This window comes from Phyllostomus discolor, chromosome 8 (assembly GCF_004126475.2).
Source record: "Phyllostomus discolor isolate MPI-MPIP mPhyDis1 chromosome 8, mPhyDis1.pri.v3, whole genome shotgun sequence".
NCBI classification, from domain to species: Eukaryota; Metazoa; Chordata; class Mammalia; order Chiroptera; family Phyllostomidae; genus Phyllostomus; species Phyllostomus discolor.
This window is the reverse complement of record NC_040910.2, coordinates 19,521,271-19,626,549: the sequence shown is the minus strand read 5'-3', so window position 1 is coordinate 19,626,549 and position 105,279 is coordinate 19,521,271. Positions and strand designations below refer to the sequence as shown.

The window sequence follows — 105,279 nt, the reverse complement described above, 5'->3', positions numbered from 1 at the left end:
TACCCATAGTGGATGTTTTCAATGTGCCTGGCGCTGTGCTAAGAATTTCATGTTCGTAATTTCATATAAACACTCAAATAGCAACAACCAGATAGTATCCTGATTTTACAGATGCTGAAACTAGTAAAGGATGGAGCTAGAATTCGAGCACTTTGGAGGATGACTCTCACCCCATTCCCAACTACTTGTCTCCTTGGCTCCCTCCCTCCCCACCCCACTCTGCCCATCCCAATTCAGTGAAGGCCCAGCTTAAGGCCTGTGTCTCCTGCAAACACCCCTATTGCCCACATTGATCATATTTATTAATTGAATGTAGAAGAACAGCACATTAGTAAAACACAGAGTAGTGATTTCACAACCTAATCAGAGTTAAAGCATATTGAGTATTTACTATGTACAAGGAATTGTTCCAAGAATTATACATGGATTAACCAATTTCATTCTCACAACAAAGCTGTAAGGTCAGAATTATTACTCCACTTTACAGATGGGCAAGCTGAGGAGAGAGAAGTTAAATAACTCTCCTAAGGGCACAGACATTAATATGTGTGAGTACATAGAATAGCACCTGGTACACAGAGTATTTAAGTGTTGCCTTTTATTACTATTTCACTACACTGCTTCTCCAAAAACACTCGCTGTCTCTGCTGAGGTGATTCGTCTTCCCAGGAAGAAAATGTGTTTTCAATGAGCCAGACGCTGGGTTAGAAAGTTTCATGGTTGTCATTTCATTCAACAAATATTCCCTAAGCATCTACCTTGTGTCAGGTACTGTTTCAGGCACCAGGATGTAGCAGTGTGATCAAACAAAAGGTCTTTTCACAGTAATCCTGTAAGGGAGGTTTGTTAGCTCCATTAGTGTAGATAAAACTGAGGCTCATCCTGTCCACTGCAAGGCTTGGGGTTTAAATGTACATCTCTCAAACTTAAGAGTCTGGGGTCTTTCTCCCACAGGAGATAACGCTACTTCAGTCTGTGATGCACCTGGTATGTCCTATTCCCCTCCCCCACCCCATGGGACATAATGCAATCGGAAATTAGGCAACAGCTATTTCTCTGTCTCATACTCAGGTTACGATTTCCTAACAACGTCTCCATCATCCCCAAACAGTGTTTGGAGAATATGGGCATGTTATGCCATTGCTGAGGCTGCTCCCCTGCGCTGCCACTCTGCCCTCCCCTCCCCAACCCACCAAAAGTCTTCAAGCAGATGAACTATTCTGGGAAAAGTAGATTTGCTTTGGTTTGGAGTGTAGGACAGAGGTCGGTGGGCCTTCAGCCCCGGTTGCTCTACCTTCTCCTGGGGTCCCTAAGGTGACCCCTAATAAACCCCCAAAGACTCCACTGCTCCACAAGACATGACAGAAACCATTGTGGTTGCTGGAAGAGCTCTGGTTTTTGGAAACAGAAAGCCTGTTTATTAACATCTTTCATTATTTACTTAGCCAGCACCCAATATGTCACTTACTATGAGCCAGATGCTGTTCAAAGCATTTCACAAACGCTAACCTCCCTTAGATCTGGATCTGAGTCCTGGTTTGCCACTTACACACTGTGTGATTATGCTCAAGTCCATTAACTCTTATGAGCCTCAGTTTCTTTACCTGTTAAACAAGAATAAAACAATCTCACAAGGTGCAAGAATCAAATGAAATAAGTCAGTGCTTTACCAACTAACAAATGTGAGTTATGGTCATTTTGGTGACTTTGCAAACGAGTTAGACGTTTCTCCTCCTAGGAGGTCCTGAGCTGTAGAGCCTGGGCGATGGAAAGTGCCTCTCAGGTTTTAGAAGAGCGTGAGATAGTGAGACGTTACAGCTACAGTTGGTCTCTAGTGAGGTGTCTCTGTGTGCGCACATGCATGATGCTGTAATAAACCTAGCCGACATTTAATCCACAAGATGGTTCTGATGTGGTCCCTGCACTGTTCCCTTACCTAAATTCCACTCACTTTTCAGGTCTCTGTTTAGATTTTGCTCCTCTTGGGAAGCCCTCCTTATTCCCAAGACCTGTTTAAAGGAAGTTTTTCTGTGGCTTTCCACATCATTTTACACTTTCCAGCCCCTTTTTCCATTGTTTCTTTATCTAACTCTTCAACGGGACCAGAAGCTCTGGGAAGAACTAGGCCACACCTATCTTTTTCTGCATTGTATTCTCACCATTTAACAGCTATCCTGGCACTTAAGTGGGACCTCAATAAACACTTGTGTGAAAAAGTGACCCTGTGTCTGGCCTGAAGAGAGAGGAGAACTTAGAGCCCTCGTGTAGTGATAGAGGACTTCCAGAAAGTTGCTGTGCTATGACCACGGATCTCTTCTTCTTATCATAAAGCATAAAGCATGCACTCCTAACGTGACCCTGAGCCGGTCCAACATCCAGGGTCACACTGTAAGTGCTCAAAATATTTGTTGATCTCATTCCCAGATGACCTTTGCGTACCAGCCATTCAAGACCTTCACGTAACAGTTTCTCCCTGGTGACTTAAGTCCAGTTCTGGGAGTCGAGCGCTTGTGGGACAGGTGCTCCGTTCTAAGAACTCAGCCTCTGACACGTAGACTAACTTGGAGGAGACTGGAAGGGAAGCCGAGCATGTTGTGTTATTGTACTTGTTTGGGGCAAATATCCTTGTCAGTTTCGGAAGGGTCAGTAAGTATGCTGCTCAGGGAGAAATTTCATGCATTGCCAAGAGGTGCATTGGTATTGGGAATGAAATGAAATGTCACCACAGTGAAATGAAACGTCAGGGGAGAGGAAAAGGAGACAGACAAGGATGACAGAGTCAACGGTCACAGGGAGACAGCCCTTTAGCATAAGTTAATTTACCGGCCAGCTCAATAAAAAAATAAGCATTTACCTGGCTTGCACTAAGATATATTAGACTCTGACATGATACTGGGAGGAGAGGGGATTTTAAAAAGGCCATTTCCAAGGGCATAATATATTTTTTGTATGAATTGCAGAAACACCAAAATGACCAAGGTGAAACAGATAAGTGTTTTTCATATTTTTTAGACTCCCGTCAGGTTTGTGCCCATGCCAGCTCCTCTGGAATGCAGGATTCACGTGGTCTGATGCATCAGGTTAAACTCTCTCCGTGAGGTGGATAAGAGATCTTAGCGGGAACCAGCCAGAGATCTGCACACACCTGCACCCACTCATGCAGGTACATGGTCACCTTCCCATAGGTGTCACTAGAAGAAAGCAAGTCAGCCATGCTCCATACGTATTTCTTAGAATGTGGCTTTTCACCAGATATTAGCTAGTAAGTCCTGTGGTTAAAATTCAAAAACGTTTAAAATGTCATGAACAAGACCTCAGTTTCTAAAAGCTTAAAATATTCAGAAAGACCAGAAGACAACCTGATTTAGTGCTCTTCTAATTGTAAGCAGCTGACAGAAGCAATTTCTAGTACGGCATCTTTGCTTTCTCTCCCTGAATACACAGGGAGGGAAGCGCAGAAGCAATTACACAGCCAAACATCACGGAAGCAATGAAGGTAAAACCCAATTAGACCGTAAGCCATTCCCCTCGGAGCACCTTGGACAGAGTAGGTACTCAATACTTCCTTTACACAAGAGGGCTTAGAGCTTCCATCTGAAGGAAGACCAACGTCATTGTAATGACTATCTAAGTGACCCGGCCACCACCATCAGTTTTTGTCACGTGGTGGCCAGCCGTAGTCAAGGCCCAGGGAAAAGAAAAGCCAATGTCCTGGGCAGAACGACTGTGGCCAGGTGGTTTGGCTCCCACCTCTGCAGTTGCGTTTCACCTGCCTGGTCTCAAAGCACCTGGCGAGCAGCCAGGCAGGTGGGAGAGGCAAGCGCTGCAGCTGGGCTGTCTTGCCTACTGACAGCCTCCTCGGGGCGAAAATAGGTGTGATCTGATTTGCACAGTGTCTATACTCTTGAAATTTTGAATTTGAATACAAAATGGAATCATATTATTATAAATGCACTTTAAGGGTTTAATTGTGTAAAGGACATCTGAGATGTACCTTCTCTCAAGTGCAAACGCTCTTCAAATTGAAACAATACAGATAATTGTTTTAAACCAATATATCCCTTGTTTAACTTTTGAATGGCAAACTTATGGTGAAATACCTTGTATTCTGAACTGTATTTCTGTAATTATTTTGTGTTCCAAAGCAATAGATTAATAAGTTGTCAAAATATAAAATATATTCAGTAGATTTCTTTAAGTATGGAACCAACAAAAAGTTGCCCCCTTTACATTCTGTGAGGTAGAAATCCATTTTTACAATTATCTCATTAAAAAATAATTTGACATCCAAAAAGTAAAGAGGGCATAACATAAAGAGCAGCTGGTAGTCGTACTATACAGACGAAATACATTTTTACAAATATATGTGTAAGTTTTGAGTTTAGAAGAATTAGAGTATGAAATTTTACTTTATATTACATTGTACATCGTTGTCAATTTGATATACATTTATCAGCTTGTGGTTATATATTCAATGGGATACCACAGAGTGGAGCATCAATGTTCAATTTACTCTCATATTTTAACTTTGTCATTCACTATTAAACCCTGTTTCTTATTTAGACTTATCTGAAAATAGGGTCTTTGCAGATGTAATAGATTTGCTAACAAAAATGGAAGCAGTACTCTTATGGCACTTCCTTTAATTTGGAATATTCTGTGTGAACTGAAGCAAGTTCATTGACAGCTCGGATGCTACCCGTGTTCCTTACTGGGCCGGGAAGAAGCTGGGGGTGGAGCCCAGGTGCCTCTAAGAAGCTCCTATTCAATGGTTCCTCTTAGCTGAGGCTGGGCAGGTGGAGGCCCTGAGGCCTCAGCTCAGAGCCCCCAGGGTTTACGGGGAAAGATGCCCTAGTCTGTGAAAAAGTTCCCCTCCCGACCGGTGCTGTTCCACTGTCCAGCATCTGGGAACCACTGTCTTGTTCCGTAGACAGACAAAGGTCAAGTTTGCTTTTGACTGTAAACAGTCATTAGCTGTAGTAAGAAGAAGGTGTTAATAACAAAGAGTAAATAAATTTCCTGTCTTATAAACGTATAATCTCCCTATTTGTTCTATTTTCTGTAGTGAGTCATGCATTGTAGTGGATTGAATAATGCCCCCACCCCCCAGATTCATGTCCACCCAGAACCTCAGAATGTGGACTTATTTGGAAATAGGGTCTTTGCAGATGTAATGAGATGTAATTCGTTAGGCATCTAGAGATGTAATCGCCCTGGATTTCGGGAGGGCCCCAAATGCAATGACTAGGGTTTTTATAAGAAGGGGAAAGGACACACAGACACACACACACAGGGAAGAAGGTCGTGTGGAGACACGGGCAGAGAGTGAAGTTGAGCTGCCACAAGCCACGAAGTGCCAGGAGCCACCAGAAGCTGGAAGAAGCAAGGAAGGATAGTCCCTTAGGGGTGTCATGGGGAGCACAGCTCCACTGACACCTTGATCTTGGACTTCCGGCCTCTAGCACTTGTGAGAGAATACATTTTTGTTGTTTCAAGTCACCAGATTATGGCAGCCCTGGGAAAGTAAAACAAACATCTTTTGTTTTTTATGGCTCAATTCTCTGTCTTCTATGTCCTTGGCAAGAAGGAGGTTATTAAAGTCAACAAGAGATTCTTTATAGAATCTCTTTGTTGACCAAATAACACTTCTTCATGAACTCCTTGCTGGTTTTCAGGCTCCATTTTCATCTTCTTGACTTCTCATACTGTGAGTGTACCCTGACTTTGCTTCTCTTCGCTTCCTTGTGCCCTGAGAGCCACTAGCAGGAGTGTGTCTGTGCAGACAGATGGGTGCCCGTCTGCTGCCCCTTTTTTCCAAGTGATGCCCAAGGAGACTCAGAACTAACTCAGTGGATTTACACTTGGAAGAGTCAGTTACGCTCAGGTCTTTTCTAAGACAGTCATGCCTTTACTATTCTTCTTACATCAGCACACAAGCATTTGCCATTGATATTTATAACTGCTGGCCCATTTCAGAGACTCCTTTTTTACAGAAACAATGTCTCCTTATTTGGTAACCACTCCCTGGCCCCGGCATGTCTGATTCGAGGCTGTAGTAATCCCCTACTAAATTCAACACTGAGAGCAGACTCCTGCTGCCCTCTTTAAAATAGCTCACATCATAACTTAGTCAAGAAAGTACACAAATATTTATGAAGCACCAGGTAAAGGCCCGGCACTGTATCAGAGGGTTTCACGAGCGTGCATCATCCTGTATCCACCAAACAGAAGGAAGGAAATCCCTTAGTCTTCATCACCTGCTCCCTGGCTCTCCCCCATTGCTGGTCTTCTCTCCTCCGAGTCCCCCGGGACCACAGACAGGGCTGTTTCCTTGCATAGACAGACACCTAGTCTCTCCAGCTAATGTAAAAACAGAAGAGAAAACATGTTCTTTGCTGTTTCTGAACCCTATTTTTGTCTTTTGGGTGATAATGCAGGGGAGAAGTGAAACCAACTGTGCAGCAGACACCCTTTAAAGCCTCCTGTTCTGGGCTGTACCCCCCCCCCCCCCCCCGTGGCTCCCTGCCTCACCCCTGCACCCCATTCCTGTCTCCCCAGTGCCACTTCCCAGAGGGAGGCTGCCAGGGTCTTTGGAGCTTCTGGGCTACAGAGAGACCTGGTGGGCTTGCAGGGGAGGGGCCCAGGGAGCAGGAGTGAGGGGGTTCTTGGGAAGCTCGAGCTCCCCCGCTGTTGCCAACCTGCACGTAAAAATTCACCATTTCAGCAACTGGCCCGGCCACCCTGGTGGGTGCCAACCAACAGCAGCCCTGCCTCCCTCTGTGACCGACACTGAAGGACCCCACTTTGTTGAGACCCAAATCCCTCATGCACCCCAGGACTCGCATTGTCCTGCTTACCGTACAGCATTATAATGAATCATAGTCTGTAATGAATATTCACTGCTTAATAGCAGAATTTCAATGGCTTTTATGCAAACTTTACATTTATCAGGACTACTATAGTATCTCAAGCAAATTATGTATCTGCGCTTCTTTCCACTTTTGTAAAATGAGAGGAAAAAAGAAAGCACCCACCGCACAGGGTTGCTGTGAAGGCCACATGAGTTGATGGGTGCAGGGTGGCTGAGCAGTGCCTGGTGCCATATGGTAACCAGGGGCCACGGAGCCGGCAGCTGCCTGAGTCCTGCAGGCCGAAGGGGAGGCTCTGGGCTGCAGTAATGAAAACGAAAGCCCTGAGGGTGGCCAGGAAGGGAGGCTGCACTTCAGTTTTGTTTGCCGAATATTTATATGACCAGATGTTAATAGCTACCAAATGAAACAGAAAAGGCAAAAAAAGGATTATTTTCCAACCCTGTCATGCCTTCTAAAAATTCTCTCTGGTTTTCTGCGTCATCAAACACCATGCACCCCCTTTTTCTTGACAACTAGTTACTTTTTCACTATTCCCTTATGGGAACTTGGGCCAATGGCTTCACTTTCCCTTCTGTTCATGGGAACAAACACAGGAGACTCAAGCACAAGGAGGTGCATGGAAGCCCTTTGAAAACAAGAAATACTGTGCAAATATTATGGAGGAAGACATTTTTATGACTTATTAATTATGTAAGCACAAACTTCTTTTTAGGGTTGGAAACACTCCCATACGATGCATGGAAGCCTCAGGACAGACAGGCAGGGCTCAGGAGCGCGTGAAAGGCTGGAGGGTGGCTGGAGGACAGAGTACACACACAGACCGTGTTAGGGTTCTGCCCGACTGTTCCCATCTTCACTGAGGACGGGGTGAAAAGAAATGGGCATCGGCCGGGGGGAATTAGATTAGACATGAAGAATTTTTCTGCTGGTGAGGATATTTAAAACTTGAAACGCAGGACTCAGTCTGCATGGGGCTTCTCCTCTGAAGGTCCATAGATTTTGAAATTAATAAGGACATGAGAACTAGTACATGAGGTCAGACTAGGGGTTTGCTAGGACCGAGGAACTCTGGGTGAAATATCCCAGACTTTCTCGAACTACCATGTCCACATTCACACTTTTCTGGAGCAAATTTATGTTTTCAGACATTGACAAGTTACTGACTTATATGCATTCTGTATCTAATTAGCATTCCCATTTATTAAAGGGATGTTGCATCTCGAGGTTAGGAGCACAGACTTCGGAGTCAAAAGGCCTGGGTTTCCTGCTTTCACCCCCTTTCCGCTGTGTCTGTCACCCTGGCTAATTGATTGGTTGCTGCACCTTGGTTTCCTTGCTTGTAAATGGATATAACGATGGTTCTTACATTACAGGTGATGGTAAGCATACCTGACATGAAAAAAAATGCTCAAAAGTGGTAGTCAGTGTTACACTAACAGAACCCCTTGGTGGTGTCAAGGAGGAGCCCTGTAGATCTCACTCCTGCAGGGTTTGTTTGTGCTTTAAGTTCAGTGTTTTGTATGTGTCAACGACCTAGTCTGCAGTGTATTCTTCTTCATTTAAAAATAAACCCATACTTGCGGGAAAATACATTTCCTTCCTTGTTTACTCTAGTTGTCATTCTCTGAATTTTCTCAGGCTCCATTACATCTGCCTTGAAGGGAAGTAACTGGAATTGTTCAAGTGATGTGCTCCTTGAAGGCAGAGAGATGGACTGAATCATTTATTAAGGTGCCTTCTGGCAATAAGAATGCATGCAGTGACTCTTGGCTGAGGGAATTTTCATTTTCAGACTGCCTCATCGGTTAGCCAAGATCTCTTTGCAACACTAGAGGTCACTGTTAAAGCAATTTTTCAAAAGCAGAAGCCTTGCCACCAAGACAAAGTTGAGAAAGAATCCTTCAGGACTCGGATGAGTGAAAAGGTATCCTACAGGGGAGTCTGAGGGTGATGGCTGGGGTTTTATCAAGTTCCTAAATTGAAATCCATTTCAAATCTTTTCCTGTTTCCTGCCCCTAGAAAACAATGCCGTTCTCCCTGTGGCGGGGGAGGTCCACCTGGGGAGGGTTTGGGCCTGGAACGCCTGCTCTGGCCTCGACTGCTGACTTCCGAGTCAGCCTCTCCAGCGCCGACACAGCAGCCAAGCCCACGTCTGCATTTCTGACCATCTCCGGCCCACTCTGTGTGTCAGTGCTCTCTGCCCCTGTTAAACGAGAACCCCCTACCCAGTCCGTTCTTCCCGTTCTTCACGTTGAGTGCACGTCCACACTCAAATCGACTTCCTTCCTGGTGATTAAGACCAGATTCCACCTGCAATTTAAGGCCTCGTTCACCAAGCTGTGTTGATTGCACGTCCTAGTTGGGTTTTGAATGTGTCTTCTTCTGTAAAGTCCCAATGACAACAGTACTCCCTTCACAGTGTGGCGCTGAAATAAGGCCACCATCAGGCAGTGTCCAACAGAGGGCCCCGCCCGCTGTAAGACCACCCCTGTGGCAACTCCACAGCTCCCCAACCAGGGGGGATCCCCAGAACCTGTGCAGCTCCTGCTGGGATCCCCAGGTCCCTCACTATCTGCCTTGTGACCACCAGGACGAAGCCCATCGGGTCCCTTATCTCTGCTGATGTCCCTCTCTATTACACCCAGGACTGTCAGGGCATCTCTCGGCCAAGAGTCTAATCCCCACACGACTCTCTCCACCTCCTTTTCTCACCTCACCTGGAAGCTCTTTCCATCTCCTGAACCCCTCTCACCTGCCCTCTGGAACTTGGGTTAGTTGCCAACAAAATCCTCCTTTCCTCCTGCCTTTTCTGAGTTTTCCCTACCTGCCTCACTAAAATGCAACTCCTCCCACCAGGGACATGGCCTCCCCGCATCCCTAGGCAGCCAGGGGCGCAGTCTTTCCCACGGGCCCCGGATGTGGGCTGGGGCTCCCCCCTTGCTCCTCCTGACAGCCTTGACCACGCCTGCTCAGCAGTGATGATTTTATCGTCAAACTACAAAACTTAGTCTCCAGTCATTTTTATAACGTTTTGATGATTTTAATACCTGCTTTACCTCCACTCTCTCCAATATTACTCATGTCTTGAGTCTTAGTAATTTCAAGTTACACACAGACGATCTTTCCAACACCTAGGTCTCTCCTCCACTGATCTTGACCTCTACCTGACCTTAGCAACTTACTGTATTTTGCCCAAATTTTGGAGGGAAAAGCCAGGATGCACATTATAGATGGGTATAATGAATACATACCATGGGTGTAACAGTCCCATGTATAATGCACACAAAAAACCATGGGTGCACATTACACATGGCAAAATACAGTATTCCCGCGGTCCTATCCAGGCAGCGGTGTCCAAAAAGGCTTTCCGCGATGACGGAAAAGTTATATATTATCTATATATATTAGTTTTCTTCAGCCGAGGACATTTTTTTCATTGCTTTTTTAGAGAAAGAGGAAGGGAAAGAGAGACACATTGATTCGAGAGAGAAGCATCAAATCAATAGGTTGCCTCCCACATGTACCTGGACTGGGGATTGGAACCCACAACCTACGTATGTGCCTTGATGGGGAATTGAACTTGTAACCCTTTGGTTACAGAACAACGCTCCAACCAGCTGAGCCACACTGGCCAGGGCCTCTCCTCCAATTACTTTTTGAATCTCCACTCAGAAATTTCTCTTAACAGGGTGCCAGTGACTCCCTATTGGTAAATCCAGCAATGATTTCCCAATCCTCATCTAACCTGATCCATTAGCTGCATTTTACGGTTGCTTGACTCTCTCCTTGAACGTTTTTTCATTCGACTACCAGGACAGCTCAGTTGCCCGAGTTTCCTCCCAGCTCTCTGGAAGCTCTCTCTTCATTCCTGTATAGTTCCTTCTTCCTCGGCTTCTCAGCCTCTGAATGTCAGAATGCCCAGGGCTTAATCCTTGACCCCCATCCTTTCCTTCTCCTATTTACTCACCCCCTACTTTATTTCATCTACTCTCATAGCGTTAAATATCACCTGTGTACCAATCCTTTCTACATTTTTATCTCCAATGCAGACCACTTGCCCGAAGTCCAGGCCAACATCTCTAACTGCCAACTTGACATCTCTCATTTAACAGGCTGAACTCCTGATATCTATCTCCCTGCAAAAAATAACGCTCTGGAAAAAAAAAGTGCTCCTCATACACTCTTCCCCCTATCAGTTAAGGGCAATTCCCTTTTTTCCCAGATGTTCAGCCAAAATCCCTGAGACGGATCCTTGGTTTCCCTCTCCCTCACCCCTAACACACACACACATGCACCACACACACCCTGACTTTTTCCCAAAGCTAACATTCAGTGAGCATTTAATGGGAGGTGAGGACTATGCTAAGGCCTTACATGCACTATCTTATTTAATTCTCATAAAAACCTAATGGAAAATGTAGCATCTGGATTCTACACACATACATAAACCAAACACAAAAAGGTTAAATACTTTGCCCAAGGTCATACCACTTATTAAGTGCTAGAAGTAGGATTTAAAGGTAGGGAAGCTGACTCCAGAACACCCCACACTCATCACAGGAATAGACTGCCTTACCCTCCTGAATGTAACTCTGTCCTCAAATTCTGTGCTCTCTGAAAGCTCAGGTCTCACTTCCTTCACGAGGTCTTCCTGTCTGCTCCCCCCCCCCACACTGAAGGGTCCCCTTCTCAACTCCCCCAGCAGCCCTGGTGATGCCGAGGACTTAACACCTGTCAACATACTGTACCATTTCATTTCAATTTCATTTTCTAGACTACAATATATTGTGCTATTATTTAGCAGTTTTGTACAGATTCACTTTTTCCTCTATTCATTTCTGTGCCTCTAGAACAATCTAATATTTCTTTTGTATGTTGCTTTGGCAACAGAATTAGCTTAGATGGATGCTGTGTAAATCTGTCCATGGCATGGCAGGGCTTAACAAAGACGAGGAACTCATGTTTTTGAGATGCGTGCTATTACACTGAGCTGCATTTCCAGTTCTCACAGCACAAAGAGTGGACAGCACATAGGCGTTAGGGCCAGACTGACCCAGGTTCATTCTAGTTCTGTCACTGTACAACCCCAACAAATGACCTGTTCATGGAGCCTATCTCTTCACGTGTACAAATAGAGAAAATAACTAAAACACACAGTTGTGGTGGGCATTAAAGGTATTAATAAGTAAAGCTGAAAGTGCTCAATAAGACTTTAGGTTGTCCTCCCTGGTCCACTCCCTGCCCCCCCTCCCCCACCAAGATGGGTCTCAAGAGACATCTGAGAATCACTTCCTCTCTAACAAAATCAGATGAAGCAGGTTTCTCAGCCATGCCTTATCGACACTTTGAACCAGGTAAGTTCTTGCTGTCGGGGATCATCCTGTGCATTGTAGCAGCATCCCTGGCTCTGACCTCTGTTGCCTAAATGCCAGGAGCACACCCCCAGCCCCCGAGTCCTGACAACTAAACCTGTCTCCAGACATTGCCAACTGTCCCCTAGAGGACAAAGCCGCCCTGGGGAAGGACGACGGAGATGAGGGAGACGAAGGCCTTCTGTAGGACAGACAACTTGTACAAAATTATTTAGCAGTTTCTATAAAAATCCTTTACAACCGAAAATGACCTACTTGCAGCCTAGGTAATTAGACAAAACCTTGAGGATCAGGCAGGGGAGACAGAATTGATAAAGAGGCCTTTGCTTCTCCTTGAGGAAAGAAGTTCCTTTTGACCTTTTATCTAAACCTGCGGCGGGCCAACCAGGTCAAGCCAGCAGTGGGAGGCGCGGCACACGCTTCCAGTGTCCAGGAGTGTGTCTTGGAGCCGCCGAAGTGCCTTACAGACTGGAAATGCGCTCCTTTTCCCATTTGAAGACAAGATATAAAAAGAAGACCTTTTCTGTTTTTTTTTCCTACAGGCAAAATGATGTACAAGTGGTTGTTCTTAGCCTGATACAGTATCTTGGTAAATGTTGAAAAGAAAAACCAAAACCCAACAACCCTGGGTTCATTAGTTATAATCAATAATTAAAATAATTCATAGAGCACCTGACTAGACTTCTAAGTTGAGCACTTTAAAGATTGGGATTTAAAGAACATTTTCAATATTTCTGAATCCAGCTTAAAATTTTTATTAGGAAAAAGATGTTAATTTATAAAGGTTTGAATCATCTTACATATAGAGGCATTCAACCATTTCATAAAATAACTATTTTTTCTTGCTTTCTTTTCCATTTCAGAGAATTAGAGAATCTCTAAACTGAAAACTTTCAAGGTCTTTGAGAAGTGTTTCATCTTTTTGCATCATGGACCTCTTTGGCATTATTGAGAAGCCTACTGATCCCTTTCACAATAATATTTTTAAATACATACAATAAAATGCATACAATTCCATAAGTTGAATCATGGTGAAGTACAGTTATCAATATGTATTTTTGATTACTTTAAAAAATTATGGTAAAATACATGCAACAAAATTTGCCATCCTAACCACTTTTAAATGGACCGTTCGTCGTCATGGGGCACATTCACACGGTTGTGCAACCACCCCCAGCCGTCTCCAGAGTCTTTTCATCTTGCAGGACGGAAACTCGAGAGCCATTTACTCTGACTCAGCATTCTTCCTTTCCCACCCGCACCCCAGCCCCTGGCAACCACCATTCTACTTTCCGTCTCTACAGATTTGACTACTCTCAAGTCCCCTCTGCCCATAGCTCCTCTTCCCACGGTTCAGTTACCTGTGGCCAACTGTGGTCCAAAATATTAAACAAAAATTTCCAGAAAAAAACAACACGCACATGTTCAATTCCTCACCAAGCTGAGTAGTGATGAAATCTCGCGAGATCTGCTCTGTCTCTCCGATGATGAACGTGACTTACCCTTTCATTCAGCGTCTCCACGTTGTAGATGCTCCCACAGCGGTAGGCACTTGGCGACCCTGTGGCAAGTGCTTGTGTTCAAGTCATCCTTATTTTACTCAATAATGGCCAGAAAGCACAAGGGGAACGATGCTGGCAGTTCAGATATGCCAGAGGGAAGCCACAAAGTGCTTTTTTAAAGCGAAAAGGTGAAAGTTCTCGGCTTAATAAGGAAAGAAGAAATTGTGTGCTGAGGTTGCTAAGATCTACGGTAAGAGCAAAGAAATTCATGATGGTTTTATCGTTGCAGAAGTTACGGTCACAGTGCATGCTAAGTGCTTAGTTAAGGCGCAGAAGACCCAGAAATCGTGGGGGGCAGACGTGAACTGAAATTGTGCTCTGATTGATGGGAACGTGTTGCGTCAGAAGGCATCGCGCCTATGTGAAGACTTCAGCAAGGGAGACCCTAAAACAAGGGACTCCGAGCCATTTACTGCAGGTGAAAAATGATTATACAGATTCAGGGATAGATTCGGAATTTCATCGTCTCCTGTCATCGGGAGAAGCAGCAGCCTGAGTTCAGTACCGTAAGACATTTTGAGAGAGAGCACACTGACATAACTTTTATCACAGCATATTGTTACAATTGTTCTATTATTGGTTATTGATCTCTTTCTGTGTGTAATGTGTAGATTAAACTTTATCATAGGTATGTAGGTACAAGAAGAAGTTAGTACACACAGGGTTCAGGACTATTTAAGGTTTAGACATTGACTTTGGCCTTGGATCACATGTCCTTCAGATAAGTGGGGACTGCTGTACGTGCCCTTTGTGACTGCTTTCCCTCACTCAGCACGTGCTGTGGCATGTGTCCTAATTCCCTTCCTTTTAATGACTGAACAGTATCCCTTATATGTCTGTGCCACATTTTATTCATTCATTCACCCCCTGGTGAGCATTTGGGTTGTTTTCACTTCTTGGATATTGTGATTAACGCTGCTTTAAACATGGGTGTACAAATACCTGTTTCGAGTTCCTTCCAAGGCTTTTGTGTATATACCTAGAAGTGGAATTGCTAGATCATATGGTAACTCTGTGTTTCACTTTGTGAAGACCGACCCACTGTCTTCCAAAGTGGCTGCACCAGTTTACAAACTCACCGTCAGTGCACAGTGGTTCCAGCTTCTCCAAATCCTCGCCAACCCTTGTCCCTTTCTTAATTTTTTTAGATAATAGCCATCCTAAGGGGTATGAGATGAAGCTTTCAATATGTTTTTAAAAACAAATTTGTACTATAGTTTATATGCAAGCTTTTTATTAACATATTAGTTTAAAAAACTCTAGCAGCAGGTCTAATAACTTCCATAATTTCTAGGTAATAGTGAGCCAAAACAATATTTCAAGTTATTCTGCAACAATTGCCATACAATATGAAGATATATGTGATTTTTGTTGGTGCCAAAACGCAGGTAATACATAGGTAATACTACTGTAGCTTGTTGCCTATATTCACAATGAAAAGAAATGGCCATTTTCGGTCAGTTAGTGGAAATAAAAATGCAATTTTTCCCCATACAAATTTATATAGCCTGGAAATGATCCTTGAACACCTTGGAGGTTGTGGACCTAAGGTTAAGAACTGCTGGTCTAGATTCCCCTCATCTTATAGGTGAAGGCCGTAAAGATAGGTTAAGTGATCTGTCAAGAGTCACATAGTTGATGGCAAAGCCAAGACTACAGAACTCAGTCTGCTGGTTCCTAGTCCTGTGTTCCTTACCAGGATATCCCATGCAAACCGATGCACATCTGAGCCATCTCTAAATGTACCAAAGCCTTTGGTCCACTTCTTTGCACATAGTAGTTCTCAGTAAACACACAGAGGGTGAATGATAGAGAATGGATGGTGTGTATGACAGGCAAGAGAGGCCAGAGCTGAATGTATGATCCACACTCTTTGCTGAGAATCTCAGTGTGGGGGCATTTTTTTCTATCCAGCAGCAATGATAAGATAGAAATGATTATTTCATTTATATGAATAAAGAAAAGGAGGTTAAAAATTAAAGGTGTTGTGTTCGTTCCAATGTTCATATGGGACAAACATGTTTTCCCAAGTGAATTCACGAAAAGCCACTTGACTGTTAGCTATACAAAAGTCTGAGAAAATAGTCTCAGATTGTGAACTATTTTTAAAAATACTCCCACCCTGTAAGTCATGTGTTTTGGAGGCTATTTCAATAGCCTATGTCTCAAGACGTGTTCTGACCTGTTTAGTTTCTAAGACATCAGCTGGGTCCTAGGAAAGCACTGGCCTTGGCACGACAGCAACCGAATAAGACCCAAGAAACGTGAGACAAACACAGCCTTTCCTTCCATTTCCCAGGCCATCTTTAGATCCTTGCTTACCATCTGAAGGAATTTGCTCCATCTTGCTAGTAGTTTGAGCTTTACTCTTAAAACTTACGGTGACTTAAGAAGAAAGTTCAGATGATGGTTCTTCCATAAGCAGATGTCTGCTTATGGCCTGATGTGTCCGATTGGTTAGATTAGTCATAGGTGCAAGAGGACCTCTGCTGCCGTCGAAAATTTCATGTCCGTTTTCTGCTCCATGGTGGACTGGTTGATACAGCCGCCTGCTTCTCCGAGTGTGAGAGAAGCTACCGGAAATTTCAGGCTGTCTCTTCGCTTCAGCTTTATCCCTCTGCCAACAGGACACTTACCTATTCACCTGACAAGTGGCTAGGCTGAGATTTCTTCCTGGAGGGGAATCTCCCTCATTTCTGTTGTGTCTGCGGACTTGGCATGTCGAGCTTCTATCTGAGGCAAAGAGCCAAGTCGCTTAGGAAGTTTCACCTGTGTCAAGGCCAAGCCACTGTTGTGCTTTCCTCGAAACAGATGGACTGTTCCCTAAAAAGATTTAAAACTCCGTAGCAGAGAGAAACGTTGAAATAAGTTGGTATCATTTTTATTTTGTTTTGTTGGCTTTGAGGAAGGATCTAAAAACCGCTTCAGATTTTTAAAGCTTATTTTTATAGCTCCTTCCATGCTAGATGTAAGGAGCGAAGGATGATATACAGGTCATATTTGGTCCACAAATCTTATTTCTGCAGCATGCCCAGCCCTACTGTCACTTCCCAGTGTTTGGCAATCTCTCGGTGATTCAGATGAGTGAGTGCGCGCATTCTTGCAGGGGGTGGGGAAGCGGCTTCCCAGGTCTGCCCACACCACGCGTGGCGCTGCACTTAAAGACCCGCCGTCCTTAAAACATGTTCGACAAGATCGCTGAGCCTGTGGCGCTTATCCAGCTCCGATTTTTAAAGTCCAGAATTATCATTTTGTTTGATCTCCAAGACAGGTGTTTTCCTTTTTTCTTGGCATAAGAATAGGCCTGTCTGTTAAAAAAAAAAAAAAAAAGGCAGCATGGCTCTTACTGAATTCCCCCAGATCATCAACATTCTCAGCAGGTCATTGTAAATCCCCCTTTAAATCCAGCCTGCTACTGTGTATTTACAGGTAGAAAAATTTAAAATAGTAAAATTAGTCCAGGTGTGTGGGAGGGTAATTCCTAAACCTTATGAGATCTATTCCTACAGGTTGTGAAGCCCACTAGGGAGCCTGGTGAGGGGTGTGAGTGGTATTTTAACCCTCGGACCTTTGAAATCCTGTCTCAGATAAGAGAGGGCTGCTGAGCGAAGATGACATAACACCCAGCATCCCTCCGCCATCCTCCACACACACACATTCTGCAAGGTCCACAAAGGGAGAGGGAAGGTGGGGCCCGGACTCTGATTATATGAGTTGAAAAGCAGTCAAGTGCCTCTGTAATGCTCTTCTTCTGCCCACCCCAACTGTCTCTTCCATGGATGTTTGCCATTGGTGCATTTGCCTAGCAACAGCACCATCTTCTCCCTTTGTTTTCTGTGCTGTGGGGGCCTGAACAGTCCATGTGATTGACGTCACCGATTCCTCCCCTCCCCTCGGGCCAACGGTATGCTGGAGAACAAGGGAGAAAGGGGCCCTGCAGACATTCTTGAGTTAAACCATCATTTTTGGCCACTTATTCATACATGGCCACCCAATGAGCAAAGGCTGATTGAATTCCCAGTGCCACAGCACTGTTCTGGGTGCTGGAACGCAGCGGCATGGGGTGAATGAGAAAAACACGTTCTAGAGGGAGAGAGACAAATGACAGAGCCAGCTAAGCTCCTGTGGTGGTAAAACACTGCGATGGCAGGAAGTGGGGTCTGTAAGGGATTCCCGTCTGGTTTTGGAACCCAAAACTTAGGTTTTTAGCTCTGCCTGGTTGGCTGCCTGGCTAAGGTGCCCTGCAAGGCATTGCTTCTGTGCTTCCCTGTTCTGGAATGTTCCTTCCCCATATTTCTCCATGGTGCACTCCCAGAGAGGCCTTCTCTTACCACTACATATATATGTCGGATATGTGTGTGTGTGCATGCATATACATGTACCCTGAACCGTCTGAGAAGAAGTTGAAGGCATTTTGATGCTTCGCCTCAAAATACTTAAGCATGTGTTTCCTAAGAGCAAGAAAAATTTTCCACATTCCCACAGTCCTGGAGATAGGGCTCTTGGAGCCAGCACTCCCCTGATGACACTCAGTGTCACCAGCATGAAACGCCAAGGCCTTTGCCACACTTCCTCTGGTCTCCACGAGCCAGGCGAGGAGGGACCCGTAATGTGTGAGTGAACCATGGTTCCACAGAGAACTCAGTGAGTCCTGGGGTTGGAGATGCTCTGGTCTGTACAGGTGCCTTTCCTACAGCCTGTGTAAGGGATGGAGAGACTGAGTCTACCTCCCCATTTGACTCCTAAGGAGTCTCACAGATGGGACTGGCTTTGAGACCCTGCGCTCGCACGGGGTCCTGTGCAGAAGAGCCTGGTGCCTGGTGTAAAGCTCCGCTGTGGCCGTCTTGAAATTCTTAAGATCCAGTAAGAGACCCTGTACCGTCACACCTAGGCTTCATACCTATAATGTGGCTGCTTCCGATCACAGGGCATAGGGATGTTAATAGTTAAGAAATGTTTAGTTTTCAACAAGCAGCTACTTATAAAGAACCTCACAATCCTTTAAAAAACAATAGAAACAGGAGATTGAGATCTATGCAGACTACTTAGAACCTGGATTCTGTGGGGACTCTGAGCATGCCCAGTTATCACGGACCAGTGGCACAGCTGGTGCCTGGCATTACGTGTGTTTGGCGGAGGAGAAACTGGAAGTGACCGAAAGCTGACATTTCATAAGCATCCCTCTTCTTCTCAGCCTGAAGCCCTTCTGTTTTAAGAGAAGGAACAGGTTGTGGCTAACGTCATCCTTACTACTAGTTCCCGCCAGGGTTGCAGACACATTGATTGGCAGGCCTGCGTCTTCCGGGGGTGAGGTGGGAGGGGACGGGGAGAAAACTGTGCAACACAATAACGCTGTTTTCTAAGAATTCAAGCAGTTGGGGCCTAGCCCCTCCTCCCCTGTCTCCGTAGAAGCTCCTCTCATTTATGCCTTTGTAATTTAGGGAGCAAGCACTTCTCTTGGGGGCTCTCTGGACAGACTGGTAGAAATTGTGACAGCGGGGGGAAAAGATAGTGAGGTTAGGGGAAGAAGATAAATGATGCAGAGAAAATTTTTTTTTCTTTTACTCAAAATGGGGAGGGAGAAATAATGTAACAGTGAATGCTTAGGCTCTTTACTCACCAGCAGTTCAGGTTTTTTGGCTGTTAGCTTCTTGCTCAGGCACATAAGATGTATCTTGTCCATTCACCACCTGCTGCAGTTTATCTAGAAAGATACCCTGTGCCCCCAGTGTGCGACTCTCATGCACTTATCTTTTTCTGACTTCCAGTAGCTGCTGAGAGAGTGCAGCTCAATTCCCCGATTCTTCCTGTCACTCGCAAGAACACCCCGCGGGGCTTGGAAAGCAATCTTACTGTTGGGGTCACGGTCAGGTAGAGAGTGGTCCCCTGGGTGGGGCTGTCCCTGCAGGGACAGGGTTTATTGGGCATCTACAAAGGCAATTATCTTTTTTTTTTAAAGAAAGGAAATGTTAGAGTTCTTGGACCAATTTTCAGTGTCTCTAGGCACTTGGAGAAGCCTGGGAGAGGAAAGACAAGTGGTCCAAGTGTGCACAGAAGAAGTCCTCAGTTCTCACCAACAGCTGCAAAGAAATAACCTTGACTCAAGCAGGCAACCTCTGAGCTCAGAAATGTAGCTTCTTCCGAACTCGGGGAGTGAAGGTCCCTGATCAGAATGATAGGTGACTCTCAGGAGACCCACCAATGGTGCTAAGACCTGCCTTCCCCCAAAAGAAACATCTTTTAAATGGCACAAAACTGATAGTGAGCTGGGGAATCCAGCAAGCCACGGCATCAGTGGTTCTGATTTTTCTGCAGTTTTTCTCACAGCATCATAAATTCATTAAATGATGTGGTTTGGAGAGAATGACAAGAACATGTAAATGAATATGCATCTTCTCTTGAGGTAGGGAGATACTTTCTAACTGTGGCATTAAAGGTAGAACACACGGGAAAAGATCAGTGAATTTGACACAGCAGAAACGAAAAGTTTCTGTATATTTCTTAAAAAACCACTATAAAAAGCATTAAAAAACAAATGGCAACCTTACATAATGTTTCCAGTATACATAGTAGGCATGAGATTTAAAATCTTAATATACTGAGGTATAAGGAACTCATAAATAAAAGAGAATAATAGAAAATATGTACACAAAATGGCTATAGAAGAAAAATGTAGATAGCCAATAATTTTATGAAAAAATTTTCTATAAAACTAGCAAACAAGGAAATGCACATTAAAACAATCATGAGGAAGCCCTTTCACCAAATAAATTGCAAAGAAAAAGTAACCAATATTAAGCTGTCATAAGACATAGTACCTCCATATATGTAGAATATCATTTGGTATGTTTCTGAAATTCATCATATATATCAAAGGCCTTAAAAGTAAGTTTTCCCTTTGGCCAAGGAATTACCATATAGAAATAATTAAGCATGTGTATAAAAGTGTGTACCAAGAATGCTCAAATTAGTATTGTTTATGATAGCAAAAAGCCCGTGAATCGGAATGCTATCCATCAGTAGGGAATAGGCTCAGGAAAGTATGAGTAAGCGGTTATGAGTAAGTGGTTATGGGTAAGTGGTTATGAGCGTGCCCACTGAGACTGCCTGGCCTCAGGTTCTGGCTCTCCATGTGTGTGTCTTCGGTGCTTCAGTTTTCTCAGCTGCAAAATAAGGGTAATTTGATAACACCTGCCTCCTTAAGTTATTGTGAGAGTAAATGAGCTACTCTGTGTAAAGTGCCTGCTCTATTCTAAGTATTGTTTGTGCTGTCATTATTACTATTATTCTAGCTGCTGTTATTGCTGCTATTTTTTCTGTGGATACAAGATGGCCATTACGTTTGTTGGAGAAGAATACCTAAAAACAGGAAATGGAGATAATATATAAAGTAGGGGAAAACAGAGTGGACAAAAGAGTATCTGTAAGACTGATAACAACTTTGTAAACACATGATTACGTACAAAAAGAAGCAAAGAAAAAAGAGAGCAGCAACAGACTGAAGGTTAACAGTGTTTATTTCTGGGTGACGTTCGTTTCTTCTCGATCCTTTTCAGTATTTTACAAAATTTCCACTATGACAATATTTTTGCTTTTAATCAGAAATTTTAAAAATACGACTCTATTTTGAAGCGAGCTTTCCTTGGACCCTGGTCTGTGGCACATTTGCCTGCCCGACGATGGCAGACCGAGATGGACCACCCTCCCTGCTCATCTGTTGGACTTGGGTTTTATTCCCCCTCCGGGTAGATGTCCTTGCCTCTTTCTCTCCTTGGCCCAGGGCTGGGCTCCACTGTGGTCACAGGGGAGCAGGTGAAGCTGGTGGGACTCTGAGTCCTGGGAATGCTGTTTGGGACAGAGGTGGAGCCAGAAGCAGACATCTCTGGGGTGGGACTGGGGTGGACAGCTGAGCAGTGGAAGGCTGAGAAGCGCTGGGTGATGGGGCTTCTGCCGAAGCAGGGCCTGGTGGTAGATCTGGGCTTCAACTATTAAGAAATACTAATTTTCCTGTTGCCACGATGACTAGGGAGAATTAGGCAGGTAGCGTTCATTCCACCTCCAACTTGGCAATCCAGTTAAGGTCCTTAAATGAGTTGGCATCCTAGGCTTGCCTCATTGCCCAGAATTGCCAAATAGTGGCTTTGCTCCCACTTCCTGGGGGAGAACTGGAAGTGAGAGAGGCCTGAGATTCTAATTGGTTCAGGGAAGCCCCACCGAGATGTGATGTGTGACTAGAACAGGTTTTTCCCTTTCTCCCAGGCTGAAAGCGAGAGAGAATTGGGGCGCGTCTAGGGTCTGAGTCACCGATGGGCTAGTCTCTGTCTTTCCTGAGGCTTTCTCAGTGTTTTTGTCTCTTGTTTCTGGAGGCTGGTGCATTGTGGGTGCTTCACAAATTTTGTGAACTGGTAAACAGATAAACGAGTGATTGAGAGGATAATGAACAAATGGGTTGGTGGATGGCTGATGGGCTGGAATGGCGCTTGAGGAGGATCTGCTAAAACTCCCTAATCTTTCCCCTCCTTTCAACCTCCTGGGAGGGAGGGTGTATCCCCACTCACCTCTTTATCACAATGTCTCCTGCTCTCAACTCTGGAGCTGAGGCAGCAGCAGGCAAAGCTAAACTGGAGAATGCTGAACGCTTGTTACTTGTTGTAAATAAGGCAGGTTATTTGAGAGCTGTGAGTTTAAAACGTGTTTTCCACGTAAAGTCTTTTGGGAGAACACAGCTAGCAAACTTTCCAAAGCAAGTCCCCAGTCCTGGTGTCAAAATCCAGGGTCCACAGAAATCCAGGTAGACAATGCAGTGAACAGAGCTGTCACTGAGTATCAGGGGACCCTGGTGTTCAGGAGTAGGAAAACCAGCTTGCTGAGATCTTTGGGTCTGGTCAAGGGTTACATACAGGTGAGAACACTAGGAACCTGGGCTTCGGGGCACTGGTTCACGGAGGGAGATAGAGTATATGGAGAAACCACTGGTCAGAATATTGCGGCTCCAGGAAAACTCAGGGCCCAACCAGAGTGCTGCTGACGGAGGGCCCCATTTTCCCCAGCAAGGCTGCAACCCCAGGTGCACAGCCAAGGGACACTTTACATCCCCCTTCTGGAATCTAGTTCGTTAATTATCTCCTCGGTTTTTGAACGTTCCCACTCCATTGGTTCCTTCTTCACCGAACACCAACATGCTCTGGGCTCTCATTTCTTAAAAAATAATTTTTTAAAAATCCTCACCTTGAGCTACCGGCATCATTTCCCCTGTCACTACCAAAATTCTCATTCTTTCATCCCTTAGAATATAACTTCCTCTGAGGCTTCGTAATTGAAATTGCTACCAAAGGTCATGGTGACTTTTAAGTCCCCCAAATCAGTCATTTCCACTTAGTCATGATCCTCTTGACTTTTTGGTAGCATTTGACACTGATGACCATTGCTATCACTTGAAATTATTTTCTTTTTGATTTCCGGGGCATCTCAATGCCTGGAATTCCAACCGCTGAGACTGTTCCCCCTCCATTTCCTTCTCCGACTAATTCGTCTCTTCTGCTTGCAGAGTGCAGACGTGCTTTAGTGAGGCAGTGTGCACAGGAACATGGTCAGCACTCAAACAATGTAAGCTGACCAGAAAAGAGCCTGTCCCCTCCCTGCCTCCACCTCCTCAGTCCTCTCTTCCCCCCAAGGGCTCCTCCACCAGCGGCTGAGCTCCCACAGCACCCCACATGCACCTCTGCGGCAGACTGCCCACGGGCCCCGGAATCTGTTACTGCAGCGCCTGCTGGCTCTACTAATCTGAGAGCTGCACCGGGGAGGGCCCTGTCTTTCTCCCTTTTGTAGCCCCTGTGCGTGGCATACTAGAGACTGTCCTGCTCTAGTCTGCCTGCTGGTAGAAGGACCTCAGTGTGGGTGACTGAACGAACTGTCTGTCTACAAGGAACCCTTGCTTTCAAAGCTGCAGAAGTATTTTTCTACCTGCCTGCAGATACACCGACATACCTGTCTCACTTGGTTTGGAACTGTTGTGCTCCCAGAAAGACTCAAATTTGTGGCGTGATCACTGCCTTCTCTTCGTCACCCTGACTCACAGACACCTGATCCTGGGGTGCCTTCCTCTCCCGCACCCCGATCCAATGCACTGTTTCTGTTCCCAGAACTCCATGCTGGCCAAGGCCCTCCCACCTGGGCCGATTCCGTGGCCTCCCAACTCACCCACTCTTACCCATCAAATCACATTAGGGCCAAATCAACTTGAAAGCGCCATTTTGGTTCTGTCATTTCTGTATCCTTCATTAGCCAGCAAATATAGTTCAGGTAGGACCCAGGGCCTCCCTCCACTTCTTCCTGTTCCCTTTCCCCCCCACGCAAAGACTGGGCGACGTCCTTTCCCCAGACAGTGGGCATTCCTACCTTTACGCCTTTCTCTTGGAACACCCTCTCCCTACCTTTCCTCCTAACTAGCTTCTAGTGCCACCTGCTCCTGGCCGTCATCCCGATTAATATAGCTAGTGGTGGCTCTTGTCTTCTCTGATCTCCTGAAATGTTTAGTTTGTTTCTCCCAACATGAACAAGGACAGATATATCCGTTTATGTCCTGGTGTTCCTTTAGGGAAGGCATTGTGTCCACAGGGCGTTGCACATTACACAAGGTAAGCGTTCATTTGCATGATTGAATGAGTCACTTTATCAGAACTTTGCACCCAGTGATCTGTGAGTTCCAGGTACCACTACCAGCTCATTTCCACCCTAGGCAAGTATGTGGCAGTTGGTCTTTGTGGAAAAGAGATTCCATTAGAGTTTGGCTCTGGGCAAAGTGTATATAGCCTAGAGAATGAGCCGGATGCAGAGACCTGTTCCTCATTCAAGGGAGTTACTGAGGGCCAAGGAAAGGAGGGGCAGGGGCACCAGTTTCAGGTGTGTAACATTGTGATTGCACACTTATATAGCTTATAAAGTGATAACCCCAATAAGTCTAGGGCCCATCTTATACCATACATAGTTATTATTAATATTACTGACTATATTGCCTCGACTGCACTTTATGTCCCTGTGTCTGATTTTTTTACTGGCAATTTGTATTTCTTAATCCCTTTACCTTTTTCCACTTATCCTTCTCCCCCACCCCATCCTTCTAGCAGCCCTCAATTTGCCTGGGGATCTAGGTTTTAGAACTCAGATTTCAGATTCACCATTCAGTCCTTGGGCCTCAAGCTGGGTCAGCCTTGGGAACATAGTTTGGAATTCCTCCTCCCTTTCCTATCCATACCCAAGTTCCTTTTTTTTTTTACAGTCTCTTAGTCTATCCCATAACTCATTTCTGCAGTCTAAGTCTAGCTCCAGAGCTTAATATTTCCCAGGAACTAAGGCATAAGGCAGAAAATAAGCAAAACAGTAAATATTTTGCCAAAAAGAAGTGCTGTTCTTTTTTTTTTTTAAATATTTTATTTGTTTCTTTTTAGAGAGGGAAGGGAGGGAGACAGAGAGAGAGAGAGAAACATTAATGTGCAGTTGCTGGGGGTCATGGCCTGCAACCCAGGCATGTACCCTGACTGGGAATCGAACCTGCAACACTTTGGTTCGCATCCCGTGCTCAATCCACTGAGCTATGCCAGCCAGGGCAGAAGTGCTGTTCTTAATAGTCCAAATTCCGACCCCATCTGGCCCTAACGCCAGCCCGAGCTTCCAGGAAGCGTCGGAGCTGCTCACATCCACGGGAGGCCCTGGCCAGTTCGGGATAGCTGCAGGGAGAGAGGAAGACTGGAGTGAGCCTGTATTTAGCAGAGTTTTATGGGTGGTGATTAAACACCCATTAAAGAGCAATTGTTAAATGATTGAACATCTGTGATTGACCCATCCAAGAGGACCTTGCTAGGAAGCCAGAATCTGAGGTCCCCATCCCAGGCCTCCTGAATCAGAATCTGCGTCTTTGCATGAGCCCATGATCATTTGTGTCCACCCCCAGGTTTAAGAAACACGGCCATCGACATTCTAGATTGGTCTCTTAAACACATGTTCCAGGAACCAGTATTATCAAGGCTGTCAGCAACCTGCCGCTCTGCAGAAACCTGCCTTCTCAAAGGACCGGGGGGGAGAAAGTGGCACTGTTGAACCGCTCCTTTCCTCCTGGTTCTCGGGTGGTCACCTCCCTTCCTGGCTCAAGTCAAGGGGCTGTTTTGATTTGAGCGACTGCTGGCATGAGGTGGTGGGGAGGAAGGGAAATGGAGTGGGTATGGAGACGCCATGCCGGTGTTCCCCATGACCACGTCCACACTGCTCTGTGGAGTGATCCCTGCCACTCCCGTGGCGGTAGATTAGGAGGGGTCAGAGCAAGAAGCCTTGGTTGGCAGTGAGGAGCTCTGGGTGTTTCCTGAAGAAATGCCAGCCAGGCTGGCGTAAGAGAGATGCTGCCCTGAACCTGGAAACGATGGAAGCGTTCACGGGGAGATAAATGGATGAACAGACTGTGGGGGAGCTTGTGCCGGAGAACTACTCAGCAATAAAAAGGAATGAATTATTAGCACATGCAGCAACACGGCTAAATCTCAAAGTAATTTTTTTTCCTAAAAGTAGCCAGATCCCCTCTAAGAAAAGAAAAAGAAAGAGCAACATTATATTATTGCATTTATATAAAGCTCTAGAAAACACAGACTAATCTATAGTGACTGGCAGCAGATCAGTGGTTCTTGCAAACGAGGAGCAAGCCAGGGCAGGAGGGAGGGATAATAATGGGGGCACAAGGAAACTTTTAGGGGTGACAGATGTGTTCTTTATCTTGATTCTGGTGACGGCTTCCTTGATATATGCACACACCAAAGGTTATTGAACTGTGTGCTTTTAAATACGCAGCTCATCTTATGTTGGTCATACCTCAAGAAGGCAGAGAGAGAGAGAAGCTGCCGGGCAGGATCCCCAAGAGCTGGGAGAGAACAGTGAGGAGAAGTGAATAATCGAGAGGTGCCTGGAGCCAGGGTGAGGCAGAAACCACAGGTAAGGTGAATCCTGACCCCTGTGGCCTCCACACTGCAGGAAGGTGACCCAAAGATCCTTCCCAGGACCAGAGGCAGGCTGGCTCCCAGGAATGCATGCTCTCTGTAATGGAGGGAACTCACACCCCCACACGGGCTCTCAATAGACCTTGCTTCTCAGAGAGACAAGGGACAGCAGGGCCTATCCATTTTGAGCCATGCCTGGCTCTCTGTTTTCTAAGCCAACATCACATGGCTTTCTGTGGGCAGAGTGAGGCATTGCTCCCCACAACAGTGGCCCCATGGCCCTGGCCCTGTGTTCTGGGAGGGGAGGGAGGCAGGGTGACCTGGCTTTGAGAAGCTTCATGAGCTTGTCATGTGCTCACCATGTGGTAGGCAGGGCTGTCTCCTACCACTTTGACCCTGGAGGTTATCCTAGGTGTTGAATGGTTCATGTTGTTAAATGGGTCCAACATCAGTGGCAGCCACTTACTACAGGACCACTGACTATATGACATTGTTTGTTAGGGGTGGCCCTGACAGAGATCCTTCCGGCTGGATTTCACCAGCCATACAACCTGGCTTTCTTTACTAATGTCACCTCTGCCTGCTAAGCAGCAGTAACAATGCCCTCCAGCGCCAGAAGCCTGTGGGAGAGCTGCACTCATTCTCAGCAGCTCTGAGGTGCCCTTTCTGCTATATTGGGGGGAAGAGAGGTGCAGTGACATGTCCCTTTAGGAAAGGCTGGCTGGAGAGGCGGCATCATGGGCACGTACACAGCCTGCTTGCAGACCGATTCTGACTTTGGCTCTATATAATAACAATTGATCTATGATTTATATGTAGTAAAATGTAAGTGTATAGTTCAGTGGGTTTCGATAAACGAGGACAGAAGTGTAACCACCCCCATAATTAAGATATAGAATAGTTACATACATCACTCCCAGAATCCCCCATGGCTGTGGGTAGTCAACCACTGTTTTCTGCCCCTGAAGTTTTGCTTTTGAGAGAATATCACATAAATATCATACAAATGGAAACATACAGTACATATGTTGACTTGTGTCAGGCTTCTTCCATTTAGCATACTGCTTCAGGATTCACCTGTGACATAGCATGCATCAGTAGTTCATCACTCTTCATTGCTGAGTGTTATTTCACTGTATGGATGTATCAGCTTTTAATCCATTCCCAGTAGAAAGACATTTGGGTTATTTCCAGCTTTGGATGATTTTGAATAAAACTATCACAAACATTCACAGCAAACTGGTGAACATAGGTTTTTATTCCAATTAAGAGTGGGATGGATGGGCCATAAAGTAAGCATGTTTTTAACTTTGTAAGAAACCACCAATCTGTTTTCCAAGGTGGCTGTACCATCGTGCATCCCCACCAGAGATATATGAGTGTTCCAGTTGCTTCATCCTCATCGGCACTTGGTATTGCTAGTTTTGTTTTCTTGTTTTTTGAGCCTTTCTACTAGGAGGTGGTACCTCACTGTGGTTTTAATCTGCATTTCTCTAATGACAAGTGATACTGGGCTTGTTTGCTGTCCTAGCTTTTTAGGTGACCCACTCCAATGTTTTGCTCTAGCTTCCTTTTTCATAGCTGAGGTCTAGTGTCTCCACACAACAGCGCTGTTTCTCTCGTACCTACCTGCACATGCTGTCTGAGAAAGTTAGACAGTGTGCCCCGGGGAACTGGTGGGGACGGGGAGAGGGTAACACAGATCAGTGTAATGCTGCCCAAAGGAGGGTGTTGAGTTAGAGCATAGGAAGGCACAGTTTGTTTTCTCAGGTGGATCTTTAGGATGGAGGACAGGGAGGGAAAAGGACACCTGGTTCGAGTATAGAAGGCGCAAAGGTGTGCCACCTGTAGTGTGTGGGGGAGGAGAAACATTCTGCTATATTGTAGAAGACATACTTGAGAGAGATTGTTGCCTTGGGACTTTCGGGAGAAGGAAGCCAGTGATAATATGGAGTGGCTAGAAGTTACAAATACAAATCATGGAACTAAATATGAGACTGTGCCTTAAAACAACTTTGTGCCTCATTGCATTTGAATCTTTCTAAAAGTTCTCTTCCCCTTTTTGGATATGAGATAACAGTTTTGCTTCTTGGCTGAAGCAGAGGCATTAAGACAAGCAATGTACATTTAGCTCTTTAATTAGGTTGTTCAAGAACTGTTCTCAGTGCTGCCTGAGCCAGGGCTCGGTATGTGGGGTGCTTCCTGGCTGGCCCAACTTTCTGGGGCTTCAGTGCCCAGACTCTCTGAGTGCTGAGAGCAGGAGACGGACAGTCACGGGCAACTGGCTGCCCTGTGGGAGGCTCGGACTGAAGGGTGGATTTCATTTGCAATAGGAAGGCAGGCTGGGGTGGGGAGCAGGAGCCCTGCACGCAGGCATGTTCCAAAACTCACTTCAGATAGAAAGTGAGTCTGGAATACAGTCAGTTCAACAATAGGGCAAGGATATAACTCAGAAGAAACGTCTTCAATAAGCATCCAGCAGAAATGTGGCAATGTGCTGCCTTGCCCTTGGCCATCAGGTGCCCACCTACAGATAAGTCACCTTGCTCCCTGCGCTGCAGGACGGGGTCTGGGGAGTCCTTCTTTTTTGCATGCCCTGTGCTGATGCCACATGTCTAATAGTGACAAGATGGAAGAGGCTCTGGAGAAGTGCTGAGAATGCCGGAGGCTGACATTCCCGGATAGTAAACAAGAAATGGTTTCATTACTTGTGCTCTCCCTGAGAACTCTTCAGCAAACAATCATTCATTTAAGCAACCAGCCTCCGGGCCAGACCCAGCAGGCCCAGAGGAGGGGTGGCTCCTTTGTTTTCCTGGGAGGGTTGTCTTGGTGATGCACTTAAGGATTGGAACCTGGGCCAGAAATGGCTTTCACTGTCGTGATTCTATTCTGAAGATTTATAGATTTTTACTTGCAAGCCTAGTGATGTTCTAGCTTCAAACATTCTTCTGGGCTCAGTGAGTGATCACACACACACACACACACACACACACACACGCTTTCTGTAAACTCACATGAAGGAGACATATTCATTCCCTTTCTGCTCCAGTGGCATTAGAGGTCAAAGGTGGTTCTGTTTTGGGGGGTACAGGATAGCCCCCTATCCTTTACCTGGGTGGGTGGTTTGACACAGGGTGACAGGTGGGACTGAGTGAACTCACCCCACCCCAGGGCATCGCCTGGTGGCTCCCATTTCCCTGCAGAGAGACCTGTCCGGGAAGATACCCGTACCTGAGGCTTGTTTCTCAGGAGGGTCTGGCTTGCACTGCAGAATCTTCCTCCTTCGAAACTGCGCAGCTGTGAGTCCCTATTGTGTTGGAAGCTCAAGCAGACTCTCTTGGGCAGGGAATTGCTACAATTACTACCCTATGGAAGGCCTTAAATTCCAGCTATTAACTTTTGAATGTTGTTTAGGTGCTGCTGCTGCATATACATACATTTTGTTCATTGATTTCTGTAAGTATTTATTATGGTATATTTTCTGCTGTTACAAATCATTTAGACTTACCAGTTGGTGTATTCCACTCTTACCCACACCCTGCAGAGCCCAAGAATGCCAAAGAAGTCATTGTTAAATACGCTGTGTTCCCGCAGGTCCTTGTAGAGTGCTCTTAACGCGCACACAAAAGCCAAGTCCAAGGGCAGATTTGGTGGCAGCTTTGTTTTTCCCTTGCTCTGCACGTGGGCGGGAGGCTGGCTTTTTCTTTCCTGTTCCCAAAGAACTCTTGTTTTCTGATATAGAGAAGAACATAGAGCTAAATATTTAGTTAAAAGAACAAACACATGAAGGACTTAGTGTGAAGGGAGAAGGGGGAAATTTTAAGGACACGCACAGAAGGCCTTCTTGCACAAAGTCATATACAGTCGACCTTTGAACTGCACAGGGCCACTTCCATGTGGACTTTTCCCAACTGCTCTGTCTCCGATGCACGCTGTGGAGTCTGTGGGTGTGGAGTCCGTGGGTGCAGAGGACCAACTGTGTGCATTGATCTGCATGGTTTTACACAGGGGACTCGAGTGCGTGTGGATTTTAGTGTCCACAGTGGGGGACGAGAGTCCTGGAGCCAGTGCCCCATGGATACTGAGGGATAACAAAGTTTTGGAGCAGTCAAAAGTTATATGCAGAGAGGAGCAATTCACTCAGTCTAGTGCCCAGCATGGTGCCCTCATTAAATAAGCACTTTCCTTTCTCGGCCTCTGAAGGTGATGACCTCCATTCCAGAGTTAGCCAATGTCAGCGACTCCAGACAACCCGGGAACACACTGTAGCCGATTTTGATTCATTTGGATTTAGAATTGTAGTAATAAACCTATTTGGGCTAGTGTCAGGTGACAGACAGCTACTCATGTGAGTATTTGGGCTATGACTTCACTTGCCATGTTCTTAAATAGGCACCCAAAAGGACAGCTGTGGACCATGCTATTTTCATCTGCCTTCGACTTCTCAGTAGATTGTGTCCCCAAAATGTAGCCAAGCACTCAGTCCTCGATGAAAACCCACCAACGTCAAAGGCGATGCTTTAAAGAAAAGTGCAGTTTGTAATATGGTCAGGAGGAATAAATGTTTTTGAGGAGAAACATTCTTCGTTGAGTAAGCTTACTAAAATACCGGTGAAGTCATGTCACTAACTGCCCTTAAAAATGTCCCGGGTTCCGCATTGCTGATAGAGTCCGGTTCCATTCATCGCTTGGTCTCCAGGGCCTCGTAGAGATTTCCAGCCATCCCCTCCAGCTTCCTGCCCACCGTACCTCTTCACACACCCCACTCTCTGACCACGTGGAACTGCCCTTTTTGGAGCAAGTCTGCACTTTCTCTGCACATCAAAACGTCTCCCTGTGCGGGTAGCTGATGTGACCACGAGCGGCTACCAAAGAGAAATCTCTGCAGCTGTTTCACAGACACAAACAATTTCCCATCAGTTTCTTCTAATCACTGCACTCTACAGCTGGTTCTACTTTTTGCTTCAACAGCCATCCCTAACCCCAAGTCACCTTCCGGAGTGTAGCACATCTTCAATCAACCATTTAGTCCAAAGATGACTTCAATGTGTCACATGCAGAGAATCGGCAGAACAGGGAGCTAGCGACAAAGGCCAGGATTCCAAGGCATGCGACCTTGGGTCTGTCCCCGGACTTGCTCCTCCTCAGGTGCCACGGGAAAATAAGGATATCTGCCCTGCTTACCTCAGGGTTTGGGATGAGGAACAACAGGTGTGAAAACACCTTGTAAACTATAGAACGTGCACAGTGTGAGGTGTTCGCATCTCAGTAAATCTCGTTATTTGCCTTAGTTAACACAAGGTTTCTCAGCCTCTGCACTGGATGATTCTTCGTTGGGTGGAGAGGGGGGAGTTGGCCTGTGTGTTGCAGAATGTGTTGCGCGTGGGTCACCGGCCAGCAGTGACCATGGAACGCTGCGGATGGCTTGCCAAAAAACACTCGAGAAACAAACAAACATGCACAGAGACAAAGTAGTTTCTGTGGGGAAGTAGGGACGAAATGGCCACTCCCCCCTAGTGGGGAGCGCACCGATTTACAGTCCATACCTGCTTTTATTGGGCTCATTTTGCATAATAATTCAGGTAAAGTACAGTACTTATCAGGGGGAAGTAAGGAACTATAGAAAACAAGGAACTCTGCCGGTCTATTGAGTCGGGGTCAAAGAGCTGTAAGACTTTGAGGAACAAACTAACTTCTTCCTTGGACCCCTCTCATTCAACTGAGAGCATTCTAAACAAAGAAGGTTTCACAGTAATTTACATGTTCTTTCTTAGGCCTGATCACCCGGGGAATCCACCCTTTTCAGCACAGAGCTACACCACCCTGTCATTGTTTCAGGCTTAGCTGGAGCAAGGGAACTAAGGCAAACAAGAGATAAGGAGTTTTTCTCCCAGACGATGAGAACTCAGGCTATGTCAAAGCCAAGGAGCGAGGGTCCATCACCCCCTTTGCTGCATCCCCCAAAGTCCTTCTTTTGGGGGGCCTCCCAAAGTGATCGTGCCTGTCTTAGGTCGTTCCCCCCCATGGGGAATCTTACCCGTCTTTGGCTAACCGACCAAGCTTTTTGGGGTTCAGTTATGAATAAAGTAGCAGAAGCAGCATTCTTGCCAGGGAGATAAGCTTTTGTCTCCTTGCTGGCTTACGGTTCCAAGGGCGTTCCCTTAGCCTTAGCCTACCGGGGGTTTCAGCTTCTGATACCAGTCAGGGCAGTTCCCAGCAGAATGTCTACCCGCTAGATGCCAGCAGCACCAACTTGTGACAACCAAAAATGTCTCTAGACATTGCCCGGTATCCCTCGGGAAGAAAAGTGCCCCCGTGAGAACCACTATTTCAGTAAGAGCTTTTAGAGTTGTGTTCTGGTTACCCTTCCACCTCTTCCCTCCAACTTCCTCCCCAGCCCCGCCCCATCCACGGTCTTTCCTGATCATCAAATAAACAAGATTTTTTAAAATTTCACACTAGGAGGCCAACCCCCATTCTCTGCTGACCCGCTACAGAGATGTCTCTGCAGTTGTCTGTGTGCAGGCTTAGCGGCTTCTCTGGATTCCATCCGCAGGATCTCCTGAAACAGAGCTTGATTTCCTGGACATGGAACTTAAGCACTTCGGCTGCTTCCTCTTTCCTGACTCATCCCTTCCGTCTGTGTTTGCTAGACAATCCTCCTTCTGACATACAAATTCTCTTAAAAACCCAAACATTTTCTGGAGCCATCTTTTCTCTCTCCCGCGGGCATCACCAGCCCATCTGATGGACTGAAAGTCATTCTTGAATGGTAGTTCTCCTTCTCCCCTCACGTGTCTTCTTCGGTTAGTGTTAATATTGGGAAGGCAATACATGGCATTACATTTTTCCCAAATAATATCAACATGTGTTAAAGAAAGTCTGTCCTCTTCATTTCCCCCTCACTCCCCTCCCACCTGGCTCTCTATGTCCCTTTCCACGGTCACCTTGTTCCTTCCTGTGCTCTATCCATACACAAGCATGCTTTTCTTCTCACTGCTTTCCAGCATGCTTATGTTTGTGTGCGGAGACAATGATTCTCTTCTGATTCTGTCCTCAGCCAGAAGAGTTCTCCATCCCTAGAGATGGCCAAAGAAGAGGCTGTATTAGTGATCAGCAGGTATCAGAAATAGACTCCTCCTGCTGCCATAGCCCCACCGAGGCGCCAGGCGTGCTGGAGTAGCCCCAAGAGTGCTGGAGTAACCCTGAGAATGCTGGAGTAGCCCTGAGAATGCTGGGATAGCCCTGAGAGTGCTGGAGTAGCCAGCAGCCTGACCATGCTCCAGACATGCTGAGCAAACCCCTTCAGGCAGTCACACACAAAAACCCAAATGTTAAAACCTGCATTCTCTTGTGTTTGATTTTTTTTTAAACGAGTCAGTGTGTTTTGCAAAGGATTCTAAGGAGAGAGGACAGACATCTCAGTGTAATGGGGGAAGGGCTCTATGACAGTGGAGAAAGGAGGCAGGGTGTGCATGCCCAGGGGCTCCTTCCCATGAACGTTCTCCCTTGTGGACTTTAGTAAGTTAAACTCCTGGCAGTGAGATGGTCAGGGTTATTCAGCTTCTGATTCGGTAACATGTGGTAGTTCACAAAAAGAGGTGCCCAAGTGCAAAGAAGAAATCTGTTAAAAATGAAAAATCCCAATGAATAAGGGCCATTTTTAGATTTTTTATTATTCATTTATGCATTCAACTTGTATTAATTGGCTTCAGGCTGTCTTGTGGGACAGAGCTTTGAGTAGAAGGAAGGCATACAGTTATCTCAGGCATGGCTCCTACTTCCAGAAGCGCGTGGTCCGTGAGGTCAGAAAGAGATCATCTAAGTGACGTAGTCCAAATATAATGTGATACAGATCTAAGGTGCAGCTGAAATGCCGCGGGTGCCACCCAGTACTTGCTCCCCAGTAAATGCAGCTATGGATGTGGGTTCAACAACTGCCCAGGACTCGAAACTCCAGGAATGCCAGGAGTGGCACACAGCGTGACTCGGCCATATGGGTGTTTGCTGGTTCTGGACTGAACAGTGGTCCCTGCAGGAGGAGGGAAGGAGCGGGCAGCAGTGAGTGAAGTGTGAACAGTCTTATCTTTACAAGCCCCGGCTTTACTGTCTACAGTGAGGTGTGACAGCCGTATTTCTCAGTGTCTCACGGCTTTGTCAAAAGCAGCTCTTACTTTCTTATCTGACTTTCTCCATTCAGGTTTACAGCCTGTGAATGAAGAACTTGAGAGAGGTCAGCTCTGGAACAAATCATTCTAAATCTCTCTGTAGCTCACAATCCAATATTTATCTTCACATTCATGGGTCTGTCAGTCAGTGGAGGTCTGGCTGATCTGGGCTGAGCCAGGCTGGAACCCAGGTCTGATTCACATTACAGAGCTCGTGGTCTCAGATCACAGAAATGCACCGCTGGTGGGAACGCACCCTGGTGCAGCCACCGAGGAAGCAGCATGGAGTTTTCTCAAAAAATTAAAAATGGGACTGCTCTATGACCCAGCCATTCCACTTCTGGGAATATATCCAAAGAAACACAGAACACTAATTTGAAAGAATACATGCACCCCTATGTTCATGCCGGCATTATTTATAATTGCCGAGATTTGAAAGCAGCCCAAGTGTCCATCAGTAGATGAGTGGATAAAAAGTTATGGTACATTTGCACAATGGAATACTACTCAGCTGTAAAAAGGAAGGAAATTTTACCCTTTATGACAGCGTGGATGGACCTGGAGAGCATTATGCTAACTGAACTAAGCCAGTCAGAGAAAGACAAATACCATGTGATTTCCCTCCTATGTGATACCTACTGAACAAAGTAAACTAACAAAATAGAAACAGACTCATGGATAGAGAAGAGGCTGACAGCAGTCAGGGCAACGGGGGGTTGTGGGGCTGAGTGAAAAAGGCAAAGGGATTAAGGAAACAAAAACTCACAGACAGACAACAGTACGGTGACTACCAGAGGGAAAGGGGAGTGGAGGGAGGTAGAAGAGGATATAGCTCGGATAAATGGTGAAGGAAGGAGACATAACTTGGGGTGGTGAACACACAATACAATATACAGATGGTGTATATAGAATTGTACACCTGAAACCTATATAATTTTATCAATCAATGTCACCCCAATAAATCCAATTTAAAAAAAGAAGTTCAAGACCACAGGAACACAAGACGATAAGCCGGATTCCTAAAGAACCCTTTCAGAACTTTGCCCATATTGTCTCTTCCACTCATATTTCTTTGGCCACAGCAAGTCATGTGAGGCTGGGAATATCAATAAGGCAGGGAAATTAACGTTGCCTAGGTGAGTGGAAGGAACTGTCACACCAGAAGGGCACAGCCATATTTCATGGAATTTGGGGAAAGCATAAAGAATTGGGGGAAACTATCTAATGTACTATAAGGGACTGTCACTTTTCCTGGAGAGCCTAACAACGAGATACACGTGACCTCTTCCCATGCAGTGGAGTTGTGACCTGTGGGAACTGAGACGTGGTGGCTGGCCCCCGTGTCCAGTGCCCTGTGTGACTGTAGCGGAAATGACCATCACTGCAGATGTGAACACTTCTGTTTCCGGCTTCAGACAAGCTTCACACGTGCAGCTTCACAGGCAGTGGAGGAACCACTCCGTCTTTCTGTTCAGTGCCCTTGCCTTCCTGTTCCCTCCCCCCTGCCCCAGTTCCACAGCTGACACGCCCCTCCAAGCCACCTGTGTGTGGCAGCTCCGTTTCAACTCAGCCAGACTCAGCTGAGGGGTCAGGTCTGCAAGGCCCCTCCGCTCGCATGCAGCCCAGGGCTGCTGCATTGCTGTAAATACATGCCTGCTTTTCTCAATCTTGCCGAGGAAGGAAAGACTCAAGAGCCTGGCTGGGTTCTGTCCTTAGAAGCTGAGGTCTCTCTTGTCCTCTGAAAATCTTTATGTGAGCCTGCCCCAAAAGGAATCTCGTAGGCACAGCAACTATGAATGCTGGGGGCTTTAGAGGTCATTGAGTCAGTCCCACTGTGTTACAGATAAAACAAACGAGGCTTAAAGGATCCAGTGAGTGAATGAACTACACTGGTAGGTCCTACATGGTAGGACCATGGCCTCGCATTTCTGATTCTCAATGCCATGGACCCACAGTGTCCCACCACATTCATCCTTCCCTGGTGCGGGGGTGGTGCAGTTACATTATATGAAAAGTGTCATAAACATGTGTGGCAGGATACTAGATGACATTCTGTGACTATATGAATTTGGGGTCCCTGAGATCTCTCTGTTTAAATACCCATCCAAGGCTGCCAGAACTAGTAATTAGACTCTTTGGTCAAGGAAAAGGAGGTCTCAGCTGAAGTACAAAGATACATATACAGAGTTCTTAGCTCTTGATCTTCTAAGGGCCCAAGGGCCAGAGTGGCATTTCAGAGACATCCTTCCAACCAACTCCGGCATCCCCAAAGCACTTTCAGAGAAAAATGGGGGTCGGAGGGATGGGGAAGGAGGGCCTCTGAGGTCAGTGAAGTTAACCCTAAATAACTGGGAAACCACTGAACTGACCGGCTGTATTTACGACTGCATTCAGCTGACCACTGCCAGAACTGAATTTCAAAACTGGTGCTATAATAGAAAAGTAGAGTAAGTTATCATTTATTCTGTGAATTTTACACCTACAGTGTGTTGGCAAGATAGTAATACCAACTACTAGTACTGAAAATAAAAGTAGGCATAATACTGCCAGCTAATACATATAGGAAGAGATCTGGAAGGATTTGAAAATGGGAGAATTCTGTTTGACATATGCATTTTTAGTTTTTCCATAATAAACATGCACTGTTTCAGTTCTTAGAAAGATAGGTTATTTTAATTTTAAAACAATCACCTCCTACCTGCTCTCCTCCACTCCTTTCTCCCAGACCTGATGCAAATCTTCTCCACTTTCACTTCTTTTCTGTGTCCCCACATCCTCTGACACTGGTGTCTGTCCTCCCAGCATCCTCCCCAGTTCTGTCGTAGCTGGCCATTTCCCCCAAGCCTGTGCCTTTGTGATAGTTTCTAGTTTCACTGATGTCAAGGGTGTAGTGGGCCAGGACACCACCACTGTGAATCTGGAGAGTTGAATTACCCAGAAAAACAAAGAAAAGAAAAAGCATTTATTTATTTATTTTTAATATATTTTATTGATTATGCTATTACAGTTGTCCCATTTCCCCCCTTCACTCCCTTCCCCCCGCACACCCTCTCCCACCCACATTCCCCCCCTTTAGTTCATGTCCATGTGTCATAAGTTCTTTAACTTGTATATTTCCCATACTATTCTTGCCCTCCCCCTGTCTATTTTCTCCCTACCATCTATGCTCCTATTCTCTGTACCTTTTCGCCCTCTCTCCCCCTCCCACTCCCCTGTTGCCAACCCTCCATGTGATCTCCAGTTCTGTGGTTCTGTTCCTGGTCTAGTTGTTTGCTTAGTTTGCTTTTGTTTTAGGTGTAGTTGTTAATAACTATGAGTTTGCTGCCTTTTTACTGTTCATATTTTTTATCTTCTTTTTCTTAGATAAGTCCCTTAACATTTCATATAATAAGGGCTTGGTGATGGTGAACTCCTTTAACTTGACTATATCTGAGAAGCACTTTATCTGCCCTTCCATGCTAAATGAAAGCTTTGCTGGATAGAGCAATCCTGGATGTAGGTCCTTGCCTATCATGACTTGGAATACTTCTTTCCAGCCCCTTCTTGCCTGCAAGGTCTCTTTTGAGAAATCAGCTGACAGTCTGATGGGAACTCCTTTGTAGGTAACTGTCCCCTTATCTCTTACTGCTTCTAGGATTCTCTCCTTCATTTTAATCTTGGCTAATGTAATTATGATGTGCCTTGGTGTGTTTCTCCTTGGGTCCATTGATTGGCACTTACCATTCTGAGTGAGCTTTAGTGAAGATACTATCTATTTACTAACGATGTATGTCCCAGTTCAAAACTACCTGAAGAGACTTTGAAAAAATAAGTTATCAAGATAGAATTTGATTTAAAAAGAAAACAAACAAAGCAGCAGTGGAAGTTTGGTTCCTTTTAGCAGGTTGGGGAGGCCACAGAGGGGTAAGTCTGGGGCAGTCAGTCTTGGGGAGACGTGACCAGAGATGTTCTCTGTATATTCTCACGGGCACAGGCGGTAGGGGTCGGGGGAGGAAGGACACTTAGTCCAGCCTGAGGCCAGGAGCTTCTGGAAAGGCTCCTGGTGGGCGTGACTCCTGAACCAAGTCCTCAAAGGTGAGTTGGAGTTTGCCGGGGAAGGAAATGCTCTTAGAAATGATAAGAAAACCTGGGCTTCCTGGCAAATAAGGCAAAAAGGAAAAAATATGTGTTGTTTATTTCTTAGTATTTGTGAAAAGGGACATACCTTTCTGGGTGCTAGAAAATGAAACTCTAGAATAATGATTCTCGAGTATCTTCGGTATAAAAATACCTCAAACATCACGGGACCTCGGCTCAAGAGATTCTGGGTCAGTAGTTCTGGGGTGGGGCCCAGGATTCAGAATTCTAACACATCCCCCAAATAATTCTGATGGAGGTAGTCCTCTCCAGCCCTCTTTAAAAAATATACTGCTGTAAAAGAAATGTTTAAATTCAGTTATTCATTAAAAACAGTATTAAGCACTGTCCTCAATGCTGGGGAGAGGTGGGAGCACAAGACAGAGAAGCCCCTGGTGCTCAGGGGGACTCCACTCAGCTCGGGGAAAACCCCGGAATCTGAGCTTCTGCCTCTGCTCCCCAGGTGCTCCCCAGGGCCCCTCACACCTCTGCACCTGTCCCACCGGCCTAGGCCTCTGTGGCTCCCAACCACAATCCTCCTGGTTTCAGTTTTGGTCACCAGGCTATTTGCCTAGGCCCTGGGGGCTCTGTCATGGAAAAAGTCCAGGCTGAGCCTGGGTGGAAGCCCCTATGATTCTCCGGCCCCCCTAGCAGCCGCTCTGTGTGAGCAGCTGAAGAGCGTGTGACCAGGGTCAGCAGCCAAATGCAAGGACAGAAATCACTGAGTGTCCTGACACATGCAGAGGGGCTAACCGGGGTGCACTTGCGTGTGTGGGCTCCCAGCTTCAAGGGCAGTGTGCTGTGGACCGAATTGTGTCCCCGCCCCAAATTCAGATGTTGAAGCCTCAACCCCCAAGATGATGACATGTGGAGATGGGGCCAATGCAAAGTAATTGGACTGGATGGGGTCACTAGGGTGAAGGCCTCATGACGAGACTAGTACCTTGTAAGGAGAGACAATAGAACGCTTGCTCTCTGCCACCCGAGGGCGCAGGGAGAAAGGGACCAGCCAGGAAGAGGGCTCTCACTGAAACCTGACTGTGCCGGCCCCCCAGCCTCTGACTTCCATCCTTCCAGATCTACGAGAAGATAAACGTCTGCTGTGGCAGCCAGAGCTCACAAGACACAGTATCTCGGCTGTCAGCCCATCTCCTGGCTGTGGCTTTCCCGCTTACTCTGGGGTTCCGTTTAAGCCCTGTGCCCTAGCCCCTGCCCGGCCCGCTTATCTCCGTGGGTGCTCCTTCAGAACCTGGAACCGCAGCCTGCTCCCTGCCCCTCCTAACGGGCTTCGGAGTGAGCTGCAGGATTATCTGGTATTACTCTTGGTGTCTGAGTCCTGGCCACCTTGTGATGCAAATACTGCAGAGCCATCAGCAACCACCAGTTAACTTTAGACAGAACAAGAAGCCCCAGAAGGTGTATGCAGGCATGTCCGTGTGGGTATGAGGTTTGTGTGTGAGCATGTGTGTGTATGAGTGAGCATGCACGGGGGTATGTGCTGAGAGACTGAATACCTTCGGACAATGGCCAGACCAATACAACACAGAGCTCTGACCCACAACCTGCAGCACACAGCCCAGGAAGCCAGCCTGTTACAAATCAGACTTGTCGGAAGTCAGACCCCATCTCTAGTAACTAGTCCGGGAAGCCAAACCACAATCCCTGTGGCAGTTGGCCCTGATTTTTTCCTCCCGCTTTCAGTTCAGGAGAAGTACACATGTGCCCCAGACCAATAGCTAGAGCTCACTTTTAGGTCCTCACGCCAACAGCAACCTTCGGGGCACACCTGCAGTCTTCCCTTTTCCACTACAAAGTGTTCCCACTCCTCTGCCTGCCTGCGTGTCTCAGCCAGCACACGAGTGATGGTGGCCACCTCCCTTGCTGGAGCAAGCCTGGAATAAACAGCCTTCGCTTGTTCTCATTGGCTGGTCTTTGTGGAGAGGGGGCTCTGTGTGCATGCGTGAGTGTGTGTGAGTGTGTGCATGCCTGTGTGTGTGTGGGGGAGGGATGACAATGTTGAGGGTAAGAGAAACCTAGGGGGAGCCTGCACTGATGATAAGATCTCATCACTTCTGGGTTTGTGCCCTTGGTGTCCCTTCTCTTTTGGAGCTGATGGGGGGGAGGGGAGGAGAGAGGACAGGAGGGAAGGGGGGAGGAACTGGGTGAGAGTCTCTTCTGTAGTACAGAGAGGTGCTTGTGAAAGCCAGATTTGTTGGGGTAAAGTAATGCAGAGTGCCCAGAACCAGCAAGAGATTTCTCTTCCCACCCACCTGAGTGTGAGGAGATCTCCAGGCATTTCCTAGGCACTGTACTGTGCTACTTCGCTTCCTCCTTTCACTGCTGAAAGCCAACGGCAGGTACTGATGTCAGAATGATGTCAATACGTCATTACCCCGTCTGTGTGCCTACCTCTCACCCCAGAGGTGCCCGGTGCCCCCCAGTTGAGACCAGGCCCTGCCTTCCTGCTGTGAGTGTATCAGGATTTCATCTGAGGCTGGGCAGCCACTTGCCAAAATTAATGGTTGGTAAAATTAGAGCAAACAGAGGTAAATAGCCCATTGCTGACCACACGGTGTCCCTGTGATTTCAACTGCAATAAAGAGATTACTAAGGTGCCTCAATTTTCTGATCAATGATGGTAATTTTCTTCCCCCTATGATCAACTTAATCATGCTAAGGGTCTAAGAGAGCACAGGGGTCAAAACGAAATTACACGGCTGTGCACATGTCTCCATGGCCTCCGTTTATTTTGCACATCATTCTAACTGATGTAGTGTTGTGCTTGCTCAGAAGTGAGCCCAGTGCACTTGTAGGAACTATCTGGCCGTGCCGCGGGCCTACGCTGAGGACTGCAGAGTAAGACAGTCTGGTCTGGCCACGGGTACCCAACTCTGCAAAGCCTCCATCCAGCTGTGGTTTTAAAATCGAAGAAATCAAAGCTCACACCTTGCCCTTGCCACACATGTGCTGCAAGCCTGGGAGCCGCCAGTGGCTTTGACAGGGCGTAAGTGGCAAAATGAAGAGAACCCCCAAGCCCTGGGCCTTTTCTCCTGTGCGCAGGCAGCAGCTGGAGTAATCATGCTAGGTAGGGCAGGAGCAGCTGCCAACCACACTCGGCACTAGGGGGTCTCAGAGCCCGTGGTCTGTTCACTTGCTCAGCAAGAGTTTGATTAGTAGTTCTTTCCCTGTTGTTTTCCAATCAATCATCCGGTTTGGAACGTGTCTCTTTTCTTCCACCATTTGTTCTGTATTGTCACCCAAAGGGCAAATCATATTAAATCAGGAGTTGACTTAATCGCCAGTTGAAAGTGCTAAAATCCATACTGTAAATCCATTAACGAACTGATCATTACATGAATCACCCACGTATCTCTTGTGCATAAGAACTGAGACAAACAGTGACTAATGACATTGAAAGGCAGCAACTCGCTGAGCAAAAAATTAATGGCTATGTCAGGGGCAGAGAAACTCCCGCCAGCTCGAGTGTTTACACCAACCAGATCGCTGAAGACGAAACCTACCGGAAAGCGGCAGTGACTCATGGCAACCCGCAGGAAAGGGGGGAGAGAGAGAGAGTGTGATGCTTCCCTCTCTCCCTGCCCGTCTCTCGCAGCACCACCACAACCGTGGTTGTGAAACTGCCTTCTCCAGGGCTCAGGCTCCAATCCCAAACCAAAGGAGGGACTTCAGTTGCACACAAAACCTAGGTCTCTAATCTCCCCTGAGTACTGGCCTACACGGACACCTCCTTCATGCGTGTTTCCATTGGGTAGAATTTCCACCCTCGTTCTAATCCAACTCAGCCCTGTTTTGTCTGTTGTTAACAGCCTCTGAGAAATGTATTGTCGTGAAAGGAGGAAGAAAGGTGAAATGTAGCTTCCCCCGCCCCCGCTGCGAGCAGCTCTGCTTTGAGAATAGGCCCTTTAAAAGGCCATTTCTCTCGCACCATAGGGTCGTGCAAACAGGGCCCCTTGGTATTTTCCCAAAGGAGTTGAACTCTTACATCCACACAGATACCTGCACAGGGATGTTTACAGCAGCTTTATTTGTCATTACCAGAATTTGGAAGCAACCAAGGTGTTTTCACTAGGTGAATGGGTAAATAACTGTGATGCACCCAGAATATCATCCGAAGCTAAAACGAAATGAGCTGTCAGGACGCAAAAAGACAGGAGGAACCTTAAACGCACGTTGCTAAGTGAGAGAAGCCCATCTGAAAAGGCCACATACCGAATGATTCCAACATGTGACATTCTGGAAAAGGCAAAACTGTGGGGATGCTAAAAAAATCGGGGGTTGTCCGGGGTTGGCTGGGGGCATGGGGGAGGGATAACCAGGTGGGGCGCTGAGGATTTTTCAGAGGGCAGATCCACGCTGTGTGATACTACACGGAGAACACACGTCATCATGACACTTCTGCCCAGACCCACAGAACGTCTGCCCCCCAGGGCGGCTTTGGGTGATTCTGACGCGTCAGTGTGGGCTCCTCCGCGGTAGCATGCCTGCCCCTCCCCGAGGGTGTCCACCGACAGGCGGGCCGTGCACGTGCGGGGCAGGGGATGCACGTGAAATCTCTGTGCCTTCTAATGTTGCTGTGAATTTAAAACTAAAGGCTTTAAAAAGTGAAGTCTTTATAAAGAAAAAAGCAAGAAAAAATAAACAAAAAAACATAAAAAGATCATTTGTCTCTGGGGGCGGAGCACGTTGCTCAGGCCGTGGGTAGTAAGGCCCCTCCGCTCTCCGTGCGCCCTGAGGGGGGGCATCCACTCCGGGCCCTGGAAGGGGGACGGACCTGGCCGGAGGGAAGAGGCCTGGCTGTGTTCTGCGGGTGCAGATGCCCCTGTGGTCTGGGTCCACACAGTCCCTCGCGGCAGGACTAGCCCCATGGAGTTAGTTACATTTAAACTAGTAAAACTGAAAACTAAATATTCACTTCACACTAGCCTTCATGCAAGTGCTCAATAGCCTATGGGGCTAATGGCTACTATACTAGACAGCACCAGTTTGGAACATTTTCATCATCTCAGAAACTTCTGCAGTTGACTAGCGCCACTCTAGACTCGAGGTAGCCACAGGGACTCCCTTGGAGGGTGAGTAAAATCACCAATCAAGAATGCACGTGGTTGAGAACCCTCAGTTCCAGATTCCGAATGACTCGAGTGACAGACACCATTTCCATAGGGACCACCCCAAAAGACAGAGGCCCATGGCTGGGCCAGGACTGCAGAGGGCTTGAGGGGTATGCTGACTGCACCAGTGATTGAAGAGCAACTTCTCTTTTGCAATCCTTGCTGGTCTGACAGGCTCCTGCAGAATTACATCACTTCCTAAAAAGCAGGCAAACACTTCTCCTTCAAGTTCGCACCTACCCAAACAAGCAGGAAACAGGAAATGTTCACGTTTCAGGGAGGCTGAAGCCAGCACAGCATCATGCCGGAGGGAGAGCCCAGGAGAGTGGACAGGAAGGCTCCCCGCGCTGCCCTCCTCTTTGCCCTGATAATCGCGCTCCTTCCCTATGGCCGGGCTCAGGGTAAGTTACCTCCACCCCAAGGTGGAGGAGAATGAAGCCTTGTTTGGTGCCGGAGGCTACAGAGGCTACAGAACTCTGCCAGGGAAGCTAACACCCAGAAAATGTAATCCTTTTTTTTGTGAAAGAAGTGGAGAAAATTAGAACTGTCTTTTTTAAGGTGCCGGGGTGGGAGGGTGAACTTGGCTTTCCCTGCAGCTACCGAATCACGCTCCAGCTCGCTCATTTAGTGTAATCTGCCTGCAATCTTTGTCTTCTAAGATATGTGGGTCCCTGTAATTTACCAGCTTTAATGGGCATATTAAGAAAACCATAAAGTCTTTGGCAGTTCGTGTAAAAGAATGTTTCATTCAGCTGAAACAGCGAAATAATAATAAATGTGGTTTTAATAATGTCGGCTGAAAAGGCTACTGGTCTCAAAACTCCTGGGAAAACTGGAGTATGGAAATGTACTACTGGAAAGTGTACTGAAAACAAGAAGCCGTAAGTTTATAAATATGTAAACAGGAAATTATCTGAGGAGTTCCCAGGCACCCACGGTAACTTTTTGAGAAAGGTTTTTTATCTGTTTCTCTTTGATCTTGTTACTTTGAGTGGTATTTCCTTTGCATTGATTGTTACTGATGACGCTTTGTTTAAAGAAGTAATGTGATTATAGCACATCACGGGTATTGGAAAAGACCAAATATTAAATCTCATTCTTTCGAGCTAAGAGCAGCTATTGGTTTCTATGCTTGACAGTTGTTACAACAAGCCTGTCACCCTCAGACGCCTCTCATGGTGGTTTTGTTGACTTGCCTTTGGATAAACTTGCTGCCCATGGTTTCTTCAACGGGCACTGCCTGCTTCTAGTGTAGGGCAGTACTTTAAGCAAAGGGGAAGTTCTCAAGCTCCATTTTTTAAAATTTACTGATTTTGGAGAGAGAGAGAGAGAGAGAAACATCAGTTTGCTGTTCCACTTACTTATGCATGGATTGCTTCTTGTATGTGCCCTGACCAGAGATTGAACCCACAACCTTGGCATATCGGGATGACGCTCTAACCAGCTGCACTATCCATCCAGGGCTTCAAGCCACAGTTCTTAAAGAGCACAGGGGCATCAGGCACTGATGACCTCACAGGTGTCACACTTCCTGGAGATTAGCAGTTGGCATCCAGCCACCCCTAGCCCACCGACTGCTCTTTCCCTGCGGCTCTCCGCATGGCCTCTCCAGGCTTTTGACATGGGAAATGAAAGGAGAAAGGCAAACCATTCCAGCTGGAAAGATGTTTGGTTGAAATGGAGGTTGGCATCCAAAATGAGTTGGTTGAAATGGAGGTTCGCATTCCAAACGAATTTGGGGGAGAATATGTTGTTTACGCATAAAGTTTTGGAGCTGGGAGAGAGCCTAAAGCTTATGCAGCTCCGGCTCCCCTGGGGGTACGGGTGAAGAAACTGAGGCAGAGGAAGTTGAGATGTCTGACTCCCACTGCTAGTCAGCTTTTCTGACCTGGATTCCAGGGTTCTCCTCTCCTCCAGGGGACCAACCACATACCCCACCACCACCACTGGACTAGTCCTCAGAGCTTGCCCCAAAAAGCGGGGCTTGCCATCCCCTTTCCACCTCTTGTAACTCTCACAAGCACCACCAACGTGCCCCTGAAACATGCCCCTGATTGCAATATGGACCTCCCCTGAGGAGGTTCTTGAGCTCTCTGAAAATGACTGAGCGGAAGTGTTTGCAATTCAGGAGATGCAGAAGGAATATGTGAAGAGACCCAATCCATAAAATCTCTCTCTCTGAGACTCGCATGTGATCTCGTGACTCTTGAAGACTCTCAGTGGCTCCTCCTTTCTGCTCCTTAGACTCTAACATCAATGTCTTTGCCTGTGGCCCCTCCTTCATGTGTCCCCCACTCCCCAGCCACAGCCCCTCTAGTCACACTGAATGGAGCGTGTGCTCCAGGCCTCTGTGGTTCTTGCCATTTGAGTGACAAGTTCTCTTTTTACTCTCCAGTGAATTTCCATATATCCTTAAAAGGCTGAGACTGAATGTCACCTCCTCCTTAACGCCACCCTCTGTTTTGCCCTCCCTGGTGCTCTGTGTTTACCCGCTGTAATGCCCATCCATGCACCTAAATGTACATAAACTCAGCTCATCACTTTGAATCTGAACTGTGTCTCTGCCCATATCTTCTACCCGGCTGTGAGCACCTGCAGGGGGAATCCTCTTTAGTTCACATTTGACTCCCCAAAACCCGCTAAGGAGTCAGCATGAATTAGGAGCTTGATAATTGTTTAAAAATACTAAAATCATCCTAGAATGGATAGGAAGCTAATTACTAAGCACTGATGAGCTACGGATAACAGGTAGTGTTAGCATGTCAGAAGTCAAAGATAAAAAGCTGCATTTCAATCACAGCTGCATTTTAGTAGAACACAGGCACTACCCAGCTAATCCAACACATTTGCCGGGCCCTTCCTGGATTCCCCAGGTCTGAAAATACAAAAATGCCACTTGCAAAGTGGCTGTATAATCAAGCTTATTACTTTAAGATTAGTCAAGGGGAAGGCTATTTTAAATTAAAGACTGAATGTACATTTTTGAAATTAATGAATAAATATCCTTTTGAGCCAATGGTGCCTAAGACTTCAAGATGAGTTAGTGTATCGGTGTCACACTTGTATTTCCTTGAATTCTTCGAAAAAAAAAAATACCTGGAGATGATTGGAGAAAGAATCCAATCTACCGAATGGCCCAGCTTTCTCTCTCTCGCAAGCATATTATGGGATATACCAGAAATCAAGCCTTTCTGAACCACAATCAGGCAACACTATGTAATACCTACAGCTGCCCGAGACTCCTGCGTCATCACTTCTGAGTCAGCGTCTTTCTCTCTGTGCAGATTGAGAGCCAGACGCAGAATCGATTATTATCCCAAGTGAATAGTCCACTTAGAAGTCACCAAGAGAGAAATGAGAAAATGGCTTTTCTGGGGTTTTTGACCAAACAGATGAGCACAGGTGAAGGAGAGCCATAGGCCTAGGTGTCCTGGCCAGAGTGGGATGCTAAGCAAGTTCAGCTGCCCGTGGAGTAAAGGGAGGTGTCTCCACCTTGCCCCTTACCCTGGGCCTGTCAGTGTCCACCTAACACTCCCGGGAAGCTAGCTGCTGCTTTCAGACACCATGCGCACGGGGTCATTAGCTGTGGCACGCAGAGCGGTTTGCAGAAGGAAGAGTGAAGGGTTTAGGGCAGAAACGGGGGGCTACAGCAGGAGGGGCGGCCACTAGTGTGGAAGACTGGGTTTGACAGCGAGGACTGGGAGCCTGGGGGCTGCTTCGGAAGAGGAAGAACCATGCAATTCTTGATTAATGAGCCTTGAGAAGAAGGTAAAGAATAGAAGAAAATACTTGTTGCGTTGATGAGGTGGCACTTTCTGACACTGTTCTCATTTCGATGAATGTGACTGCCACCTGCCATTCCCTGGGACCATCCCAATGAAGCAGTACCAATGATGGCAGGGACCTATACAGCACTCATTATATGCCAGGCACTGTTCTAAACACCTTCCACACACCAACTCATTTAACTCTCCTAACAGTCTCCTACAGAGGTACTATTATTCCTGTTCTAGGTAGGAGAAAACTGAGGCACAGAGAGGTTAAATGATTTGCCCAAGATCACACAGCTAAACAGTAGATCTAAGTAAGATTCAGCTTCGGGAGTCCATGCTTCAACCACATGCTAGGTTACCTCTGGGTTTTCAGGCTGTGTGTCTAGTTTCAGATCTCTAAGGTTGCTTACCACATGTTAGACAAGGAGCTATATTTGGTGTGGGCAGAGATGGGCTGACCGGCCTGGGGTGGTGAGAGTTGGGTTAAACTTTGGGCTGAAGAGGGGGAAGGGTGGGGCTGAAAGGTACAGAGCAAAATAGAATCTGAGGATTAGCATAGTTAAACCCCGAAGCAGGTCCGGGGATTGTGCAGTCTCTGGGTAAGAGGCTTGTGGGTGTGGGAACCAGGGAGGGAGAGCCCAGCCTTGCTGTGGGAGAGCCCTGCTGGGACCGGGCCCCAAGGACCGGACTCCAGAAACAAAGCCAGACAACAAAACAAAACAAAACCCAGCAGAGAGGGATTTACTGAGGTTCCAAGTCCCTCTGTTTCAGAAAGGCTGACCCAGGAAACGAGGAGAGGGCAGGACCCTGGCCGGGGTGAGCTCAGGTCTATAAAGAAACAGTGCAACCTGCAGTTTGCCCACCTGTGTGTAGTTTGAGGCACCTTCAGATGTTGGCAAAGAGGCGGGGAGACAGGGACTCCGCACCCCTGGTTGGGGTGGGGGTAGCTTAATGCCATCACCAGTCTCTCTTGCTGCTTAGCCCACCCCTTGGACTTTTAATGTCAGTTTTTATATTTTTCATGTCTAGAAAATCTATTTTTATTTCTAAAAACTCCTTCATATAATATACTATATATATAGTGTCTTGTGTTATTTTCGTGTTATTTACTTCTCCTTATGTCTTTATTTTCAACGTATTACTGTTTGATAACTCGTATCTGAGATTTCGGTAGACCTAATCTTGTTGCCTGCTGTATCTGTCAGCCCCCATTCACAATGCAAATATTGGGGGCACTGAGGTGGAACATGGCACACAGGATGACTCGCCCTATGTAGCAGAACCCCAAATGTTCTTATCCTATCACCAGGCTGAAAATGTTACACCAGGGCAAACCCCGTCCGATCACCACAAAACGGCATTTGAGAGAATGCAGACAGGGATGTGCTGGGCTTGAGGAGAGCCCGTGCTCAGATCTCAGCCTTAAGCCTCAACCTGGGCTGGGGAGGGGGTGGACCTTGGGGGTCAGCCTTCAGGAGTCGCATGAAGAGGTTGGCACTTATTAAAAGTGCCAGCCAGCAAACCAGCGTTAGCAGTGGAGCCAACTTGGTAACCAGAAGCAGGTAATCAAGAAGGCCAATCAGAAAGGAATAGACAACACCAAATTCAAAATCAGAGGATAGGCCAGCCAGGATCCGCAGTGTCAGGATGATGGTGTGAGATCAGCCTAGGGTAGTGCACCTGACTTTGACTTTGCTGAGGTTATTGCAGTTGCCTTTTGTTGTTGTGCTTCCCTTCTCTCTCTCTCTCTCTCTCTCTCTCTCTCTCTCTCTTTCCCTCCATCCCTCCTCCTCCTTCTTTCCCTTTTGTTCTTTCCTCTGTGAGCCTCCATCTCTGGACACTCCTATGACACCCTTCCTCACAGCTCTGCCTGGCTCACCCACTCCAAAACAGCCTCAAAATAATAAAACAAAGTAACTGACCTTTGAGCTAAGGATGGTTTTTATATTTTTAAGTGATTACACGTGTATTTTAATGGTCTTGTAAGAACTTACATAAGAGCCTCTACTCTGCCCTCTTGGCCTCAAGATTTAAAATATTTACTCTGTGACCCTTTAAGGAAAAGTTTGCCAGCACCTGATCTAGTCAACATGGGAAAACGCAATACAATTAGTGATGAATACCATGCGGTTGTGACCGTGTTCTCTTCTTTTCAGTAGGTAGACAGGCGCCATGAGAAACACTGTGAGAGCCTGTGAGTTCTCCCCTGGCCCTGCTGCATGCCTGTCTCGCTCCGCTCCTTCGTTCCTCTCTGGGGATTTGTCTACCCTCTTTGAAAGACATTTTCATTTTTTATTTTCTCACTTTCCACTCATTTCCCGGCCCACTGCAATCCGGCTACCGTGTCAACCACAGCACTTGATTAGTCTGGGGTACCCGTGCCTCCTAATAGCTTCACCCACGGGACCCATTTCTGTCCTTATTTTATGCTTTTCTCTGTAGCACTTAACATGATTAACCAATTACTGAAACTCTCCTCTTCCTTGGGCCTCACGATACCATTTTATTCTTAGTCTCCTATGACTGTCACTGCTCCTTTGCATTTTTTGGTTATGAATCTTTCTCTTTCACCTGCCCGTTTCATATTAATATTGATCTTTCCCTTCCCTCTTACACCATTCTTGGGCAATGGCACCCACTCTTCAGCTGATGATTCACACATAATCATCTTCAGACTTCCCTGCCCAACCCTAGACCTGAAATTTCCTCATCAGTTCTCCACGGGTGCATCGCAGGGCCCTGCTGCTCAGCAAGAGAAAAGGTGAAAAGCAGAGGTTGTTCTTTGCCCGCTGCTGGTTTAGGGTCTCATTAGCTCTCACCTAAGGCTACTCCATGAACTTCTGGACTGGTCTCCTTGCTTTTAGTCTCATCTCCAATCCATTTTCACATAAGTTCCAGGGTGATGGTTCTATAGCACAAATGTCAGCTCTTCTCTCCTGCGCTTCTCTCTTCAGAGGTGTTTCATCTCCTTGGGATGGAGTCAACCCCCTTGGAATCATTACAAGGCCCCTCATGGGCTGGTCCGAGTTCTTTCCCCACTCAACCCTTGACACCTCCCAACACACGCCCTCTGATACAACTGCTGAGTGTGCCTGGTTCTGCTGAGCTTGTAATGCCTTTCCCTGACATCTGTGCTCAGTGAACTCCCATGGTTCAGTTCATGGTCACGTCCTCTGTGAAGATGTTCTGGATCCTCATCCAGATGAACGCGTTCCTCTCCCATGTCCTCGTGGCGCTTTGTATACGAACATGTCATATAACATGGTTTTTATTAAACTGTATTATATGTATGGATCTGTGGGCCATTGACCCACTTAATAGTCACTTCCTGGGGAGGCAGGGGCCTGGGCTCCTTTGCCTTCCTATCCCAGGAGCTGGCACAGTGCCTGGCACACAATAATAGCCACACAGGCCGACGGACTGACCGGATGGCGTGAAGTTTATCCTGTGGCCCCAGACTGACTTGTTTTCCTGACAGGTTAGAGTCATTTAACCTGGGATAAATGGGGCTTCCATTTAACCCAAATTTGTTTTATTCCAAAATGTGAACTCTCCCACATCTTTTTATGCATAAACACGGTCCCTTCTGTCCCCTCAGACCGACACAGGCAGCAGCGAGTGTCCCCACTGGCAGAGAGCGCTGTGCGGCTGCGTCTGTGGGCGGCACTGAGTGCACTCTTACCCACCTTCCTCTGAAAATGTGGGTGCACGCTGAGACCCGGAAAGCAGGTGCTGCGCAGCTCGATGATTTGCAGAAAGACCAGAGAGTTATAAACATTTTGGGGAGGCTTTTGAAAAGAAAACAAAGGGTGTACTAGTTCCATAGACACTCATTTCAAGCCACTAAACACTGACTTGAAAACTTGAAAAAGGAATAAGAAATATATAACGTAAAACTAACAACAACAACAACAACAACAACAACAACAAAAATCTGCCTCCAGTAGCGAGGTCACCAGAAGCAGTTCCTGAGAAATGACAGGTGATTAGAAGAAGGTTACCTGAGAGAGCAGAGCCTGGTTGCTGGTGATGTTTTGATTTCTTTCTGTTAAAATCGACTAATCTACTTTGGTTTTGAAATTTGACATTATTTCTATGTTTCTTTATTTCATGTGAATTAAAACCACATTTTTTGTTTCCTACTTCCCCACTGCATTGTCGGTCTCAGAAAGAGGAACCTAGTGGTTACTGGGGATTCATGACATCCCCTTCTGACCTGTGACAACGCAGTTTATTAATTTATAAAATCATTTTTTCCTTCCCCAAAATGTTCTTGTTTATTTCTTTATGACTAAGATTGCAAGATTTAGCAAGTAAAAATATAGGACATCAGTTAAATGTAAACAAAAAATTTTTGAATTATATTTTATTGATTATGCTGTTACCGTTGTCCCAATTATTCCCCCTTTGCCTCCTCCACCCCCCACTCCCTCAGGCAATCCCCCACCCTCGTTCAGGTCCACAGGTCATGAGTATAAGTTCTTTGTCTGCTCCATTTCCTATATTGTACCTTACATCCCCGTGGCTGTTCTGTAGCTACCAAGTTGTACATCTTAATCCCCTCCCCTTCTCACCCATTCCCCAACACTCCTCTCCCATCTGGCAGCCATCAAAATGCTCTCCATATCCATGATTCTGTCTCTGTTCTTCTTGTTTGCTTAGTTTGTTTTTAAGAGTCAATTGTTGGCAGGTATGTATGTATTTATTGTTCATGGTTTTGATCTTCTTCTTTTTCTTAAACAAGTCCCTTTAACATTTCATATAACAATGGTCTGGTGATGATGAACTCCTTCAGTTTTTTCCCATCTGGGAACCTCTTTATCTGTTTTTTGATTGTAAATGATAGCTTTGCTGGGTAGAGCAGTCTTGGATGTAGGTCCCTGCTTTTCATGACTGAATATTTCTTGTCAGCCCCTTCTAGTCTGCAATGTTTCTTTTGAGAAACCAGCTGCCAGTCTTATGAGAACTCCCCTGTAGGTAACTGTTTTTCTCTTGCTTCTTTTAAGGTTCTCTCTTTATTCTTAATGTTTTGCATTTTAATTATGATGAATCTTGGAGTGGGCCTCTTTGCATCCATCTTGTTTTTGAGGATTTGCATGTCTATTTCCTTCATCAAATTAGGAAAGTTTTCTTTCATTATTTTTTCAAACAGATTTCCAATTTCTTGCTCTTTCTCTTCTCCTTCTGGTATCCCTATGATGCAAATGCTGGAATACTTGAAGTTGTCCCAGAGGCTGCTTAAACTGTCCTTGTTTTTTTGGATTCTTTTTTCTTCTTGTTCTTCTTGTTTTCTGCTTCCTTATGTTCCAAATCATTGATTTGATTCTCAGTTCCATCCACTTTACTGTTGTTTCCCTATAAATTGTTCTTTATTTCAATTAGTGTATCCTTCATTTCTGACTGGATCTTTTTTATGCTATTGAGGTCCTCACTAAGTTGCTTGAGCTTCTTTATAACCAGTGTTTTGAACTCTTCATCTGATAGATGGCTTATCTCCATTTCATTTAGTTCTTTTTTCTGGAGTTTGGATCTGTTCTTTCATTTGGGCCATGTTTCTTTGTCTCTTTATTATGGTAGGCTCTCTGTGTTTGTTTCTATGTACTAGGTAGAGCTGCTGTGACTCCCTGTCTCGGTATCATGGTGTAATGTAGTAGGTGGCCTGTAGGGTCCAGTGGCACAGCCTCCCCTATCACTCAAGCTGAGTACTTAAGGAGTGCCCTTTGTGTGGGCTGAGTACACCCTTCTCTTGTAGTTGAGCAGTCTGGATGAACGTGGTTTCTTTAATTCCGTAGTTGTCAGACTTCCATTCAACTTGATTTCTGCCGGTCCCGAGTGATGGTTTTTCTATCATTTAGTTGTAGTTTTGATGTGGTTGTGGGAGGAGGTGAGCCGTGTTTACCTGTGCCACCATCCTGACCAGAAGCCAGACATATGGGTATATTAAATAAACTTTCTTCTCTTGAGTGTTCTAAATTATGGTCAATCAGTTTTGACAGGATTGTCAGTCATTTGATGGAGAAAAGATAGTCTTTTCAACAAATGATGCTGCAGGAGTTGCCATATCCATTAAGATAAAAGTGAATCTCAACTTTTAAGCTTTACACCATACCAAAATTTTACTTAAAATGGATCACAGTTCTAAAAAATGAGGCATCATAATGCTTCCATTCTTGTGTTTTTTTAAAAGTCAAAACCCAAGCAGTCCCTCTCCCTGAAGTTCTGACTCAAATCTAACTGCCTCCAAAAATTTCTTTAGCATAAGTATGCTCCGTGTAATTTAATGTAGACACAGGACACACAAATACTGCATGAGACACATTTTTACTAAAACATTATTTATTGTTATTCTTAAGCTTCCGTCAAACAGGGTATCCTGTATTTTACCTATAACTCTGTCATCATGATTATCTTTTGTCAGGCAATGGCCACCCCTCCTTTCATTCATCACTAAAATCACAGCCATATTGGCCCTGTCACCAGCTAGCTAATGTTAGAAGAATATTTAGGCTGAGCCCTAGATTAGTCATTTAAATAACAAGAAACCATCTTAAAAAAAAAAGAATAAAAACTAACAATGATTAAGTTGAATAAAACTGGGAATCCAAGAATGGACCAATTTTGGAGAATCTATTAATGTAATTCATCCCATTAAAAACTAAATGAGAAAGAAAATCATAGGATTACATGAATAAATACTGAAAATAGGTTAATAAGAGAGCGAGAATAGCCCAACATTAGTCGCTCAAGCCGCAATACTAAAATTCCAACTCCTTGAGGCTGGTTAGCTATCCAGGATGGAAGGGCAGGAGTGACTCTCTTTCAAGGTAAACTGGGATCAGAAGCAAGCCAGCTTTGGAGACCTATTAAGAAGGGACGTTGATGATTCTTGAGAATCTCACCCCTGATCTTGCTACCCTCAGACACCTCAGGAACTTGCCTCCTTCAGCCTCCAAGAAACCTTCCCACAACAAACAAACTCTGGCCCTCTGCCCCCCCCCCCCCCAAGGCAGGCGGTGTGGGACTTCTGGTTGTACCCTCTCCTGTTCTTCCTGTAGCTCATGGTGAAGGTACATTCCACAAGACAATAGCCCACATCTCCTTTCCTATTCTCTGATTTATCACAGATATACTTATTGTTCAGGTTGTCTCTGTCTTGCAATTGCCTCTCTGGCAATGCTGAGTTTGTGCTGATTGGGAAAGGGTACTGTGCCAGGTTGGAGGGTCAGGTCGGTGACCCGAACAGGAGCCCACCCACTATACCCCTTGTCAGTGTGTCTTCCTTCCCTCCTCAGGGGGAGGCTGATGGGCCGGGCCAGGGAGAGGGCAGGGATTGGTGAGAAACAGGTGTTATCAAGTCACTCTTTTAGACTGTAATTCTGAAATTGGCTCTTCAAAAGAGAGAAATAAATAGAAAAGTAATCAGGTTAGTAGTGATAATAACTTCATTTAATAATCCTTTATGTTTTCATTTTTAAAGCACTTTGTGTCTACTCTCCCACTGATGGTAGGAAAAGGTTTCAGTTAAAAGTGTGTGTGTGTAGTGTCCTGTGAAAATACATTCCTTTCAACGTCTGGGTCCTGCAGGCCTGAATAGGATTCCAGTGTGTGAAAATATAGTCATGTGGTAAAAAATGCAGCTTCCCCAGTTGACTAACTTCAAACCCGAGACAGCCTTAGGGGCTGGGCAAGTCTGATTAGATAGGAGCAAGCTTTCGCTAAAAAAGACATCAAAATAAAATAGAAACGGGCATCAAAGCCTCACGGGCCCCCATCATTGGGCGTGTTTTAATCTGATAGTAATTGCAAATGCAGGTGTGTGTTTCTCAAGGCAATGAGGTAAAAATACAACCTGGCTTCACAAGTCGACTCCCAGAGCAGATGACTGCATGAAAGTGGTTTACCAGATGGCCCTCCTCCAAATGAGCAAAAGAAACATTTTTTAACATTCTTTCAATATGAGGCATTGCCACCATCAGAGGGCTGACTTGAAAGGGATACAAAACGTGGGCACTGCTTTGCCATCGACTTTCTATGCTTTTGCTTTGCATCCCTTCAACCAGCAATTTTTTTCCTGAACATATCATTTTCAAGTAAACACATCAGAAAAGCATATCAAGTGAATATTGAAGTACAACAGAGCTTACAATGAAAACAATGCTTTCTCCATGTTACTCATTCTGCTCCCAGGAGAATAGGTCGCTTAGCCTCGACATGGGGAAGTCACGGAAAGCACTGAGTCCCCCTGCCAAAAAAATAAATAAACAAAAACTAAAAAAAAGTGGAGACATAAAGTTTCATCATTAGGGTTTCACGACTTTACATTAAACAAGTCTTCTCATACCCCAGTGTTTTTAAATAATTCAGGTAGCTTTTGAGAGAAAACCACCCTAGATTCCTCACTGGAGCTATTGGGAGGGCATGACTGCCACGTTCTCTCTCCGTCCACCCCGCCAGAGCCTCTCGGGGGCCTGGGGCCTCAGGGGTCATGCTTATGCCACTGTGCGCTGGTAGCGGGGTTGGCAGGTGCTGGGCAAGCCCTTGGCATCCAACTTCCTGACCATCGCTTTTTCTCCAGCTCACTAAGGAGAAGCAAAAAGGGGAGTGTGACTTGGGGTTGCCCCAGGGAAGGCCAGAGTAGGTAGAGACCCTACAGTTGGTAGGGTCTGGCGTAGAAATTAGCATCCTTGGCTGCACACTGGAGTCACCTGGGGAGCTCTAAAAATGCTGAGGTCTGGGTTCATCCCCAGATATTTTGACTTAATGGTTTGGACTGTGGTCTAGGTATCAGGAGTATTAAAAGGCCCCTGGATGATTGTAATGTGCAGCCAACACTGAGAACCACGAAAGGATATCTTGCTTTGGCTTTATCTCATCCTTCCAACACTTTGTCTCTTGGTGGATGGAAGTGGGTGTGGGGGATAGGAAATGCCAACAGACTCCTTGGGTTTGGTTTCTCGAGCGTCTGAAATCCATATATTCCAGCTGGTTCACACAGCAGGACAGAGTTTCAACACCCGTCACCTGACACGCCTTTTCTTTCATTTCACAACCTATATTTTGAAATCATTGAAATAATTGGTGTATGGAGCCTACAAAAATGAAAGAACGGGGTGACTGGTTGAGGTCCAACACGCTTCATGATATCCTGAATTTAATAACCTCCTCTCATCATTATTTTATTTTACATTGTACGGTGATCTTTCAGTCTACCGACTGTAATACAGTTTGTTTTTGTTGTCTGTTTGTTTTGCTTTGTTTTTTACTGTAAAAACCAGAGCTTGGTTGCACATTTATTCCACTTTCCAAAAAAAAGAGAAGTGAGCTGGGTTGCTTCACCGGGAAGCAGAGTCATTTGCACTCAGTGACGAGGCTCAGAGACGTGATCAAGGTGGCCGCGTGCCCGCTCTGCTGCGGGAACTCCCAGGCTCACCTCCCGCATTTACCCCTCCCCCCACCTAACCAGAAATACCCCAGGGTCCTCGCCAGAGCTCTGAAAGATGAGTGCTAGACGTGTTTGCGTGGATCTTGTCAGTCATCACTTGTAAGGGACTCGGTGCAGCTTATTACCGGGTAATTTTAGGATTTGGGGATTGAAAGTAAAGGAAATACTTTGGCTCAGTTTCAGCATTCACAGGACCGCCCCCATTATCTCTTCGTAGTGCTCCATTATCTGAGCAGAAAATGAGAGATGAGGGGAGGCAGAATCCCCTGGGGTGGTGGGGGGCTTCGGAGTCACTTAGGACAGCCACGACCAGGCCACTTGAAAGGAAAAGAGAACTTTGGTCAACCCGCCACCTTGAGCCTGCCCACCTGGTGACTCCACAGGCAGGTCACACACAGGGTCGCCAGCCACACCAGGCCGACCCTCTCACAGCCCTTCTGCTTTTAGCATATTGTCCTCATTCTTTCTTCTCATCTGTACTCGTGCTTGCTGACGCCCCTCTCCCCACTCTCTGGTGTGATCCTCTTCTTTATCTTCTGCAGCTTCTTTTGTTTTTACCCCCTGGGGCCCCACCCTTTTACCCTGAACTGTGCCCAAATTTAGATAAGAAGATACTGCCCTGAAATGAAGAAGTCACATCAGGAAGATTAGTCTCCTGGGAAACAGCAGAGAAACAGCGGCATCTAGAAGGGGCGGGGGAGCAGAGAAGGGGCTGGAGGGCAGCGGAAAGGGCACATCTACCAACGCCTGGCGCACGCGTGGTGCTTTGTGGGTTCTACGGCATTTTCACACTTGGGATTTCTTTTGCTCTTCATAGAAACACCTTGGGGTAGGCAGAGCAGCGGGCCCCCGTTCTTGGCCTTTAGGAAAGGAAGGGCTGGAGGAGTGAGGGGCTCTTCCCAGGCCCCCCGGTTAGAGAGGGCAGCTCCAAGTCTCCAGCCCCACTCTTCTGAATCCAAGTCCTTCTCTCCACCACGCCCTGGAGATGCCCAAGAGGCCCTCCCACAACACGGGAATCGCTCTGCACCTCTCGCAGGAGCCTTGCTCCAACTCATTACCTGCAGGAGAGCCTGGGTGCCTCCATGGTGGGGCTGGGCTCCTAGGGTTGTCAGTGTCGCTTCTACCCGAGAAGCATAGAATGGCTCCTACAGGAAATCACCGTTGACTATCACGGGCCTTAGTGAGTGTTTTTTTTAAAAGGCTGGGTCCCTCCTTGTATCTGAGGATGCACAGTGTTAGGGGGTCCTGTGTCCGCTGGGCTAAGAGTGGCTGTTAGCCCACAGGCTGCCCTCTGTCAGCTCCACTCCCACCCCTGCTCTTGTGACTCTGGCTCCTCTTGTCCCCCCCTTGGTTTTGTCTACCTCCGGTTGTCTTCCTACTCTCACCCCTGTCCCCTCGGTCCTTACTCCTAGTTACCGATTTGATTCTATGGCCCACCTGGTTTTCCAGCTCCCCTTTGATGACATTCGATGCTCCTGGCACAAATTCTTGGGGCCGATCCCCAGTATTTTCAACTTCCCCCTCTTTTCCCATCACAGACTCCCTGCATACACAGCCCTCCCCTGCTGCGTCTCTGCTGATTCTCATCATGTGAGGACTGAGCTAGCGCTGTCTTGGAGAAGCTGTGAGGGCAGACCACCAAGAGTAGTTTGGTGCTGTCCCCCTTCCCCTGCACCCAACACCCCTGTCCCTGTCCCCCCGCCCCCCCCCCCCCCCCCGCTGTTGAGGGGCACTGCAGAAGATCCTGGCACACATGTAAATGAAAGGATGTACAGGGGTGTTTGGAGCAGCATCACTGGAAATACAAAAGAAGTGACCTAAATCTCCATTAATAGGAATAGGTTATGATACTTCCAAATAACAGGAGGAAGACAGCTTTCGGTATGCAGACACAGAAGACTCGTTGAGTGAAATTTTAAGTGAAAAGAGCAAAAGGAAGAACAACATCTAACTTTTTTTTTGCTACTATTTGTGCTAATAAAAGAAAACAGGAAAAGGTACTTACCTGTGTGTTGTGTGTGCACGGAGTTTCTCTGGAAGGCAGCAGAAACGGTGGTTACCTCTGGGGAGGGCGAGTGACGGGGAAAGGGCGGCAGTGAAATTTCCTCGCTGAGCTCAGCACCGCGTGTGTAGCGCCCTTTGCACAGCTCTAATAAAGAGAAGATCTAGGCTTTAGAACCCACATGCAGATGGGGACATGGACGAGACCTCGGGGATCACTCCTGCTGTGCAGATCAGACCACTGAGCCATTAAGGGGTAAATAATTCGTCTAAATTCCCGCAACTACTGAGTGTCAGAGCTGCGAGCAGACCCCTCACTGTCACTCCGCACCTACACTCGAGGGAATGCGGCTTCAAAACGCTGTGTGCCAGTGGAGCTCACACCATCAATGACAGGTCATACCCCAGGGCGAGACATTCGAGACCCAGCGTCTACATCTGTAAAATGTGAATGAGAAAGTTGTGAAGATTAAATTAGGTAATTTATGTTTAACCTAGGGCCTAGCACATACCACACCTTCGATACATGTTAGTTAATGTTGTTTATTATTTTGAGGCTATTTTGGAGTTGGTTGGGGCAGGGAGAGCTCTGAGGAAGGTTGTCATAGGAGTGTCCGGAGATGAAGGCTTGCAGAGTAAGGGAGAGAGAGAGAGAGAGAGAGAGAGACAGAGAGACAGAGAGACAGAGAGGCAGAGAGACTTACTTGATTCTCATTTATTTAAATATACACCAGAGAGTCTCATTGAATAAATGATATTTTACATGGAAAACGTATATGCGAGGGGGATATTGTAGAGAAAACTTCCAGCCCCTTTTACTCGGAAAGGCCACTAAGGGTCACCGTGCCCAGCCTTGTCTCTCACGCTGAAAACAAATGCACACAGTGCAGGGCCATCTCGTGCACTTCCTGTCATTCCTCCTCCGTTCCCTGTTGAGAATAAGCCCTCATTAGCCTTGCTAGCTTAGTTCCTTTCCTACTTTCTTTTCTTCCGGGGCCACGGGTCAAGTGGCGACTCCGAGTGCTAAGTGCTCTTCTGGGAACTTGAAGGCTTCCCCTGGAGAGGCACCGAGGGGACCCTGCATCCTGGGCGGCGTTGCTCACAGCCGTCTGGGCTGAGATGCTTAACAGGAGCCCCGGCAAAGCTGAGCTTTCTGGGAAAACTTTCCCCTCCGTTCCCCTTGGGGCCAGAAAGCCACCTCCTTATAAGCTGATGGGCAAGAATATGAGGTCCCCTCTCTTGTTCTCCTCATGATTTATAATTATTAGATTCCAGGTTCCATGATCAGCCCTCCTGGGGTCAAACCCTCACTCCTCCACGATAACTCTGTGATTGCGGGCAAGTCGTATAACCCCTTCACCCCAGTTTCTGTCTGAAAAAATGGGAGGACCAAATGAGTTGATCCAGGTACAAGGCAGAGCACGGGCCTGGGCTCTTAGTAAACTCTCTACAAAGGTAGTTTGAAGTGGTCCATAAGCTCCAATCTCACTGAAAAGGGTCATTATCATCGATTGCTCTCGTGTATGTGCCCCTCCCTCCGGCCCCCTCCCCACCCTGTTGTAAGTCCGATCTTCAGCGGCCTGGGCTTTCATAAAGAACGCTGTTTGGTTCCAGTAGTTCTGCAAGCAGGGGGACTTTAATGAGGACACTGTCCTGGTGGACAAACGTCTTTCCTGATCCAGGATAATATGTGATATAGAAAAGCTTTTAACATGAGTGAATGTGGCATTGACTTGTGTTGTTTCAAAGACATAAGTATAGGGCAAAGTCACTTAACCCAGAAGGCAGAGGTCAATACATGGTAGATTTTTAAAAAAATCCTGCTTTTGGCACACACAGGATGTGTGTTACAGTGTGTTACACTCTGTAGTTTGTAATTGATTCTGATGGTTTTGGCTGGCATTTACCCATGTGATTATCAAGCGGATTCCCTGGTCTTGGAGAAAACGGAAATGTTTGTCTATGTAACCAAAATGATTAGACCATGGTCAAACAAATATTGTCATAGTCAAGTCAGAGGACACCATTGTCACACAGTCGCACATCTAGGTAAGGCACTGAATTGGCTGGGCAGTGGCCAGCGTGGACATCCTGTGACCAGTGGCCTGACCTGTGGGAACAGGGCGTCATGTGAGACGGCCAGCTCTTCCGTTTGCACAGCGCCTGTCACTGTGCAAAGAGCTTTCACATAAACGATCTCATTTGATAAGTTTTTGCCCAAACTTACATTCTATTTTCCTCAACGGGCCCCATCTGATGATAGAAAACATTATACTGTGATAGGATGAAAACCTTTAGCCCACCTTACCATGGCCTCTACACAGCCAGCTGAGGGACGATTTTTTGAATCACCGTCCTTTGCTGTCCTGTGGTGGTTTTCCAACACAGTCTGAGCTTCAAAAAGCATTAACTCGCTTATGTCTTTTATGTAGGGAAAGTTCTAAAGATGCATTGTGCTGAGTAAATGTAAATATGGATACAGGTTCTTTAGTCTCTAAATTCCCCTTGAGAATTTCACTTTAAAAATGAAATACACATTGTATTTTTACCTAGAATCCCGGAGGATTTCTGCTAGGCAATCCCACAGGCAGACTCAGTTCCCTGCAGAACATGAGACCTGACCCTGAAATCTAAGCAGTCACCCCAATTTCAAAGAATTCTTTTCCGTAGATAAGGGAACCTTTTATTAAAAATGAGGGCATGGTGCATTGCTCTACACCTAAAAGCGGTATGTGGCCAGTGTTTACCTTTCAGTGCACGTAAATTTAGATTTACTCAGAAATGTTATTGAACCATGACACCCTACAGGAGATGTCTTGGGATATCACCCATGACAGGGCAAAGCTTCTCAATGTCTTTGCTTAACTGTTTCTCAAATACCGGTCAAGGCTAAACGGCCGGCCTTTGTGGGAGATTTATATCTTTGGACTCTGATTCCACGTTCAATATACTCCCAGCTTGAGCTCCATTCATGTTAAATCAATACCGTGAATCACACCGACTGGAAGACCCAATGTAGTGAGTCGCGTGTATCACTGGATGCATGTGGAATACATTTAAAAGTCATTGAAAACAGAACCTGTTCGCTTTGTCTCCATGGCGACCCCCGTTTTGTGTGTGTTCCCCACAGAGAATTCTAGCACAACAGAGGAGCCGACAGATACACCCGAGGAAGTGGGAAGTACAGATAAAGATGCTACTATCATAACCACAGCTGCTACAACAGTGGCCACAGAAACACTCACCGAATTGACGGATTCTGCCTTCCTGGAAGAAGAGGATCATCCGCTCGAGTTCATATTAATGGTGTCGATCCCATTGATTTTACTGGCATTTCTACTCTTATCAGTGGTATTCATTATGATAAGATATAAAAGAAAAAAAACTAAACAAGGTAGATATTTAGCATGTTCCCAATTCCAGACAAGTGCTTCATGTGCCAGTGAACAATGAACAAAACGAAATTCTTTTTTTTTTTTTCCTACACAGAATCTTCTGTCCAAGGATCTCAGAGTATTTTCCAGACATGTGAGTATTATCCTAATGCCTGCCTGGAGCTGGGGATGGGGTAGGAGAAGGAACTGAGAGGTTTTAAGTTAAGCAACAAGGACTGTATAAAATACTAAGTCATGAATGACATATTTCAATGAAATTTTCCAGAGTTTAAAAATACCATATTTCTTTCTTTTTAAAAAAGAGAATGTTTTCAGGCTAAATGGAAATTTAATATACACAGCTGCCAGCTCTGTACCAAATTCAGATGAGGATCCTGTACGACCTTGACCAATAAATAGGTCAGGGTAGCATGTCCCTGCCATTGGGGGAAAGGGTGAGGGTGGTGAAGCAGTGGGTCAGACTGGGGTCAGGATGGACCGGGGTCAGGGATGGGAGGGCAGAGGCCTCGGGGTCATTCCACGGAAGGGGACTCTGCCACCTCTGTTTCTGTCGCAGATGTTGTTCCCCCCCCCCCCCCCACGCCACATCCCGGTTGGATCTTGAAAAGGCCTGGGTAAAGCAGTGTTCTTATCCTATTCAAGTGATGCTAAGTTTCATAAGCAAAGTCTTAACTGGCTAAAGATTACTATCATTCACCTCATGCAAAACAAATTTCCTAGAGAACTCCCTAGATCAGTGATTCACTCTGAGCGTATTCAGTGCCAATTCTAGAGGCATCAAATACTAGGTTTTAGGGTCGTTCTAGGTCCAAAGCAGACTTGGGTACTTTGGGCTTGTGCCAGGAAAACATGACTCCAATTAGACTTTTAAGCTGAAGCCTTTAGTCATTCCAAAACTCACTCAAGGGATGAGAATTTCTCCAGTAAGATACACGTTCATATGTGCAACAAAACTCCGAGTATGCCCCTCCACCCGCTAACAGGGCATCTCTGTGTCTGAGGTCATGGCCTTGGCCTGCAGGCCTCGCTCGCGGTCCAGGACCAGGCGAGTTCTCAGCGGGACCTCCAGGAAGCGGTGGTTCTCCACTTTCTCCTAGGTGAGCGGCTGGGAGCCGCGCAGAAGCCCTGCGGTGCGTTCCCCTTCACGATCGGGGCTGGTACGAGAGACTCCGAGAGAGTGGGAAATACACTCTTGTCCACTGCTTGAAGTTTCAGGGTGACCTAGTAACAGTAGTCACGTGGGAGCTGCTTGGTAAGCTGAAGAAAAACGAAAGACAAACAGAGCTGCCTGGACCCCACTGTGTTGAAGTAGCGAAAGTGAGAATTTCCTGCTTAAACCATAGATCACCCCACAGCTGGTCTGACCTACGGATGGGGTCATGGGGTGGGGGGGGAACTTGGGGGTGTTCAGTGGAACGGCCATGCTTTTAGGCTCTAAATCCAGAAAGGGATTTTGATGATTGAACATCATCATGAGACTCTCAAAGTTCAGAAGCCACCCTAAGTGAGAGGCAGCCCTGCTGAGACCCGCCCCGCCCCCCACCCCTGCGCGCCCTGTGAGTGCACCCTGCCTGGCAGCCACACTTGAGGCGTTGGCCGTTCCGGGCCCAGCCTGTGCTTTCACGGTGCCTCTGCCTGGGATCGCCTTCTCTGCTTGGCAAACTGCAGTCCGCTCTGCGATGCCCAGTTCTAAAGATTTTATGACGCCTTGAGCACCACTCTTCAGGCAAAAATAATCGCCACCTCTTGTGTGCTTCCGGAGGCTGTGGTCACGCTTGCTGTGCACAGTAGTGACACTGGCATAAACTGACCACGTGGCCTTTTTTGGTCCTTCTTTCTTACTAGGTTATGCTGTCTTTAAGGTCCGAGAGAAGCAAGACCGTGTCTTATTTATTTTGTTTAACAGCGAGGCGCGGAGGCTGCGAGGACAGACTCCGAGCTGCACGGCCTCCGTGGTGTCTGCCCTTCCCCCTTCGATGAGCCGTCTGTCGGCTCCTCGGCCGCAGTGCGGGAAGATCCCAAACCTCCCTCACGGAGTTGTGATGAGAATGAAATGAATTCATCTATGGAAATCACTTAGGAAAAATCATTCCCTGACATATTGTGTTAACTTATTATTATTATTCATTTTACCTAAAACAGTGCCTAACCCCACACATAGATTAGCTGCTCAGTAAGTGTTGGTTGAGTAAATTAAACAATGTTAGAACCTATGTTAAAGAACACCTATTTTCAGAGATTAAAGACACATTTTCACATATCCGTACTACACATAGGCACATTCTTTTTAGTTTAAGTGTGCCTCACTTGTAAGCAAACACAGGGTAGGAAAGCTAGAATTTCAGAGCAGTTGCTTATCACAGAAGTTTTTGACCCAGAGAGCTGTATCTGAATATTTTCTTTTACTGTCTACTTCTTTAGTGTGGCTACAGGCAGTTAACTGCTTAGCACTTGCATACCTCCTCAGACCAGGCGAGTGCTAAAGGGTTAATGACCACGGCCCACTGAATTCCACCCATTTGTGTTTAACCTTATAAGCAAGTCAATACAAGAAGAATATTTAAATGAACGAAGTCTGATTTAAGTACCTTTCTCCTCCTTCCCCCAGGAAAAATAAAACTGCCATCATGTGTCAGCATTTTGCTGGGAAAATCCCCCAAGAACTGTTTTCTTTTTAAAGATTTTATTTATTTATTTTTAGAGAGGGAAGGGAGGGAGATAGAGAAAGAGAGAGAAACATCAATATGCGGTTGCTGGGGGTCATGGCCTGCAACCCAGGCATGTACCCTAGCTGGGAATCAAACCTGCAACACTTTGGTTCGCAGCCCGAGCTCAATCCACTGAGCTACACTAGCCAGGGCTTCCAAGAACTGTTTTGAGGAAGAGCACGGATGACGTCCTCTCAGAGTTGGGGGTACCTAGATATGGTTCCATTCCGCACGTGAAGAGAGTCTGGTCCACTATTCTACACCAGGAAAAAGTCTTTCAATCTGGCAGCTGAGGAGGAGTTGGCTCACATTTTTAGGAAGCACACTTCATCCATTTGGGAATTAGTTTTTTCTTTGGGCCTGTCTGGTTCAAGTCCGAGAAAAGGGAAGTGCTGTGCAGTAACTCCATGTTCTACTGTCGTTCCTCCTGCACCCCCGGGCAGTAGATTTGCAGTTGTTATTATTTAATGTTTATTATACGCACCTTGGGGTGCTGTGTCTCTCTGAAAGAGCTGTGGAGGCAGCTGGCGGTAAACCGTGACTTCACACAGGCCCTGGCGACGTGACGCCTGGCTCTGCTCAGGAAATCTCCAGAAAGAGACTGTCTCCCTTGCTCACCGTTCAGCCTGGAAACAAGATAAACAAGCCAGGCTCCTGCTGGGCCCCCACCCCCACCGGGCCCCCAGCAATCCCACCAGCCAGTGCACAGAGTAGCTGGGAGCAGGGCATTGCCAGGCCAAGTGGGTGTAATGTAGGAACTGAAAGGGGAGGACAAAGTGGGGAGAAGGTTGTGAAACGCAAGAGCTGTGAGGGGGAAAATGGAAGCAAGTGTAGGTGAGGGGCTGTGTAAAAGCTGCATTTGCCTCTTGGTTGCAGGGAAGTAGGTGGCTATTAATAAAGAGATCTAGGCCAGGTGGAGTGGAGCGCGCAGGGCCTGACTGCTGAGGACGAGCAGTAATTGGCCTCCCTCCTGGTCTAATGCTCTGCGGCTGTGCGCTCTCCCAGATGTTTGCCTGTTGCCATGGCGGCTGGGGCAGGGGTAATGGTCCTGGAGCAGGGGAGATGAGGCCACAGAAGGCTTTTTGCTTTGTTTGAATACTGATTACACGAGCTTCCAATTTGGTGCATCTGGAGCACTTTGGTAATGGGGTTTCAAACTTTTCCATCATCTGCAGGTGGGGCTAGCTTTTGCTGACTGTGAAGCCTGCAGGCATTCAGATTATAAAGAAAAATCTATGCCCTGGACACTGGGGGCTGTGGGAACACTTGCTCCCCGAGAAATTAGCAGGTGGTTATTAAGCAGGGAAAGCAGAGAGGGAAGGGGAGGGAATGGCAACCCAGGGGGATTTTTATGGGTCACCTGTAGGGGAAGTTCAATTTGTACAGGGGCTTTATTTATATTAAAATCCCCTAAGGAAACAGCATGTCAATTTTAGATGAAAAATGTGTATAAAATATAAGATGTACATACTCCTCTTTCCCCAAAGTTTTGAGGAGTCAGGTCTCTGCAGAAACCGTCAGATTCCTCTGGTGGGTAGAGGCGACCGGAGGGGCGGGGTGAGGGGCAGGAGGTCATAACCTACAGCCCCGGGAAGGTAAGCAATGGTGGCATGAAGTTTACATCTGTGCCCAGCTTTCCTGGATTAGCAATGCCATTCAAGCTTGCCAACCCACAGGAAATTATAGCAGCTCCCGGCTGCTGCCAGGAGCTTGGTTCCAGGTGCCTGCTGGTTCTGTCCCCTTGCTGGGGACCTGCCTTTCTGCAGGCCAGACAAAATGAGGTCTCTGACTGCCAAGGACCGGAAACATCAAACTGTTTGGTGGACCTGTACAGAGTGGCTTGCTTCTGAATGGTTTCCACATCATACAGGGTGCAGCAGGCCTCTGCTCTCCACTTGCTTGACAGCGTTGCCTCCTTTCTCCGGGTGCATTGATCCCCTTGCCAAACGCAGCGGAGCCTGAGCGGGGACATTGGGCTCTAATTCTTGCCACATGTTCATTTGGAGTCTGAGCTGCGTTAGAGCCACCTTGCCAACTGTTATCTGACTCTTACCTCACACAATAGCAGGGAAAAGCAGGCTCGTTGGAAGTTTCACTATTACCATAAGTCCACTAAGTACCACTAAGTCCAGAACACTGACCATGAATGTAAGCCAGGTGCTAGACAATCCATATTAAGTCTATAAATTTATTCAGTAAAGGAATACTGTGTGTTTACCAGGTACTGTGCTAGATGGGGGGCGGGGGGAGGGGAGGGGTGCAATGGCAAAAAGACAGACATGATCCCTGCCTGCCCTTTTGGAACTGTGGTCTATTGGAAGAGACAGGTAAAGAGAGTTAAACAGATGAATCGATCCATGACCAATTGTGGCAAATGCAGTGAAGGCAGCAAGCAAGGTCTTAAGCTGGGAACAACAGCAAAGATGGGCCCCTTCAAGAGAGAGGAGTTGGGGCAGCCTCCCTGAGGAAAGTGTGTCAGTGAGAACAGAAGTGAGGGATCCAGCCGTGCAAAGAGCAGGTGCGAGGCGAGTTCCAGGGGAGCTCCGGATGGAGTGCCCCACAGCCTGCTCTGGGACACAGGGATGGTCACACGGCGTTCTGTCTGGTGTGTCACCAGGAGACGGAAAGCAGTGCTTTGACCACTCCAGACCCTGGAGCTCAGGGTCACGGAGCACATCCTCTTATGAGACCCCTTTCTCCTTCCCCCCAACACTGCTTTTCTCTTCGGGTGAGAAAACAGACGGAGGGGGCGAACATCTGATCTGAAGTGAGGGCTCTCAGAGCACCGTCCTATCTGAAAGAAAGCAGATCTCACACGGAGTGGGACCCCATTCCAATATGGCAGTCGGCACGTGTTCGACTTAGAGGTTCATTGTTGCTGCTTCAAAAATGCAATTTACTTAACACCATTTTGTTCTCTTTGTAAAGCAGATTTCGGCTGTTGTCGAACTAAAAAGTTGTTGCAGACAGACAAAGCTAACGCGACCTTTATATTTATTCTCTTTTAGATGAACTGGGAAGCGACAACCTGAAACTGTGAGTCCCCCCACGCCCTCCACCCAGCTCAGTGGGGACGGGGAGTGAGGGGGAGGAGCAGACTAGAGGGGCACCTGCCTTTGCAAGAATGTTTGTTCCTGGCGGGGACCTCTTGTTTCCCCGGCCCTGGGAGACAGCCCCCAGTGGCCCACGGCCCTTGGAAGGATGTCCCTGTCCTCAAACCTCAATCCAGAAGGAGAGCTGGGCTGAGGACTGGGTCCCGTGTTCGGAAAAGAATATTTTTCTGAGGGCTGCTACCAATTCCACATGCACAATAGTTACATATTCTGACCCTGGGCGTTTTTCAAAGACATCAGTGCATTTGTTTGGATTAAAACTTTTATCAGCAGGGAAGAGACTTCGGTTGGTATTAAGGGAGGCGAGCCCTGGTAGAAGAGGAGTAGAGAGGAGAGGAAGAGAGGTCCCAGAGAAGGGAGGGGAGGAGGGCGGGGAACAGACGATTCAACCGGATGAGTGTTCTAGAGCGATGCCCACCTCCTCTTCCTGCCCGCTCCCCCACCCCCAGCAGCCTTACCCAGGCACTTCGCTCACTTCCTCTGCAGGCTGTAACACCTTCACAGCTCTTCGGAGCTGGCGCTCTTCCTCCCCAGCCCCACCTCCACTAACTGGGGACTTCGTTCCCCTAACGGGGTGCTCTCACCCTCTAGACCCTGGCAAGTGAGGGCAGTGGATCTCTGAGAGCAACTGCCCCCTTTCTCCAAGACAGCCAAGTGTGGGAATTGAAGGGGGAGGTGATGCAAATAGTCTGTTGACTGTGGCTTCTTGACTTGGGGTCACTGTTCAAAAACCCCAAAGAAAGGGAAGTGAAACTAAGCCAGGCAAAGTTGCCCAGTGTGGCAACTCCCCGGAGCAGCCCCGCTGGGGTGGAAGCCCCGTGTGCTCCCTGTGTGCCTTCAGGGGAGCAGAGTCTCCTGGCCTCCCCGTTAGCCCAAGCCTGGGTTGTGCGCCCTCCGTTTCTGGATCGGTGAGAGGCGAAGGTGGTTTTTTTTTGCTTTCTTTCCTGTTAGAGTTCAGTACACCTGAATAGAGCACATGCTGAGTCTACCCTGGAGTATAAGACCCTGAGTCAAGGTCCTCTTCCTCACAGTCAATATTTTCAGTGCCCCTACAGACATTCAGCACTCCACACATTTTCTCTCTCTTTCAACAAGTGTTTTGCTCTCTTTCTAGCCCAATTTTTGAGGAAGACACACCGTCTGTTATGGAAATAGAAGTGGAAGAGCTTGATAAGTGGATGAACAACATGAACAGAAATGGTACGTGGTGCCCTGGGTTTTTCTGTCCTCTGTGGTACGAGAAGGCCGAGGCAGCTTCATGAAAGCCCCCTCACGCTGGAGTGGGACAGTGGGAGTCCGGTCCCCATGAGCTCTGGCACCCGCAGATGACACACTTGGGTCTGCCCATTTCAAGTATTCAGTCCCTTCATTGCATCGTTGCCGCTTGTGTGCGTTTGTGTACAAGTTTTTTGGATGGCCCTTTTCAGGGAGAAAATGGTCTTTTTTCAAGGAAGGAAATCTGAGTGCGCTGGAAAAAGTTGGCACGTGGCATCACTTTATATTTAGAGAGCTGTGACTTTAACCTGTGTGCGGTGACAAACTTTAGCAGCTACAATCGACAGAGATGGGTGCTGCCCGTGGCAATAGACACTGGCCATCTGTGGCTCTTCACATTAAATTTTTAAAAGTAAAATTTAAAATGTGTTTTTTTCTCAGTCACTTGAGCCACATTTTGCGTGCTCAGCAGCCACTTGTGGGTTGTGGCTGCTGTATCACTGCATGCAGATCTAGACCATTTCCATCACCGTGGACAGATCTATCCGGCAGCGCTGACATGGACCATAGTATAAACATTGCCAAGTAGCTCAGTTTCCAACTGGTACCTGGCAGTAATGGTAGCATATGATCCTCACCTTTTATTGAATTAATATTTGGACTTCCAAGTAATGACAGATGTTTTTTCTTTTTAAAATTTCTTTAAAAATCAAAAAAAATTATTTTAAATAATCAGATTAGCTTAATAACATCCACTATTTATACTGTTGCATCATTTGTGTTTTTGACATTTATCTTAAAAAATACCCTGGGGGGTCTGTCAGAGTCGGCAATGCACAATGGAGTTTCTCTAATCCAAAGATTTGGTATCAGAATTTATTGTACCAGAGGCCCGTCGAGATGAGTTTCCCCCAAAATTGGCACCACTCCACTAGGGTGCCCAATTCTGAGCAGTTGTTCATCCCCCAACACCGAGGGCAGGATGGCCCTGGGCAGCGCGTGAGCAAGGGAGTGGGTTGTTGAGATAACCCTTCAAGTAGGTTCACTGTTGTACTCGCTCATACTAGTAACATAGGTACACAGTAGAACTAGGTTTGGATTAGTAAAATTCAAACAAAAAGTACAAAGAAAAGAATTCCCCCACCCAAAGATGACCCTCTTAAAATCTTGGTGTATTTCCTTTTGTTCCTGAGGTCATTTTAGTACAAAATCATGGTCCTGTTACACTCATTAAATCTTAAAGTGTGTGGGGGGGATTTCTGTTGCACACTGAAGCGGAATTGTTTTGACACACGGGTGACAGACCCAGTTGCTCTGTATGCCCCCTAACAATAGCCGCGGTGTGAGAGGGGAGAACTCAGACTTCTCCGAGGTTATCAGCTCCCCCACTCTGCCCGCTTCTGTCTGATCATGGGTCCCAATGGACACCGTCCCGCACACATCCGGACCTCGGGGGGAGCCACCTCACTGCAGGGTCTGTCCGGAACTGTGCGGATTCCAGCTTTTGGAGCCACAGAGGGGCTCTTCAGGGCCGGGGTGGCCAAACCTCAGGGAAGGGGCCCTCTCCCACAGGGCCGGAAGCACCCTGAGGTCCTATCGATCTGTGCTACCAGTGCCTTTTCCAGGCCCGGAGCCTTGCCCCCACTCACCTCGGCACCCCTGGGCCTCCCCGGGGAGGCTGTGTCTGCACACGGGACCACGCAGGCTGGGGGAATGGGCGGTTTGCCTGTCTGAGTTCCGTGGACAGAAAATAGAGCTTCAGGGACTCACCGTGTGTTTGCTTTTGTTCTGTCCTAGCCGACAGTGAGTGTTTGCCTACCGTGAAAGAAGAAAAGGAATCAAACCACAGCCCCAGGTACTTCTAATGTCTCCCGCAGATTCTCTGTGTATGGGGGGAGGGGGGGCTGGAGACCACAGTGGAGCACTTTGGCTCACCTTCTGGGTGCTTGGAAATTTTACGTGACATTTTACCGGGCTGCATGTGTGTGTGGTGTGGAGAAAAGGAAGTGTGAGGGATGGAAACTAGAAAGGTACAAAGTAAATAGTTACTCTTTATTTTTAGAAATAATTTAGTGTTGACATTTTCTGGCCCTTCTGAAGAGACACTGACTGTTCAGCAGGCTCCTGTTTTCATCATAAAACCTTCTGATTATCACGAACTGTAGGTTTGTTTATGTCGGATGAGTAGATGCTCAGTAAGGAAAATAGAGGGAAGTGATGGTTTCAAAGAGGGTAGCTGTGAATAAGAATCAGTAATGAGTTATCTAGAGAAGCAAGGGAGGGAGGAAGGAAACAAACCCTACCGGGATGGGATTGTTAAAGGAGAGAAGCTAAATGAGACATTTAAAAAACATTCCATTCTACCACTAGGTGGCTCTGCTTGATAGAAAATTTTAGTGCATCCGGGCTTGGGTGCCTTTCAGCCCTCTACAATCCCATTCAAATTACATTTTGTGAGGGTAGAAATGACCGTGTTTGGGTGTTTTTGATGGGGAATTGTTTCCTCAAGATGTGGGAGGTGCTCGCAGGAAGCGGGAGGGGCCATCCAGCAGGTCGGGGACTTGCCGCAGAGCACGGCTGGCTGTCCTTTGGAAGGCCCTGACCCGCTGAGGAGGTGGCTCCAGATGACCGGCGAGCAGAGAGCTTGACTGAGCCCAGGACCAGGATAGTCCATTTCTGTCGGAATAAACAGAATAAACTTTCAGAGCAGGATAAACACCACCCACCTTCTCCCCCTTCATGTTAACCAGAGGCCCCGTGCCGGTCATTTTCCGTGCTTCCCGCGGGCAGTCTCTGCTCGCTGGGGGTCCCTGAGGTCCGAGCGTTACGGGGACAGACCGGTTACTGGAGCGGTCACATGTTTGTCCTTACGTTGGATCCTTATTCTGCCTCTTCCCCTAAACCTCACCTAAGAAGTCACCACTCTGCAGGCGTCCCCCCCCCCCCCCCCCCCCCCCCATCAAACCTCAGCTCCGAGGCGGGAGTGTGCAGCTCCTTGCAGACAGCGGTACTGTTACCTCCGCAGGTGTTTGCCTGTTAACATGTATTGCTGGTTCAGAAAAGATTCTGTCTTATTTGAATGAGATACCAGATGTTTACAAGCAGATAAAAGAAAAAAATTGCTAGGGGGAGTCTGACAAAGGATATCACGAAGAAATATTTTCCCTGCATTTTCACCTAACCTAAAAATGAGCTGCTGTGTACATCCAGGATAGGGCTCAGGTCACCTCCCAAACCCTAGAAATGCCTTATTCCCGCATCTCCCATGGGTGCTGTCGGAGGATGTGAATGTCAGTTGTTTCCGTATACCTGTCTGTCTCTTGTTTTCTGAAATTATTGGCGACATTGGAGAAACATAGCGTTAGAGAAATGCATGATGGAGAAACCTCCTTAGAAATTGTATTTCTGAAATATTAAGAGGTTGGTCTTAGATATGAACTCTAGCTCATTTCTGCCCATAAGGCAAAAAAAAGGCACCTTAATTTATTTGGAGAGCTGCTTCATGATAAATTATTGTTTTTCAAGGGAATGTGTGCATTCCTCGGTGGGTTCGCAATGGCCTGGCTTTAATTCTTGGGGCGACAGCCAGGCCCTCCCCTCACCCCCTCTCTGCAAAGCTGGCATCGGCTGCAGGCCCCACATCTGGCACCGTGGGCGCTTGCTGGTTACTTCAAAGGACATTACGATATTGCAAAACAAATTTAATTTTTATTCAGTAAAAACTAAAAGAAGTACAAAACACTTAGAACAAAGCCTGGCACAAAATACATTCTCAGGAAGTGTTGGTTATTATTCTTAATAAATTAAAATTGAGATACACAAATTCACTGTCTTTGGGCCAATGAGGCTGGGTCCTCAGGCCCAGGCACGTGGGTAATGTTGGCTGGGCTGTTATTTTGGCACCTGGTTTCCCCAGTGACTTCTTTTTGAATCTCGCCAGTCCTGAGAAATCAGAACTGGCTTCATCGTCTAGGAATGATCTGGAGACTTTCAGTTCCTCTCCACGACAAGCATAGGCCCATTCATGTTGATGATTTCCGAATAGTCCTTTTACTTGTATGGAGTTTTTCAAAGGATATGCCTGTATAGTATAGTATAGTATAGTATAGTTTGGATTATTTTATAGTTTGGATGGTTTTTCCTTTCTCTTGTGATTTCATTTGCATTTCTGTCTCCTACTACCATCTTAATCACGTTGACAGTCGGTGACATGGTCACTGGGTTTGGCCACCACCCAGCCCTGAATGCACTGCCGTGAACTCGAAGAAGACTCAGCCTTCTCTCGTTAGGGTTCCTCATCTCAGGCCTTCCTGAGTCTGCATGTCTAATCGAGGGCAGGAATAAGGTTTGCTCTTTTCTCTAAGAGCGTGTGAACCCTGAGAAGCACAGGTGGAGGGTGCATCGGTCACTGGGCTGAGAGTCAGAACGTTCGTTTTAAGACCTGGCGTGACGGCCGCTTGTTCCTCAGAAAAGGACGAGTGACTTTACCCTCTGAGCTTCAGGTTCCTCATCTTGAACAATGGAAGGAACACACCTGTTCATGCAGTTTCACAGGATCACAAGAGAGAAAAACACCCCTTTGTGGGTCTTCAACCACTATGCAAATGGAGTGAATTCTCTGATGCTCTGGCAGCAGCTTTGCCTCTTTCCCCAACTGGCTTTTTTTTTTTTTTGAGACTATATTTTAGAGCAGTTTAGGTTCACGGCAAAATGAAGCGGAAAGTACAGAGATTCCCCCCCACCAGTGACCTCCCCCACCAGAGAGGTCTGTTTGTTACAATCAATCAACCCTCTTTGACACACCATTACCCCCAAAGTTCCCCTTTGGCCTTTGTCCATGTGAGTCACCTTCCTCTACCATGCAAGCAGTGCACAGGTCACACTGATGCTCCAGAAAGTGTGTAATAGTCCCCGAGGATCGAACTCGGCATAAAACGCCCTTCCCCATCCCCCTGCTAATTAAGACTTCTGGAACCTGTTGACAGGGTTCAGCCCTTCTTGATGCTAGGACGTCACCCTGACATAGAAGCTCTGTTATACAGAGTCTGTTGTGCTTGGGGGGGGGGGCGTCGATCTGGCCACCACCCTATACCCCATGCACCACACTGCGGAAAGCAGCTCCAACTCCTCCAGCTTCTCTTGTTGGGGGCCGTCCTCTCAGGCCTTTCAGAACTCGCCACACATCCCGTTGGCCAGCCCCATCCTCAGGGAAGGGGCATTTTTCCCCTTGAGCTGTGAAATCTAAAATTTTGCCTAGGATTTAAATAAGGGCCAGAGGTGTACAAAGTGTTATGGAAACTGTACGGTATGGTTTTCATGTTTAAAAAAAAAAACAATAGGAAAAGACAAAGAAATGATAGGGGAGAAGGAGTTCTATATTCTCATTTCTCGCATGAACACCGTTCTCTGTAAGTCATACCTGTTATGTGCCAGGCTCTGTCTGAGGTTCTGGGGACAGTGTCCGGGGGAATGGTGTCCAAGGGGTGGGGCTGGGCAGTGGGCGAGGCCTGTCTGCCTTAGACTCGGAGAGAGTGGCTTCACTGACGCTGGTGAGCGTTGCCAGCCCATGGTGATAACAACAAAAAACAAAACAACAGGCCCGCTGAGTTGGTTTAATCCGTGTTTACACTCTCTGTAAAGGACGCACTCCCGCACTCCTGCTCCGTCTCCCCTAGCCCTCACCACACCTTCCCGAAGGTCACTGGAGAGTGAAGACAGCGAGACAGATAGAGTCCTTTGTGTTACGGTGCTGGCCGGCCTCTCCCTTCTCCCTGAGGCCTTTGTGGTTAGTTTCCCGAAGGCGTGGTGTCTGTGCCTCTGTACGCTTAGGTGGACAGCCACAGAAAAGAAGTTGCAAATATTAGCCCAGTGCCCACCTTCTTTCCCTTCGTGCCTGCTGGCCACAGTGACAGTTTTATCCTGAGGAACAGCATTGGGGAAGACTAGGGGAAAATTAGATTAGGGTCCATCCAAGTGGATTTATAACTTGGTAAGCACCGTAGTGACAACAATAAGACATTTCTATAGCATTTTCTATACGCCCAATGCCCTAGTACCTAGAAATTTGTCAGAGAATGTAAATAACAGTATACCTGTTCTGGTTTTGTAATAGCTCCATTGTTTACTGTATTGATTCATAGCTGAGCTCAATGACATTATAAAAATGAATCACTGCCCTCGCCCATATGGCTCAGTGGGTTAGGTGTCATCCCTCAAAAGCAAAGGGTCGCTGGTTTGATTCTGGGTCGTGGCACCTGACTGGGTTGCGGGTCCGGTCCCTGGTCAGCGCAGGAGAGGGGGCAACCGATCGGTGTTTCTCTCTCACATCAAAGTTCCTCTCCCCTCTTCCTCCTTCCCTCCCCCTCTCTCTAAGAATAAACAAATAAAACCTTTTAAAAAGTGAATCACTTCAATACTTTTCAGAAAATCCAGGTTCATTTAATATAGTATACTTTGAATTTATTCCTATTTCTCCCCTTCTCTTTGTCTTTTTTTGTTTGTTTGTTTTTGGAGAAAGTACAATTGTTGATGTAGTTTTTCAAAATATATTTATCGAGTCCCTGCTATGTGTCTGACACTGTCTACATTATGCCAAGACAACCAGTTAGAAAAATGAAATAATTCCTCTCACTAAACCTGGAACTCACAGAGGTTAATTAATCAACTTCTCTAAGTGTATATAATGACTTTATGATAAAGGTTAGTCTAGAGAAAATTTCTTTTAAAACTGCATTTTTCATTTCTTTTTTTTTAAATTAGTTAAAATAAGAGAGCTATTCCATAAATTAAAGGAAAAAAAATTTAAAGATTTTATTTATTTATTTTTAGAGAGGGAAGGGAGGGGGAGAGAGAGAGAGAGAGAGAGAGAGAGAGAGAGAGAGAGAGACATCAATGTGTGGTTGTTGGGGGCCATGGCCTGCAACCTAGGCATGTACCCTTACTGGGAATCAAACCTGGGGCACTTTGGTTCGCAGCCCGCACTCAATTGACTGAGCTATGCCAGCCAGGGCTCATAAAGGAAAATTTTGAGGGAAAAAAAAGCAGCAGAAGTCCAGAAGCCATCAGGTGCACACAGGAAAGTGCTTGGCAGGTGACACCCTCATCATCTAGTGTGGTCATTGACAAGACCTGAACCATGTAATTGCAAGAAAACAGTTGATTTGTATTAACTGTTTTGTATTAACTGCCTCTCCACTCAGCTAAATCTCTGTGGCCACTTCCAATTATTCTCTTTGTGAGTTTCTTTCCTCTTCTCTAGTTCCTCAAAAGTCATTCATAAATCGAGAAGTATTGAATGTTAACTGTATTAAGTGTCAACTGGCTTCCCTCAAATCGAGGCTAAATATTGTGAGGGATACAAAGTAACAGTTTATAATGCTACAAGATGATAACCTCAAGTAACATTGTTAAAATGCAGGTGTGTGGGAGGAGCGGGGGAGGGAAGATGTACTAAATTTAATAAACCACAGCCTTGCTTGAATAGTGGCCCAGATTATGTCTGCACTAAGGGCATGATCCATGTGTCTTGGACTAATTCTAGGCCTGACGTTGATGTTGCACAGATGCGCGACCTCTGTAACTTCACCTGGGCCAGGCCTCTTTCTGGAAGGAGAAGGGGTGTTATACTGATGCAGAGAAAGGGAGCATGCTCAAACCGTTATGTGACTTTGTGCTAAACTGAAAAAACGCACTCTCCAAAAACCCAGTTAGGGAGCGCCCTATCTCAAGAAAGTTTTCCCATAGGTTCAAGGCCGTCTTTGGAGAAAGGACACGTTAACTGTGGGCATAAGGAAGGATTGTTACAAGACACACTGGTCGGGAGAACAGGGATGGCTTATCTGACCCTGACTGAAACCGAGGGGCCATCATGAAAGAAGTGTCAGAGTTGCATCCATCCTCATTTAACTGGTGGCATTCCAGTGAAGTGCTTTCTTAAAAATAATCAGGTGGTGCTTTTTAATCAATTCATTTTTCCTGTTTGTAGGCTTGTCACTACGCAGGCTGTTGGGAAAGCTGTCCCATATTCTTAAAATATAACACTCCAAGAAAAATTACTCACTAATGCCGCTCTCATAAGTAAGTTAACTAAGACCTTACGAATTAACATCAAGGCAAGCAGTAGAGGCTTGAAGCAAGATCACTTATTTTATTTGTTGCAACACTGTGGAGGTTTGCCAAGATATTTTAACAGGGAACTCTAGAATTTGCCAGGGTTAAAAACGTCTGGGCTTATTTGATTCTTTCACAGAGAAGGTAAATAGCCACAGAGACAGCAGGAAACACGACTCACTGTGTACAGGAGTGAGCAGGGAAGAGAGAAGGCCTCCGGGCTCAGAGAGCAGGCCGGACCTTGGGCTGCTGACTTACCAGCATCAGGCCATCGCGCCACCAGCGAAAGTTTGCATGTGAGTTGCAACACTAGGAATCACACGATGCTTGTACCCACATTGGGACTGCCCCCTGGGCGGCACGGTCTGTCACGTGCTCAGGGTCCACAGATCTATGTAGCAGGAAGCGCTAGGTAGGTGTGAGCTCCTTTGCTCTTTGGTGCTTGAAGTAACAGCGCTCTGGGTGGTGGGTGGACAGTGCCACTCGCTAAGCCTTCGAACTGCTTGTAGAGCGTTTTGAACAGACCGTGTTTAGGTACATTGTGCTCAGAAATGGAAAGTTTGTTTTGGAGGATGGTTTTTTTTAAAGCTTTTGGATATTTGAAGCAATATTGGAGCCCCTGTTTGATAGACAAGCATTTGCTGGTATAGAATCTTCCAGATAAGATTGTGTCTGTACATTGAGCCTGGAGCACAGTGCTTTACCTCCATTTTCTCGTTTATTCTTTACAACAGCCTTGTGAAGTACGTGGTATTATTATGCATGTTTTGCAGATATGATGAGAACAGAAAACTGAGGTTAAGAGACACCTGACCCTATGTCCTGTCTACCAGGCTGACAGACCAACTGTCAGCAAAGACTAGCATTAGTGAGACCATAAAAGCTACACAAGATGTGAAACAGCCAGGTATAAACGTAACCAGAAAATGCATGGGGAATGTAAACAGGAATTGTTCACATTTTAATCAAGGGATGTAAAAGAGTTAAACAAGTGGAGAGAGGCATACTGTGTTCCTGAATGAAAGATTCAACCATATAAAAATGCTCATTTTCAGTTCAACCTGTCTCTTAAATATCCCAAGGGACATTTCGTCTGGAACAACCACTGTGCATAAACGGCCCGGGCGATTCTCAGAGAAGGAAAGAGAACAGCTGTGAGACGGGGGGGGGGGGGGGGGGGGGGGGGGGGGGGGGCAGAGTCCCAGGGAGCGTGCACCTCTAACGGATGCTATGTACGCCCAGAACCAAATAAGAACCATTAATGGAATGGAATTGGATAATAAAAAAAAGCCTCCGGTATATCTAAACCTTTACTATAGTATAAATGTAGCCTTTCATAGGCAGTGATTATTCAATAAATAGTCTCAGGACAACTCATATTTGAGGGGGATATTTAGAACTCTACCTCGTATTTAGATTTAAATAGACCCCAGATAAATTTTAACGTTAAAAATAAAGAAAACTTCAGGAAAATGTAGGTAAATATTGTAACTTTAAGGTGGGGACTGGTGTGAAAGCCTGACACACGGTCAGAAACCACATCAGAAAATGATGAACCGCATTAAAAACTCAAATTTTCTGCACTTCAGACACCACAATACATAAAATTAGGAGGAAAATGACCAACTTGAGAAATCCATATGATGAACAAAAATATTATTATTAATCCCCAAACTAATAAAAAAATAATTGTTTCATTTTAAATATCAGCAAACAATATTGATAAGCAATCCAGAAAATGAAGAAATTAAAATTACTGATAGAGCTTTGAAAAATGTTTATTCTTCTGAGTAATAAAAAAATAATAAAAAAATAAAGGCAAATACTATAATAGTTTCACCTATTAGATTTACCAAAAAGTGAAAACAATAATACCCAGTGCTGGAGAGGCCGAGCGGAAATGGGCATTCCCCTGCAGTGAGGTGCCGGGGGAAGGTAGACTGAGCCGAGTTTCTAGGGAAGGGGGTAATGCGACTGCAGGCTGGTCAGGTTCCAACATTTTGTACATGTCAACTCAGCAATTCCTCTCCTAGATACTTATGCAAAGGTTAGTCATTGGAAGTGTGCAGCAATTTTATAATAAATAAAAACTAAAAATTGCCAACAGCCTCCATATTTAACAATAAAGACATGAGTTTAAAAAGATTCTTTCGTCTCATGAGACAATGAAATTCTCTGTAGCCACTAAAAAGATATTTTATATTTACTAACAGGAAAGATGCCTACATGTGAATCAAAGTGAGTAACACAGAGTATCGCATAATATGCATAATACGGTCCCATTTTGTACAAAAAGAATATGTCATTATTATAGAAAAGAAGTGTAGAAGAGTATATAGCAAAATGTTAACTCTAGTGGGATTCTTAGTATTCTTTCTAAAGTTACTTTTTAAAAGATTTATTTTTTAGAGAGAGGGGAAGGCAGGGAGAAAGAGAGGGAGAGAAGCATGGATGTGAGAGAGAAACATCAGTCAGTTGCCTCTCCCAGGCCCCCACCTGGGGATCTGGCCCAAAACACAGGCATGTGCCCCGACCAGGAATCAAACCTACAGCCTTGTGGTTTGCAGGCGCGCTCAACCCACTGAGCCACACCAGCCAGGGCAAGATTGTTAGTATTCTTGGTTCCTTTATTTGTATTTTCTGTTTTTCAACAATGAATATGGATTGGTGTTATTTAATTAATTTTAAGAGCTACGTCTATTGTGACTGCTGGGCACAGGTCAGTGCAGCGGACGAAGGAAACACTGGGCCCGTCCCCACGCGGCTCTGTGATATGCTCTGCTCAGAGGGGCAGAAGCTTCAAGGTAAAACCACGAAAGTAAAACATGCACCTCAGAGCCTTGTGCTCTGTGGAGATGAACTCTGGATCTTAGAAACAGTATCTTGCTACCACCCAGTTTCCAAGAAACGATACCTCCTTGCCCAGGTTAAGAGTTGCTCGGAGTGACTTAAGTGAATTGTTACATCTACTCTACAGATTAAAAAAACGTGTCCTAGTTTTCAATTCGGTTTCCATTTTAAATAAGTTTTGCCACAGAAGTTGTCCTTTTGACAATGTCGGTCTTCCCTTTCCCATTGTTTGCCCCTCCTTATCACAGCTTCTTCCTCATCGCCATCACACAAACACAGACACCCACACACACACACCCTGCTCCCCTCCCTTTTCCTGGATCCGGTTGCTCAGAGTCCTCTCTGGAAACACGTGCTGTTGCACTGGGCAGGAGAGCTCTGACGGAGGAGTGAGAAGAGCAGAGTCCATGGCGGACTAGACGTGCTTATGAGCTGAGGGGAGACCAGGTGGTGTTGATCATTATCATTCAGCCTCTTCCTTGGACACAGAGGTCCCTCCAGGCAGAGATGTGCTGGGAGTAAAGGCACACAAACTAAAAAGAGATGGCGAGGAGAGGTAGAGTGGCCTGCCTTCCAGGAGACGTGGGTGGTGGCACAGTCCAGCTGGGAAAAAGCTGCAGAGCCAGATTGTGGCAGAGCTAGCCAAGTTAGGAACAAAAGCACACATTAGCCAGCCAGCATGGTCGTGTCCAAACACCACGTCCATAATTTATGTCTACGCACACCCCGGGGTGCCTAATGACTAGATTCCAAATGACGCGGAGAAGGCATCTCCAGATCCTGTGGATATGAACAAAATGGGCTTTTGAAAACACGCCAAGATCACACACTCTTCAGGGAAAACAGCACATGGAAATTTTTTAGAAAGGGGGAAAAAGACAGTTTGGCATTTATTCATAGTGAATGGGATTAGATTTAATTAAAGGGGGGATCCCCGAGTCCATCTGGTTTGCTCCATGTCGGCGCTAGGGGAAGGTGTTAGGGCAATAGTCAGGGATTATTTCTTGGCCTTCGTGGATTTTCTTCTCAGGGGTCAAATGTAAAATCCAAACTGGCCTTTGCTTTGGAAGTTGTCAACTGGACGCTGTTGGCTTCCTGACTGTTTGTGTTCTCTCGATTGGCCTCTCTAGCGGAGTGACCAGCTCTCAGTGGCTTCTCGGAAACACACTCTTGTTCTGTTTTTTTACAGTGACAACGAATCCTAAAACTGAATGGGGCTCATGTGTTCCGAGAGAAGCAGCTCCGGAGGGAGCCTGCAGGGCCTGCCAACGGAGAATGAAGAGGATATAAATTTAATTAATTTCAAATCAACATAGACGCAAGAATCTCCCGCTGTTTCTTCCAACGCCCACTCCTCCTCACGCTGGCGTCACCTGTACTTGGAAGAATGTGCTTCTGAGAAGGCGGAGGAAGACGCCTGGCTGACGGCCATCGCCGAGGGTGGAGGCGCCGTAGGACCAGATACCTCGGCCTCGGCCTCGGCCAAGCTCTCGCTGACGCACTCCCGCAGCTGGGCTCTGATCTCCGCTCTGGGCGGCATCCCTGTTACCTCTCCGCTTCATTCCTCAGGGTTCACACCAGGAAGCTGTTTTATCTCTGGTTTCCTTCTGGGTCTCATTGTTACCTAATTAGCTTTGGGTAATGTCCTCTGATTAGTCAAGTGCTTTGATAGGTCACCTGCATCTGGCAGGACCTTTTCTCAAGGTGAGTCAAACAATGCCAACAAACGACAGACGTGTTTTACTGTGTATACCAGGCTAGAGGTTGACAAAGTCCTCTCCGCCGGCCAAGAAGACACAGGGAGAGCCCACAGTCCTGAGATGTTGTTGGGTGACGCGTAGACCCCCTTTGGCCAGATCCAGTCACTCCTGGGAACTTCTCAGAGGAAGAGGAATCTCCAATGAAAGAGCAAACGTTTCGGTCTCAGCCAAAATCAGCTACTTGTCCACATTTCCCCCAAGCTCGTTCTTGTTGTCACTCCAGCTCCCTGGCCTGCGTGTGGGTAGGGAGTGTGCGTAAGGGCGGGTCCTCTGTCAGCTGTGTGCTGCTTGTCTCTGAGATCTTTAAGGTCCCTGGAGACAGACAAAAGGGGAATAGGAAATACCTGTGCCCGTGGCGGACGTCACTCGCCACCTCAGAGGTCTTTCCTGCTAAGTTGGAACAAGCCTCGGATCCTCCTCCACGCGGCTCTCCGGCCGCCATCGGCCCATCAGAGCTGACATTCTGTGCGATGTCTGTGCGCTCTGTGTGGGCATCCTTGCGCTAGAGGCGGGGGCGCAGCGCGAGGGAGGGCCTGCTTCTCTCTCCCACTCACGCAAAACCGATCTCCACCTGATCCTTGGTGTTCAGACTCAGACCTTTAGAGCAGTCGAGCGAATGGGAGCCCCTCCGGTCCTCTATGACACCTGATGCTGTATTCCAGAAAAGAAACAGAGAATAAAAAGCTTTATTTATTTTACTCCTCGCATATCAACTGAAGGAAGAGGAGGTTTACCAAGCGTTTGCCGCTGAATTTTGGGTCTTGCGTTTGAAAGGCTGCCTTGAATGCGTAACACAAACCAGCCCTCCTCCCTTTCTGAATCCAGTGAACTAGGACTTGCCTTCTGAATGAAGCTCCTACTTCTGAACGCAGGGTCCCAAACCGGGGAGGCCGGTCCACACAGTGAAAGGCAGACCTGGGGTGGTTCGACCACTGTTGGTCTGCCGTCCCACACTGCACAGAGCTCGGCGAGGGGCACCTTCCTGATATCTAACTTCAACAGAGACCTCTGTCATATCTCTTTGGGACATCCTAATATGCCATTTTTGTTTCCAGTGCTGTGGTACATATTCATATTTACCTTGTGGTCCACAGGGACTCTCGGATGCCAAAATCGCCCCTTTCTGAGTCACCATTCGGCCCGCGTGGTTTCTCTGAGCATGTTCCTCATCAGCGCCGGGCTCTCAGAAGAGTCTCAGTTCTCTCTCTCTCTGGGTAGCTGAGATTCCAGCTGAACTCTTGGACCCGTAAACTCCACCCGGTCCAATCAAATAATGGACTTTAAAAGTTCTGGGACGTTTAAGAGTCTTGGAATCTCGTTTGATGAAGCAATATTTTAAAGGATAAAGTTGTCCTTACTCAGTATTTAAAATAATTTCAAATTCCACAGGGAGCCAAACTTCAGCAACAAGTCATTGAGTTTATAATGGAAAGACGCACTAACTTCTATAATTGTCCGCTGTACACGGCTCTTCTTAAAGTCATAGGTGATTCTGGCAAGACGCATGACATTGGTGTGGGTCGGCCCAGCTGAGGACCACTACCAGCGCCCTGCGGGTGTATGACTGTTCCAATCCGTTGGCATCATAGATTCATGATACTTAAAACATTAAAAAAAACCCAAAGTTAATGTTATGTTTCATATTGTTAGTAAAAAAATCTCATTGATTTGCCCAAATTAGGTAGCCAGTCAGAGCAAAACCTGACTTTAGAATACTTAAAAAATATATATTTTGTTGCATTTTTGTACACTTTAAGCACACCAGGTTAACAACATTGCCTAGTTGAACCCCTCGGGAAACTTGTTTTAATAAGTGTGTAAAAATAACTATCCTCACTCAGTGACGTGACTTCTCTCCCCGGGAAGGCCACCATCGGCCGAACAGGAGCACACAGCTTGGGTCGGCCGTGACACCCAGGGGGTGACAGATGCTTGTATGGACACCCTTATAGCTCTAGCAATGCAGATAGTTTCTTTAAAAAATATTTTGTCCATTTTTCATTTTGTATGTTTCAACAATTCATTGTTACCAGCTCTGAGAGAAGGCGCCATGTCGAGTGAACATAAAATGTAGATGCTCATTTCAACCTCTGTCAGAATTAGTGCCGATTCTGAATATGGTGAAGGGATGAGACACGGTTTCATGCTGGGAAGACTCCGCTAAAGTTCTCAGCGTGGGTAAAAGATTGAAATTTAAAATTTAAAAAATTTACACATGATACTTTTTCACACTCAGAAGACACTCGGGATAAATTCTGGGGTTTCCATTTAATATTTCTATTAGGCAGTCCAGAGTAGCTTCTCTCATACAGTATTATTTTTTATCTTACAATAAGCAGAAGAGTCACTGTATATTAGTTGGAGCAGAATTATTCAAATTGGTTATTAATAATTTCAGAACCCAAGCAACCAATTATTATTATTATTATTATTATTATTATCTCTGTGACCTTGCCTGATACTGCCTTGTCTAGCACCAAAATTTTATCCTTCTGGGGGTGGTTATTTGTAGATAACTGGTGGGGGTTTTTTTTTTGCCATGTTACCTTTTCTAAATAATATGTTATGTTCATGAGAGAGAAATCCATACAGTTATATAAAATAAAATTTTTTTACCAACCCTGTAGATTTCAGCTCTTTTTGAAATGATCATTTAAGAAGTTAAATTTCTAAACCAAAGTGCTTACCATCACATGAATACTCCAGTTTCATGTTCTGCTCCAGTTCTGTACAAAATTAGAACCATAACATTGAACTGTTGAAGACAACCAAAGGGGGACGTGTTCCTTTTGCAGTGGAACTGCAGGCCCAGGGGGCTCGGTTCATCATGACTGCTGCGCTCACCTCACAGTGTCATCACTGGCCTTTGGTGCTTCGTAACTGAGCAGTTGGGCCCTCTACAAAAAGCATGTTCTTCACACCTCTCACTTGTTTGGTCGGCGTCGATGGACTGAACGAATGGGACGCGGATACTACAAACAGTGAGCGACGTGTGAAGATCAGTGAGTGGGATCACTGTATTACTGACTTAGGTGAACCCCTGAAATTATAAATAACATCAGGAACGTGTGAAAATTCTGCAAGTTGAACAAATGCCAGCTTTCAGAAAGAGTAGAGATTGTAGTTAATCAACAAGTTAAAAACTGATCTAGTAGATCAGGAGTAAGTTAGTATGTGTGCATCTTGCTTTTAAAGTTAAGTGAGAATAGTGCTGGCTGGTGTGGCTCAGTGGACTGAGTGCTGGCCTGTGAACCGAAAGTTCGCCAGTTCGATTCCCAGTCAGGGCACATGCCTGGGTTGCGGGCTGGGTCTTCAGTTGGGGTCCTGCAAGAGGCAGCTGATTGATGTTTCTCTCCCTCTCTCTCTCCCTTCCACTCTCTCTAAAAAATAAATCAATAAAATCTTTAAAGTTAAGCAAGAATAATGTAAAAAACAAACTTCACTGTGTTAGACTCTCTCATTGAACCAGCAATGTAAAGTATTTCCTCAGGAGATCAGTAAGATCATCACATGTCATGTTTATCTTGGCTTCTATCCCAGCAACATATAGATTCTACTTTGTAAGCCTTGTATCAGAAATGGTCCCATTGCTACTGATAAGAACTGATTTGCCAAACTATGAAAGTTTTAAAATTGATTGACAGTTTTAGATTTTTTTCTCCTAACTTGCATGCTGAAAATAATATATATACATTATTTTTCCTTTATGACTTGGGGCTTTATTAGTGTCAGGTGTACATGTAGATGTATGTATAATTTATTCTGTTCTTAGTGGCATGCTTTTTAATAATAACTAAATAAGTGTATACATGTTTGTATGCTAAATTATTCATTCAGGAGTGATAGACTGAAAAATATTCCTAGATTTAATTAAATAATAGCCTTAATGGAAAAATAGGGACAACTGTAATTGGACAATTAAAAAAAAGCAAAGCACTATGAGATAGGAGGAAAAATACTGATAATGTGTATCAGTATTTAGAACAAATGTTTATTTGAAGGAAGGTAAGACATTTGTTTACTAAAATGCTGATTGCTAAGAGTAAAGGAGTGAATTTTGCATCCTTTGAAAGGAAAGGACAATTTTTTGAACCTCTCTGACTGAGAAAAAGAAGGACCGTTGCCTTCATAACTGCTCTCTGTGACCCATTTACCCCTGAAAAACAACAAAACAATGTCAACTCAAAAAGTCCTTATGGAATTGGACCTGTTTTATGACCAAACTGTCCACACTAGAAATTAATGGGATTCCCTGCATATCTAAAAGATATCATTACACATTCTTGTCTTTTTTCTTTCTTACAAAATATTTTCCAGTTGAGGAATGAAATTTTAATAATCTATGGCAATGTAATTAAAAATACTTTTAGTAAAAAATAGGAAATTCTTAGTGATCAAGCCTCCTTTTTCTGATTGCTCACTGTTCTTCCTGCCTTTGGTGGTAATTTCATTTTCCACACCTTGGCGTTGTAACAGTGAGAGCAAGGCAGCCTGGCAGGTGCACTGCATGCAGATACTATGAAGACTCCCTTGAATAATGGTGTGCTCTCGCAGGTCACAGAAACCAGTCAGCACACTGACAAACAACGGGCAGAAGGATTGCTCCTCGTGTGCCAACTGGAGAACAACCTGGTAAATTTTGGCATTGACATACCTCTTGAGCCTGCGGCAGTGTGTACGTCCCTTCCTGTTTCCCCTGGAGCAGCTACGTGACTAAGGTGCTGGGTCAGGTCAGCCTGGAGCCCACAGCAGACAGTCCCACGGAGTGGAGGGAACGATGCCAAGTGAGAACAGTGAGCTCGATCAGCATTTATTATGTGTACCAGACGCTCTATGAGCCTCTGGTACTAGAGACGCAAAATTGAATTGTTTTACACAAGGCCGGCTTTTTCTCGCACATGGAAGAGCACAGAGGTCAGCTGGTGTAGCAGCTCTGGGGTCACCTGGGACCTGGGTCTCGGCTACGCCCTCCCCTCCTTCATTAGTGCAGAGCTGCCTTCTTCAGGGCGGCCACATGACCAAGATGTTCTTTGGCTCCAGGGTGATATTCACGAGAAAGGGAGAGAGGGAGCCGGTGTGGGGGTGAGCGTCCCAACTGGGTCAGCCACCCGCCTGATGAAGCAACTCGGCCTACATCTCACTGGCCAGCCTATCTGCAAGTCAGCGCGGAACTGTGGTTTCCCTGGTTTGGTGCCTTGTCACACACATCAGTAAAGTTTCTGTTTCTCAGAGCTGTGAAAAATTATTAGGTACCTGATGAGGTAGCTATTGTGGCCCAAAGGTGCTAAGCGTTTAACATATGTCATCTCATTTTAACCCTCAGAATATACTTTAAAAGTAGGTTTAGAGAACTGATAAACTTGTCCCATGCCTCCCCAATTCCAAAACACTTATGTTCATATTTTTAAAGATTTTATTTATTTATGTTTTAGAGAGAGGGGAAGGGAGGGAGAAAGAGAGGGAGAGAAACTTTGATGAGAGAAACATCAATCGGTTGCCTGTTGCACACCCCCAACTGGGGGCCAAATACGCAGCCCAGGCATGAATCCTGACCGGAAATTGAACCGGTGACCTTTCGGCTTCTGGGATGATGCCCACCCAACTGAGCCACATCAGTCAGGGCCAAAGCACATGCTTTTAAATTGCCATGCTACAGTGCCTCCCCAGTAGTAAATAATAGGAAAATATTCGTGAAGGTGGGCACAGCCTGAGATAAGAAGTAGAAGAAGCTACAGGATGGCGGTGAAGGCCGGACCCCAAGGACAGTGGGAATGGTATGGCATGCTGAGAAAAAAGCCAGGGCTTGGAATGGGGTCAATAAGGAAAACTCCAGTTTCTGGACCTAGGCACCAGCAAGGGTTTGGTTACTGGGCAAAAAATTGCATTCCCATTTACTGGAGCTGGAGTTGACAGAACAGTAGCTGTGCTCTTTAAGCAGCTGTGCTCTGCAATGGAGAGACATGCCCAGATACGCTCAAGGATAGGTGTTTAGTGCTAGAATTTGAAAGATTTTTTTTTTCAATTTAAGAACACTAATTTGTATTTTTTAAATTTAGTTTTTATTGTTGACACAATTACAGATGTCCTCCATTTCCCTTTTTTGCCCCCTCCTCTCAGTGCCCCCCCACCCTACACTTCATCACATTGCTGTCTGTGTCCATGGACTTTGCATATGTGCGTAGTTTAAAGTAGCCTGGAATCTCAGCCCTTTCACAGCCGTAGTCACTCTGCCTTTCCGAATAGCTGAGCCTAGCGCGTGTGTAGGGCTTGTGTGCAAGAGGAAAAGCAGCATTGTTTGGGATTCAGCCTGAGGTCAGGAGGCCCACCTCTGGATGCATTCATACTTCCCAAAAAAGAGTATTTGATTGGATTGGTGTTTGGGTCGTCTGTTGCTACCCAACACACCATCTCAAAATTTAGTAGCTGGATACAGCAACAATCATTTATTTTGCTCAGGATTCTGCCCTGTGGGTGGGGTCAAGTGGGAATGGCTCATCTCTCTTCCACATGGCATCAGCTGGGCAGCTCATTTGGGGCTGGCGGTCTGCTTTCAGATGGCTCACTCACATGCCCGGCAAGGTGCCGGCTGTCGGTTCAAAGCCCAGCAGGTCTATGGGCCAAGAACCTTCACTCCTATTACACAGCTCTCTCCGTGGCCTTCTTGGGCTTCCACACAGCATGGGAGCTGGGTTCCAAGAGCAAGTATCTCAAGAGAACAAAGCGGGAGTACATGACATTTTTGTAAGCTAGACAGAAGTCACATATGATCACCTCTGGCATACTCTGTTGTTTGAGAGAAACTCGAGGTGGAGAAGACACAAACGCAACCATTCAATGGAAGGGGCATCAGGATCACATTGTGAGGAGAGCAAGTGGGGTAGGAGATACATAATCAGCATCTTTGGAAAACATAATCTGCCAGAATGGGAGTGGCCCATGCAATATGGAGGCAATGCATTAGGCAGTCTCATGTCAAGTGTCCTTAGGAATATTTGGCCTCCCTTGAGTCCAGGGCCTGTGTGACTGCCTTCGACTTGGACGTACATCCCTGGTCCGATAGTTTTTGGTTGGTGGTAGAACTGGTTTCACCCACTACATGAGGCAGGATCCATGGCACGAACAGGTTGTGCACCTTGAGGACAGGGATGAAAAAGTCTTAGCATCTCTGTGTCCTGAACAGTGTTTGGCACTAGGAGATGCTCAGTAATCATAGGAAAACCAACTGCCTGCTCAGTTAAGGTCACTGTATTACTCTTACTCATGTACCTAATGAGTCTTCATGTTCACTGAAAAAAGGACCAGATAGAGAATTGTTCATTTTCCATCACCATTTTCTCCCCACTTCCCGGTATAATTATGTTTTTCTCACCTTCCATCTAATGGATTCTGATATCACCTATTATCCTCGATTGAAATGGTCCTATTGTACGTGCATTTTATTTTTAGCTACCTTAAATCCAATCTGGAAGGTCACAGAGAACCACGTCATTGAACTAACCAGCAGTGGAAGTGGAGAAGAGCAAGCGGTCTTGATCTGGAAGGTGAGGACCACCTGGGAGCCGCCCAGCCGTCCATAAACACCCTCCCAGCAGCGCTTTCTGACTCAGCCCCGAGCCTCCCTTCTGTGTTCTGTGGAGAGTCCATGGAGAAAAGAAATCCAAGATTTATTGATAAAAAGTGTAAATCGTCTACTCAAGATGATGATACAAGCACAGGAGGCAGATTGTTTCTTCTCTGGGCAGGAAATGTCTCCATCTCGTTACCAGTGGGGACTGCTGACCTTCTATCTCATGTGACCATGCCTTTCTGTGCGTAGCCCACCCTGGGCCTTTCCAGACGGGCCTCCCTAACACCCGACCTTCTGCCTTCAGGGATAGATAGATCTGGGGGTGCAGCCACATGAATTAATGTCAAGATTTGTGTTCTGAGTGGGGCTGGAGCATGAGCAAGGAGAGCCCAGAGGGTGGAGGGGGATGGCGGAACATGAGAAAACGTTTACAGGGAGTTCTCTGCTAAAGCAGGAGAAACCAAGATTAGCTGTGAGACCAAAGGGCAGGAGAGGAGTAACATCGAGATATTATACAGAGCAGAGGCAGGAGTTAGACAGGAGCAGACTAGAGTGTCGGGAGTGAGATGAGGAGGGGTCTGGTGATGTCCCCAGTGGCGCTGGGCTGTCCGAAGCCTGCCTTGATGGCCGCTGGAGGCACAGGGAAAGGGGGGCCGCCCGGCCTAAAGGTGGAAGCAGGGGAAGGACACCGGATAACCAACACCTGCTCTTTGTCAGAGTGGAGTCCATCCTCTCTGTCAAGTGGGGAACCCAGCCAGCTCCAGAGAGACTGCAGGAGTAACAGGGCCTGGGCTAGGCCTCACGCTTTCACAGCATCGGGGCACAGGTCCCGACTGCTGTCAGCGCTGTGGGGCTGGGGGGAGCTAACCAGGTCACCTGGGGTAGAGCGCAAGCCACCTCCATCTCTGGCCAGATCCTCAGGAGGCAACACGAGGCGTGGACAAGGCAAGGTCCCACACTTTCCCTTAAACAAGTAAAAAATATGTATATAGCCTAAATAAATATGCTTCTCCTAATTTTCTCTCCTGAGATGTAATATTGGTGTGTTTGTTTCAATAAGACACCTGGTTCCAGTGAGAACACGTCCAACTCAGACTGACCCAGACCAAGAGAAACGGATGAGCTCATGTAACCAGACTGGACAAGGGCGGGAAGTCGCTGCCCTCGGGGACAGCCAGACCAGGGACTCGAATTCAACAAGACCCCTTCCGTTTTTGTCTTTTCTTTGCTCTGAAACCATCTTTCTCCATGAGGCTGTAACTGTTGCAGCTAGCAGCTCCAGGGAGCTCATCTTTCTATCTTTGTCATCAGAGTAGAAGGGAATCTCTTTCCTTCAATCAGATTATGAAATGTCTCCCAGAAAGAATTAGATTAGGCAGTCTGGGTTTTATGTCTAACCCTGTGAACACAGGTATCAGGACTGCCGGAGATCGACATTGGTCTCTAGGGCCACAGGTGTGTGTGGGTGCGTGTGGTTGGCTGGCCAGGTGGGAGGGTGGAGGTTTGACAAGTTGATTGGTTGGTTGGCTGGTTGTGGGTAAGAGGATGGTGGCGGGGGCGGGGGCAGTGAGCAGTTTCTAGGGAATCAGTGTTATGACAAGATGCAGGGCACTTGAGACCAAGTCCACAATTATCCCCCACTGTGAACATTCCCTTTTTCACTCCAGTTACCCACATTCAGAGAGTCAGGACTCCAGGATGGGCCAGGTTCTCAGGATGGTGAATTTACTTATGCTTTTCATTTCCTTCTTGTGTATTTTTAATATTTTCTGAATGTTCCATAGTAAATATGTATTACCTTTGCACTATATGTTAAGTAATGGAGTGGGTGTGTTTTCATTAACCAATGCAGAAATATTAAGAACAAAACATCGGGGAAAATCTTAATTTTAGGTCTAATATTCTTGCAGCCCAAATGTCTTTTGAAACTTACTTGCAAAGCTGAATGAATATGCAGGGTCCAGCACAAATGACGCCTCTTTCTATATTACAAAGTCTTTTGTTACAAAATCATAAGCATGTCATTCTGTAACATAACAGCATCACACTCAAGCACACCACATAACATTTTAGGTGAAATGTTCAAATTAAAACTTTAAATTCTTACACCCATGTTATTACCCTACCAACCACACTCAGGCAGGCCTTACTTCTGCCGACCCCTGTATTTAGGTGTGTGTGACCAGGACCATTTCTTGTAGGAAGAAGGAAGGGTTCTGAAAAGAGAGGTAAGAAGCCCTTGAAAACTTGCCCCTTGGTGGGGAATATGCAGCATTTTTTCCTGCACACTTTCCTGTGACCCACCCTGGACTGGCCCATTTCCACTCTGGGTCTGTGGGAGAAGCAGGGCAGTTTCTGGCACCCTGTATTTACCTGGTGGCTCACGTCACCATTTAGGATGGGACCAGAGAGCATTAAGGCAGCTGTCAAGACCCCAAGAAGCTCGGTGAGAACAAGGCGTGATCAGAAAGATCTTCTCTCCCCATGAGGCACAATGTCTAAGCACTTGGGTTCTTTTCATTTTTTTTACTATAAGGGCTATTTAACATGGAAGAAGAATTTGAATAAAGAGCAAAAATATCCTCCATTTAGAATCCTCTTCCTTAGGCACTTCTGTAGTTGCCAATGTTTATACAATGAATATGTACATCTTTCAATGAGTAAAAAATTATTGAAAATCAAGTCCATTTACCCCCCCCCCCCCCCGACTCCCAGAGTGCTGTGGCGTCTCCATTACCTCTTTCTAAGAAAGGGAAAGTGAGCAGAGGGCTGGGAGTGGGCCTCAGTGTGCGGTCACACAGGGCAACTTCCTCAAGCCGCGCAGGGCGTGCAAGGTTCCCTGAAAGAGCAGAAGCACTGTCAGCTGCTGCTGGAAGGCTTAGAAGGGGCAGTGGGAGAGGAAGCCAGGCAGAAATCCTGAGCAGAGAAAATACGAGAAGGCTTCCCTGAAGATGCCACTGGGATCCATCCATTCCTTCAGCAAACGTTTGCTGAGTGCCTACTCTGCACCAGGAGTTAAAGACGCGAAGGGGAGGGTGGGGAGCATAGAAAAGCCCACAGCCCGACAGCCACACAGGCTGAGTTTGAGCACTGGCCATGCGCCCGTGGGCAGGGTGCCTAACCTCTCAGAAGATTTCTGGAAAAACCACATGTGATTCGGATCCGTGTGAATGCTCTGAGCCGTGCGTGGTAACAGCTGCAGAGTGCTGCATGTTATGGTCTCTGCCCGTAAGGAGTTCACACTTCAGAGGCAGAAACTGTACAAACTGGAGATCTGTAGAACACGATGAAGGACTTGAAGGTTCTTTTGGTTAAGACAGGGAATTGTTGGGAGGCTCCCCTGCGGAACAGCTTGTAGGAAATTATCCTGCCCAGGACTCGGGCCCGAGGTGCCATTGTGTAGGTCACTGGGTCACAGAGGCATATATGGGCCTTCTCAAGTGGTGAGAGTCCTGAGTGGGAATGGCCGGGTGATGATAAAGACTTTTACTGAGTACTTACTATGTAACAAGTACTTTTCTAAGTACTCACTTAACTCTCCAGGTAGGTATATTATTACCCCATGTTACAGATGAGGAAACTGAGGCATAGATAGATAAGGTAGTTTGTTCACTTATACAGGTAGTATGTGGTAGGGCTGGGATTTGAACCCAGGTAATCTGTTTCCAAAATCAGCCTTCACGTTGCCAGGGCCACCATGCAGATATGCCATTTTCATTGACCACAAAGAAATGGTGCAAATCCTGACCCTGGGTGTTATTTGCCCGCATATTTGAGTGTCGTTCATTTGTTCCTTCAGTTGAAACTTGCTGAGCTCCTTGCTGTAATTAGGGCACAGTGGGAGACCTGTCGGCCGCAGATAGGAAGCCAGGATCCTCCCATCAAGCTGTTTCGGGAGATAAGGCTTGTGTCCAAATGTAGAGGGTAACAAGCTCCTGGTGAGGATTAGTTGTAGGGCTCAGGGACACAGAGAAAGAAAGATGAATGGGTCGCAGAGAGTGGGCAAGACCTCGGGGAGAGAGGACTTGAGCAGAGTCGTAAAGGACAGGACCTTCTGACAAGTGGTGGCAGATCAAGAGGGTGGCATTCCAGGTCCTAGGGGACAGCATGAGGAAAGGATGAAGCACAGTGCAGTACAGCGTGGCTGGAGCCCAGGGTATGTGAGGGACAGTGGCTGGTGAGGGACAGTGGCTGGTGATGAAGGCTGCCCCGGAGGCCAGATGCCTTGAACTCTGGGTTGGAAAGTTGGATTTCACGTCGCAGGAAATAAGGAGCTCTTGAAGACTTTGGAAAGGAGGATTTGTAAGAGTGATCCCCTGTACATGCAGGGTGAGTTTCAGGAAGAGAAGCAGGTGATAGGGAATGAGAGAACAGCAGAGGGAATTACGAAGAGAATAGAAACAGGGAGACACTGCAGATATGATCAGGTCACTGCGCACCCTCCCATTGCCACTTAAAACCCTTCACTTTGCTTCCCATTGATCTTAAAGTGAAGCTGAAAGTCCTTAACAAGGTCTGAACCTGGTGCTTCAGCCAACAGCCTTCGGTCATGGACCAGACCCTGCCCCTTCCTTCCCGGGCTTCTCACACGCTGTTTCCCCCACCTGCAATGCTGCCCTGCAACCCCACTCTTTGCCACATTAGGCCTCCTCATCCTTCAGGTTTCAGCTCAGTCAAAGTCTTCCCCAGCCCCCATCACATGTCCATGGTCCCTTTCCTTTGCTGCACTTGCTGCCATTGCAACTTTCCATGTGTTTGTGTGATTATTAGCTAATGCTGGTCTTGATTATAAGCATCATGAGAACAGGTAAATGCCTTCCCTCAACTGTAAGCATCAGGAGAACAGAGAAACATCTGTTTGGCTTACCCCTGTAGCCTCAGCACCAAGTATCTTTTGAGATACCGTGGCCTCAAAATGTTAGATCACTGGATGGTGAACCTATAGGCTTGGTAACTGATGGAACAAGAGGAATGAAAGTTAACACCAGGCTTTTGAACACTAGCAACAGAAAAGTGATATTGCCATTAATGGCAACAGGGAATATAGGTGAAATGGTTTTCCAGGGTGATTGTGAATCTAGTATATTGTCTGTACTGATTGGCAGGTGCCAGCAGGTCATCAATTTGTCCTGCAGTTTGTGACAAATTTAACACTACAATTTAAGGGGACTATTACAGCTAAAGAAAGAATGAAGAGTTTGTAGGCTGATATCAGTGAGAATTGGTTTGCTTGGATATAGCATTACAAAAAAACAACCTACACAGACTTGAATTGAAAGGTCTCCCCCCCACCTCGCCACCCTCTCTTTCCCCTAAAAGAAGTCTGGAGGCAGGAAGCCCAGGGCCGGTGTAGTGGCTCCATGGGCATCTGAGAGCTGTGTTCTTCTGCACCACCATTCTCAGCGTGTGGATTCTTCCTCAGAGCCACCTTTGGCCCCAGATGGCTGCTGGGCTGGTCATCAATCTGTCTGTCTAGAAGCAGGAAGGAAGAAGGGGCAGGAAAGAAGCAGGAAGCAGGAAGGAAGAAATGGACTCCCCTGGAAACCTGATCCACTTACACCAATGTCATTGGCTAAAACTTAGGAAGGAATGCATCTTGCTTTAAGTAAAAACCAGAAAATGTAGCCTTTTTGATAGGTGCATTGCTACCTTGAAGAAAAGTCAAAGATTCTCGTACTAAGGGTAATGTATATCAGGTGAGCAAGGGCTGATTCTACCACAGGAAGCAACAGCCCCAATGAGGTCATGAGAGAAATGTGAAGTTTCATCAATGTTTCCCCAAATGTGAGGAATGAGCACCCCGTAACAGATATGGGGAATGTTAAAGCCGCAAGGAATTCTAGTAACCACCTTGTCCATCTGCTATATTTTGCTGACGAAGAGACTTGAGCCAGAAGAGAGATGGCCAATGTCACACAACAAATGAGTGGCAGAACACGGTCCAGGAGCAGGTTTCCTGGATGAAGTGATGGGACAGAGGGAGGGGTTTCCATCAGCCCCATCTGAACACGCCTGCATAAGGGCTGACTTTACGCAACATGATGGTGATTCAAAGGACCGGCTGGCATGGAGCAGAGCTGGGTTCGAATCCTAGCTGTGTGACCCGGGGCAAGTCACCCAGCTTCCCTGACCCTCAGCTCCTCATCTGTGTGCTGGGGTAATGGCACGAAGTAGGTACTTCATAGATGGTCGCTATTATTATTGCTGTTCTTAGAAAACAACAAACATTTTCAGAATCACTACTGTATGAACCAGTGAAGGAACAAAACATAAACGAATGAAATTAAGACAGCTTTCCATCTCAGATGGTTTAGCTGTTTGTTTGCTAAACGATATAAAGTTGGACAGGCAGCTTCTTAACATGTCCCAGCTTTCAAGTCTATCACTCCAGCTTTTGCGTTTTCCGTACTAGCACATGTGCTTCTTTGGACTCCCTGCGGCCTGTCCGCCAAACCCGGCCACTCTCCTCCGTGACGCCTGGTCCCCTTGTCCCCACACCAATTCCCTGAAGGACTAGCTAGCCCGTCTCCCACCATTCCTTGATTTCATTTTCCTTTTCTCATCCTCACATATCCCCTCTCTCATTAGTTCACTTTCTCAACTTCCTCTCCTCTTCATCAGGCAACACATTTTGATTGTTTGCATAAAACTGAGCTTAGTGTTGTACAATAGTTTAAAAAGACAATAGGCAGACTCTGACCTTGAATTACTTACAATGTGGTGACAAATGCCTGAGTCACAAAGACGTTTTCCAAGACGATCTGTATTTTGAGGTGAAACACAGGCAGCTGTGCTGCAATATGTTTTCTCCCCTCGCCCTTTATCGCTGACAGTTTCCCAACTGTCATTATGTAACCTTTGCTACTTAGTGTAGCTTTGTGTTTTATTAGTAATTGTCGTGGAATTTGAAAGGCTGGGAAATGGTTATAGTTATGGTCTTTCTTTCCTGTCTTAAAAAATTTTTCATCAATTTAATATCAATACTCAAGGTGAAATAGCACTAAATTACCAATGAAACATGCAAAATCTGTAAGTACTGTAAGCAAGGTCGTCATTAAAATTTATTTTCATGGGGCATATGTTGGATGCTAGTTTCACTTGGAAATGCAGAGTTTGTGTCTGTTGTACAACGTGGCACTAAGGCCAGAATGAGACACCAGCTGGAGAGGAAAGAGAACTCGGCGTTGGCTCGCTTGGGAAGGTCTCTCTGCAGTGAGAAAACTCCTGCCTTTCCTCTCCTGGGGGCTCTGCTTCTACCACCAACCCGCTGGATGACTTCGGAAAAGTTGCTTCACTTCCCCGGGGCTCAGTTTCCCCATCTGCAAAATAAAGACACTAGATTCAATCATTTCCAGGTCAACAGCTTTCACACCAGGTATGTGGGGAAAGCATCTGCATGCACAGCTTCTTACCAGTTGGAAGCCCTGGGTCACCACAGGGAGAGGGTTTGGTCCGGGCGGAGCAGTTTTGACGTGCACCCAGACCCCTGCCAAGCTGGGAGTCTGAGGGCCACACCTCACACCCACTGCAAACTCTCAACCAGCTGCAGATGCTGAGTCTTCCTCTGAAGCATATTGCAAGTAAGTTCTCAGAGAAAGAGGAAGAAAAAGAATAAAAGAGAACCCTGTTACCTGTGAGAAAAGACGTTCGAAGGGAAACGCTGTGGTTCCTAGGGCTGGGCTCTTGGCACGGACCTCTTCTGCCCGAGTCCCGGGCGCTCCCATCTGTACTGCGAGCTGGGGGCGTCTGATCCCAGGCCGCCGCCTGTGTTGCCCACCTGTTCCCTAGGAATGAGGGCCTTATCGCCTGCAGTGTGGGAGTGCTCCTGCGGCAGCGTCTGCTTGGACAGGCTGGGTGCTTTACCTGCCCCTGCGCGTGGTGAGGCCGTGGGACTGGATGAGATGCCAACACAAGGGAGTCCGGATGGCCACCTCCGGGTGCTGGAGGAGGAAGACTGCTTAGTCCCCACCTGTGGGGAAACCCACACATGTCTCCCTCCGCACCCAGGTGAAATTACCTTCAAGGACCCCTCCCTTCATCGTGGATCTGAAAGCGGGGGAGGGAGATGCTCAATTTCCCCTGACCAGGCCTTATTATCGATAATTCAGGTGTGGGGGGCGGCATGTACGATTGGTTTGGCATTTATATCAGGGACTGCTTAGCACAGTCAATGGCTAAAACTTCCTTTGTGCCAGACAAGATCCTGAGTAATTTACCTGCACTGACTCATTTAAACCTCAGAGAGAGGTGTTTGGTGGTACTGATTTCCAGAAATCCCTGCAAGGCACAAGGAGGTTAAGCGAGTTGCTGAGGGTCATGTATCTAGTGAGCAGTCAGACTCTGCAGCCCAGGTTTTTAACCGCTTGGCCCTAGTGCCTCTCGCATGTTTTGCGGAGGCTCGGTTCTCCCTGACCTGAGGCCGGCAACCCCAAAGAGCCACCCCTCTCCCAGCCCTCCCATCGGCCTCTTTGTTCCTCGAGGCACGGGCTGTGCGGAGGGACCACCAAACGAAGAGGAGTGAGCGAGCTGGAGCGGAAGGGAGCACAGTCAATATTCAGAAAAACCTCAGGAGACCGGAGTGCTTGGTGGGCCGAGAACACACAGGGAGGGCTCAGCAGGGAAGACCCGTCCCTCCCGGGCCCTGCTGTAACCCCACACACCACTCACTCCCAGGGAAGCAGGGGCCGCCACCAGCCCCCTCCACCCTGCCCCCTAATTTTCAAGATGAAGGTCCTAGAGCATTTTCCTTTGAGGGTTGTACTTTTCCCCCTGCAAAGGAACTATGCTCCTCTTATTCCTCAAGTGATTAGATGAAAGAGATAAAACGCCTCTTGCATATAAAGTTTCCTCCTGCAGGAGCTGAGTGGAAGGCAGAGAATCGCTGTCACGATGAGTCACTGCCTGGATTTGGAACAAACACACCTACGGAGATACACAGGGCGTAGACTCAGTAAATAACCAGCCAACCGGCGCTTCTGAAGCCAGTGACTGCCCCTGATTCGTTTTCCTAATTTTTTTTCCTCCTCGTCTTTCACGGCTCTGGAGCTGTCGTAAGCAGCACCCTGCTCATTCTCTCCATTAAAATACAGAGCCCGGCTTCCTCTTCCACCTTCTGAGTCCCAGGAGCCTGGCTCCGTGCAGAGGGGAGAAATGCAGGCAGGGCTAAAGAGGAACATATAAAAAATAAATGAGCCATTCATAAAAATGAATATTATTACCAAAAGGAGCGTCTGCCAACATCGCCACGTATATCTTAACTCAGCTGCTGAGCTCTGTAACAACACGGAATTAAGTCAGTGCATCATCTTTTTAGTGGTTGCTCAGTTGATTTACTATTAATGTTAAACAACCAATTGGGAAATGAGCGCATCTCTTTGCCATAATGATGATGAGGCTTCGCCTGGTACTATTTGTTCTTTTTTTAATCACGTAAGCTTGAAAGTTGGTAAAAATAAAATTAGCAGGGCTTAGTACAGCTCTCCAAAGAAACAGGATATTTGGGTGGGCGTGGGGGAAACTGCTGAACTTAACCAGCTATATAAAGTCGTCTGCACACATTCTAAACACTGACTTCAGTCTCCTCTAACTTAGCATATTTTTTCCCCGAGAATTGGAACTGCCAAGAAGTTGTGCCTTTTTGCTGTCTGCATGAGCAACTGCAGATGGCTTCTTTCCCTTCACACTGGAAGACATGCGTATCGGATGCCTGTCCTTTGCTCTGGGGCCCACGGTCCCTCTAGGTGACAAGCCTCACAATGACAGCATGTCCCGGGAAGTGACAGGCGGTCCCGGGACCACCTGAACTCCTTATCTCTTGCTGGGTGTTTTGCTGGATCGCCTGAGTCCTTTTGTTCCTTGCTTCTCACGGCTGTGCTCCTGCGCCTCGTGAAAGTGGCGACTCTGAAGGAAAGCAACTGATCCCCCCATGCGGCTTGTGGCGGTCGGTGTCTTTCCTTTGCAGCCACACCTTGTGACTCTCTCCAGGCTACAGGCCTGTGTCTGTCCCCTGCGGTTCCGAGAACAATCTGCAGCCAGCGCTGACAGGAAGGGCCATTATGGTCGCTGATGTTCTCACCATCTGGAATGGTTACAGTTGTCAGGATCTGAGATGACTCACTGTGCTGAGCAATCATTTCTCTAATGGCAGCGCTAATCAGGAGGGATGAGGCCGTTGCTAAGTGCCGCTGTGTGAAGAAAATACCCGGCCAGATGAAAGCAAGGGCCGTTGATTTGCTTTGGCTCATTGGAAATGAAAGTGGCTTCGAATGTCATCTTTGGTTCCGTCTAATAACAGGCCATCCTTCAGGGCAGGAGCCGGCACCTTGGGGCACTGTCAGGAGCACTGGCTGTGTCTGTGGGCAGAGGACCTGCCCCGGGCTCTCTGTCCTTCTCTGTGGCCAGCTGTGCCCTGAGGAGCCTGGACAAGTCTCTGGTTGAGGCTTAGCAGTTCGGTGTGGAAAGAGGAAGCACAAGCAGCTGTGAACCCTGTGCTTTTGCAACCCTTCCCTCCAGCGCTTACCCTGGGGCTGTTCTATGCAAAACCCAAGCTGGCCAAAGGCGCCCCACCCCAGAGTCCGTCCCTGGAGGGTCTGACAGCTGGAGGTCTGAGTAACCACCAAGCTCATCGTGAACCCTAACTGCTGCCTGCAGAAGGGGCCCTGACAGCTCCTTGATTCTAGACTTCCAGCCTCCAGGACTGTGAGAGAAGAAACCTCTGTTGCTTTGCCCCACTCTGTTTGTGGCAACTTGTTATGGCAGTCCTAGGAACTAATTCAGCGGGGGACCAGCTGACCTTGTGTGTCACAAGAGGAAAACACCAGACGAGAGCCAAACAGATGCCCCTGATGGCTAGAAGTTTTCATCGGCAGCTCTGTGAGTTGCCGCACCATGTATCCTTAGAGTCTGTGCTTCAGGTCCCTGTATTGTAAAACATGCAGAGTTTTCACTCCGTGCTGGGGTCAATGCATTAGAATCCACTCCTTCTGTGGCCATCAGGGAGTCCCAAGTCCAAGCCGAAAGCTCACCCTTGCCCTTTGCCATGTGGTGGCCACATCATCCTTTTTTCTGATCCTCTTCCCAGCCTTCTTTTTCTCCTTGGCCTTGCCTTACACAGCTGCTCGCCCATTTCACCAGTGACCCTAACAATCTTGTAAGGAAATCCAGCAGCATCCTTTATCCTAAGACAAAAGCTGACACACATGTAGCATTCACATCTGACCAAATGAACTCATTTATTCCTCCCAACCGACTGGTTACTGTCCCCCTTTCACAGACAATGACATCAAGGCCCTGGGAGGCTAACTTGCCCAAGGTCAACAACAAGTAATGGACAAGACTGAGACAGAAGCTCACAAAGTCTGGCTCAGGACTAACTGCCTTGCACAACTGTGCGCGCTGCCTACAAAGCTGGCAACAGAGGAAAAAGCACCACTGGGCTGGCAGCTAGGTGCCACCCCCTGCCTCCCATTGCTCACCTTCCCTTTGGGACTCTCCCACTTGAGACTGGAGCGCCTCCTCCTCACGCACCCACCCAGGCAAGGACTCACGACTCTAATTCTCCACCGCACAACCACGACGGGGCTGGCGTTCATAAAGCAGTCCTAAACAAGAACTGCAGGGAGTGACAAGGGGCCACAACACCCACCTGGCTCCCGGGATGTGCCTTGCCCCCTTACCCTGTTCCCAGGCTGTCTCCACAGTGGAGGCCGTCTTAGTCCCTCCCCCCACAGGGAGAGGGGCAGAAAATCCTGTCTAAATGTTGGCTCAAATGCATGAGGGGACCATGAAGAGAAGGGGTCGCCCTTCTTGTCTGCCTGCTCTGCCCTCCCACTCCCCTCCAGAGGTCCAGCCTCCTTCCCTGAGAAGGACCACATACACAGACACATACACCCCAAAGTGGGAATTTCCTCCCTCCACCTGCATGGATGTGGTCTTCCGCTAGGATCTCAACAAGACCGCTACCTCCGAATACAACACAATGAACCTGGTATCACACCTTGTGCCCTGCAGGCCCGGGAACTAAAGAGGGGAATGTCCCCTTTTCTCTCTACAATGAAGTGGAGAGTTTCTTATCTCTGTTAGCCTCGGAGTTACTGCTATAACCATTAAAGAAGTGAATCAGACAAAAGGAACGGAATTTCCTGAGGAGTACAAGGAATATTTATTTCTTGTTAAGTGCATTCATTGCCACGTGAAAACACTGTGGCCTCAGTGGACTCGCAGTGGTATCCAATTAACCGACAACACTTAGCAATGAACCTGACCGTGACACTGCAGTAAAAAGTTAACACCTGGCTTCCAGGAAGCGGCCCTGAGCCTGTGTGCTTTATTTTATCTGCTCCTCACTGCCAAAAACTGGCGTCTGATTTCTGCCTGTGCCAATGACTCCAGCCGTTAACTCAAGGCTAGGGTGTGGCGTGTTAGAAAATTATTTCAGATGTAGTGACATTTCAGTGCTGCTGGCTGAAGGCTGCGCACACCCAAGAAGTGAAAGCGTGGTTTTGGCTTTGGGGACAGTCTGCAGTGCACTTTCTTAAACCACTGCTTGAGGACAAGAAGTCCCCGCCTCTTCTGCCCCAGTTAAAACCTATTTCCGATTTTGAAGTAAACGCAAGTTTATGTTATGTGCTGAAAACGTTATCTATTTTTTGAGCCATGTCTGATTCAAAATAGCAACCTGCTATAGTGATTATGGTGTTTTAGAGTCAAGTTCTTCCAAAGACAGATATGATGTTCCCAGTGTTATTATGTTGAAATATTAAACATTAAAAGCTCCAATTTACCAAAGAGCTCAAAGTCTGGGCTACTATGAAAAAGCAGCTGAGTATAAGGCAGGCTCTGGTAGAATCTGAAAGGATGCTCAGAAAATGTAGGTTATTGATTTTCTGAATTAAGACGCAGGAAGGAAACAATGATTCAACTTATTTTTAAAGACAAAGGGGCAAAAGAGGTCTGTGGGTAAGTTTGCAAACATTCGTCAGCCCCCGAAGGGACCCCTTTTAGCCCTGTGGAGTGTTCACGTCTGGCCTCTCGGACACCCAGGCTAAGTGCAGGGCCACAGGCTATTTCCGAAGGCGGACCCGAGGTGAGCACCGCAGCGAACCAGACGAGGGCCTCTTCGCCGTTATTAGAACCCCTTGCACGTAACTTCCATCCAGCTCATTTAAAATTGGAGGTGTTTCGCATTTTTTGCAATTTTTAAAAAAAACCTTAGGGTTGACCGGTCGCACTAACCACGGCGACCACACTCCTGTCCAGTTTCAACAGGAAGGCAGAAGTCGAGTATTCACACCATCCATTCTTATGTGCTTGCCTTCTCTCTCTCTTCTTTGTTGTGTTTTATTGCTAATTAAATTTCTCATAACCTTGTGTCTACTAAGCTAAGAACCAGAAGGTCTGGATCTGAAGCTTCGCTCTGCTATTGTGTAGTCGTTTGAATGCAGGGTTGTCATTTAGACTCCTTGTTTTCTCATTTGTAATATGGAATTCATGAACCAAAGAATTAAAAAAAAATTTTTATTGTTGTTCAGTTACAGTTGTCCCCATTTCACCCCCATTGCTCTCCCCTGCCCTGCCCCCCCCATTCAATCCTTCCCTACATTGTCCTTGTCCGTGGGTCCTTTATACATGTTCTTTGACCTTTCCTGAATTTTTAATTTGTTGAGAGCTTAGATGCTTTTCAATACAGCAAAATATTTTTTCTCTTTCTCTCTCTCTCTTTTTTTTTTTTGCAGATGAAGAAGCGGAAGGTCAGAGAGGTTAAATGAATTGCCAGAAACTACCACCTCACAGGACTGAGAATAAAAATGAGGTAATATGCAAAGGGTATTATAATAATAATTTATTTAATACTCTGAATTATAGTTGCCTTTGGCAAATTATTGAGTCAGATAAAGCCTGTTTTCCTGCCTTCCCTTTCAGCCCCCTACTCACCCCTGAGGACCATTGAAATTTGCAGCCATTGTTTGCCAGGAGGGATGGGTGATGCAGTCCCTGTGTGTCTTCTGCGCCTTCTGACACTACACCTAAGCGCAGCTGTATTGGTACACCTCAGGAAATCTACTATAAGAAGTACTGTTAGTGAGGCAACTTTTAGAAGTCTGAACGTGGCATGCTGGCAGCTTCTCAGGCTTGGCCTTTTATTACTTCTACAAAATCTTGAACATAAAAGATTAGTACGCAGTAAGACAGTGCCTGGAGAAAAATGGACAATATGTTGGCAACTTAGAAGACGATTTCTGAGTATAAAAATCATTCTTTCTTCTTCCTTCCTAAAAGCCTGATCATTTGGAAGTCACGCCGGTATGAAACAAAGTTAATTTAGAAAATGTATATAAATGAAATATGATTAATTTTCACATACCTTCATTTCAATGTACTTTGGTTATTTGGGTTCAAAAATGTTGGCCTAATTCTGAAAGCAGATCTAGAACTGCACCTGGGTTCAAGGCCACAAGCAAGAGTCCCATTGCCAGGGGCTCAGGGCAGGGCTTGGACTTAACAGCATTAGAATTATTTGGAAACTTCTTTAAAATGGAGAATTTCCAGGTCATCACAATAGATATTTCTATCTATGAATTTTAATTGAAGTGGAATGGAGCTTGTATTATTTTTAATTTTCAGGCTTGTCAGTATCTACCAATGGGATGCATGGGTGATGTGCCCAGGTACTCTTTGCAAAGTATTCAGTTGTTTCAGGTGTAAAGTAGAGACAGTTTATAGCAAAAGTTCAGTGGAAGTCAAAATCCCAGCAAGGAATAGTTAGCACACTCGAATGGGGTAGTTCAGAGAAGGATTAGTAAAGAGAAGAGTTGCAAAAGCGTGGATGGTTATAGGAAAACTCACGAGGGATGGTGCGGGACCCCAACTCTAGCAATGGTAGGGAGTCGCTACCACCTAAGTCCAAAAGGCCAAGAAAAAGGAGAGGTTATTGGAACAAATAGAGGGTAGCCTATGAGAAGGGCCCCCTGACAGGATCTATGTATGGCCTTGAAAGAGGATGTAGACATTGCATAACAGCATTATTCACAATAGCCAAAAGGTGAAAACAAGCCAAATACCCATCAACAGATGAACAGATTAAAAAAAAGTGGCATATACACACAATGGAATATTATTCAGCCTTAAAAAGGAATGAAATTCTGATAC

At 46.6% G+C, this 105,279-nt stretch overlaps 1 protein-coding gene across 1 annotated transcript; it reads left to right on the top strand.

Moving 5' to 3' along the window:
* Window positions 1–43,947: 43,947 nt before the first annotated feature.
* TMEM154 (transmembrane protein 154) lies at window positions 43,948–85,031 on the top strand. The gene is made up of 7 exons (XM_028521593.2): window positions 43,948–44,600; window positions 62,546–62,809; window positions 62,905–62,943; window positions 68,527–68,554; window positions 69,746–69,831; window positions 71,644–71,701; window positions 81,995–85,031. The coding sequence occupies exons 1-7, from the start codon at window positions 44,501–44,503 to the stop codon at window positions 82,008–82,010; spliced, it is 591 nt and encodes a 196-aa protein (XP_028377394.1). The 5' UTR covers window positions 43,948–44,500; the 3' UTR covers window positions 82,011–85,031.
* The last annotated feature ends 20,248 nt before the right edge of the window (window positions 85,032–105,279 follow it).

Excerpts from the sequence above, each read along its gene's own strand:
- TMEM154 (XM_028521593.2), top strand. The coding sequence starts at position 44,501 with ATGCCGGAGGGAGAGCCCAGGAGAGTGGACAGGAAGGCTCCCCGCGCT. Across the intron at positions 44,601-62,545 it reads TCCCTATGGCCGGGCTCAGG|AGAATTCTAGCACAACAGAG; the intron begins GTAAGTTACCTC and ends TGTTCCCCACAG. Across the intron at positions 69,832-71,643 it reads GAACAACATGAACAGAAATG|CCGACAGTGAGTGTTTGCCT; the intron begins GTACGTGGTGCC and ends GTTCTGTCCTAG.